Source organism: Pelophylax lessonae, assembly GCF_965119305.1.
Source record: "Pelophylax lessonae genome assembly, chromosome: 5".
NCBI lineage: Eukaryota > Metazoa > Chordata > Amphibia > Anura > Ranidae > Pelophylax > Pelophylax lessonae.
In genome coordinates, this window is record NC_138772.1 from 10175808 (window position 1) to 10319986 (window position 144179).

At 45.5% G+C, this 144179-nt stretch overlaps 1 pseudogene across 1 annotated transcript; it reads right to left on the bottom strand.

The window, feature by feature from the left end:
* Window positions 1-25556: 25556 nt before the first annotated feature.
* Window positions 25557-102423, bottom strand: LOC309556403 (annotated as a pseudogene). The gene is made up of 5 exons: window positions 102402-102423; window positions 97453-97534; window positions 63289-63716; window positions 33137-33265; window positions 25557-25910 (listed from the first exon to the last, which is right to left on the bottom strand). The product of its transcript is annotated as an uncharacterized misc_RNA (transcript).
* Between the last annotated feature and the right edge of the window lie 41756 nt (window positions 102424-144179).

Here is a 144179-nt window from a genome sequence, read left to right on the forward strand (position 1 = left end):
GTTAGCAGAGTCAGACAAGCCGGGTCATACACAGAGAGGTCAGATCAGGTACAAGTGGAGAGACTGGAGAATGGTCAATGAACAGGCTGGGGTCGGTGCAGGCAGAGAACTGGAGTAGTCAGAGGCAAGCCGGGTCAAGATTTCAGGAACAACACAGGTAACAGGAAGCAGGACTGGCACGGAACGCTGTAGACGAGACAGCACTGATCCTAGGAGCAGATCCAGCTTAAATAGCCCTTTTGACGCCTAAACTGTCATGAGGTGCACCGTGCACATTAGCGTGCGCATGCGCACTCTAATTCGCATTCTGGCGCTTCCGTGTTCACCAATTAGCGCGCGCTCACTCGTTGGCATTAGCTAAGTGCACTTCTTCCTTGGGAGATTCGAGGGGCAGGACCTTGTCTGCTGTTGCCAACTTGTCTTCTAGCAGGACCTTCCTGACACGACCCCATGACAATGATCTGTACTCACTGTAGACAGAATCAGACCCTTTCCAGTGTCTCTCTTCCGGTCAGCTCTGCAGGACCTCCGGGTTCAGCTCCTCTCTGACTCTCAGGCCCTCAGGTTGACCATGGCAGCATCTACAGAGAAAGGACAGCCGCCCCCTCCCTCCGGGACCACACTCTCCAGCTGAAAGAGTGCACATGCCAAGCACATGTGCCCTTGGCATTTATACAGTCACCCAGCATGCACCGAGGCACTTTCCTCTGCCAATCACCAGGGCTGTAACCATGCCTGTGCCCTCACTTGTCAGGTTTCCTCCCACTGTCCAATATGCCTCCCTATTGGACCAGTGTGAAACATTTCAGACAAGCCGAGCTGCACTTGAGCACCATGAGCAGACCTCACTAATAGATCCTGCTCTCTGGTAGGCAGAGAGCAATATACGTTGACCTGGCAATCTCTCTGGTAAGCAGAAAGACCCAAAAATATACTAATTTCCAGCACCTACCTAGGAGGGAGCTACAATTGGGTGAGCCCAAAATCTGGTTGTTAAATTCTGGCCATTTTTCTTGCTAAAAGGGACTCCACTACAGCTAATCAAGAACAAATCATGCCTAACTGTCTGCCTTCCTGGCCAGAGCAGCCTGGGTATGACGGCTCTGAACCTGGAAGTAATGAATTGCTTCCCTGTTCAGTCACCTTAGAGGTGATCAGTGAATGGGTGTCGCTGATCTCTCTCTGCCTTGCCTGCAGCACCAGACATGGCTGCTCCAGGCATGCAAAAGAGATGGCTGAGCGCAGGATACATGGCGGATGGATGGGTGGTGGTGGGGGGGTTCATTTAGGTGGGGGTTTTTAGTGGCTGTGGAAGTGATCAGGTGCCTGCTAACAGGGCTGCTTATAGGGGGGGCCACCAGTCCTCCTGTAGCTGGCCCAGACACACAGGGGGGCAGCACGGGGAATCGATGCGGTCGGGCGGAGGGGCAATTACAGAAGGAAGCCCTGTGCGGCTCTCTGCAGCAGCTGAAAGTCAGTTTCTCCCCCTCCTGCCAGCTTTCAGCTGCTGCAGGGAGAGACACAGACACAGGGCATCGTTCCTGTAATTGCTTCTCCGACAGCGATGCCCCTCACTGTTCTGCCTGCTTCTGATCCCCACCCCTCCCTGTGTACCCCTCTTTCACTGTGCTGCACCCCCCCGCCCTCCCCGCAGTGCTGCAGGCTTCCCTGTCCTGTAAAAAAAAAATGTAAAAAAAAAAATAATAATTCTAATTAAATATTGTAATAAATACTTTTTAAAAATTGTAAAATAGAATAATTGAAAACATTTTTTATATTTTTGAAAACAATTTGGAATTTTTTTTTAATGTAAAAAGCAATTTAAAAGGGAATTTTTTTTTTTTTACAGGACAGGGAAGCCTGCAGCACTGTGGGAGGGGGGCACATCGAAGGGGGGGGTACACAGGGAGGGAGGAGGGATAACATTAGTCCTCTGTTATCAGGGCCGCTGATAGGGGGGGACCACCAGACCTCCTGTAGGGGGCCCAGGCACACGGGGGGGGGGGCCCAACAGCATAATCGGTGCGGTTGGGCAGGAGGGCAATTACAGAAGGAAGCCCTGTGTGACTGTCTCCAGCAGCTGAAAGCCAGTTTCTCCCCCTCCTGCCAGCTTTCAGCTGCTGCAGAGAGAGACACAGACACAGGGCATCATTCCTGTAAATGCTCCCCCCCCCCTTCCTGCCCTGTAAAAAAACAAACAAATGTAAAATAAATAAATAATAATAATAATTAAACATTGTAATTAAAAATGTAAAAGGAATTGTAAAATAAAATAATTGTAGACACTTTTAACATTTAAAAACAAAAGATTATAATTTTTTTTTTTAAATGTAAAAAACAATTAAAAAGGGATAATTCACACAGGTTCTCTGTTATGCTTGTGTCCGCTAATAATGATTTTAGTGTATTTTTAGTGATAATATCGTCTTGATATATTCGGGGGGGGGGGGGGGGGGTTAGGGGCCGTGCCAGGTAGGCTGTATGGGGCCCCGCGATTTCTAACAGCAGCCCTGTCTGTTATGTTTGTGTCCACTAGTATTGACTTTAGTGTATTTTTAGAGGAAATATTGTTTTGCTATATTTTCGAGAGGGGGGGGGGCTGCCATCTAGGCTGTACGGGCCCCATGATTTCTAACAGCAGCCCTGCCTGCTAGGTTGCTTCTATCAGGACGTCAAGGCCTGGCAAGTGTACACCCAAGGGTTGATTTACTAAAAATGGAGAACGCAAAATCTGGTGCAGCTGTGCATCAGCCAATCAGCTTCTAACTTCAGCTTGTTCAATCAAGCTTTAACAATAAACCCTGGAAGCTGATTGGTTACAATGCGGAGCTGCAGCAGATTTTGCACTCTCCAGATTTAGTAAATCAACCCCATAGGTGTGTGTAAATGCCCCTGTTGCTGCCGATGTAAGCTTTTCATAGGTGGCAATGAAAGGGTTCAATTACATTCTTGACAGAATAAAAAAAACAAAGAAAAGAAACAAACATAATATTTAACCCATTTTTTTATATAATATGAAAGATGATGTTACGCCGAATAAATAGATACCTAACATGTCACGCTTTAACCACTTGACCTCCGGAAGATTTACCCCCTTAATGACCAGGCCATTTTTTGCATTAAGGCCCTGCATTATTTTAACTGACAATTCCGCAGTCATGTGATGCTGTACACACAAAAAAAGAAAAAATTGATGTCCTTTTTTCTCACAAATAGAACTTATTTTGTGGTATTTGATCACCTCTGCGTTTTTTTGCGATTTTTTGCTCTATATACAAAAAAAGAGTGGCAATTTTGAAAAAAAAAAAACAAAACAATATAATTTACTTCCTGCTATAAAACATCCAATAAAAAAAATTGCAAAAATCCAATTTCTTCATAAATTTAGACCAATATTAAGATTTTATTTTTTTGCCTATCAACAATTTTGAAATAAAAAAAACAATATTTTTTACTTTCTGCTATAAAACATCCAATAAAAAAATGTAAAAAAATCTAATTTCTTCATAAGTTTAGGCCAATATGTATTCTGCTTCATGTTTTTGGTAAAAAAAAAAAAAAATCCCAATAAGCGCATATTGATTGGTTTGCGCAAAAGTTATAGCGTCCTAAAATTATGGGATATTTTTATAGAATTTTTATTTATTTATTTTCTAGAAATGGCGGCGATCAGTGACTTATAGCGGGACTGCGACATTACGGCGGACAAATCTGACACTTTTGACACTTTTTTGGGGACCAGTGACACCAATATATTGATCAGTGCTAAAAATATGCACTGTCACTGTACTGACACTGGCTGGGAAGGGGTTAACACCAGGGGTGATCAAAGGGTTAAGTGTGTGCCTAGGGGGTCTTTCTACCTGTGTCGGGAGGTGCTCTGACTGGGGGAAGACAGAGATCCGTGTTCCTGTTTAGCCGAAACACAAGATCTCCATCTTCCCCTCTCACAGAACGGTGATCTGCCTTGTTTACATAGACCCCCGTTCTGCCTCTCTCTGGAACGTTATCGGGTGGCCGGCAGACATTTGTTCCACCGGATCTGCTGATTGGCATCTCCTGTGTCCAATCAGCGTGCAATTGTGCCTCCGGTGGCACGCATGCCCCCCAGTGTCTATTGCACGAAATGACGTACAGGTACATCGTGTTGCGCAATAGAGTCGACCTGCCGCATTACAAGTGCCATAGGCGGTTGGCAAGTGGTTAAAGAACAGTACAATTTTCAATGCCGATGGCTCCTGCTAACTCAGTGTTGCTTCCCTGAACTTCACACGAGTCTGGAGTCAGTCTATTAGCTTGAAGAAGGAATAAGGGGGAGGGAGGGGGGAGTAGGGAGGAGCAGGAGAGTGCCTCGTTTTATTTCTCTCTTTCTGCAAGGAAAGAGAGAAATATGGTGTATCTCTCTCCTCCATTCACAGAGAGAGAGAAAACAGGGGGGCGGGCTTCACAGTGACTGATCACTGTGGTAGTCAATCAGAGGCTATCACAGCAATCAGGTGACCCGCAAGGCCGCAATCAGGTATTTGGGCTCCAGGGCCGGACTGGCCTACCAGGATACCGGGAAATAGGCTTGAAAGTCCCCCTGCCGTGGGGCTGCTTGAAGGGTAGCGGCACTTGTATGAAAATGGCTGCGGCCGGCCCAACATGTCAACTGCGCATGCGCCGCCGCTGCTCATACATGCTCAGCCATTCTCTGGCAGATGGCGTATGCGAAGTGACGTGATGGCGCCGGGCAGCGTCATTTTTATGTGTAAGGCGCTTTACCAATCGGTAAGTAAGACCGCTCAGCAGCTCCTGCATCTCCTGTACCATACCCACAGCCTCTGCATCTCCTGTACCATGCCCACAGCCTCTGCATCTCCTGTACCATGCCCACAGCCTCTGCATCTCCTGTACCATGCCCACAGCCTCTGCATCTCCTGTACCATGTCCGCAACCTCTGCATCTCCTGTACAGTGCCTGCTGCCTCTGCATCTCTTGTACCATTCCCGGAGCCTCTGCATCTCCTGTACCATGTCCACAGCCTCTGCATCTCCTGTACAATGCCCACAGCCTCTGCATCTCCTGTACCATGCCCGTAGCCTCTGCATCTCCTGTACCATGCCAGCAGCCTCTTCATCTCCTGTACCATGCCCGCTAAGCCTCTGACATCTCCTGTAGCATGTCCGCAGCATCTGACATGCCCTCCTGTACCATGCCCGCAGCCTCTGCATCTCCTGTACAATGCCCGAAGCCTCTGGCATCTCTTGTACCATGCCCGCACAGCCTCTGACATCTCCTATACTATGTCAGCAGCCTCTTGATATGCCCTCCTGTGCTATGCACACGCAGCCTCTGGCATCTCCTGTACCGTGTCTGCACAGCCTATGACATCTCCTGTACCATGTCCGCACAGCACCAGACATCTCCTGTACCATGTCCACACAGCCTCTGCATCTCCTGTACCATGCCCGCAGTCTCTGAATCTCCTGTACCAAGGCAGCAGTCTCTGCATCTCCTGTACCATGCCCGCACAGCCTCTGACATCTCCTGCACCATGTCCACAGCATCTGACATGTCCTCCTGCACCATGCCCGCAGTCTCTGCATCTCCTGTACCATGCCCGCAGCCTCTGGTGGTGGAAGTGTCATGGTCTGGGGCTGCATGAGTGCTGCCGGCACTGGGGAGCTACAGTTCATTGAGGGAACCATGAATGCCAACATGTACTGTGACATACTGAAGCAGAGCATGATCCCCTCCCTTCAGAGACTGGGCCACAGGGCAGTATTCCAACATAACGACCCCAAACACCTCCAAGACGACCACTGCCTTGCTAAAGAAGCTGAGGGTAAAGGTGATGGACTGGCCAAGCATGTCTCCACACCTAAACCCTATTGAGCATCTGTGGGACATCCTCAAATGGAAGGTGGAGGAGCGCAAAGTCTCTAACATCCACCAGCTCTGTGATGTCATCATGGAGGAGGGGAAGAGGAATCCAGTAGCAACCTGTGAAGCTCTGGTGAACTCCATGCCCAAGAGGGTTAAGGCAGTGCTGGAAAATAATGGTGGCCACACAAAATATTGACACTTTGGGCCCAGTTTGGACATTGTCACTTAGGGGTGTACTCACTTTTGTTTCCAGCGGTTTAGACATTAATGGCTGTGTGTTGAGTTATTTTGAGAGGACAGCAAATTTACACTGTTATACAAGCTGTACACTCACTACTTTACATTGTAGCAAAGTGTAATTTCTTCAGTGTTGTCACATGAAAAGTTAGAATAAAATATTGACAAAAATGTGAGGGGTGTACTTACTTTTGTGGGATACTGTATAATACACTTTTCAAATGTGCTTTAAAATACATGGTTTTCCCTTTTCTGAACAAGAAAACAATGGCGCTATGCTGTTGGGTCAGTATAATAATGTTATTGGGCTAGTATGAAATTATTTTCAGGGCTGAATTTTATTCCCAGTCCGGCCCTGCTGGGGTTCCAATCGTTACTACGGGGCCCGGGGCTCTGAGCTGGCACAAAGGGAGATACACAAATATGCGGCCCCATGGAAAAAAGCCTAATTTTTGTGTGAGGTCGGAGTCAAGGGGTTGAAGATAAAAAAAAAAAAAAATTGCATACTCAGTAAGTGATTAAATCAGCTGCTGAAAGCGATTAAACACTAAGGGTGTGATAGGATGATATAAATACAGCAGCAGCACCTCAACATGATTCATTATAACTTTTTATAGGTAGTTTTGGCTGTGACACCAGGGATGGGCCGAACACCCCCCTGTTTAGTACAGGAGAAATGTTCTAACCCGAATGGTGAACCCCATTAAAGTCTATGGGAGCCGAACAGGAAAAATCCAAAGTGCCCATTTTGAAGGCTTATATGCAAGTAATTGGTCATAAAAGTGGTATGGTGGCTTGGATACTGCCCTGGGGGATACTGGGGGACATGTATCAATAAAAAAAAAAAAAAAATATTGTTTTTTTCAGGAGCAGTGATTTTATTTATGATTAAAGTGCACCAATAAAAAATGAAAAATTCCTTTAAATATATTGCCTGGGGGGGGGGGGGGGGGGTTCCCCTAATGTGCCTGTAAAGTGGCACATCTGTAGCATGCATAAAACATGCTACAGCAAAAAAAACTAGTATAATCCTACTTAAAATTACTTGCGGTTACAATTGTTGGCTCCTGGCCATTATAAAAAAAAAAAGAAAACACGCCTAAATTAAAAAAAAAAAAAAAGGTGAGGGCCCCCCCCGCCCCAAAAAATTCATACCAGACCCTTATCCGGGCATGCAGCCTGGCAGGCGCCCCCTCCTGAACAATACAAGGCCACATGCCCTCAACATGGGGGGGTGGGTGCTCTGGGGCGGAGGGGCTCTGCCCCCACATCCCTAAGCACCTTGTCCCCATGTTGATGGGTACAAGGGCCTCATCCCCACAACCCTGGGCCGCGGTTGTCTGGATCTGCAGGCGGGGGGGGGGGGCTTTTTGGAGTTTGGAAGCCCTCTTTACAAGGGGCCTCGCGATCCTGCCCCCTCCCCTGTGTGAATGGGTATCGGGTACATAGTACTCCTACTCATTCACCAAAAAAAGTGTACAAAAGTAATACCCACACTAGACAGTTTTTGACAAGTCCTTTATTAAAAAATTCAGAATTCAGATTCCGATAAGCCCGCCGCCTGCGGACCCTGACAACCACAGCCCAGGGTTCTGGGGGAAGAGACCCTTGTCACCATCAACATGGGGACATGGTGCTTTGGGGTGGGGGGGGGCAGATCAACCACCCCCCCCATGTTGAGGGCATGTTGCCTGGTATGGTTCAGGAGGGAAGGGGAGGGTGTGCTCGCTCGTTTCCCCCTCCCTCCCTTTCCTGACCTGCCAGGCTGTCTCCCTGGATAAGGGTGTAGTATAGATGTGGGGGTGGGGGTCTCCACGCCATTTTTTTCTTTATTTTTTTTTTTTACTGGCACTGTTTTTTTCAATGGGAAACCCATTGACAGCTGATGACTCATCGGTTGTGGACATCGCGGTCAACATCCCAGCCCCGCTCTCTAAAAACCAGCTTACACTGCCCCCTGATTGGGCAAAGATTTTTAATGCTCAGGCTGAACCATTCGTCCATCCCTATGTGATACTTGATTTCTTTTATCCAGTATTAATAGGCCTGAATTGACCAGTGGAAGTATCAGCCAAAACAAATCTAAGAGCTAGAGGAAACTTTTGCAAAAAAATAAAAAATAAAGCTAAATCCATCAACTTTGTACAAATTGCCCAGTAGTACAAAAGTACAGTTCGTAAGCTTCTTCTTTTTTTTGCAGTGCCTGCACTGTAATGTACTGAAAAGTTTAAAAACAATGCCAAAAAAGTGCGCAAAAGCACACATTGAAACCACAACCCCACATTCCCTGCACCCCCCTGGCAGGACAGAGTCAGAGCAGCTGAATAGGCCTCAAACTATGAGGTACAATGCAGGATTTAGACATCTTGCAAGTTGCAGCTGATGTTGAGCTGCTGAAACTTTGTGTGGCATTTTTAAAGTGCCAGAGCACCGGAATAGGTGGCAAACTTTGGCTTAGTTTACGCTGGAGGCGGATTAGTGGTGAAAGGTGATTGTGTTTCTGCTTTTTACCACCTACCTCGAAAATGCCAAACTGGTGAGATTAAATTGCTTTTTAATTTAAAGGGCGGCACCACCTGTCAAACTCCCCGCATTGAAGACAACGGGACTGCCCTGTAACCCTATGCCAAGTCCCACCATGGCAGTTGCAGCGCCATAATTCAATGTATAATCTCCATTGGGTTACAAAAAAAATGGATATTTGATGTCTTAGCCAAATACCTGGCTTTGGAGGGGGAGGGGTTTTCGGCTGCTGCTAATAGAATCAATAAATATCTGATGCCCTTCATGGCACATGGTTTTTTGTCTTATGTGTCTTAAAAAAGAGGCGATTTTACTTTCTTTCAAACAATATAATAGCGCACACATACACAGAAAAAAATTGGTTTTCAAAATTTGCAAGGCTGTTTAAAAACACCTGCTTGTATATTGGTCTTTTAGCGGCACCAACCTGAGAATTGTGCGTTTTAGGGTACTGCCCCCCAATATCATTTTTGTTTCATATATAGTCCTGACCAGACTTATGGGCGGAGCACCCCACTCTCCCACACCAAAACCTCATTAGCATGGTCCACCTGTGAGTAGTTCCAGTAAGTGTCCCTTCATTGCAGTTTCAGCAGAGGAGTCTGCAGCCTGCAAACTTTTCCCATGACAGGAGTGAGGATTGCCCTATGGTTTTGAGAAGTGGGATTATCTTCTCTATGAATAGTGTAGGACCCACTGAAAATGGGGTACTTTGACGTAGTGGTGGGCTTAAGCACAGTATGGCCATATGGTGTGACCAAATCCCCATTTTTACTGTATAAGAGCAGGTGTTTTTAAATAGCCTTGCAAATTTTGAAAAACAATTTTTTTCTGTGTATGTGTGCGCTATTATATTGTTCAATTTGTATATTGGTCTTTTAGCAGCACCAACCTGAGAATTGTGCGTTTTAGGGTGTGCCCCCCAATATCTTTTTTGTTTACTTTCTTTCGGACCTTAGCGGGGCCATAGTGTGGGCAGTGGGAGTAAAAAAGAAAAAATATATATATAGTCCAGTAGGAGAAGCAATAGTGCCCCATCATTGGTGGGAGGACTAGTGCCCCATCATTGGTGTCAGTGGGAGGACTAGTGCCCCATCATTGGTGTCAGTGAGAGGAATAGTGCCCCATCATTGGTATCAGTGGGAGGGATAGTGCCCCATCACTGGTGTAAGTGGGAGGAATAGTGCCCCATCACTGGTGTCAGTCGGAGAAATAGTGCCCCATCATTGGTGTCAGTGGGAGAAATAGTGCCCCATCATTGGTTTCAGTGGGAGGAATAGTGCCCCATCATTGGTATCAGTGGGAGGGATAGTGCCCCATCATTGGTATCAGTGGGAGGGATAGTGCCCCATCACTGGTGTCAGTGGGAGGAATAGTGCCCCATCACTGGTGTCAGTGGGAGGAATAGTGCCCCATCACTGGTGTCAGTGGGAGGAATAGTGCCCCATCACTGGTGTCAGTGGGAGGAATAGTGCCCCATCATTGGTATCAGTGGGAGGAATAGAGTCCCATCATTGATATCAGCGGAAGGAATAGTGCCTGACAGATAGGTGACCTGTCCCTACTCTAGCCACTCACAAAATGTTCACCAAACCTGGTAGCCAGAGTCTTAAATAGATTCTGCCTGACCCAAGATGGCCGCCAAAGTCACATGGGGTGCCAGCATCCAATCAGATAGCGAAACTAGGTTCCTGTCGATCTCCTCAATCTGCATTGCTGTTGCGGATGAGTGCCACCTACAGTAGAGAACGCAGACTGCCCTCGTGTTCTCCAGCAGTGAGGAACTCCTCTTGATGCCCACATGGCAAGCCTGATCAATATACATTTACCTTTTGGATACTCAACATATAGACCCCTCAGCCATGCGGGTTCTTGAAGTTCCACACATACGGAAGAGCTTTGGGTGGTCACAGCTCTATGTCCTGTTTATCCCAGCCTCCTATACTATGTCATGTATTACACAAAGTGGTGGCTACAGACCCACTCCACATCTCAACAACATCTAGGTTTACCTCCACCTGGTGCCAGACAGGTAGAGGTTAGTGCCCTGTTATATCCTGGGGAGTAGGCTGCGCCCAACACATGGATCACCCAGGAGGATAACTGCTCCCCATGGGGCAGGGAGGGTACCGCCAATCCTAAGGCCCCTTTCACACAGGCGGACCGTTCAGACCCGCCTGTCCATTTTATTGGCGGATCTGAACGGTCCCCCATGCATCTCTATGGGGCATCGGATGTCAGACATGTCCGCTGACATCCGATCCGATCCGTCAAATCTGGACGGATGGAAACCCTATTTTCCATCCGTCCAGCGGATCGGATCGGATGGGATTGGATGAGAACGGACCGATGGTCCGTTCCCATTTGATTCCCCCATAGAGACGCATGGGGAACTGACAGCTGTGTCTCCGCACACAGTGCGGAGAACAGCTGTCATCCTCCTGCTCAGCGAGGGATCGGCGGATCAATCCCCCGCTGAGATAAACAGAGTCCGCCTGACGGACCGGACTGTGTGAAAGAGCCCTTACTCTCTGATATTCCAAGACTATGGACCTATGGTGGCTCACAACGCATGGAGGAAGGTTCTCCACCAGCAGGCAGACCTCGTCCCTGCAATGAATAGTTCAGCACTCGGTGCTGGAACATGGGTTGGGTAGGTGGGACCAGGGGCGTCTTTATTATCGATTGGACCCTGGGCAAACATTTTCTTACGCCCTCCCGAATCCACTTATCAACTCCTTTGCGAGCAGTATGGGTTCAATGGGAAGCTGCCTTGGGCCCCATAACAATGACTGGGCCCAGGTCAACTGTCCCTTTTGCCCTGTGTTAAAAACAGCCCTGGGTGGGACCAGTGTTGGGCATGAAACTTAAAAAAGTAATTAGTTATAGTTACTTCTCCCAAAAAGTGACTGAGTTAGTAATTGAGTTACATCAGTAAAAAAGTAACTAATTACCAGGGAAAGTAACTATTGCATTACTTTAAAAAAATAATCAAGTGGTATTTGCTGAGTGGTACAGGCTGGCTGCATGGTACACTGCCGGTGTATAGGGTGAGTAGGTAGGTGTATAGAAGGGTCAGTGGGTGTATAGGGTGGATAAGTAGGTGTATATAGGGGTCAGTGAGTGTATAGGGTGAGTAGGTAGGTGTATAGAAGGGTCAGTGGGTGTATAGGGTGTGTAGGTAGGTGTATATAGGGGTCAGTGGGTGTATAGGGTGGATAGGTAGGTGTATATAGGGGTCAGTGGGTGTATAGGTTGGGTAGGTAGGTGTATATAGGGGTCAGTGGGTGTATAGGGTGGGTAGGTAGGTGTATATAGGGGTCAGTGGGTGTATAGGGTGGATAGTCAGGTGTTTATAGGGGTCAGTTGGTGTATAGGGTGGGTAGGTAGGTGTATATAGGGGTCAGTGGGTGTATAGGGTCGGTGGGTAGGTAGGTGTATATAGGGTTCAGTGGGTTATAGGTTGGGTAGGTAGGTGTATATAGGGGTCTGTGGGTGTATAGGGTGGGTAGGTAGGTGTATATAGGGGTCAGTGGGTGTATAGGGTGGATAGTCAGGTGTTTATAGGGGTCAGTTGGTGTATAGGGTGGGTGGGTAGGTGTATATAGGGGTCAGTGGGTGTATAGGGTGGGTGGGTGAGTGGGTAGGTAGGTGTATATAGGGGTCAGTGGGTGTATAGGGTGGGTAGGTAGGTGTATATAGGGGTCAGTTGGTGTATAGTGTGGATAGTTAGGTATTTATAGGGGTCAGTTGGTGTATAGGGTGGGTAGGTAGGTGTTTATAGGGGTCAGTGGGTGTATAGGGTGGATAGTTAGATGTTTATAGGGGTCAGTTGGTGTATAGGGTGGGTAGGTAGGTGTATATAGGGGTCAGTTGGTGTATAGGGTGGGGAGGTAGGTGTATATAGGGGTCAGTGGGTGTATAGGGTGGGTAGGTAGTTAGGTGTATATAGGGGTCATTGGGTGTATAGGATGGGTAGGTAGGTAGGTGTATATAGGGGTCAGTGGGTGTATAGGGTGGGTAGGTAGGTTTATATAGGGGGTCAGTGGGTGTATAGGGTGGATAGGTAGGTAGGTGTATATAGGGGTCAGTGGGCGTATAGGGTGGATAGTTAGGTGTTTATAGGGGTCAGTTGGTGTATAGGGTGGGTAGGTAGGTTTATATAGGGGGTCAGTGGGTGTATAGGGTGGATAGGTAGGTAGGTGTATATAGGGGTCAGTGGGCGTATAGGGTGGATAGTTAGGTGTTTATAGGGGTCAGTTGGTGTATAGGGTGGGTAGGTAGGTGTATATAGGGGTCAGTGGGTGTATAGGGTGGGTAGATAGGTGTATATAGGGGTCAGTGGGTGTATAGGGTGGGTAGGTAGGTGTATATAGAGGTCAGTGGGTGTATAGGGTGGGTAGGTAGGTAGGTGTATATAGGGGTCAGTGGGTGTATAGGGTGGGTAAATAGGTGTATAAAGGGGTCAGTGGGTGTATAGGGTGGGTAGGTAGGTGTATATAGGGGTCAGTGGGTGTATAGGGTGGGTAGTTAGGTGTTTATAGGGGTCAGTGGGTGTATAGGGCGGATAGTTATGTGTTTATAGGGGTCAGTTGGTGTATAGGGTGGGTAGGTAGGTGTATATAGGGGTCAGTGGGTGTATAGGGTGGGTAGGTGTATATAGGGGTCAGTGGGTGTATAGGGTGGGTGGGTAGGTAGGTGTATATAGGGGTCAGTGGGTGTATAGGTTGGATAGGTAGGTGTATAGGGTGGGTAGGTAGGTGTATATAGGGGTCAGGGGGTGTTTAGGGTGGGTAGGTAGGTGTATATAGGGGTCAGTGGGTGTATAGGGAGGGTAGGTAGGTGTATATAGGGGTCAGTGGGTGTATAGGTTGGATAGGTAGGTGTATATAGGGGTCAGTGGGTGTATAGGGTGGGTAGGTAGTTAGGTGTATATAGGGGTCAGTGGGTGTATAGGGTGGGTAGGTAGGTGTATATAGGGGTCAGTGGGTGTATAGGGTGGGTAGGTAGGTGTATATAGGGGTCATTGGGTGTATAGGATGGGTAGGTAGGTAGGTGTATATAGGGGTCAGTGGGTGTATAGGGTGGGTAGGTAGGTTTATATAGGGGGTCAGTGGGTGTATAGGGTGGATAGGTAGGTAGGTGTATATAGGGGTCAGTGGGCATATAGGGTGGATAGTTAGGTGTTTATAGGGGTCAGTTGGTGTATAGGGTGGGTAGGTAGGTGTATATAGGGGTCAGTGGGTGTATAGGGTGGGTAGATAGGTGTATATAGGGGTCAGTGGGTGTATAGGGTGGGTAGGTAGGTGTATATAGAGGTCAGTGGGTGTATAGGGTGGGTAGGTAGGTTTATATAGGGGGTCAGTGGGTGTATAGGGTGGATAGGTAGGTAGGTGTATATAGGGGTCAGTGGGCATATAGGGTGGATAGTTAGGTGTTTATAGGGGTCAGTTGGTGTATAGGGTGGGTAGGTAGGTGTATATAGGGGTCAGTGGGTGTATAGGGTGGGTAGGTAGGTATATATAGGGATCATTGGGTGTATAGGATGGGTAGGTAGGTAGGTGTATATAGGGGTCAGTGGGTGTATAGGGTGGGTAGGTAGGTTTATATAGGGGGTCAGTGGGTGTATAGGGTGGATAGGTAGGTAGGTGTATATAGGGGTCAGTGGGCATATAGGGTGGATAGTTAGGTGTTTATAGGGGTCAGTTGGTGTATAGGGTGGGTAGGTAGGTGTATATAGGGGTCAGTGGGTGTATAGGGTGGGTAGATAGGTGTATATAGGGGTCAGTGGGTGTATAGGGTGGGTAGGTAGGTGTATATAGAGGTCAGTGGGTGTATAGGGTGGGTAGGTAGGTAGGTGTATATAGGGGTCAGTGGGTGTATAGGGTGGGTAGGTAGGTGTATATAGGGGTCAGTGGGTGTATAGGGTGGGTAGGTAGGTGTTTATAGGGGTCAGTGGGTGTATAGGGCGGATAGTTAGGTGTTTATAGGGGTCAGTTGGTGTATAGGGTGGGTAGGTAGGTGTATATAGGGGTCAGTGGGTGTATAGGGTGGGTAGGTGTATATAGGGGTCAGTGGGTGTATAGGGTGGGTGGGTAGGTAGGTGTATATAGGGGTCAGTGGGTGTATAGGTTGGATAGGTAGGTGTATAGGGTGGGTAGGTAGGTGTATATAGGGGTCAGGGGGTGTTTAGGGTGGGTAGGTAGGTGTATATAGGGGTCAGTGGGTGTATAGGGTGGGTAAATAGGTGTATAAAGGGGTCAGTGGGTGTATAGGGTGGGTAGGTAGGTGTATATAGGGGTCAGTGGGTGTATAGGGTGGGTAGTTAGGTGTTTATAGGGGTCAGTGGGTGTATAGGGCGGATAGTTATGTGTTTATAGGGGTCAGTTGGTGTATAGGGTGGGTAGGTAGGTGTATATAGGGGTCAGTGGGTGTATAGGGTGGGTAGGTGTATATAGGGGTCAGTGGGTGTATAGGGTGGGTGGGTAGGTAGGTGTATATAGGGGTCAGTGGGTGTATAGGTTGGATAGGTAGGTGTATAGGGTGGGTAGGTAGGTGTATATAGGGGCCAGGGGGTGTTTAGGGTGGGTAGGTAGGTGTATATAGGGGTCAGTGGGTGTATAGGGAGGGTAGGTAGGTGTATATAGGGGTCAGTGGGTGTATAGGTTGGATAGGTAGGTGTATATAGGGGTCAGTGGGTGTATAGGGTGGGTAGGTAGTTAGGTGTATATAGGGGTCAGTGGGTGTATAGGGTGGGTAGGTAGGTGTATATAGGGGTCAGTGGGTGTATAGGGTGGGTAGGTAGGTATATATAGGGGTCATTGGGTGTATAGGATGGGTAGGTAGGTAGGTGTATATAGGGGTCAGTGGGTGTATAGGGTGGGTAGGTAGGTTTATATAGGGGGTCAGTGGGTGTATAGGGTGGATAGGTAGGTGTATATAGGGGTCAGTGGGCATATAGGGTGGATAGTTAGGTGTTTATAGGGGTCAGTTGGTGTATAGGGTGGGTAGGTAGGTGTATATAGGGGTCTGTGGGTGTATAGGGTGGGTAGATAGGTGTATATAGGGTCAGTGGGTGTATAGGGTGGGTAGGTAGGTGTATATAGAGGTCAGTGGGTGTATAGGGTGGGTAGGTAGGTAGGTGTATATAGGGGTCAGTGGGTGTATAGGGTGGGTAGGTAGGTGTATATAGGGGTCAGTGGGTGTGTAGGGTGGGTAGGTAGGTGTTTATAGGGGTCAGTGGGTGTATAGGGCGGATAGTTCGGTGTTTATAGGGGTCAGTTGGTGTATAGGGTGGGTAGGTAGGTGTATATAGGGGTCAGTGGGTGTATAGGGTGGGTAGGTGTATATAGGGGTCAGTGGGTGTATAGGGTGGGTGGGTAGGTAGGTGTATATAGGGGTCAGTGGGTGTATAGGTTGGATAGGTAGGTGTATAGGGTGGGTAGGTAGGTGTATATAGGGGTCAGGGGGTGTTTAGGGTGGGTAGGTAGGTGTATATAGGGGTCAGTGGGTGTATAGGGAGGGTAGGTAGGTGTATATAGGGGTCAGTGGGTGTATAGGTTGGATAGGTAGGTGTATATAGGGGTCAGGGGGTGTATAGGGTGGGGAGGTAGGTGTATAGGGTGGGTAGGTAGGTGTATATAGGGGTCAGGGGGTGTTTAGGGTGGGTAGGTAGGTGTATATAGGGGTCAGTGGGTGTATAGGGTGGATAGGTAGGTGTATATAGGGGTCAGGGGGTGTATAGGGTGGATAGGTAGGTGTATATAGGGGTCAGGGGGTGTTTAGGGTGGGTAGGTAGGTGTATATAGGGGTCAGTGGGTGTATAGGGAGGGTAGGTAGGTGTATATAGGGGTCAGTGGGTGTATAGGTTGGATAGGTAGGTGTATATAGGGGTCAGGGGGTGTATAGGGTGGGGAGGGAGGTGTATAGGGTGGGTAGGTAGGTGTATATAGGGGTCAGGGGGTGTTTAGGGTGGGTAGGTAGGTGTATATAGGGGTCAGTGGGTGTATAGGGAGGGTAGGTAGGTGTATATAGGGGTCAGTGGGTGTATAGGTTGGATAGGTAGGTGTATATAGGGGTCAGTGGGTGTATAGGGTGGGTAGGTAGGTGTATATAGGGATCAACGATAATGCAAAAAGTAGTCACTGCCTCCACCTATAACTGGTCTTAATGGTAAGGAGCACTGGAAGGGCGGACGCAGATCAAAAAAAATTGAGCCAGGGAACGCACTGACACCTTTGCCACCATTGTGCGATGTGCTGGGTGTTCAGTGTGACCCTGTGCCTTTAAGGACCCACCCCCTCTCCTCCCCCCCTCTTCTCCATCCACCTCTCCCCTCCTCCCCCCTTTCTTTCCCATACACCCCCTCCTCTCCTCCCCTCCTTCCTTTCCATACACCTCAACCCCCTTCTCCTCCCCCCTTCCTCTCCATACACCCCCTCCTCTCCTCCTACTCTCCATCCCCTTCTCCTCCCCCCCCCCTACTCAGTACCTAACGCACATCCCTTAACCCTGCACTCAGTACCTAGCGCACCCCACAACCCTGCACTATCCAAAAAGCGCACCCCGCAACCCTGCACTCAGTACCTAACGCACCTCTCAACCCTGCATGCAGTACCTAGCGCACCTCTCAACCCTGCATGCAGTACCTAGTGCACCCCTCAACCCTGCAATCAGTACGAAGAGCACCCTGCAACCCTGCATGCAGTATGTAGTGCATCCCTCAACCCTGCACTCTTAATGTAGCGCACCCCGCAACCCTGCACTCCCCTGCATTCTGTGCATTACACACTTCTGACCCCTGCCACCTACACCGTATACATGGGCAGGGGAAAGGGGGTGCAGTCAGGGGCAGAGCCAAGGGGGGGGGGGGGGGGGGCGGCAAAATTAGATTTTGCCTAGGGTGTCAAAAGTCATTGCACCGGCCCTGAGTGGGTGTATAGGGTAGGTAGGTAGATGTATATGGGGTGGGGTGGGGTTGGTGGATGTACAGGTACAGTGCAATTCGGTATCGGTGGGGCTATCACTGCTCTCATGGTTCCCCTCGGCCGGTCCGCTCTCCTCCATGTTACACACACATGCCAGTACCGCAGACAGCGCCGGCATCTAGTGGCAGTAGATGTAATTGCGGTAACCCCACTTAAGTAATGGGGACGGCGTTACCGCGGGGGGAAAGTAATCAATTAGATTACTAGTTACCCGCAAAAGTAACGGCGTTAAGTAACACCATTTACTTTAACGCCGTTATTACCATCACTGGGTGGGACCCCAGAGTTTCATTCAAATACCGAGAAAGTCCCTCGGAAGTTTGGGGGGATGGGAGGTAGCCTTATTATACTCAAAAAAGCATTTGTTCCCGAAGAGTTGGCTCACTTCATTGTCGGCAGGACAGGAATGAAGGGTAACCTCTTGAAGACCGGGCTTTTTTCTGACACTGTTTACTAGTAAAAATCAGTCATTTTTGTTATAAAAATACACTTTAATAAATAAAAAAATAAAAAAATTCAATATATAACCTATTTTTTTCACATTCTGCTATATAACATTCCCAAAAAAAAAAAAATTAAAAATGAAAATTTTTCATAGTTTTAGGCCAATTTGTATTTTGCTACATATTTTGGGGAAAAAAAATCGCAATGAGCGTGTTTTGATTGGTTTGCGCAAAAGTTATCGCGTCTACAAACTAGTGGAAAGATTTCTGTCATTTTTATTTTTTAATATAACTAGTAATGGTGGCGATCTGCGATTGTTAGCAGGACTGCGACATTGCGGGGGACTGATCGGACCCCTAACTGGCATTTTTGACACTTTTGGGGGGACCAGTGACATTACTACAGTAATCACTGCTAAAAAAATATGCACTGTCACTGTACTAATGACACTGGCAGGGAAGGGGTTAACCCAGGGACAATCAAAGGGTTAAATGTGAGCCTAGGGGGTGCTTTCTAACTGTAGGGGGGGTGGGCTTGTGAAATCAACACAGAGACCTGTGATCCTAAATCGAAGGGACACAGGAGCTCTGTATTGATTCCTGAGAGAACAACGGTCAGCTGTGTTTAAAACAGCCGACCGCCATTCTCTCTCCACAGGGAGCGACCGCGGGCGCCCCATTCATCAGCTTCCCTGCCAGCGAGTGGGTGTGCGCCCCCAGGATCGCTCCCGTGAACCACCATACAGGTACAGCGATTCATGGGAACCTGCTGCTGTATAACTGCGGCTGCTGGTCGGCAAGTGGTTAAACACTGAGCGCAAGCATGGGGGGGGGGGGGGGGGGGCTGGGGCCGTGTAAAACCTTTTTTTTTTACTATTATTTATTTTATTTTTCCCATTGAAATTTCCTGAGGCCGTAAATGCCGGGACAGTACAAATATCCCCTAAATTACCCCTTTTTGGAAAGTAGACAGGTATTTAGTAAGAGGCGTGGTGATTTTTTTGAAGTTGTAATTTTTTTGTCACAAGTTTTTTGGAAGTTTAGGAAATTAAATAATTAACTTTTTAAAAATAATTACATTTTTTTAACCACTTCTGGACCGGAAGATTTCCCCCCTTAATGACCAGTCCATATTTTCCGATTTGGCACTGTGTGTATATATATACAGTGGGTACGGAAAGTATTCAGACCCCCTTAAATTTTTCACTCTTTGTTATATTGCAGCCATTTGCTAAAATCATTTAAGTTCATTCTTCTTCCTCATGAATGTACACATAGCACCCCATACTGACAGAAAAACACAGAATTGTTGACATTGTTGCAGATTTATTAAAAAAGAAAAACTGAAATATCACATGGTCCTAAGTATTCAGACCCTTTGCTCAGTATTTAGTAGAAGCCCCCTTTTGATCTAATACAGCCAGGAGTCTTTTTGGGAAAGATGCAACAAGTCTTTCACACCTGGATTTGGGGATCCTCTGCCATTCCTCCTTGCAGATCCTCTCCAGTTCTGTCAGGTTGGATGGTAAACGTTGGTGGACAGCCATTTTTAGGTCTCTCCAGAGATGCTCAATTGGGTTTAAGTCAGGGCTCTGGCTGGGCCATTCAAGAACAGTCACGGAGTTGTTGTGAAGCCACTCCTTCGTTATTTTAGCTGTGTGCTTAGGGTCATTGTCTTGTTGGAAGGTAAACCTTCGGCCCAGTCTGAGGTCCAGAGCACTCTGGAGAAGGTTTTTGTCCAGGATATCCCTGTACTTGGCCGCATTCATCTTTCCCTCGATTGCAACCAGTCGTCCTGTCCCTGCAGCTGAAAAACACCCCCACAGCATGATGCTGCCACCACCATGCTTCACTGTTGGGACTGTATTGGACAGGTGATGAGCAGTTCCTGGTTTTCTCCACACATACCGCTTAGAATTAAGGCCAAAAAGTTCTATTTTGGTCTCATCAGACCAGAGAATCTTATTTCTCACCATCTTGGAGTCCTTCAGGTGTTTTTTTAGCAAACTCCATGCGGGCTTTCATGTGTCTTACACTGAGGAGAGGCTTCCGTCGGGCCACTCTGCCATAAAGCCCCGACTGGTGGAGGGCTGCAGTGATGGTTGACTTTCTACAACTTTCTCCCATCTCCTGACTGCATCTCTGGAGCTCAGCCACAGTGATCTTTGGGTTCTTCTTTACCTCTCTCACCAAGGCTCTTCTCCCCCGATAGCTCAGTTTGGCCGGACGGCCAGCTCTAGGAAGGGTTCTGGTCGTCCCAAACGTCTTCCATTTGAGGATTATGGAGGCCACTGTGCTCTTAGGAACCTTAAGTGCAGCAGAAATCTTTTTGTAACCTTGGCCAGATCTGTGCCTTGCCACAATTCTGTCTCTGAGCTCTTCAGGCAGTTCCTTTGACCTCATGATTCTCATTTGCTCTGACATGCATTGTGATCTGGAAGGTCTTATATAGACAGGTGTGTGGCTTTCCTAATCAAGTCCAATCAGTATAATCAAACACAGCTGGACTCAAATGAAGGTGTAGAACCATCTCAAGGATGATCAGAAGAAATGGAAAGCACCTGAGTTAACCCTCCTCTTATGTTAGAATTCCGTTACTATCCATGATGTTAGGGTCAGTTTTGACCCGTGTTTTAAATCAGCCATAAAATACCCGCTGAATAATTATTTATCATCAAATTTGTTTCTTACCTCTTGGTTACCTTGTTAGGCTTCTTTATCCTTGAAAAGATTGGTTTTAATATTTTTGGTGTGACCCCTAGACCTTTCTTTTGATAGCACACCTCTCATTGTCAAATTTAAAAAATGGTAAAATAAAGTCAGCAACTCTGAAATGAATTTGTCCTATGTTTCTTCACTTTATTTAGAGAAGCAGACAAGCAGGAAAAGAGATAGGCCCCTCCCTAACTACAGCTCACAGGGTTGAGAGGGGGTTGGCTGTCACTGTTACTAAGCAGAGAGAGTGTTTATGATTTCAGTTTTGGAACTTATTAGTGTCCTAAAATCCTATATTATAACTGGGTCAGAATTGACCCTAACACCATGAACGTCTTAATTTTCACCACAGTATTTTATAATTTAGTGAAAAGGATTATTTTTCTATTACATTGTTTAAATAGAGGTTCCTGACAAAGTAAAAAAATCTTGATGCAATAAACAAATTTATGTGATACTTATAGACATTCAAAACCTGAAAACGGGTCAGTTTTGACCCTAACACAAGAGGGTTAAATATATGAGTGTCACAGCAAAGGGTCTGAATACTTAGGACCATGTGAAATTTCAGTTTTTCTTTTTTAATAAATCTGCAACAATGTCAGCAATTCTGTGTTTTTCTGTCAGTATGGGGTGCCATGTGTACATTCATGAGGAAGAAGAATGAACTTAAATGATTTTAGCAAATGGCTGCAATATAACAAAGAGTGAAAAATTTAAGGGGGTCTGAATACTTTCCGTACCCACTGTATATATATATATATATATGTGTGTATGTGTGTGTGTGTGTGTGTATATATATATATATACACACACACACACACACACACACACACACACATATATATATATATATAGTGGGGGGGTGTCTAAATAATTTTCTAGCAAAAAAAAAAAAAAACGTATTTTTACATTTATGAGAGAAATGTCAGAATGAGGAGTGGTAATTCCCCTTTGTTCAGATACATTTCTTAGAAATTTAGAGACAAAAAACCACCATAGAGAAGTGATGGAAGAAAAAGTCCACCAAGTCTTTTTGGGTCTGTTCCGGGTGGCTTCTGTGGTTCAGGTGGAGGGCAGACATGTACAGACATGTACATTAAAAAAAAAAAAAAAAAAAAAGTTTGCAGAGTTATTGCCCCTGAGAAACCTCATACAAATTTGTTCTGTGCGAATGCCAGCACAATAGAATGTTAGTAGACTATTTCCCCTCCAGGTTGGATACTCCTCATTCATAAGCATAGTGTGCATCAGGAAAATACTGCATTATGGCCAATAGATGGGGCTGATGATCATAGTACATAAGTATTTATTTCCTCATCGCCTCCATCTAGTGGACGTAATGTAGTATTTCCCTCATTCATGCTATTCTTATGAATTAAGGACAGCCAATCTGACGAGTAAACAGCCTAGCAACATCGATTCTGCTGGCATTCACACAGAACAAATGCACATGCAGTTTTTGCAAATAAATAGCCATGCAATTTTATTTTATTTTTATTTTTTTTACACATTCATCTTTTTTTGTAGATGCTGAAAGAAGACACCAATTTTCTTGATTTATTCATTTATTAGAATTGAATCTGTTTTGTCATTGCGTACATAATTTAACATCTTATACAGAAAATGTTCCCACCTCAGGCAAAGCGGTATTAAACCCAAAACCCAAAATGTAATATTTTGCAGCTTACCAGTCAGTAGATGTAGTGGCTGCATTTGTTTTCTTTTTTTTTTTTTTAGCCTTTCCCCCCTTAATTTTTACCTGGTGATCTGGCACCCTTACTCTGGATGAAGGAGAACAGAGGGCACCATTGGACAGCAGCATTATCAGTCTGGGGGGGGGGGGGGGGGAAGTGTTAGATGGACTAGCAGATTTAGATACACAAACAATCTAAAGCCAAACTCCAGATCACACTTTATAATCAGTTACAGCAAACTGATTTTTGTTTTTAATCTTTGGGATAAAGGTTTTACATAAATAAATAAAAACTGATCACTGTAAGCACCCTTGTCAGTGGTAAATTGTTTTGTCTCAACTCTCTAACTGTTACATCTGCAGGACAGCTTGTTCTGTTGAAAAACAACAGACGTACTGGCTGGATCAAAAGATGAAACTAGAACAAAGAAAGCCTAAAAAAAAAAAAAAAAAAAACGAATGCAGCCATCACATCTAAAATTTGGTAAGCTGAAATATAATGTAATATAATATAACATATTACATATATTACAAATATAATATAATGTTTGCTTTTGGGATTGATACTACATTAAAGAGAAAGTCTAGACAACTTTTTCTTTTTTTTAATAGGGGAAAAAAAAAGATTTTTTACTTTCCGCTATAAAACATCCAATAAAAAAATTGCAAAAATTAAATTTGTTCATAAATTCAGAACAAAAATAATTCTGCTACATATTTTTGATTTAAAAAAAAAAATCCCAATAAGTGTATATTGATTGGTTGGTGCAAAACTTATAGCGCCTACAAATTATGGGATACTTTTATTTATTTTTTAAATATTTTTTACCTTTTTTTTTTTTATACTAGTAATGGCGTCGGTCAGCGGGACTGCGATATTGCGGTGAACGGATTGGACTCTAACTGGCACTTTTGATACTTTTTTGAGGACTAGTGACACTAATAGTGCAATCAGTGCTAAAAATATGCACTGTCACTGTACTAATGACACTGGCTGGGAAGAGGTTAACACCAGGGGGCGCTCAAAGGGTTAAATGTGTTCCTAGCCAGTGTTTTACTACTGTGGGGGGGAGGTGCTTGTACTAGGGGAAGGCATGGATCAGTGCCCCTGCTTGGCAGAGACACAGGATCCATGCCCTCTGTACTGACAGACCGCCGTTCTGCCTGTGCCTGCGGACATTGACCCGCTGATCGGCTCCTGCTTTGTATAATCAGAGCGGAAACGAGCAGGCGGCGGCGTGTGCACAGTCCCCAGACCTGGAGGATCACATACTAGGTACATTCTCAGGGCAGCCATAAGGGGGGGACAGCCGAAACACATGTAGGGGGCCCGAGCGTTCCGAGGGGCTTGGCTGCCCAGGTACAAACCAACGAGACCGAGTCATTGCTGCTGTTGTGACTAGCAATTGCTAAAGCGGGGCGGCTGCAGAGTAAGCAGATGCAGCTGAAGGGATGTCTCTTTGCTTAAAATATGAGGCTGTCTCTTTGCCGGATTGGGATGTCTCTTTGCTGAATGTATGGGGATGTCTCTTTGCTGGATTGGGATGTGTCTTTGCTGAATATATGAGGCCGTCTCTTTACTGGATTGGGATGTGTCTTTGCTGAATATATGGTGATGTCTCTTTGCTGGATTGGGATGTCTCTTTGCTGAATATATGGGGATGTCTCTTTGGTGGATTGGGATGTTTCTTTGCTGAATATATGAGACTGTCTTTTTCCTGGATTGGGATGTGTCTTTGCTGAATATATGGTGATGTCTCTTTGCCGGATTAGGATGTCTCTTTGCTGAATATATGGGAATGTCTCTTTGCTGGATTGGGATGTGTCTTTGCTGAATATATGAGGCCTTCTCTTTATTGGATGTCTCTTTGCTGAATATATGAGACCGTCTCTTTGCTCGATTGGGATGTCTCTTTGCTGAATATATGAGGCTGTCTCTTTACTGGATTGGGATGTATCTTTGCCGAATATATGGGGATGTCTCTTTGCTGGAATGGGATGTGTATTTGCTGAATTTATGAGGTCATCTCTTTACTGGATTAAGATGTCTCTTTGCTGAATATATGAGGCAGTCTCTTTACTGGATTGGGATGTCTCTTTGCTGAATATATGAGGCAGTCTCTTTACTGGATTGGGATGTGTCTTTGCTGAATATATGAGGCAATCTCTTTACTGGATTGGGATTTCACTTTGCTGAATATATTAGGCCGTCTCTTTACTGGATTAAGATGTGTGGTTGCTGAATATTTGGGGATGTCTCTTTGCCGGATTTGGGTGTCTCTTTGCTGAATATATGGGAATGTCTCTTTGCTGGATTGGGATGTTTCTTTGCTGAATATATGGGGATGTCTCTGTACTGGATGTCCCTTTGCTGAATATATAAGGGTGTCTCTTTACTGAATTGGGATGTGTATTTGCTGAATATATGAGGCCATCTTTTTACTGGATGTCTCTTTGCTGAATATATGAGGCCGTCTCTTTATGGATTGGGATGTCTCTTTGCTGAACATATGAGGCCGTCTTTTTGCTGGATTGGGATGTCTCTTTGCTGAATATATGAGGCCATCTCTTTACTGGATGTCTCTTTGCTGAATATATGAGGCCCTCTCTTTGTGGATTGGAATGTCTCTTTGCTGAATATATGAGGCCGTCTCTTTGTGGATTGGGATGCCTCTTTGCTGAATATATGGGGATGTCTCTTTGCTGAATATATGAGGCTGTCTCTTTGCTGGATTGGGATGTCTCTTTGCTGAATATATGAGGCCGTCCCTTTGCTGGATTGGGATGTCTCTTTGCTGAATATATGGGGATGTCTCTTTGCTGGATTGGATTCATTTTCATGTATTAAGTTGTAAGAGTGTTAAAATAGAAGTGGGTGCACTGAAGGACTCGTTGGGATGGCCAGTGGGCGGGCCCTGCAGAATATTGGTGGTCAGGCCCGGAGGGGCCCAGGCCTAAAGCTGTGTAAAAATTTCTGATGGCTGCCCTGCATGCTCCTGCGCAGCAGAGCCGTATATGGAAGTTATATACGGTCGGCAATCGGTTAAACCAAGTGAGAAACAAAAGTGGTCTTGAGTTAAAAAAAATGGTCTGGAGTTTCACTTGAATAATAGAGTAGAACAGTTCATTGGTGGGAAGAGATTTAGTCCATTAGGTGGCACTCTGGAGAGAGCAGGAAATGTCACCAGACCCATGAAGGGAAGAGAACAATGAACAAACTGAAGACCACGATGAGTCCCCCATGTACTCCGCTCTGTAGGTGGTAGGTGGATGCCCCATGGTGGTTGTCGCAGGGTGGGACAACTCCATACCTATTGTTACACAGGTTGCCTTTGCAGCAATTGACTTCCGCTTCTAACCCCAGGTCTGAAATGTCGCTGTTTTGACAGTTTTCAACACAATCCCTGGTGACCATCAGTGTTGATGAAGTGTAGGGAAAGCCTGAAATACACAAGAGACAAAAAAAAAGAAGCATTACCATATGTAAAGGAAATTTGTACATCCTGTATATTATTGTATTTTTATTTTTTTTGTATGTTTTACACACTGCACTCACTGTGCACACGGCACTAATAATGTTTTCATTATATGTTTGCACTCTTTCGAGTCCTGATTAGAATTAGCCTGCCTATGTTACGCCCCTTGTTACCATAAAAGTACAATTGAAATAATAATAATGTGATACCTACGTAATCATGTGTATAAAAGCCCTCAATTACGTCAAATAAAACAGAACAGTTATTTTGGAAAGATTCTGAGTTTATATTTTTGTGTCTGTTCCCTACTGCAGTAGTTATTATTTGGAATCACTAATCAATAGTTACATAGTTAGTAAGGTTGAAAAAAGACATCAGTCCATCCAGTTCAACCTATGAATGCGTGTGTGTGTTTGCTTTTAACCGTACATTGTATACCCCTGTATGTTGTACATTGTATACCCCTGTATGTTGTACATTGTATACCCCTGTATGTTGTGGTCTCTAAGGTGTCCATCTAATAGTTTTTTGAAACTATCGATGCTCCCTGCTGATACGTCCTTACCGCTCTTACAGTGAAGAACCCCTTACGCACTTTAAGGTTAAACCGCCTTTCCTCTAGTCTTAGTGAGTGGCCACGTGTCTTATTGTATCTCCTTTCTCTGAATAGTTTGTTCCTTATGCTAGGGTCTCCAGTGTAGTATTTGTACATTGATATCATATCCCCTCTCAATCGTCTCTTCTCCAGAGAGAATAAGTTCAGTGCTTGTAGTCTTTCCTCATAGCTGATGTCCTCCATTCCCCTAATTATTTTTGTTGCCCTTCTCTGGACTTTCTCCAGTTCCAGCACATCCTTCCTGAGGACCGGTGCCCAGAACTGGACAGCATACTCCAGATGTGGCCGGACCAGAGTCTTGTAGAGTGGAAGAATAATCTCTTTATTTCTGGAGTGAATCCCCTTTTTTATACATCCCAGTATTCTGTTGGCTTTGCTTGCGGCGGCTTGGCATTGCATGCCACTGCCAAGCTTGTTGTCTACCAGTACCCCCAAGTCCTTTTCCATCCTAGACTCACCCAGAGGTTCCCCCCCTAGTGAGTAGCTTGCTTTCTGGTTACTGGCCCCCAAGTGCATTACTTTACATTTTTCAACATTAAACCTCATCTGCCATGTAGTTGCCCACCCCGTTATTTTGTTCAGGTCTGCTTGCAAGGTTTCCACATCCTGCATAGAAGATATTGGCATGCCTAATTTAGTATCATCTGCAAATACTGAGATTGTACTAGATATCCCCTCCTCTAGATCATTTATGAATAAATTAAACAGGATTGGTCCCAGGACAGAACCCTGGGGGACCCCACTTTCCACACCCGCCCAATCCGAGTACTCCCCATTAATCATCACCCTCTGTACTCTCCCCTGGAGCCAGTTCTCTATCCAGGTACTCACCTTATGGTCCATACCTACCTTCCTTAGTTTGTACAGTAATCGTTTGTGGGGAACGGTGTCAAAGGCCTTTGCAAAGTCCAGATACACCACATCCACAGGCTTACCTTTATCTAGGTGGCTGCTCACTTCATCGTAGAAGGTTAATAGATTGGTTTGGCAAGAACGATTTTTCATGAATCCATGCTGATTACTACTTATAATACAGTTTTCATTACTAAAGTCTTGTATGTGGTCCCTTAACATCCCCTCCAAAATTTTGCAGACTACAGATGTTAGGCTGACCGGCCTATAGTTACCCGGGATATATCTCGGCCCCTTCTTAAATATTGGTACCACGTTGGCTTTTTTCCAATCAGCTGGCACCATACCCGTCTGTAAACTATCCTTAAAGATCAAGAATAATGGTCTGGCAATCACCTGGCTGAGCTCATTAAGAACCCTCGGGTGCAAGCCATCCGGTCCCGGGGATTTATTTATGTTAAGTTTCTCTAGTTTAGCTCTAAGTCTATCTTCTGTTAACCATGGCGGCACTTCCTGAGGTGTATTATCGGCCTTACAAGCTGGGTTCGTGTAGCCCCCCGATTCTTTTGTGAAGACTGAAGAGAAGAAATTATTTAACACTTCCGCCTTTTCTCTGTCCTCAGTGGCCATATTTCCTTTATCATCTTTTATGGGGCCAATGTGTTCTGGCCTCGCTTTCTTACTGTTTATATACTTAAAGAACTTCTTAGGGTTCTTTTTACTCTCCTCCGCTATATGTCTCTCGTGTTCTATTTTAGCCGCCCTGATTTCATCTTTACATTTCTTATTACACTCTTTGTAATGCTTAAATGCTGCCAATGACCCCTCAGTCTTGTATTTTTTGAAGGCCTTTTCTTTAGCACTAATATACATTTTTATGTTGGAGTTTAGCCATCCAGGGTTTATTTTTGCTCTTTTAAATTTATTTCCCTTTGGAATGCACTGGCCAATCCCCCTCTTTAGTATGCTCTTGAAGCACTCCCATTTTTCCTCCGTGTTCTTTGTTTCCAGGGTTCTATCCCAATTGATATTTTCTAGCAGCGAGCACAGCTTTGGGAAATTGGCTCTTTTGAAATTCAGTGTCCTTATATTACCCCTCTGCTTCCTATTACTGTAATTAATACTGAATCTTATTGACCTATGGTCACTGTTTCCTAAGTTGTCCCGTATTTCTATATCCGCGATCAGGTCTGTATCGTTGGTAATCAGTAGGTCAAGTACCGCATTGTTTCTTGTCGGTGCATTCACCATCTGACCCATAAAATTGTCCTGCAAAACATTTAGGAACTGCCTAGCCTTGGCTGAGTGCGCGGTTCCTTCTGCTCAGTCTATATAGTAGGCTAGGAGTTGCCTATCTATAAAATGTCCAGAACAGTTGGCGAGCCAGCCAGGAGGGAAATTACCGGTGACTATGAGCTTGAGACGGTCCAGGAATTTCTGATAATCAGCCGACTGAGGTAAACCTTTTGCTTACATTTGGGTTATCAGATTCCTTGATCGGTAAGGCATTTTCAGGACAAAGGGTATGCATTTTACTTCCCCCTAATCGAACTGTATTGATTGGTGGTTATATGTTATGTCATCACTGTCTACTGTCCATCGGAGGGTTATAGATAAGAAAGAGAAGAATAGTGCTGGTAACAGGTTATATAAAGCTTTACACACTGCACTCACTGTGCACACGGCACTAATACTGTTTTCATTACCTGTTTGCATTCTTTCGAGTCCTGATTAGAATTAGCCTGCCTATGTTACGCCCCTTGTTACCATAAAAGTACAATGGAAATAACAATAATGTGATACCTACGTAATCATGTGTATAAAAGCCCTCAATTGCGTCAAATAAAACAAAACAGTTATTTTGGAAGGATTCTGAGTTTATATTTTGGTGTCTGTTCCCTACTGCAGTAGTTATTATTTGGAACCACTAATCTATGAGGCTAGGAGTTGCCTATCTATAAAATGTCCAGAACAGTTGGCGAGCCAGCCAGGAGGGAAATTACCGGTGACCTTGAGAATCCGAAACTATGAGCTTGAGACGGTCCAGGAATTTCTGATAATCAGTCGGCTGAGGTAAGCCTTTTGCTTACAGTTGGGTTATCAGACTTCCTTGATCGGTAAGGCATTTTCAAGACCAAGGGTACTTCCCCTAATCGAACTGTATTGATTGGTGGTTATGTGTTATGTCCTCACTGTCTACTGTCCATCGGAGGGTTATAGATAAGAAAGAGAAAAATAGTGCTGGTAACAGGTTATATGAAGCACACATCCGCTGTAATAGTAGTTTAGAGGCAAGAGGGTATAGGCACATGTAGAGAAGAGAAAAAGATTGGCCAGTCATTATGGGCATTAAATTAGGTAAAGGAGCGAAGGGTAAGAGACCCTCAAAAATGCCCAGCACAAGAGGAGCACTAGAAAATATCTGAACCGAAGGTGCGGTTCTGCCTATACTGACCCCTAGATAAAAGGTTAAAGTGGACAGGGATCCACAATGGGTAACAGGGTTACCAGAAAGTCCACAGGGACTAAGAATCATGCAGATTAAACAGCTAGGGCAGTGTTTCTCAACTAGGGTCCCGTGGAACCCTATGATTCCTCCAGAGGTTGCTAGGGGTTCCATTGAGCAATGGGAAATTTCTGCCTCTCAGATAAAGTCCCTCTGACACCATTGATCTTTTTAGCTATCTGGAAGAAGGTCATTCTTCCCAGTGTCCACAAGTGTAAGAAGCATTCATCCCACTGACCATCACACTTATGTATCATGGGTTGTAAATATAGTCATTTTTAGCAGGGGTTCCCTGAGACCTGAAAATTATTTGAAGGGTTCCTCTGTGTTGAAAAGGTTGGGAAAGGCTGAGCTAGAGGGACAGTTATTTTGGAAAGATGCAGAGTGTATATTTTTGTGTCTGTTCCCTACTGCGGAATTTATTATTTGAAACCACTAATCAAAATGAGGATAGGAGTTGCCTATCTATAAAATGTCCAGAACACCATAAAAAATGTTAGCTTTGGGTGGACCAATTCCTGGAATAGGGTTAAGGAGCGTCAGAGGAAGCGGTCTTATTCTAATGCAGTGGTATCCAAACTTTCTATGCAAAGGGCTCGTTTATTGTCCTTCAGGATTTCTGGACTGCGGCCAGTGGGAATAGAAAATACCCTGACATCAGAGCCCCATTATTGGTTTTAATGGTATAACCAGGGCTTTTTTTCTCAGGGAATAGGTGAAGGTACTCCCTTCTTCCAAATCACTCCTTATCTCCACCCCCTACCCACCTCCGAGCACCATTCCTTTTGGAGAACAGAGAAGAATGATACCGAGTGATAACAAGAAAAGCAATAAAATAGATCCCCTGTAGCCAACACCAATAGATCCCCCCATTAATAATAAACCCCCAGCAACAATAGATCCGCCACATTAAATACCCCCTATCTCAGCAACAATAGATCCCCACTAGTGACACCAAATCTCCCAGCAGCCAGCAACAATAGACCCCTCCCTCAACAGTAGATTGCTACCGGCAACAATTAACCTTCCTCCAGCAACAATAAATCCTCCACCTGCAACAATACACATCCCTAGTAACACTAGACCCGCCACAACAATAGATCCCCCAGCAGCCAGCATCAGTAGACCCTTCAGTACTCTACAGTACCCCTTGCCATTGCATAATTTTTTTGCTGGAGGTGCCGGAACCGCGTTCCCCCACGTTCCTGCAAAAAAAAGAAAAAGCCCTGGGTATAACTAGTGCCCCATGGTTGATATCAATGAGAAGAATAGTGCCCTGTTGATAGTATCAGTAGAGGGAATAGTGCCCCATAATTGGTGTCAGTTGGTGGAATAGTGCCCCAAGGGCCAGATAAAGGCAAGCAAAGAGCCAAATCCAGCCCCAGGGCTGCAGTTTGGAGACCACTGTTCTAATGCATCAAAAACCATGTATTAAAAGGCCTTCCTGTGCCATTCTCTTCTGGTTTCCGACCCCCTTGTCTTTGGAGGTGGAGCCCTTCCACCCCCCGCCTTTTTTTTTTTTCTTTTCTTTCTTCTCTCTGGGTTTACAACCATAAAGGCATTACTTTCCCTACTGACCTGCACTATGTGACATAATATTATCAAATGTTCATACCCTCTGGACTTGCCCGTGGATAGTGAAGAATTTAGTATAGTTTTGTGATGGCTTGTGCTAGTTGTAATGTTTCGGCACAAAATGATGTACCCTCATTTTCTATTTTTTTTTTTTTTTTTATAGGACTTGTGAATTGCCTTTTGTATCTTTGTTATTCAACTTTTAAAACTTTAATAAAAATCTTTGTAAAAACAAAATCAACATATCCACAGGCGCAGAGACTTCGGAATGCCTGTTTTTGTTCAGTAAGATGAAGGAAGCAGAACACTGGCTCTGCTGGGGCTGGTCACATAAAACAAGGCCCCCCCTTCAGTGGGGACCCAGAATGTGATTCAAATTGTAAAAACACAACAGCAGCGCCAGACCAAATTGTGAGATTTATCATATGGTCACCTAAAACACCCAACATGTTTTGGAGGCTCAAAACACGCCCGTTTGTCAGGCCTTTAATATTGCATGTGGTTAAAAGACTCAGAATCATCAGAGCACAATATTGAACAATGATGTATAAAATATCTCTATGGTTAATGGGAGAACATACCAACCAACCAACCAACCAACCACTGACCGATAAGAAGCTGTCATAGACATAGATAATAGTGGTAGAGACACTGCTACTGTATATGCCATTTGGGCTGGAAGGCCACAGGGCTGGGGATCCCTGGTGATATCATTGGTGATATTTGGTCATGACCAGATATGGTCAGTTGGGATGCGCAAAAGGCTTGGACTGAACCTTGAACTCATCCCTATTGACCATATATGGTCAATTACATACAATTGAACAAATATCTATGGTCAATAACATTACCCAGGATCCCCAGACCTGCGTTCACATCACTGGACACCTTGATTGATGATGGATTTACATTGGGGGGGGGGGGGGCATTCGTAAGTGTGTACCCTTAATCTTGTTTTTCTTGCGGAACTAAACCAATTTTTGGCAATATTACACTATGTGCCTTTCCTTCATATTTTGAACACCTGTACCACTGATACCCCGCGGATGCCTGGAGTATATATCCCACACCGCCGGGACACCACCAGACCCCAGCTCCCCCCAGGATCTCTCCCACCCGGGAACCCCCATAGACGTCCAACCTAGGACCTGTAGAGGAGAATAGGATCCACCACCGAATACGACACATACCCGCTCTATACCTCCGTGTGTTTATTCACATTTTGTCCTCTATTATAAAGAGGCTTCTAGATTCCTTACTAAGTACCCCTACATCCTTTTTTAGGCCCTTATCCCTCAACATTGGTCACGATAGGTCAACATAGATCAACATTTTAGTCAATTAGGAAGAGTTAAAGGTTTGGACCGAACCTTTGAGCTAATCCTTTTTGAACAAATGTGGTCCATGACATGATCCCTACTGAACAAACATGGTCAAGAACATCACCCAGGATCCCCAGCCCCATGTTCACATCACTGGACACCCTGACTTTAGGTCTGTGATTTTGGACGTAAAATGGAATTGAAGGCTCAAACATTCTATCACATTGCCATGTGTATGGCCATCTTTACACCACCCAGCTATCACATACAACCACCTTGAAGCTGGTTTATGTCCCCATTGAATCAGGACACTCACTCACCTGTGTTTGGACTCAATCTGACGGTTCTACAGAAATGAAAGTTCACTGGACAGGTCTTGATCTGGTTGCAAAATTGTATTTCTGTTGGATTATAGCAGAAATAGCACTGGGTTTGGTTTTCGGTGGCAGCTGGTCAGGAAGACAGGATACGGATTAGTAATGTCACAAAGTATTATACACATTCAATCATTCTTACTAAGCAGATAATTAAGGATCATATACTTTAATAAAATTAATCTTATTATTCCAAAATGTTTGTCATTGTGTCTAGTAAATATATTTTGAGAGAACATACAAAAAGCAATAATTATATCCATGTATTATATCCTTGCAGAGAATTGTAGGTATCAAAATAGGCCCAACCTGAAAAACACTAGCCAAAGAGAGACTTCGAACTACAAAAAGATCTGGAAAGTCATCTTATTATTTCAGCCTTACGGCTGTTGTGTCCAGTGAATATACACACTGTGTGGGGTTGATGTACTAAAACTAAAGAGTGCAAAATCTGGTGCCGCTCTGCATACAAACCAATCAGCTTCCAGGTTTTATGTCAAAGCTTAACTGAATAACCTGAAGTTAGAAGCTGACTGGCTACCATGCACAGCTGCACCCGATTTTGCGCTCTCCAGTTTTAGTAAACTAACCCCATAGTCTTCTTGTAGAGAAGCTATGAAGCCAGTAGATACACTATATTACCAAAAGTATTGGAACTTTAATGGCATCCCAGTCTTAGTCTGTAGTATCCAATATTGAGTTGACCCAACTTTTGCAGCTATCACAGCTTCAACTTTTCTGGGAAGGCCGTCCAAAAGTTTTTCTATGTCTATGGGGATGTTTGACCATTCTTCCAGAAGCCCATTTGTGAGGTCAGGCACTGATTTTGGATGAGAAGGCCTGGCTCGCAGTCTTCTCTCTAATTCATCCCAAAGGTGTTCCATTGGGTTGAGGTCAGAATATATCGTAATTTTTGGCGTACAATGTGTGTAGGGTTGGTATTAAATGAATGTAAGTAGGGTAATGCTTCGGAGTGCCAGATAAAGTGGTATGATTGCCGTGGTGCAGATACCGTTGTTTCCTCAAAGGAAAGGTCCATTGCTTGCGATTTTGCTTGATTGATCTGTAAACCCGATATGCGTGAGAATTTGTCTAGCAGCGCAAATAAATTAGGAAGAGTTGTGATTGGCAAGGTAACTATGGCCAAGATATCGTCCACAAACAGGACACACTTGTGCTCTGTGCCCCCACAGATCGCCCCTCTAATGTCAGCCGACGCCCGGATTTTAAGCACCAGTGGTTCCAGTGCTAGTACGAAAAGGAGAGGGGATAAGGGGCAACCTTGGCGGGTTCCCCTACAAATGGGTATAGGGCCCACAGTGTAACCATTCAGCATAAGCATAGCCGTAGGCGTGCTATAGAGTGCGCGCAACAGGGTGAGGAAAGGGGAGCCAAAACCTTACCGTGACAGAACATCAAACAGATATTCCCATGACAGGGAATCAAAAGCCTTGTGGATATCTAACGATAGAAGCATTCCCTTGCGGGGGCCTTCCCCATTCCAATTTGATTGAATTGCTGAGATAATATCCAGAACCCGTCTGGTTTGGTCAGAGGTCTGGCGACCCGGGACAAACCCAGCCTGATCTGGATGGATATATCGGGCCAAGAAAGAGCTGAGTCTGGTAGCCATAATTTTGGCCAGGATTTTAAGGTCTGAATTGATCAGAGAAATCGGGTGATAATTCTCACAAGTAGTAAGGTCTTTCCTCGGTTTCGGAAGTACATGTATGAACGCCGCGTTTTCCGGGGGAGGAAGGGATTCGCCTTGACGAAGTGCGTTAAAAAGGGCACATAGGTGAGGGGACAAAAAGTCCTGAAATTTGCGATAGTAAACCCCCGAAAATCCATCGGGCCCGGGAGCCTTAGAGGGGTGTAAACTCTTGATCGCCTGTTTAACCTCCAGCTCTGTAATCTCATCGTTCATGAGGTCAACATGGGGTTTCGCCAACGCGGTCATGTGCACGTCGCTAAAAAAGGTGTCAGCCAGGCCCTTGTCATACAGAGCAGGAGCCCGATAAAGCTTAGTGTAGAACACTGTAAATTTCGCCATTAGCAGATCAGGATTGCGTGATAGTGCACCATTCCGTAAGCGTAGTCTAGGCAGTGCCGACGTACAGGGGCGGGGAGCCAGTTTCCTAGCCAATAGTGTGGTAGGTTTATCGCCCAACCTATAATATTTATGGCGGGACCACAACAGTGCATATTTTTAGCACTGATTACTGTAGTAATGTCACTGGTCCCCCCAAAAGTGTCAAAAATGTCAGTTAGGGGACCGATCTGTCCGCTGCAATGTCGCAGTCCCGCTAAAAATCACAGATCGCCATTACTAGTCAAAAAAAAAAAAAATGCCATAAATCTTTCCCCTAGTTTGTAGACGTGATATCTTTTGCGCAAACCAATCAATATACACTTATTGCGATTTTTTTTTTTAACCAAAAATATGTAGCAGAATACAAATTGGCCTAAAATGATGAACATTTTTTTTATTTTTGGGGGGATTGTTATATAGCAGAAATTGAAAAATATTGTTTTTTTTTTTTTTTTTCAGAATTGTCTCTCTTTTTTTGTTTAAAGCGCAAAAAATAAAAATTGCAGATGTGATCAAATACCACCAAAAGAAATCTCTATTTGTGGGTACAAAAGGGCATCAATTTTATTTGGGTACAGCGTCGCACGACCGCGCAATTTTCAGGGGGTCCGATCGTTGCCATTACTAGTAAAAAAAAAACAATAAAAATGACATAAATCTTTCCCGTAGTTTGTAGACGCGATAACTTTTGTGCGAACCAATCAAAATACGCTTATTGTGATGTTTTTTTACCAAAAATATGTAGCAGAAAACAAATTGGCCAAAAATGTTAAAAAATTTAGATTTTTGAATTTTTTGTTTTTTGGGAATGTCATATGGTAGAAAGCGAAAAATATATATATTTTTTTTTCAGAATTGTCACTTTTTTTGTTTATAGCCCAAAAAATAAAAAACGCACACAAATACCACCAAAAGAAAGCTCTATTTGTGGGAAAAAAAGGACATCAATTTTATTTAGGGTACAGCGTCTCACGACCGCACAATTGTCCGTTAAAATAACGCAGTGCCGAATCGCAAAAAAAGGGCCTGGTCATTAAAGGGGAAAACCTTCTGGTCCATAGTAGTAGTAGTAGTTAAAGTGTCAGCTGTTGGTAATTTTGAGCAACAAAACTTTTTGCCTTTTTACTGGAGCACACATTTTGAGTCTTGACATATTTGGTATCTATTTACTTGACACAACTTCTATCTTTTATTTTGTGAAAAAACATTGGGGATTTCATTGTATCTGTGTGCACTACAATTCATTTTAGTGTATTTCTTTAATGAAAATATAGATTTGATGAACACTTCATCAAATATCGTGCACAATAAAAAAAAATTCAACCGTCATCATTTTATTCTACAGGGACTTTGCTTTCATAAGATACATCATTCTATGGAGATATTAAGTATCATTCTATGGAGATATTGAGTATCATTCTATGGAGATATTGAGTATCATTCTATGGAGATATTGAGTATCATTCTATGGAGATATTGAGTATCATTCTATGGAGATATTAAGTATCATTCTATGGAGATATTGAGTATCATTCTATGGAGATATTGAGTATCATTCTATGGAGATATTGAGTATCATTCTATGGAGATATTGAGTATCATTCTATGGAGATATTAAGTATCATTCTATGGAGATATTGAGTATCATTCTATGGAGATATTAAGTATCATTCTGTGGAGATATTAAGTATCATTCTGTGGAGATATTAAATATCATTCTATGGAGATATTGAGTATCATTCTATGGAGATATTGAGTATCATTCTATGGAGATATTGAGTATCATTCTATGGAGATATTAAGTATCATTCTATGGAGATATTGAGTATCATTCTATGGAGATATTAAGTATCATTCTATGGAGATATTGAGTATCATTCTATGGAGATATTGAGTATCATTCTATGGAGATATTAAGTATCATTCTATGGAGATATTAAGTATCATTCTATGGAGATATTGAGTATCATTCTATGGAGATATTAGGTATCATTCTATGGAGATATTAAGTATCATTCTGTGGAGATATTAAGTATCATTCTATGGAGATATTAGGTATCATTCTGTGGAGATATTAAGTATCATTCTGTGGAGATATTAGGTATCATTCTATGGAGATATTAGGTATCATTCTGTGGAGATATTAAGTATCATTCTGTGGAGATATTAAGTATCATTCTGTGGAGATATTAAGTATCATTCTATGGAGATATTAGGTATCATTCTGTGGAGATATTAGGTATCATTCTGTGGAGATATTAAGTATCATTCTATGGAGATATTAGGTATCATTCTATGGAGATATTAAGTATCATTCTGTGGAGATATTAGGTATCATTCTGTGGAGATATTAGGTATCATTCTGTGGAGATATTAAGTATCATTCTATGGAGATATTAAGTATCATTCTATGGAGATATTAGGTATCATTCTGTGGAGATATTAGGTATCATTCTGTGGAGATATTAAGTATCATTCTGTGGAGATATTAAGTATCATTCTATGGAGATATTAGGTATCATTCTGTGGAGATATTAGGTATCATTCTATGGAGATATTAAGTATCATTCTGTGGAGATATTAAGTATCATTCTATGGAGATATTAGGTATCATTCTATGGAGATATTAAGTATCATTCTATGGAGATATTAGGTATCATTCTATGGAGATATTAAGTATCATTCTGTGGAGATATTAGGTATCATTCTGTGGAGATATTAGGTATCATTCTGTGGAGATATTAAGTATCATTCTGTGGAGATATTAGGTATCATTCTGTGGAGATATTAAGTATCATTCTGTGGAGATATTAGGTATCATTCTGTGGAGATATTAGGTATCATTCTGTGGAGATATTAGGTATCATTCTGTGGAGATATTAAGTATCATTCTATGGAGATATTAAAGCGGAGTTCCAGCCATTTGACTCACCTGTCCAACGGTCCAGCGATGCGGCCGCCGGAAGCCTCGATCCTCTCCCTCGGCGCCGGCATCACTGCTGTGGGCACCCGGCTGTTACAGTTTGCGGCTTCACAGCCGGGTACCCACTGCGCATGCGCGAGTCGCGCTGCGCGCCGTGATTGGCCAGCAATCTTCTGGGACCTCTGACGTGTCCCAGAAGATTGCAGGGAGGGAGGGGGAGAGGAGAACTTCCGTTCAGGGCGCCGCGGCGCTCAGAGCGGAAGTGGGAGCGGGTACCTGTCAAAACTAGGTACCCGCTCCCCCCCCCAAAAAATGACATGCCAAATGTGGCATGTCGGGGGGTCAGGACTCCCTAAAGCGGAAGTTCCACTTTTGGGTGGAACTCCGCTTTAAGTATCATTCTATGGAGATATTAAGTATCATTCTATGGAGATATTAAGTATAATTCTGTGGAGATATTGAGTATCATTCTGTGGAGATATTGAGTATCATTCTGTGGAGATATTGAGTATCATTCTATGGAGATATTAAGTATAATTCTGTGGAGATATTGAGTATATCTGTAACCAAAAGTACGGATTTAAACATGCCTGAGAAAAAAAATAAATAAATTAGTTACATTTTTTTCAGAGATTAGTCAGGGATTGGTCATAGTCGGAGATCTCAGTGGAGGGGGTTATGTCATTGGCTATGCTGGCTTCTCAAACGGCTCCTAATCCTAGATCATCCGAGACATTTACATTTTTAGTATTTATAACTGTCCTTTGCAAGTGGTCAACTTCCTTTTTTAACCAATTCAGCTCCGGATTTACTCCCTTAATGACCAGGCGATTCGGCACTGCGTTGCTTTAACGGACAATTGCGCGGTCATGCAAAGCTGTACCAAAATACAATGGATGTCCTTTTTTCCCCACAAATAGAGCTTTCTTTTGGTGGTATTTGATCACCTCTGCAGTTTTTAGATTTTGCGCTTTAAACAAAAAAAGAGCGACAATTTTGGAAAAAACACTATCATAATCATATTTTTTTTATCAGTAATAATATAATAATCATATTCAAAAATAATCATATTTTTATCAGTTTAGGCCAATTTGTATTCTGCTACATATTTTTGGTAAAAAAACAAAATCCCAAAAAGCGTGTATTATTTGGTTTGCGTTAAAGTTATAGTATTGGGGGCGTGGCTTGGCAGCGGACTTGAATGGCTGCATGTTAGAGGAGCTCTCTGCATTGGGGGACTAAATACAGCCTTTCGGTGTCTCAATATCGCCCCAAAATGGTGAGATCGGGTCGCAGTGCCTCAGCCAGTAGAGCAACACCCGACCGGACCGTCCAGACCTCGGGTAACATTCCGGCGCTCTTCCGTTCTCAGAGGGAAGGCCTGCGAGCGGCCTCACCATCTCCAGCACCCCGCTCGCCTGGAACGCTCCCTCCCCCTCCCACACCGCTCCAAGCGGCAACGAGCATTGCGACTCCACTACCCAGCCTAGCAGACCTTCAGTCAGTCGCTGCTGACATTAAACATACCCTGGGCTCCGCCATCACTGAACTCTCAGTAGAGCTGCGCTCGGTAACAGCACGTCTCACTGAGACAGAGAAGTCCTCAGCCACCCAGGCTACCGCCATTAAGCAGCTCCAAAGTTCCACAGACGCCCACACAGCACATCTTATCGAGATCAACAGGCATCTGGAAGATCTCGATAATCGTGGTCGGAGACACAATATCCGCCTGAGGGGTCTCCCTGAGTCGGTGGAACCCCCAGCCTTGATGCCCGCTCTGACCGCCATCTTCAACGACCTGCTTGAGCGTCCTGCAGACACTCCTGTGGATTTTGAGAGGGCTCACCGCGCTTTATGGCCAAGAGGAGCTGAATCGGACCCCCCGAGAGATGTGGTGGCCTGCTTGGTTAACTATCAAGTAAAGGAGGCTATACTGAAGAAGGCGAGAGCCTGAGAGCACTTATCCTATGAGGGATCTGAGGTCAAACTTTTCCAGGACTTGTCCTCTATCACCCTACAGAACAGACGGGCTCTTCGTCCCCTGCTAGAAACTCTGCGGGCTAAGGGTATTACCTACAGATGGCGCTTCCCCTTCTGTCTATCCGCAACATTCCGGGGAAGATCCGCAGCACTCAGAATCCCGGAGGATCTCCCTGCCTTCTGCGAAACCATGGAGATTCCGATAATGGACTTACCTGACTGGTACAGCACCTTCTACACCCCGGAACCCTGGATTGCAGTCACATCCTCATCAACCCCGAAATCCCAACGCCATCGTCACAGACGTCGCCAATCCCATCATGGCTCAACGCCCAACCGTGGAAGAGATGATCATCGGAACAGTCCGCTACGCTCCCCAGCCCAGCAGAGGGAACATGCAGATCTCTGAATTCACTCATCTATCAAGCCTGGATGCCTGCCAATGTGAGTTCTTTCCTTCTCCTTGTCCTCACCCAATATGCCCATCTTTTTTTTTTGATATTTTACACGCAGAGACTGTTATCATTTATGTCTTTTATGTTAGTGTCGGTCGACACTCCTATATCTTTCTACTCCTGATACTCCAGCGTTTCACCTACTCTATACCCATATGTCATCCCTTCTCATCCAGCTCATCCTCCCCCGCCTCTTTCTCTTTTGACTACCCCCCCATGCTCACATCAGGGATTCCTCTCCTCCCCTATGTCCCTAGAAGGCTGCCAGTGTGACGCTCATTCCTGGCTTAACTCTGGTTGAAAGTTACCCCCATAAGCCAACTCCCTCTGCATACACTTATCCCTTCATTCTCCCCCCCCCCCTTTCTCCCTCCCTCCCCCCTTCCCTTCCCCTCCTCCTCCTGCATCTTCTCTCTCCTCCCCCACCCCCCGCCTCCTTTCCCAGTCCTCATCTCCCCTATTCTCATCCCCTCCTCTTGCTGACCCCCCTATGCTCTATTCCTCTTCCTGTAATTCCCCCAGCAATCTGATTTTACTTCTTTCCTGACTATTCAAGCTAAATCCTTCATTGAAATGCACTTCACATCCAGGCTTGATAGAATTAAATAGAATTTACTTGCTAACCTGAGGTACTCTGTTGAATGTTTATGCACCGTTATAACTTTTTGCCAACTTACACTATGTACTTCAGTCGTTAAAAAATGTTTACATGAAGTTATACTTATCTTTACTGTTCAGTTTAAATGTACTGCATATTTGCCGCTGTTGTACGCCCATCTTGAACAGGACACCGGTTCCACTGGTCCTAACTCGACATGGGCGCTGAGGCGATTACAATTAAGCCTTATACAGACCAATAGGTCTCTCTGTGGCGGTTATCCCCTTCCTACCCTCTATACTTGTATTTGCAGGAGCCTCAGATGACCCTGGCTTCACAAGACCAAAGATCATTAAAATACAAATTATTCCCATTTTTTTTTTTTTTTCTTTCATTGTTCACTTTTAGAGACACCAACCAACTCCTTCTTCATTTCCCTGCTGTCCCCCAATGCCGTACAGTTCCACGGTTATCTGGTTTTTGTTCTAAGACCCCACCCCACACCACAACGGGTGCCTGCATATCGTACCAGACACCCGTTGACCTCAAGCACCAAGTGCGCATTTCTTCGGCCCTTAGAGTGAGGCTTTGCCGGTACCCTTGGTAAGCTTTCTGGGGGCGTCTCCCACTCTCATTCTCTATTTCTCTCTACTCTTCTAATATCTCTTTTTCCCTCTCTATCTCCACTTCTCTTCCTTCCTTCTTCATTTTCTGACCCATTCCCTTCTCCCCCCACCCCCCCTTTCCCCCCCCCCCCTTCCCCTCAACATGTCTAACCCTAAGTTGTTACAGATACAAAATCGCGTCAAAATCCTTTCATTAAACGCACATGGCCTTAACGTGCCAGAAAAACGCTCTCAAATATTAGCAGAAGCCCACAGATTCCGGGCGCAAATTGTTTTACTCCAGGAAACCCATTTCCGAACTGGTGACCCGATCTACCTTTCTAACAAACGATTTCCTACGGGTTTTCACTCTACGACGGAAGGCACCAAATCGCGAGGGGTCTCTATTCTTTTGGCACGTCAACTAGATTTTAAATTGATCGACACCAAGACAGACCCTAATGGTAGGTTCCTTTTCGTTAAGGGACTCCTTGCCTCCCGCCCAATTACAATTGCAAATGTATATGCCCCCAACACCAAGCAGGTGGCCTTTTTCCGCTCGACCATTCAGGAGTTACAGGATTTCACATCTGGACTCCTAATCCTTGGGGGGGACTTCAACGCCCCTCTGAACCCCCTGCTTGACTCCTCCACAGGTAACTCCGTTCTTCCTTACAAGGCTCTTCGCCAAATCACCACACAGCTTCAATCTCTCCGGCTCCATGACACCTGGAGACTGACCCACCCAGATACCAGAGACTATACCTACTTTTCTTCACCTCATCAGAAATTCTCCAGAATCGATTACCTCTTTCTCTCTCAACCGGACCTTCCTTACCTCTCTTCCTCCTCTATAGAATCTAGTGTCTTATCAGATCACAACCCTATCACCTTGACCCTGTTGTTTCCAGAAGTTGAGACGAGATGCAAGTCTTGGAGACTTAATACCTCACTTCTAAGAGACACGACAGTAATCACAAAGCTCCAAAATACCTTGATGGAATACTTCGATCTAAATGACACCCCTGACACCACAGCACTGACCCAATGGGAGGCGCACAAGTGCGTGATTTGGGGAGAATTTCTTGCATTGTCAGCTTCACTTAAAAAAGCTCGGCAGAAGGAACTCACAGATCTCTACTCCAAACTCGAAACACTTGAAAAATCCTTCAAGCGTTCCCAGGCTCAATCCACTTTATCAGATCTGACAGCGGTGAGAACTGAGTTGCGAGACAAGCTGGGTCTGCAAGCTCACCGTAGACTAGTTCTCTCCCGCAAATTATTCTATGAGCAAGGAAACAAAAGTGGTCGTCTACTGGCACGCTCAGTACGTCCGCAACATACGTCGTCCCCAGTACACCTGATCAAAGATGCCTCTGGCAAGGATCACCACTCTAACCCTGCTATTGCGAAACAGTTTGAATCCTACTATAGGAAATTATATAACCTTGCTGATTCTCTTGCTCATAAACCCTCCTCAGAGGCCAGGAAAGCTCAATTGGATACTTTCTTCCAGAGGCATGGCATGAACCCCCTTTCCGAATCGGACTCAATTTCTTTAGAAGACCCCATAACTGGAGAGGAACTACATCGAGCCCTCAAAGAAATGAAGCCGGGAAAATGCCCGGGTCCCGATGGGCTCACGCTCCAGTACTATCGCTCTTTTGCTGATATTCTTACACCACACTTCCTCCGTGCGTTTGGAAGTCTGGCCACATCACCTTCTCACCCACCTTCCTTGCTGGAAGCACATATTTCAGTAATCCCGAAGTTAGGAAAGGATCCCTCCTTAGTCACAAGCTACAGACCAATCTCCCTCCTAAATGTCGACGCCAAGTTATATGCTAAGATTCTAGCCAACAGAATTTTCCCTTTTCTACCATCTCTTGTCTCCCTAGACCAAGTGGGATTTGTCCCCGGCAGAGAGGCGAGGGACAACACCACAAAAGCTCTCAACATCCATCACTGGCTAACTGCAAACCAAACCCCGGGGTTTTTCCTCTCTCTGGACGCTGAGAAGGCGTTCGACAGAGTGGCCTGGGATTACCTTTTGAAGACCCTGGAATCCATTGGGTTCCGAACTCGGATGCTCTCAAACATCCAGGCCCTTTATACAGACCAATTTGCCAGGGTCAGGGTCAATGGCCACCTGTCGGACGCCTTCCGCTTAACCAACGGCACGAGACAGGGATGCCCACTGTCCCCCATCCTTTTTGTGTTGTCCCTCGAACCCCTCTTAAACATGCTTCGTCAGAACCCCAATATTCATGGTATACAGATGGGTAACTCCACCCATAAAGTAGCTGCGTTTGCGGACGACATGCTCTTGTTTTTATCGCAACCGCACATATCTATACCAAACCTGCTAAAAGACCTGGAATATTTTGGTTCCCTATCCAACCTTAAAATCAACCACTCAAAATCAATGGCCCTCAACATTTCCCTTCCTTCCTTTGAAGTGGAACGATGCCAGTCCAATTTCCCTTTTTTATGGGCTAATTCGTCTCTCCCATACCTGGGCATCCATATCCCACGAGATCTGTCACATCTTTTCTCTTCCAATTACCAACCCCTTTTGTCAGCAATTGGAACAGACTTGAAATCATGGAGGAATATCCAGGTTTCTTGGTTCGGAAGGGCCGCTATTCTTAAAATGTCCATCCTCCCCAAACTGTTGTACCTTTTCCAAACTATCCCCATACACATTCCCTCTGCCTTCTTCTCGTCTCTTCGCGCTATGTGGCGAACATTCATTTGGCAAGATAAACCTCCCAGGATTAAATTTTCTCGTCTTACAGCCCCCAAACACAGAGGAGGACTCAACCTGCCAGATGTGGCAAGTTACTATAAAGCTTGTTTACTCAGCAGAATAGTCGATTGGACCCTCCATTCTAATCAAAAAGAGGTAGTAAAAATGGAAAACCACTGGACAAACACCCCACTTCATCTTCTTCCGTGGCTCCCCTTATCAGATATTCCGCAGTCTCTCAAAACACACCCTCTCATTGGACCCCCACTTCTCACTCATGATGCCTGGCGCAAGAAAATGAAAATAGACCCCCGGTGTGGTCCCCTGACTTCCCTTAGGCACAACCCGGCATTTCCGCCAGGGATGTCTAGTAGCTTCTTGCGCTCCCTTTGGCCACATCAGGAAGTTCTTGCCAAACACTTCTACAAAGAAGGGGTAATCCTCTCATGGGAAAAACTTAATTCCTCATTGCGCTCACCAGGCATTCCGCTATGGACGTTCTTTCAATTACGCCACTTCCTCTCCTCTAGAGGTACCCCGGCAGCATGGTCTAGAACCCGAACACCATTGGAATCCATATGTGAACGCACTCAGCCTCAAAGGCATATAATTTCAGAATTATATGGTCACATACTTGATGCCCCTTCGGCATCCTCTGCCACATTTGCTCTTTCCTGGTCGAAAGACCTGCAACTATCCCTCACCGAAAAAGACTGGGAAGCTATTTGCCGCTCACCCCATCGCTCTTCGATCAACGTTACAGCCCAAGAAAATGGATACAAGATCCTTTCCCGATGGTACAGGACACCAGACAAAATACACAGATTCGCCCCAACAGTCGACGATACTTGCTGGAGATGCATGACTTCTCCGGGTGAAAAGAAACACAGGCGCCACTCTAAGTGCAGTAGCTGGAATTTTATTAAAAGGATGCAACTTAATGTTGGGTACTCACAAGGGTAATAAGTAATCAAGCACAGAGGATGCTCCGGTGGAGAGTCAGGATGGCCAGAGCGATTGCAATGGGCAGGCTGCAGCGATATCGCTGTGCTTCCTCGTCCCGGGGACACTCAGATGCCGGTCCGTCGTCACTTCCGAGAGCGTGGGCGTGATTACGTCATGGCGCCGGCGACGCGTTCTCGGAGCATGCGCTCCTTCTTCAGGCCGATATCGCGCCATTTTGGATAAGGGATTTAAATAGGATGGAAGCCGTGGCCTCCCGGTCCTAGAGTCCGCCCTAATATTAAATATATTAGCAGTTTGGTTTATCTGATAGGTCTGGCAGTGTCTGGTGCATATAAAATCAGCAATTTCACAATACAATAATGGATATTCAAGCAGCAGTTAATATAAACGCAGTGGTTAAAACAATATACAATATAGGAGCAGCTTATAAGCGAAGAATGTACTTATAGTAACCATTGTTTTAGCCGCAGTATAAAATTGTTAAATAATTGTAAATACAAATAAAATTAAATTCACATAAAATTAAATATAAAAAAGAAAAAATATGAAAAAATATATAAAAAATATATAAATATTTTTTTTTTTTCTTTTTTATATTTTCGGTATAGTCGGTATAGTCTTTTGGTGATACTGTTTCTCCCCGTGGTGCGCCAGTTATTTATTATTTATTGTTATGACTTCTCCGGGTACCATGCTACACATTTGGTGGTCATGCTCGGTACTGCAACCCTTCTGGAAGAAGGTCCACGATATCATAAAAAAGGTCACATCCAGTGAGATTCCTTTCACTCCTGAAAAATTCCTCTTGAACTATTCCCCTAGAACGCCCAATTCCTTACAAACTGTACTGGCTCGTCACATGATGAACGCTGCTAAGCTTTGTATACCATGTCATTGGCGTACATCAGCAATCCCCTCACTCTCTGAGTGGTTTCGCAGACTGAATAGAACTGAAGAAATAGAAGAATTGATAGCCATTTCAAGAGACGACATATCTAAGTTCTCTGCGGAATGGCTAGACTGGCTCCAATATAAGGAGACAGATGAGTACAAGTCCAACATGTACGTTCCATAATCTGGTCCTATGGGCCACGGTACTACAGTACTACATTAGAGCCGGGTTCCCTGAAATGACTAGAAACCGGGAAGTCGTGCTCAATTTCACCATAATGCCTGACTCCTCCTGACCCCCCCTTTGACCTTCCCTTCTCCCCCCCCCTTTTTTTTTTTTTTTTTTCTTTTCTCCCTCCTTCTCTTTTTTCTCTACTCTCCTAATTTACCTGTTCTTATCTACCTCTTTGTCAAGCTATCTTTACGCACTCCCAATGATTCTTACCAAGAAACCTGCTCCCTTATTACAGACGCATAAAAGGAGCACATTTTTTTTCTTGGGTTTTTTTTTTTGAATCACTAGGCACTCCCTATCCCCGCGACGAAATCAACCCATTAAATTTGCACATCTCCCAGCAAGCATGAGTATCTGCCCTAAAAGGCAGACAACAATCCCCTACTTGACATACCTTTTTCTCTGCCGAGATACTAGAAACCTCTCTTTTACCATATAATGCTGTAACTCTCCTGCCTAGTAGAGTGCTCTAACCATATGCTTTTTGTGATGCCTTCATGTGTCTGTAAACATGTAACTTCTTAAGTTTTCACACTTATATATAACTTGATATTATGTGGGTTCATTGACTTTCAATTTATTTGACTGTATTCATTTCATGTTATGCCTTGCTTTTAACAAAATAAAAATTTGTTTATGGAAAAAAAAAAAAAAAGTTATAGCATTTACAAACTACGGGATAGATTTATGGACTTTTTATTTTTTTTATTAGTAATGGCGGCGATCAGCGTTTTTTAGCGGGACTGCGACATTCTGGCAGACAGATCAGACCCCCTAACTGACATTTTTTACACTTTTTGGAGACCAGTGACATTAACCAATTTAAGACTGGAAGGATTTGCCCCCTTAATGACAGGCCCTATTTTCGGCACTGTGTTATTTTAACGGACGATTGTGCAGTTGTGCGACCCTGTACCCAAATAAAATTGACGTCCTTTTTTTCCCACAAATAGAGCTTTCTTTTAGTGGTATTTGATCACCTGTGCGATTTTTATTTTTTGCGGTATGAACAAAAAAAAGCAACAATTTCGAAAAAAAAAAACAATATTTTTCACATTCTGCTATATGAAATTCTCAAAAAAAAAAAAAATATATTAAAAATCAAAAATGTTTAACATTTTAGGCCAATTTGTTTTCTGCTACATATTTTTGGTAAAAAAAAATCGCAATGATTGGTTTGCGCAAAAAATTATCGCGTCTACTAACTACAGGAAAGATTTATCATTTTTATTGTTGTTTTTTTTTTTTTACTTGTAATGGCGGCGATCTGCAATTTTTTGCGGGACTGCGACATTGCGGCGGACAGATCGGACCCCTAACTGACATTTTTGACACTTTTGGGGGGGACCAGTGGCATTACTACAGTAATCAGGGCAAAAAATATGCACTGTTACTGTAATAATGACACTGGCAGGGAAGGGGTTAACAGTGTGGGTGATCAAGGGGTTAAATGTGACCCTAGGGGAGTGATTCTAACTGTGGGGGGGGCGTGGCTTCTGAGATAACCATAGAGACATGTGATCTTATATAGAAGGATCACAGGCGCTCTGTGATCATTTCAGAGAGAAGGACAGTCGGCTCTGTTTACAACATCCAACCATCCTTCTCTCTCAGCGGGGAGCGATCGTGGGTTTTCAGGTGGCAATCGGAGCCGCCTGACACATGCATGACGATCAGGGACGGGAGCACGCCGCCAGCGGCACGTGCTCGCCCCCTAGCTTACCCCAGGCAAACAATGTACCCGTACGTTGTTTTGCCTGTAGGAGCCACTCTGCCGACGTACATATACAGTGTGCGGTCGGCAAGTGGTTAATACAGTGATCAGTGCTAAATAATACACACTGGTACTGTATAAATGACACTGGCAGGGAAGGGGTTAACACTAGGGGTGATCAAGGGGTTAAATGTGTTCCCTTTAGTGCTTACTAACTGTGTGGGGGGGATGGGTTGGACAGAGGCAGAGAGAGATCAGTGAAGCTTAGCTGAATCACACGATCTTTCCCTGCCTCTTTGACAGGAGAGCCGCCTGCTTTGTTTACATAAGCAGGCGGCTCTTCTGTCAGTTTCCCTGAAGATTGCGGGAGGCCGGCGCCGATCGAGCCCGCTCCCCCCCGTGGTCGGGCTCCCGCTGTGTCTAATCACAGCGGAAGCGCGGCTCCGGCGGCGCAGAAACCGCGTGCACATAATCACGTAGATCTTCCTCATTATGCGCACCCGAGCCACAGTAAATCTGCTTGGGGCGATCGACAAACGATTAACAACCAATTCTCTCACACAAAACCTTCAAATAATTCCCCACACCAATCACAATGTCCATTTCTAATCCCCTCAACTCAATCTTCTCCTCGCCAATAGGAATTTGCATTACACAAAGTCCATTGCTGTACATCCAGCTTGCCATATCAGTAAATATGTTTCACTATGTAAAGCTGGATACACACTATGCAACTTTTGTTGCTCAAATTTGCTTTAGATTTACCTTCAACCGTGTAGTGCAAGGGGCCGGCCTGATTGCATACAAATTGAAAATGTTTAGGTTTGACCTCATTTTACATGGTTTTGGTAAATCTAAAGGAAAAAAAACCCCAAAGGGAATTGTATAGTGTGTATCCAGCTTCAGGGTTCAGCTGGGATAATTTTATCTCACAGCCCTAGTAGGAAAATGATAGCAGCTGTATATAATTCTATATAATTAGATGTATCGTTATAATTATATGTACACTCATCCCATTTACATCTCCAGTTGAATGTTCACCTTGCAAGGGAACTTTCCCCTGAGCTTCGTGAATGTGGTGAAATTTCACTTTGCAAAGAATTTCCTATTACATGCAAAGAAAAATAAAATTGCACATGATTGGATGATGGAAGTCAGGAGAGATCCACCACATTGAGTAAGGTCCGGGGAAAACGACCTTGCACAGTGAACAGTAGTTAGTAGATCAAAGCTAAACTCTGATTTGAATAACAAATATTGTATACAAGTTTATATTCTTAGCTCAGAATAGTCACATCTACCCTCAAGCCGAAACTAAAGGTCTATCCCTTTTTTACGGCCTCCTACATAACAAGCGGGCACCCTTTAAATCAAAACCTATGGAACTGTGGAAACCTCAATGTCCTGGCACCAATGGCAAACATGCATACGGGCGATACACTCTTACTTCCACTGTGTCAACCAACCTTGTTCGAGATAACCCACAGATGGTACTACACCCCAACCAGGCTAGCCAAACTGTTCCCCAACTCCTCCCCAGATTGCTGGCGCGGTTGTGGAGGACACGGGTCACTGCTACACATTCTATGGAGTTGCCCTATTCGCTCCAGCTACTGGAGACGCATCTTCCAACTATTAGCTACAACAACGGGATCTTTAACCTCTCCCAATCCCACCCTGGAGGTTTTACACATTGGCATTGACACCTACCCAAGCCCCATGAGACCCGTGGTAACCCATGTCCTCCTGGTGGCCCAAAATTTCATCCTCAGAAAGTGGAAATCGGCTGAACCTCCTACTCTTCCAGAACAGGGTTAACATCCACCACCAATTCGAGCAAGCCTTGGCGATCAATAATTCCGCCTGTGCCCGTTTCAATAGCAACTGGTCAATATGGACATCTAAACTCTCTTAATGGCTCTCCCTTTGCTTAGTGCTGGCGTACCTCCCTTTCCTCCCCCCCTCTCCGATGAACCTCAAAGGTCAGGTCTTCCCTTCCCTTCTAAGGTAGATACCCTGTTAAGTACTTAGCTCTCAGCAAGCCGCTATAGTGGACCTCCTGGCCAAATTGAGAGACCGGAAGAGGTCCACACAGAACATATGATGTCTGAGCTAATGTACACTTGCTATGTTCAGGTTCATATAGTTGAAGATGTTTTGTACGTTACATGACCTGTACCTACCTTCACATGTTTGTTGAATTGTACCTTGCTTAACATAAAACCAATAAACATATTGAAAAAGAATAGTCACATCTATTACTCTCAGTCTCCTCCAAAGGAGATGACTTTGTTTATTGTCCATGATCCCACTGTATGCAGTGGTGTATTTAGGTTTTGCGCTGCCCTAGGCCTGACTAAACTTGTGCACCCCCTAATTTACATATGACCTACCACTTCCTGTAAAGGCCACGCCCTTTACTGTTTACAACCCGCCCTGTCATCTGTGAACCACAGACCACAAGTCTATCAGTGCCCATCAGCGTAGCCTCATCACTGACCACTTTATGGGGTTGCCAGACTGATTTGCCTCCTGGACTCTGCCCTCTTGCCCAATTCACCCCATAAGACTGGCACTATATTAAAAGTGTAGCACAAGCCGACGAAGACCCTTTTCGTGCGGGACCCGGGAGGAGGCTGTTTTTCATTCGTGCAGGGTGCAGCTTTTTTGCTGCCCCCCTGAAAAGTGCCGCCCTAGGCCTGGGCCTTGCTGGCCTAGGCCAAGATACAGCACTGACTGTATGCAAGCATGTAGCCAGCCTCTCTTGGTCCCAATGTACAGTATGTAGGAATGTAGCCACCCTCTCTTGGTCCCACTGTATGTAGGAATGTAGCCACCCTCTCTTGGTCCCAATGTATAGTATATATGAATGCAGCCACCCTGCCTTGGTCCCACTGTATGTAGGAATGTAGCCACCCTCTCTTGGTCCCAATGTACAGTATATATGAATGCAGCCACCCTGCCTTGGTCCCACTGTATGTAGGAATGTAGTCACCCTCGCTTAGTCCCAGTGTATATAGGAATGTAGCCACCCTTCCTTGGTCCCAGTGTATGTAGGAATATAGCCACCCTCTCTTTGTCCCAATGTATGCAGAAATGTACCCACTCTCTCTTAGTCCCACTGTATAGTATATATGAATGCAGCCATCCTGCCTTGGTCCCACTGTATGTAGGAATGTAGTCATAGTTACATAGTTACATAGTTACATAGTTAGTAAGGTTGAAAAAAGACATCAGTCCATCCAGTTCAACCTATGATGCGTGTGTGTGTTTGCTTTTAACCGTACATTGTATACCCCTTTATGTTGTGGTCTTTAAGGTGTCCATCTACTAGTTTTTTGAAACTATCGTCACCCTCGCTTAGTCCCAGTGTATATAGGAATGTAGCCACCCTGCCTTGGTCCCACTGTATGTAGGAATGTAGCCACCCTCTCTTGGTTCCAATGTATAGTATATATGAATGCAGCCACCCTGCCTTGGTCCCACTGTATGTAGGAATGTAGTCACCCTTGCTTAGTCCCAGTGTATATAGGAATGTAGCCACCCGGCCTTGGTCCCAGTGTATGTAGGAACATAGCCACCCTCTCTTTGTCCTAATGTATGCAGAAATGTAGCCACTCTCTCTTAGTCCCACTGTATGTAGGAATGTAGCCACCCTCTCTTGGTTCCACTGTATGTAGGAACATAGCCACGGTCCCTTGGTCCCAGTGTATATAGGGATGTAGCCACTCTGCCTTGTTCCCACTGTATGTAGGAACATAGCTACCCTGGCTTGGCCCCACTGTATGTAGGAATATATTCACCCTGCCTTGGCCCCACTGTATGTAGGAATATATATATATATATATATATATATATATATATATATATATGTATATATATATAAGTGCCCCCCCTGGAATCTCAACTTCCCCTTTAAAGTGGTTGTTAAGCCACTTCATACTATCCTGTCTGGTCTGTTTAATAATCCTGCGTGCCTCTGTGTCTGTGTTTAAAAAAATAAGCCGTTCTGTACCAGTTTTCAGAGCGCCGATCACCGCTCACGTGAACAGCCAGCTCTGACCTCACCCTGTCTGACAGCTGCCTGCAGTGGGCGGGGCCAAGGATTCCCCATTGATGTCAGTCCGGAGGGCAAGAGGAGAGGCGGCAGGTCACGTGAGCGGCGATCAGCGCTCTGAAAACTGGTAAAAAGCGGCTTATTTTTCCCCTTTAAAAATAAATATTCGCAAGACATGGCTTGCACGGAGGCTGACATTAGCAGCCGCGCGGACCACTGTCCTCAGTCCCAGGCCCCAGGGCTATCATTCCAGGAGAGATGGAGCCGGGGGCAAGGAAATCGAGGAGATTTGTGGCCCCCATGGCACGTGACGTCACAGTACGTGCTGACGTCACGTGCATGCAGGCGCCGCCTGCACGATCTCAGAGAACTAACACGAACAGAGAGGGTCAGCTTTGCTTTTGCATCAGGTCTCTAAAACCTTTGCATGCCTGCGCTTTATGTGATAATGACTAAGCCCCTCCCTTTTATGACATTGTGGAAAAGGGGCGGAGCATGGCTGACCTTAAAATAATGCCCCTCCTGGAAAAAGTTCTGCAGACGCCCATGCCCCCAGCTCAGCCTGCCCCTGGCTTCCAGCTACACTGCTTGCAGGCTCTACCAGCCCTCCTGGCTGCTCTGAAGATCTCCAGGGGCAAGGGGTAAAAAGAGTTAAGCAAATCGCTGTCATTTTAGAAATCTTGCCTCATGTTGCAGTCTCTCCCCTTGAAAATCCCTTGGTGTACTGACGTACTCACACTGTCCTCCTTGCTTCACAGGCAGGATTCCTAGTCAAAGGGCTCTACTGAATGGATGTTCCTGAGCCGGCCAAGGGCAGCCTGCAGATAAAGATCCCCCCTAGACTTCCTAGGCTACTGACAGCCTCCTCAGCACTCCATCTTCCACCCGACTCTCCTGCTAGCATGACTCATCCATATTTAAGGGCTGGCCTAGCCACTCTGCCCGGAAAGTACGCCTGGGGATTATCAAGGTTTCCCTAAGTAAGCAGATCAACCCTTCTGGCCTTCGCCCACTAACTTCTAGAACGGGGGTCAGCAACCAGTAGAACTCGGACAGGTGACTGGTAGATCGCGGTCTGGGCTTGCTGACCTGTCATCCTAGAGCACAGGTGTCAAACACAAGGCCCACAGGCTGATTGCGGCCCCCAGGCCATTTCATGTGGCCCTCACACTACTCCTGCAGCTGCGGCACCCCCCTTGTCTCAGTAGTCGGCAACAGAGAGGCAGAACTCCTTTGCCACATCCTGCGCTCCTCAGCAGCAGAAAGAGTCATCTTCCCCCCCCCCCCCCCTCCCCATCCTTCTCAGCAGTCCGCACCAGAGAAGAGGGCAGAACTCCTCCTACAGATCCTGCACCTCTTGGTGCAGCCACAACACCACCTTGCCTTTGCCTCCCCTAGTCTCAGCATTCAGCAGACTCTGGAAGCTGACTCCAGCCCTCCTCTGGTTCTCCTTCAGACCCTGCACTTCTTTCCAGATCCACCCGCATCTTCTTCCTGGCAGCACCACAAGGTAAGGGGGTGCATTGCGATGTAAGAAAAGGTGGGTGACTCTTGACTTCTGATGGATGGGGGGGGGCTCTTGACATCTCATGTAAGGATGTAAGGGGACGTGGGGTGCTCTGGACATCTAATCCTACAGATATAACCGGCCCTTTGAGGACAACCATAATGCTGATGCGGCCCGCAATGAAATTGAGTTTGACACCCCTGTCCTAGAGCATCAATCAGAGTGCAATACAGAGGGACTACTTGTGAAGTTGGAGGTGTAGTAGGGAGTAAGAGCCACATAAGCCGATGCCTCCTCTGTAGTGCTGGTTCCTGTCCCATGCGGCGTGACACCAACTGCACTCCACCTCTTATCCCAGCTAGTGGTCTCCAGTGGTACCAGCAGCAGGAAAGAAGAGATCACGTCAGTGTGAAGCAATACAGCGGGCATAATAGTATAGGGCTGCTTTCACACTGATGTGCTGCGGCTTACCCACACCGTGGGTGCAGTGTAGTGTACCTGCAGCTGTCCTGCGAGGTTTGCTGCCCTTAGCCATAGACTTCTATTATATCCTGTGGGTTTGGTTCACTTTCTGAATGCAGGAGTTTTGGTGCGCTTTCAGAAAGTGCGCCACACCTGCAGGATATAATAAAAGTCATTGGCGCAAAGCAAAACTAACCAAGGAAAATCACAGATGCACTGCACTACACCCATGATGCAGGTAAACTGCAGCACATAAGTGTGAAAGCAGCCTGATAGGGGGCTAAGAACAGTAAGGGTTTATTTACATTTGCAGTTTGGGGGGTGGTAAAACCCCAAAGTTAAGACAATGTCCAAGTGTGTACACATGTCACAGCCACAGCAGGAGTAATACGCCCTCTCATGGTTGGTGGGTGTAGCACCTGCCAAGCATGACCCATTCAAGTGAATGAGGCCACTCTGCAAGTGCCCTGCAAACCTTGTGCAGTACAACAAACAAGGGGTTAAAGCAGGCAGCGTTGTGTCACCTTCTCACCACCTGTTTTAACCCCTTGGACCCCGCAGAAGCATGCAGTTGCGGGGCACTTGCAGAGTGGCCCCATTTACTTACCTGGGTCGCGATTGGCAGATGCTAGCACCCACCAAAAGCAACAGGGGACTTAATTCCTGCTGCGACATGGACATGACTTTTGGCTGTGGCCTCAGCAGCTAAAGGAGGGGTAGGGATTATGGGTGGTAAAACTGCGACTCAGCTGCAGGCTTTTACTCCCCCAACTTAACGCGTGAGCGAGCACTAAGGGTGCCGCTGCCGAATGCAACCAAGGGCTCCTTCATAAGTGCAGCGGGCACTGCTGCCTCCCTGAAAAGTGATCCAAGTTTGTGTTGACAGGTGGTGAGGAGGCAATAAGTTGTCTCCTTACCACCTGATTTAAACCAATGATTGCCAAGTAATTCACACGATTGGGACATGTTAGTATGGCAATTAGAGGTTAAACCACTTCCCGCAAATGGACGTACCTGTACGTCGGCTCGGAGAAGTGGTTGTTTTAGCGGGATGATCTGCAGCTGCAGGCATCAACCCCGCAAGAGCCGGCGGTCGGCTTTCAAGAGATAACAACTGATGTGGCTCAGCAGCCACTCGGCTGTTATCCCAGTGAGCGCCTTCCGCGGCTCTGCTGGGGTCTCCCGCCCCACCAGGAGGCCCGAGCAACCAGCTTGCATGTCTGCTGGCTGGTTGGAGTCCCAAACGAAGCCGGATTCAGCTTTGATCGGGTCTCCGATGTAGTAACGCAGAAGCGACGTCACTTCCGGTTTACTCGGCTCCTAACGGCGCCGATTTTTAAAAAAACTGTCAGTATTCAAAATTACTTTTAGACAAAGTCATCATAATGGGGGTGTGACCGTCACTGGGAGTGAGGGACAGATACTTGGGGGACGCTGAGAGAATGGTTTGGATGGCTTCAGATGGGAGAGTGATATTTGTCAACGGTGTCTCTCAAGAAATGTGGAGATTTGATCACACTTTGCACTGTGAGACCTATGGCCTGTTGCCATGAAGTCTGTGACACCTAGATGTGTATTCCATAGGTTTCAATATTGTAGACGGACAGACTGTCATTGGCAGTCTTGTCCTATTGTCTATCTATTGAGCTGGGTGTGGATTGTGTTAAGTCTGCCTGTCCCATTGTTTAATGTTAATGACCTCACATTGTTCTGTCCAGATGGCCAGATAATTAGTTCAGGTTAATTCTGTTTCTGTATACAATTTCATCTGCATATGATAATGTAATCAGGCAACCCCTGACCTGTATGTAGTAATTTGATCAGGAGGGGGATGTGCTCATGTGTGTATAAATTGAGTGTGAAACTGTTCAATAAAGGAGAAGGTTCCAAAACTTGTACAAGTTAAGTTGTTGGCAAGCTTTATATGAGGGCAGCTGGGAAAATCTGGTATATATGTTCATGACTGCAAGGAAGCCGTATACTGACGGAAGACCACAAGTACAGTGTGGGTTGGCGGTTCTGTTACACAGGAGTCTTCAGTTATCCTGATATTGACTGGGCAGAGGGGACAGCTCACTCTTTAAAGGCCTGTCATTTCATGAATGTCTTACAGGACAACTTCATGTCTCAATTGGTGGAAGAATGCAATGCTAGATTTATTAATTATGAACAATTCAATTCTGCTCTCAGATTTGGAAAAAAGTGGGAAAACTTGGGATCTAGCGATCACAGGATGATCACATTTAACGTAAATCATAGGAAAAGGAGGCACAAGGGGAGCACAAGAACTCCAAATTGCAAACTTTTCTGAACTGTGCTCAATACTACAAGTCATCAGTTGGGACCAAATCCTAGAAACTTTGAACATGGAAGAAAAATGGGAGTGCTTTAGGAACATAACCACTTGCCTACTGGGCACTTTCACTCCCTTCCTGCCCAGGCCAATTTTCAGCTTTTAGCACTGTCTCATTTTGAATGACAATTGCGTGGTCATGCAACGCTGTACCCATGTAAGAAATGTCATGTAATGTAAGAAATTGTTATCATTTTTTTACCCACAAATAGAGCTTTCTTTTGGTGATATTTGATTACCACTGGGTTTTTTATTTTTTTGATAAACAAATAAAAACATTTTTGAAAAAAAAAAGTTTTTCTTTGTTTATGTTTTTCTAAAATGTTGTAAATAAGTAAGTTTTCTCCTGCACTGGCGAGCACTGATGAGGCGGCACTGATGCGGTGGCACTGATGGGGACTGATGATGAGGCACTAATATGCAACACTGATGGGCACTAATAGGTGGCATTGAAATGGACTATTGATGGGCACTGATAATCGGCACTGATGGGCACTCATAGGTGGCATTAATGGGAGCAGATAGGCACGTATAGGTGGCACTGATGGGCAATGATGGACACTGATAGATGGCACTAATAGGCAGCACTAATGAGGAGGCACTAACAGGCATTACTAATGGGAACTGATTGGCATCCCTAATAGGCACTGATTGGCATCTTCTATGAGCACTGATTGGCATCCCTGGTGGACACAGGTTGGCATCCCTAGTGGCGTGGGTGGACATCCCTAGTGGGCTCTAGTGGGCATCCCTGGTGGGCTCTTTTGGGCATCTCTGATGGGTCTGCACTGATAATCAATGCACTGATTATGAGCGAAGACCCCCTTGTCAGAAGAGCCACCTATTGGCTCTCCTCTACTTGCGCCTTGTCAGCGGGAACGGAGGAAAGCAGATAAACGGTACTTCCTGTGATTGAACACAGCTGATCACATGGTAAAGAGCCTACATCATAGGCGCTTTACTGGGATCGGAGATGCGGTGTGTCAGAGTGAAACACGCACCACCGATCGGCGCTCTGCACACCCCTGTGGGCTCGTGTGAGCAGCTTATCCTGCTGGACATCATATGAAGCCCAGTCAGGATAACTTAACCACTTTGTGGCCCTCATTCTGCTAAGTGGTTAAACAAAGGTATCACACAGTGCATTCTCATGGGCAATAAATATAGAAGAGCAAAGGTCAAACCTGGGTGGCTAAACCATAATGTAAAAAGTCTTATTAAAGAGAAAAAAATGGCCTTCATAAAATATAATGCGGCGGGGGCATTGTCAGCATTCCAACACCACAAAGAATGCAATAAGAAGAATAAGAACATAATCAGGGTGGCTAAAAAAGACTATGAGAGACATAAGAGTAAAAAAAATCCCAAGAAATATTTTAGATATAGTAATGGCAGGAATACACGATAATAAAATAGTACGAAAAATTTTGTTCTGTGAATTCTGTGAAGTTCTGTGTCGATTTTCTACTCCTTGATGCTCAGCAAGTAATACCCGATATTGATATTATGAACGAAAAAGACCAATTGAAAAAACTAAAAAATTCTGTCGTATCATTTGCGAACTAATGATTTTCCATTCGGTGTTGGTAAGGTCGTCAGTAAAAAATCTATTGAACATTATCACGCATGAGCGGACATAGTCAACAACCCAGTGTTCTGCCGAAAACTCCAACTTGCCGAGATCTCCAATGACATTATTTCCGGTGAGTGTTTTCACACAACACCGGCAGCCTTTACAGTCCGGTAGATGCTATAGTTACTGCAGATTGTTAGTCCGCCCGCTAGTTGTCCCCGCCTTGGAGGCGGCCATGTTTCTGGTTACTAGCGGGTGGACTAACAATCTGCAGTAATTATAGCATCTACCAGACTGTAAAGGCTGCCAGTGTTGTGTGAAAACATCAAGTGGTTGAAATCTCCAATTATTCCTGGTGTACAGTCACTAGAAAAAAAGTCGTTGGAGACGAAGCTTAACACAAATTACCAGGACCAGATGGCTTACACCCCAGAGTCCTCAAAGAAGTCAGGTTATACCTAGACCATTATTCCTAATCTTTGCGGACAGTATACCTACAGGAACTGTACCAGCTAATTGGAGAAAAGTCAATGTGGTACCAATATTCAAAAAAGAGCTGAAATTTATCCCGGGGAACTACAGGCCAGTAAGCCTAACATCAATAGTAGGTAGGTACAGTGCATCTGGAAAGTATTTACAGCACTTCCATTTTTTTCCACACCATGTATGTGGAAATTTGTTATTTGTGGACAATATTTGTTATGTTACAGCCTTATTTCAAAATGGATTAAATTCAAATCAAAATTCTACAAACAATACCCCATAATGACAGCGTGAATGAAGGTTGTTTGAAATCTCTGCAAATATATTAAAAAAATGAAAAAATCCCATGTACATAAGTATCACAGCCTTTGCCATGACCCTCTAAAATTAAGCTCAGGTGCATCCTGTTTCCACCGATCATCCTTGAGATGTTTCTACAACTTGATTGGAGTCCACTTGTGGTAAATTCAGTTGATTGGACATGATTTGAAAAGGCACACACCTGTCTATATAAGGTCCCACAGTTAACAGTGCATGTCAGAGCACAAACCAAGCCATAAAGTCCAAGGTATTGTCTGTAGACCTCCAAGACAGGATTGTATAGAGGTACAGATCTGGGGAAGGGTACAGAAAAATTTCCAAATGAGCACAGTGGCCTCCATCATCTGTAAATAGAAGAAGTTTACAACCACCAGGACTCTTCCTAGGGCGGGCCGCCCGGCCAAACTGAGTGATCTGGTCAAGAAGGGCCTTAGTCATGGAGGTGACCAAGAACACGATGGTCACTCTGACAGAGCTCCAGCATTTCTCTGTGGAGAGAGGAGAGTCTTCCAGAAGAAAAAACATCTCTGCAGCACTCCACCAATCAGGCCTGTATGGTAGAGTGGCCAGACGGAAGCCACTCCTCAGTAAAAGGCACATGACAGCCCGCCTGGAGTTTGCCAAAAGGCACCTGAAGGATTCTCAGACCGTGAGAAACAAAATTCTCTAATCTGATGAAACAAAGATTGAACTCTTTGGCCTGAATGGCAAGCGTCATGTCTGGTGGAAACCAGGCACGGCTCATCACCTGACCAATACTATCCCTACAGTGAAGCATGGTGGTGGCAGCATCATGCTGTGGGGATGTTTTTCAACGGCAGGAACTGGGAGACTAGTCAGGATTGAGTGAAAATGAATGCAGCAATGTACAGAGACATCCCTGATGAAAACCTGCTCCTGAGAGCTCTGAACCTCAGACTGGGGCGAAGGTTCATCTTCCAACAGGAAAACGACCCTAAGCACACAGCCAAGATAACAAGAGTGGCTATGGGACAACTCTGTGAATGTCCTTGAGTGGCCCAGCCAGAGCCCAGACTTGAACCCGATTGAACATCTCTGGAGAGATTTGAAAATGGCTCCCCATCCAACCTGATGGAGCTTGAGAGGTCCTGCAAAGAAGAATGGGAGAAACTGCCCAAAAATAGGTGTGACAAGCTCGTAGCATCATACGCAAAAAGACTTGAGGCTGTAATTGGTGCCAAAGATGCTTAAACAAAGTATTAAAGGAGTTGTAAAGGCAGAAGTTGCATTTTATGCATCAAGATAAAACGTCTTCTGTGTGCAGCATCCACCCGCAGCCCGCCTGACACTTGCCTGAGGTCCCTCTCTGTCCAGCGATTTCCACGATGTCCACGAGTGTCTCAGCCAACTGAGATTTTTCTTCCTGATTGGCTGAGACACAGCAGCCGTGCCATTGGTTCCCGCTGCTGTCAACCAATGTCAGATTGCCAATCGTGGGGGGGAAAAGGGGCTCCATGTCTGAATGGACACAGGGAGCTGTGACTCAGCTTGGGTGCCCTCATAGCAAGCTGCTTGCTGTGGGGGCACTGAACTGGAGGGAGGGGCCAGGAACACAGAAGAGGGACCCGAGAAGAGGAGGATCCAGGCTGTTTTGTGCAAAACCAACTGCAGCAGAGCAGGTAAGTATTACATGTTTGTTATTTTTATAGGAAAAGAAAAATGAGACTTTACAATAACTTAGCAAAGGCTGTGATACTTATGTACAGGGGATTTTTTTTTTATTTTTAATAAATTTGTAAAGATTTCAAACCATCCTCTTTTACGTTGTCATTATAAGGTGTTGCTTGTAGAATTTTGAGGAAAATAGTGAATTTAATCCATTTTGGAATAAGGCTGTAACATAAAATGTGGAAAAAGTGAAACACTGTGAATAATTTCGGAATGCACTGTACATGGCAAATGAGGTTTAATGTGGAGAGCTGTAAAGTAATGCACTTGGGGCTAACATCATAAACGCACACTACTCACTAGGGGGAGAACATCTGGGGGAAACCAGGATGGAGAAAGATCTGGGGGTCCTAGTAGAAGACAGGCTGAGCAATAGCATGCAATGTCAGGTTGCAGCTACCAAAGCCGGCAGAATATTAGCAAGCATAAAAAAGAGGATATACTCCAGAGATAAAACTATAATCCTTCCACTTTATAAAACTCTGGTCCGACCGCATCTGGAGTATTCTGTCCAGTTCTGGTCACCAGTCCTCAGGAGGGATGTGCTGGAACTGGAGAGGGTCCAAAGAAGGGCAACACAATTGATAAGGGGACTGGGGGACCTCAATTAGGAGGAGTGACTACAAGCACTAAATTTATTCTCCCCGAAGAAGAGATGCTTAAGAGGGGACATAATAGCGATTTACAAATACCTCAATGGTGATCCCAATGTAGCAAGAAAACTATTCAGTCTCAGGGAGTGTAAGAGGACACAGGGACACACAATGAGATTGGAGGAGAAGCTGATTTAACCTTGAGTTGAGAGGGGGGGGGGGGGGGGTTTCACTGTCAGGGCGATAAGGATGTGAAACATATCAGGAACTTCATATGTACAGTCTGGAGGTAAGAAGGGAAAGGATGGACATGACTGAAACCTTCTAAATCCATGTAGGGGGGAATAAGGTTCAGGAGGGCAGGATTTTCAGTATGAAGCCACGATGAAGAACACAGGGACGTGACGTCAAATTAGACCAGCCTTTTTAAACCAGGGTGCCTTGAGGTTCCTTTAGGGGTGCCTTGGCAAAACGCCAAAAAATTGTATACAAGCTGGCGTGTGGCTAAAGCTGCCCTTTGTTACACAAAACCACAGGTTTTCATTGTGCACCATTAAAACCTTCTAGCCGCCAGCATCCTAATGACCAATGGCATCACCAGTTGATAAGGAGGATGTCAGTTGCCTCCATAGGATCCTTGTTTGACCCTCCCCTGCCCCTCTTCATCAGCATTTGAGGGAATCTTAGCTGAGTGATTGGGAAAACTGAGGGAGAAGAGAAACATTGGAATACTAGTCAGTACCAGTTTGCAAAAGTGTATTTGCTTTGGAAGAATAAATCACCTCTAGTGTTGGGTGTCCTACTTGTGTGGATGTTGCTGCATTATGCAAAACTATTAGAATAGTTTTTACATTTTAGAATGGGGTGCCTTGAGATTGTCCATAACTTTTAAGGGTGCCTTGACTGAAAAAAGGTTGAGAAATACTGAACTAGACCAAGGAAAGTTCAAAACTAACCTTAGAAAGTATTATTATACAGAAAGAGTAGTTGAAGTGGATTCAAACATTCCTGGGACAATCAATAGATCTGTTTTAAAAAAGTAAAAAAAAAAAAAAAGTAAAAAAAAAAAAAAAAAAAAAAAAAAAAAAATATATATATATATATATATATATATATATATATATATATATATATATAGATGTATATATACGTGTATGTATATATATATATATATATATATATATATATATATATATATATATATATATATATATATACATATATATTTTATATTTTTATTTTTTTTATATATGTATATATACGTGTATGTATATACATATATATATACACATATATACATATATACATATACATATATATAGATATATATATATATATATATATATATACATATATACATATATATACATATATACATATATATACATATATATACATATATATATATATATATATTTTTTTTTTAATTGAAATATATATATATATATATATATATATATATATATATATATATATAAATTAAGCAGATTTTTTTTTGTTATCACTCTTCTGTCATTTTTTTTGTAATCACTCTTCTATGTATCTATTAAAAAAAAAAGAAAAAAATAATCCACCTAAAACAACGACATTTCAGCCCAAAACTATTTGATTTAGATGTAATAAAACAAAACAAAAAATGAAATACAAGAAATATTTCCCGATAAAAACATTTCACTACCAGCTCTGAAATCCATCCAATAATGTCATTGCCGATGTCCCTCAATGATCGGTGTTGATTAATTCTGTTTATAGTGTCCAGATTCTGTGCTTATTATGATAAAAGTTTCCAATCTCTGAACGAATTTAACTAAAAATATCAAAAATCCAACACCAAAATGTGAAAACTGCTTACCTGCAACCAAGGAAAAAGCTGAAGCAAGCAGACAGGAGATCAGCAGCACCTTCATCTTGCTGAGTCTCTGGAGAGAAATAAAAAAATGATGGCTCTGTACAAAGTTTTATAGGTCCCGCCCACATTCCCTCATTAACATAAATGTCAAAAGTCCCAAAAGAAGGACAAATTCTGGCCAAGTTTGATGTCAGGTGTGATTGTTGTATAATGTCCTAGGAGTGCCTGAGCTGTGATTGCCCAACTTCACCTGACACCTCTGTCACTGCTTCCCATACACTTCTATGGCTGGAGCGCCCATGTCAGATATCATTGCATCACGCCAGTCATGTATTATTATATATTTTATATAGTCACTCATTTTTATAGATGGATGTTTGGGAGCGTCAGCAGAAATCTGGGCCAGGACATGTACAATGATTGAACTGCATCTGGTTCATCCTACAAGTCTTCCCTCGTGTTCTACAAATCCTTCTACACCAGAGTCAGTCTGAATTTATGCACCATAATAGCTTAAAGCTCTTCCACCTTTTATATCCTCCATTATACTTTAGTAGATTGTAAGCCCTTCTACCTTCTGTATCCTTTCTTATACCCTAATAGATTGTAAGCTCTTCTACCTTCTGTATCCTTTCTTATACCCTAATAGATTGTAAGTTCTTCTACCTTCTGTATCCTTCCTTATATCCTAATAGGTTTTAAAGGGCAGATTTGTGGAGCACACGACTATTAGTTGTCCTGTGGACAGATTCTCCCACCTGAGCTGTGGATCTCTGCAACTCCTCCAGAGTTACCATGTGCCATACTCTTTCCATTTTTTGATGATGGATTGAACAGCGCTCTGTGAGATGTTAAAAGCTTGGGATATTTTTTTAGAACCTAACCCTGCTTTAACCTTCTCCACAACTTTATCCCTGACCTGTCTTGTGTGGCCTTTATGATGCTGCAAACTGTACTTCTTATGGCTTTCTTTCACCAATGGCTTTCTTCTTGTCACTCTTCCATAAAGGGCAGATTTGTGGAGCGCACGACTAGTAGTTGTCCTGTGGACAGATTCTCCCACCTGAGCTGTGGATCTCTGCAGCTCCTCCAGAGTTCCCATGGGCCTCTTGGCTGCTTCTCTGATGAATGCTCTCCTTGCCCGGCCGGTCAGTTTAGGTGGACGGCCATGTCTTGGTAGGTTTGTAGCTGTGCCATACTCTTTCCATTTTCTGATGATGGATTGAAAAGTGCTGTTTGTACACTAAGGTTCTCTAACAAACCTCTGAGGGCTTCACAGAACAGCTGTATTTATACAGAGATTCAATTACACACAGGTGAAATCTATTTACTAATTAGGTGACTTCTGAAGGCAATTGGTTCCACTAGATTTTAGTTAGGGGTATCAGAGTTTTTATTTGTAAAAAATGTTGAAAACCATTTATCATTTTCCTTCCACTTCGCAATTATGTGCCACTTTGTGTCGGTTCTATCACATAAAATCCCAATAAAATACATTTATGTTTTTGGCTGTAACATGACAAAATGGGAAAAAATTCAAGGGATATGAATATTTTTAAGGCACTGTATGCCATAATAGATTGTAAGCTCTTCCACCTTCTTTATCCTCCCTTATACCCTAATAGATTGTAAGCTCTTCCTCCTTCTGTATCCTCCCTCATACTCTAATAAATTGTAGGCTCCTCCCTTGCACTTGAATAGATCGTAAGCTCTTCTACTTGGTGTATCATAATAGAGTTTAAGCTTTCTGAATGTCTGTATCCTCCCTCGTATCCTATAAGGTTGCAAAGCTCGCCCCCCCCCCCCCCCCCTCCCCAACTCCATGTCTACTAGGTCCATTATGTCTGCTTTGTACTACAGTACATTGTTCACTGTATATGACCGTTCGTATGTGACACACACACACACACACACATATATATATATGTATATATATATATACAGTTCACAAAACCTTAACAAAAACTTTATAGAAAAACTCTTCTACCTTCTGTATCCTCCTTTTACCCTAATAGACAGTAAGCTCCTCTACCTTCTGTATCCTCCTTATACCCTAATAGATTGTAAGCTCTTCTACCTTCTGTATCCTCACTTATACCCTAATAGATTGTAAGTAATCACTCTTCATTCTTATGTATCTTGTAGTTATATTTATCATCATTTTACCCAAATTGCATTCATCTTAAAGTGAAACGGACCTCAAAAGTGCATTATTTATATTATTGCATTGTCATATATAATTAAATATTTTAACTCACCATAATGCAGAATCAGTGGGAAGCCTGAGCTTGTCACTTGCCACCGTCGCCTGCTGCCAGATGCAGCGTGTCACTTGCCACCTTCGTTTTCCACCAGATGCAGCGTGTCACTTGCCACCTTCTATTTACTGCTCCAGGGTGGCCGTTCTGTGCATAATCACGTGTATATATACATCTATATATATATATATATATATATACAGTATCTTACAAAAGTGAGTACACCGGAGACTTTGTAACACTAACAAGTCACATGACACCAGGGAGGGAAAATGGCTAATTGGGCCCAATTTGGACATTTTAACTTTTAAGGGGTGTACTCACTTTTGTTACCAGCAGTTTAGACATTAATGGCTGTGTGTTGAGTTATTTTGAGGGGACAGCAAATTTACACTGTTATACAAGCTGTACACTCACTACTTTACATTGTAGCAAAATGTCATTTCTTCAGTGTTGTCACATGAAAAGATAGAATAAAATATTTACAAAAATGTAAGGGGTGTACTCACTTTTGTGAGATAATATATATATATATATATATATATATATATTCAGATGACTAAAATATGAATATGACTAAAAACTAAAATGGCATTTTAGTCAAAAGAATATATATTCTGTTCAAATTGTTCAGTGTATATTCTATTCAAATTGTTGTAATAGTGACTTATCCCTTGCTGAGACCTATTCCTGGCCTGTAGAAGCAGATACAATCACTGCGGACAATCGTCATCAGATAGCTGAACTCACCAGACACAGTTTCTTTCCATCCACGTAGGTTTTATTGCAAGCAGTAGGTATAGCAGACAACAAAATGTAGCAGATGACTGAAGGATGGGAACTGCAGGTCAAAACATGGTAATGTGTTCCTGAATGCGAGCAGATTGTATGAAGGCCTAGACAAACGTGGCCATCTCTATTCCCACAAGCATAAAGAAGCAGGAACAGGAAATACATCATCAATGGGAGAGGACAGGAAGGAACACAGAAGGGAAAGGAATGTGCATGAAACAAAATAAACACAAGATGGCAGTATAATGACCAAATATATAGACATTACCACAACTATGCATTATAATATATCTTGAATATTGGTGTAACAGCACACTATAACTAAAATTAAATCAAAATTTTCTGCCAAAATTAACACTGGTCACAAGTGTTATTGAAGGGATATTGTTCATAAATATTATTGTCCCAAGTGAAAGAGCCCCTTCATACTTTCAACACAAACCACACATAACAGGATAACAGGGGTGACACGAAATGCTGAGTCCAGTGTGGTTGTAAAGCGAGTCTGATTAGTGCAGACCTGAGGGGTCTGGGGTTTTTGGTTACCCTGTGCCCCTAATAGACACAGGGTGACTTACACATAAGAGAGGCCTGGGGAAGCTTGACAAGGAGTTTCCCAACCTCTGTAAGTTAATCTGGGTTCCACGAGCCCCCCACCCAAAGTGACTCTTGTCACAGGAACTTTGGTGTGGCCAGGGGCTGATTGGCAACTTTCTGCCCAGGGGGCAAGTACAAATCAGAGGCCCATGGTGCCTCTTCCCACTCTCCCTCTTCCTAGCCTTCTCCAGACCCCCATTCAAGGCTGAAGCTCTGCTCCAGGTACTTTCTACTCACTGGTCGAATCCAGGTTCTTGACCCAGCCACCAGGGTGGAGGAGGGACAGTTCAGTCGGGGCTGGCCAGGGGAGGAGAGTCTCCAGTGGGGCATGGAACCGGCCTCAGCACAGACACAGTTTTACAGTTTAGACAGCATAGGAGGGAGAGAGGCCTGCGCTCTGTCCTTGTCTTCATCCCACACTCAGTAGGTCAGCAGGGGGGGACATTTTACTTCTCTTCACCAGGAATCCTTTAGGCATGTCTGTGGCAGAAGCAGTTCAGTCTTTTTACAGGGCATCAGAGTGTCCCGGGGGACAAATGCCCCCCTGCCCCTGGCCCAGTCCTCCCCTGGGTGTGGCACTGGAACTCGGAGTTAGACTATCTACTCTGTGCTTTAGTCCATGCCTAATAGGTTTTAATCTGACATGTAACAGGATCTCTATGCCTATGATACTGACATGGCCACCAGAAGCCTAACCTGGCTCAAGCCTATGCTGGTTATTGAGCCCAGAGCTAAAACTAGCTAAAGAAACCCAGACCAGAAGGGACAGGGTTAACTAGAAAAAAAGGAGCTGCATAAACACTATATTGCAAAAGGCAGATCCATCTACCAATATACTGGAAGGTGATCACTACATCTACAGTAGCACAGACCTAACTCTCTGGCACTGTGCGTATGAAATAATAACAAAGACATGGCAGAAATATTCCATCTATCACAAGTATTTAGATATACAGTACACTCAGCAACCTGTAGTTAAAACTATTTGATCACAAGAATACTTGCAGTCCTTTCTGGCTTGGTGTTAGCAGCATAGTGTCAGGTAACCACCAACAGTTTGGCTAATCAGCGCATTCGCGCATTGGCGCGAATACGCATGCGCGGCCAACTCCGGGGAAACTCAACCAAGAATGTGCGTGCGCCAATGCGCACGCGTGCACGAAGGACGTAACGGCGCTTGGCGCCAAACAGCCTATTCAAGCTCAGCAATTACAGTCACTAGCTGCTGGATGATCTTCAGCTTCCCGTGTTCCTTGTGCCTTGTTTTGCCTGCTAATCTTGGATCTCCTGTTGCCGACCCGGACTGCTTGACCTCGACTCCTCTTGATACCTCTGGCTCTTGACCTTTTGGCTTGTCCCTGGACTCTCCTCTGCTTTCTCCAGTGTCTGACCTGGCTTGGCTCTTGACTCCCCATTACCAGTCTCCTGTGGGCTACCCAGCTTACCTCTGTTCCTGCAGCACACCTGCCTGGCTTGCCAAGTGTTCCAGATCCGCCTAGGACTTATAACTCATTGGCTGCAGCCGCCATCTGGCCATCCCAGCCGGCAACCCATGCTACTTCGGGCACAGCACTCCCTGTCTCACCTCCAGGGGTGATCTGCACCTAGCCGCAAGGGGAGCCCTCTCTACACTCCGGCTTTGGATCAGGTACATGACACATAGACAGGACACATGTGGCTGACACCTTCTCTTTCTCTCCCCACTACCTCCTTCAGGGTCTCACAGCCCAGCCAGCGAGGGCAGGAAATTATGTACATAATTATACATAAAACTGTAATGCTGAAAGCTTACAGTAGAGGGCAGTAGCGCCCTAGAGCAGTACAAATAATGCAGCTACGTGCCCACTTTTGTAACGCTGCTGCTGAAGGATACTCATCAGTGGACATTGTTGTCTACCCATTTTTTTCACACCACATAGAGAAATTGGTTAGGAGTTTAAAATACCCCTGAAGCCAGTTCACCAAGAAAGGGTAGACTACTATCTTTGTCTCTATCATGATGGCACATAAGCTCCCCTTTTCAGTCAACACCCTGTCCTGGGCTCCAGGGGTGTGGAAGTGTACCTGTGAGCATCAAGCATCAGTTCTTTGGGAGTAATACTCCTATTTTCAGGGGGAAAAAACTAATTGAAAAGGATTAAGAGAGGTGCATGGAAGTCAGCCAGCCCCCAGTCTGATGTACTCACCCTCCAGTCTGCCAACAACCAAGTAGACCTGTCTCATGATATAAATAAAGAACAGGGGTTTAGTTGACACGCATTTGCAAATGCATGTGTAAGCTGCAGAGCCACGACTCGGCACCCTGTTTTATCTGCAGTCCTAACACTTTTAAATTTGAGTGTCTCCACTCTGGGAGCACATGGCTGCTAATGGGTGGATAGGAGGCAGGTGAGAGGGAGCAGCCCAAACTTCCCCCAACCCACCTCCATCCATGACTGGTCTAGTATCTCAAAACTCTAATAGCAATGTTCTTAAGATGGTACAAACTGAAAACGACCAGCTGAGAAGCATACACCTCCAACCCCTTGGTGGATGCAGTGTAAAACACAGATTGGGATTTTATATGAGGCGATTTGCCTGTATAGCACAGTGCCTCCATCCCTAATTTCATAAAATATTTGGGACTTTACATGAGACAAGCAGGTCATGTTATGGTCTCCATCCCCATATATGAAAAAACTGGGGTCAAATTAGACTCCATCCACCAAAAACGCACGAAAATAGCACGGTGGGACTTTAAATGAAGCACCAGCCTGTAGGCACTGTGCTATACAGGCAAATTGCCTCATATAAAGTCCCAATCTGTGTTTTACACTGCATCCACCAAGGGGGTGGAGGTGTATGCTTCTCAGCTGGTCGTTTTCAGTTTGTACCATCTTAAGAACATTGCTATTAGAGTTTTGAGGTACTAGACCAGTCATGGATGGAGGTGGGTTGGGGGAAGTTTGGGCTGCTCCCTCTCACCTGCCTCCTATCCATCCATTAGCAGCCATGTGCTCCCAGAGTGGAGACACTCAAATTTAAAAGTGTTAGGACTGCGGATAAAACAGGGTGCTGTGTCGTGGCTCTGCAGCTTACACATGCATTTGCAAATGTGTGTCAACTAAACCCCTGTTCTTTATTTATCTCATGAGACAGGTCTACTTGGTTGGTGGCAGACTGGAGGGTGAGTACATCAGACTGGGGGCTGGCTGACTTCCATGCACCTCTCTTAATCCTTTTCAATTCGTTATTTTCTATACAGGGATGGAGACTCTGGGCATACCTGCTGGTGTCTCACTTAAAGTCCCACATAGCCCACATTGCCTATTTTCGGGGGAACCCCTCCTAAAGCACTCCCAATGCTAAAGGGTTTGTGGTCTGGTATTAACTATACTACCAATCGATTGGGAAAAACCTGACAGGGTGGTTGTACAGAAGTCGATTAGATGATCAGCTTTTGTACAACCGGCTTGCCCCTACATGGATCGAAAATTCAGCTAAACTGGCCAAATTTTGATCCATGTAGGCTTAGGCGTCCTCCACCACCTGTAGATATCTCCCATGCCTTCTAAGCTATTGTGCTCCACATTTAAGAACCATTGGTTATATTGAGCCGGAAAGGACTGGTAGTAGATCTGAAGTTCTTGCTATACAACTAATTTGTGCTTCACGCAGGTTGGTTGGATCAGTTATCTGGTTAATCAGTCCAAAGATTACCAGTGGGCAGATTGCTGAAACCCCCAAACTGGGAAGTCTTCCCTTCAACGGACATCATCACCCCAACATGGAAGCACTCTGTGCTCTTATTAGGATAATATCTAATATCTAAAAATACCTTTTCTTTATTAGGCCGATGATAGAATGATTAGGGATGATAGGGATTCTGTTCTCATAACCGACAGCAAAATTTCAAATAGGAACCCAATTAGAGATTGTTGGTTGACTGGAAGTCACCCTCAAGTCTGCTGGTAGAGGGGGGCCATCAGTCCTCTTGTAGGGAGCCTGAGCAAACAGGGGGGTCCACACAGGGAGGGGGATTAGTGATGAACGACATTTACAAAAATCTTCCTCCAGCACCTGAAAGCTGATCTCTCCCCCTCTCCCTGCTGCCAGCTTTTATCTGCTGAGAAAGAGACAAGTGTCCCTCACTAATCCATCTCCCTGTGTACCCCCCCCCCCCTCCCAGCCCGGGCTCTAATGTTAGCTCTGCTCCTAAGTTTCTCTGTGTAACTTTGTTTCTCTCCCTGCAGTTCGTCCTATACTCCTTGTCCCAGCCTGTACATTTTTTTAATCTCTCTCCCCCATTGCTCTGTCTTCCTGACACAGTCACAGCTGATCAGCTGCATTCCCATGGGGTTTACTGATACACCGGTTACATAGCCACCTGTTATCTTGTCCCAGTGCAGTTTAGTGTGCTTTATATAGCTGGGCTTCCCCCTGCTCTCCCCCAGACTGCTTCCTGATCTATGCAACTTTGCATCTTCTCCCCCGCACTATCAGTTCCCTCTGCATTCATGTATCAACTCCTTCTATTTACTCATTTACTAACTAAGCTGGCAGGAGTAAACTCCATTTTTTATCTTATATCTACAGCTAGGACCTGCAGCTGTGTTCATACAGATCCCCGTACACCTGCACCCCCATACCTGTCAGATTAGGATCTGCGGCTGTGTTCATACAGATCACCGTACACCTGCGTCCCCACGCCTGTCAGATTAGGATTTGCAGGTGTGTTCATACAGATCCACGTACACCTGCACCCCCATGCCTGTCAGATTAGGATCTGCGGCTGTGTTCATACAGATCCCCGTACACCTGCACCCCCACGCCTGTCAGATTAGGATCTGCGGCTGTGTTCATACAGATCCCCGTACACCTGCACCCCCATACCTGTCAGATTAGGATCTTCGGCTGTGTTCATACAGATCCCCGTACACCTGCACCCCCACGCCTGTCAGATTAGGATCTGCGGCTGTGTTCATACAGATCCCCGTACACCTGCACCCCCATACCTGTCAGATTAGGATCTGCGGCTGTGTTCATACAGATCCCCGTACACCTGCACCCCCACGCCTGTCAGATTAGGATCTGCGGCTGTGTTCATACAGATCCCCGTACACCTGCACCCCCACGCCTGTCAGATTAGGATCTTCGGCTGTGTTCATACAGATCCCCGTACACCTGCATCCCCACGCCTGTCAGATTAGGACCTGCGGCTGTGTTCATACAGATCCCTGTACACCTGCACCCCCACGCCTGTCAGATTAGGATCTGCGGCTGTGTTCATACAGATCACCGTACACCTGCATCCCCACGCCTGTCAGATTAGGATCTTCGGCTGTGTTCATACAGATCCCCGTACACCTGCATCCCCACGCCTGTCAGATTAGGACCTGCGGCTGTGTTCATACAGATCCACATACACCTGCACCCCCACGCCTGTCAGATAAGGATCTGCGGCTGTGTTCATACAGATCCCCGTACACCTGCATCCCCACGCCTGTCAGATTAGGACCTGCGGCTGTGTTCATACAGATCCCCGTACACCTGCACCCCCATACCTGTCAGATTAGGATCTTTGGCTGTGTTCATAAAGATCCCTGTACACCTGCACCCCCACGCCTGTCAGATTAGGATCTGCGGCTGTGTTCATACAGATCACCGTACACCTGCATCCCCACGCCTGTCAGATTAGGACCTGCGGCTGTGTTCATACAGATCCAGGCGGAGCAAGCTGTATAAATGAACCACTGCTCCACACTGTACAGACCACAGCACCCATGTGCATGACCCCCAACCCCTCCCCCACACACACAAATTTATTTATCAACTCAGTTTCATCTTTTAGATTTAGCAGGAATTTTGTGAGTTATGTTGTATTTGTGTCTGCTAGTAATTATTTTATTGTATTTTTATCAAAATAAAGCTTTAATGTTTTCTTGGGGGGGGGGGGGGCTGTCAGGTAGTCTGTATAGGGCCCCCCGATTTCTATCAGCAGCCCTGGTCACCCTGAAAGAATAAGCTAATTTGGACTTCCTCTATCGGGGGTCTTGCTGAGCAGCCTGCACTTAGTAGCGCTCTTTACCATTTCACTAATGCACCAAGTGTATCTTCTGTCTCACCTCACCTGAACAACTTAACCACTTGCCACCCGCCCACCGTCAAACGACGGGGTAGCGGTGCGGCTCTCGTTCGGGGACAACGTAATATGACGGCGCCCCAGAACGGCCTCTTGCGCGCCCGTGGGGGTGCGCACTGCGGCGATTGTGGCTGCGCCCTCGATCTTGGTAAAGAACCAATGACGTGGCTCTTTACCCATGTGATCGACTGTGTCCAATCACAGCCGGTCTCATGTAAATGAGCAAGTGCCGTTTATCGGCTCTCCTCGCCTCACACTGTCAAAATGTGTGGCAAGAGAGTCGATCAGCGGCTCCTTCTCAAAGGGGAGTCTAGGACAGGTTATCAGGGCACTGATAACCTGATAACCTAAACCTTCACTGATCATCAGTACCCTGATTACAGAAAAGTAAAAAAACAGTGCCCATAAGTCACTCCAACCAATGCCCATCAGTGCCCACAATCAGTGCCCATAGTGCTGCCAGTCAGTGCCCATCAGTGCCTGCTCATCTGTGCTGCCCATCAGTGTTCCTGTGAGGACTTCGGCAAAGCTTCAGGGGCAAAAGTCAACTGCGGGAAGTCAGAGATCATGCTCTTCGGAAAGTGGTTCCTGCCTTCTTCTGCATCAATCCCTTTCAGCATCAAGGCGGACTTCATCAAAATTCTTGGAGTTTGGTTTGGAGCTGAGGGCGCAGCCCTGAAGTCTTGGGAGGAGAGACTGTCCAAGATGAGACAAAAGTTTGGACTATGGAGCCTCAGAGAACTCACCATCGAAGGGAAAACACTGGTACTCCGCAGCGAGATCCTCCCTGTGTTGCAGTACCTCGCCCAGGCCTGGCCCCCCCGGGTCAACACCTGCAAGGCCATCACCAGGGCGGTGTTCCACTTCATCTGGGGCTCCAAGATGGACAGAGTGAAGCGTGCAGTCATGTTCAAGGAACCCCTCAAGGGCGGTAAGGGCGTGCCCGACATCGCAACGTTACTGGGGGTGTTCTTTGCCTGCAACTGCATCCGCAGAACTTTGATTGACAGAACTTCGGACTCTGGAGGCAACTCCATGTCCCGTTTTTTCCTCCTGCCTCTCTGGAGGTCCCTTGGATGGGACAAATGGGACAGCTCCATCCCCTACAACTGGGACACTCCTTGGTACTACTTAGACACTTTCAAGTTCATCAAGGAGCTGGGGCTGCATGGAGTTAAGCCCGACTTGTGGAAGCCAAAAACTATCTACAGGTTGATCAGAGCATCGGACATTGCTGAGACTGTTCCAGGCCTCCCTTCAGCCACTTGCAAAGTGGTCTGGAGGAATGTTTCTTCAAAGAGACTCACCAACAGGCATAAAGATCTGGCGTGGATGGCTGTCCAGGGGGGTTTGCCACTCAGGACATTTATGCATGCCAGAAACTTGTGCAGATACAGGCACTGCCCCTTTTGTATCATCCACGAGGAAACGTCTTTTCACGTTTTCTGGGAGTGCTCATTTGCACAGAGCCTGCTGAGGGCCTTGGAACCTGAACTTAGAGACTTTGTTTCACAGACTGCCATCACACATTTTGCTGTGCTGAATGGACTCTTTCATGGTACTTTTACACAGGAGGACATTGACAACGCCTGGCGGGTGTTGTGTTGCTTTAAGGACGCTTTATGGTGCGCCAGAAAGCGCCTTATCCACCAGCGGGAGAGGATGTCCATTGAGGACTGTCGCAGACTGGTTCACAGTCTGCTCAGAGACTATAACCTGATGGATCTCATGGAGGAAGAGGAGGTCTGAAGATTTCCCCTTCCCCCACTCTCCCTTGCGTGTCTTTGTCCATTCAATAAAGCTTCGGGCCTGTGATTTCATTCCCCTCCCCTTACCCCTCTCTCCCACCCCCCATCACACCTGTTGCTTATTGGAAATGTTATAGTATTGAAACAGTTATGAGTAATGCAACGTATAGACAATGTTTTTAGTTTCATGCTTCAGGGGTATTGCGGCATCATGCATGATGTGATGGCACGGGGTATCCTTACTCCGCACACCACATCAGGCATCATACCACAGAATGAATGTATTTGATTGAATGTATTTATTAGTATGACCGGAAATGTATTGTAATGTAGTGTATTTATGCGCTGCGTCGCAGTACAGGGGAGAATGTACCCCGACAAAAGTATTGTTTTTTGTATATCTTTTATGCAAATAAAGATTACATTTTCAACCAAAAAATCAGTGTTCATCAGTGAAGCCCGGCAGTGGCCATCAGTGCCGCCTGTCAGTGCCTGTCAGTGCCGCCTCTCAGTGCTAATCAGTGCCACCTCTCAGTGCCCATCAGTGCCGCCTATCAGTGCTCATCAGTGCCACCTATTAGTGCCCATCAGTGCGGCATATTAGTACCTCCTCATCAGTGGCCATCAGTGTTGCCTATCAGTGCCCATCAGTGCGGCATATTAGTACCTCCTCGTCAGTGCCCATAAGTGCCACCTCATCAGTGCCCATCAGTGCATCCTATCAGTGCCCATCAGTGCCGCCTCATCAGCGCACATCAGTGAAGGAGAAAAATTACTTTTTTCAAAATGTAATGACAGAAAATAAGAAAAACTTTTTTTCTTTCAAAATTGTCTGTCTTTTTTCTTTTTAAGTAAGGAATAAAAACCCCAGTGGTGATTAAATACCACCAAAAGAAATCTCTATTTGTGTTAAAAAAATGATAAACATTGAATTTGGGTACAGTGTAGCATGACGGCGCAATTGTCATTCAAAGTGTGACAGCGCTGAAAGCTTGAAACTGGCCTGGGCATGAAGGGGGTGAAAGCACCCGGTATTGAAGTGGTTAAGATAACACAAGAGAGCAATGTGAGTCCAGACTGACCCTCTGATATACCACCATTGGGCACACAGGCCACCAAGAAAACTTCTTTCATCATACTCTTGTGAAGTTCAGTAAAAAAAAAGTGCAGGTAATCAAATACATGCCAAGGTGGTGGGGGTGGGGAGCACCCGTCCTTCTCTGGCGCAATGCTGGTAGGAATGTTGTTGTGAAGGTGACCCTGAATGACCTGTATAGGTGTACTGGCGCTATGCCATGTGTTAGGGTACATTTACATCTCTGTATTTTACTGCATTGCAGGTGCCTTAAAAAACCTTGATGTATATTTGTTGAGGTCCCAAAATGCACCTTTAACCCCTTCTGGACCGGAAGGATTTTCCCCCTTAATGACCAGGCCTTTTTTTTGTGATTCGGCACTGCGTTACTTTAACGGACAATTGTGCGGACGTGCGGCGCTGTACCCAAATAAAATTGATGTCCTTTTTTTCCCACAAATAGAGATTTCTTTTGGTGGTATTTGATTCCCTCTGCGAAGAGCAACAATTCTGAAAAAAAAAAAAAAAACAATATATTTCACATTCTGCTATATAACATTCCCAAAAAAAAAAAGTAAAAATCCAAATTTTTTAACATTTTTGCCCAATTTGTTTTCTGCTACATATTTTTGGTAAAAAAAAAAACGCAATAAGTGTATTTTGATTGGTTTGCGCAAAAGTTTTCGCATCTACAAACTACTGGAAAGATTTATGTCATTTTTATTGTTTTTTTTACTAGTAATGGTGGCAATCTGCGATTTTTAGTGGGACTGCGACATTGCGGCGGACAGAACGGACTCCTAACTGACATTTTTGACACTTTTGGGGGGGACCAGTGACATTACTCCTGTAATCAGTGCTATAAATATGCAATGTTACTGTACTAATGACACTGACAGGGAAGGGGCTATCATTGTGGGTGATCAAGGGGTTAAATGTGAGCCTAGGGGAGTGATTCTAACTGTGGGGGGGGGGGGGCGTGGCTTGTGAAATGAACATAGAGACCCCTAACTGACAAATCGGACCCCTAACTGACATTTTTGACACTTTTGGGGGGGGACCAGTGACATTACTACAGTAATCAGTGCTAGAAATATGCATCGTCACTGTAATAATGACACTGGCAGGGAAGGGGTTAACACTGTGTGTGATCAAGGGGTTAAATGTGAGCCTAGGGGAGTGATTCTAACTGTGGGGGGGCGGGACTTGTAAAATTACCATAGAGACCTGTGATCCTATATAGAAGGATCGCAGGAACTCTGTGATCATTCCAGGGAGAAGAACGGTCGGCTGTGTTTACAACATCCGACCGTCCTTCTCTCTCAGCGGGGAGGCAGCAATTGGAGCCGCAAGCTCTGTGCATCAGAGTCCCCGTTGCTGAGCAGGGACGGGAACCCGCCGGCGGCGGCGGCGCGTGCTTGCCCCCTAGCTGCAGGTGTGCGACCGACCTATACCTACGGCGGTTTGCACAGGAGGGCCAGCCTGCTGCAGTATAACTATGGCGGGCGGTCCTTAAGTGGTTAATGGGTTTTAAAAGTGAATGCATATAAAACGCATGTGAAATATATACTGCACCTCTCATGCAGAGGTGTGAATGTAGACTTCCAATACAAGTATAATTAAGCCTTCCTGCAATAAACTTCATTAACTATAGGCTTTGTTGCCAGCAGTCGGAGTGCTTTGACTCAATAAGCCTCTCCCTTATGACGGCAGCTCCTAGCAGATCCTCCAATCACCCTGCTCTGCTCCGAAATCCTCATCAGGGTACACTTCTCCAATTAGCCCTGAAAAACAGAAAGCTTTTTACCCCCCCCCCCCCCCCCGAAACATGTTGTATTTCTCGTATGCAGTTTATTATTAATAATATTATACTCGATTTTTATAGCGCCAAATTGCAATTAAATACATCTACATTGGATAATTGCTTTTTTCATATCTTGGAAGTTTCCATCTTTGTTATACCTGCCCTCTGTTTAAAAGATCTCCTCCTTTCGTCCATTCACATTTTTAACCACTTAAGCCCCGGAAGATTTTACCCCCTTCCTGACCAGGGCTTATTTTGCGATTCGGCACTGCGTGACTTTAACGGACATCGTGCGACGCTTTATCTAAACGAATTTGGCGTCCTTTTTTTCCCACAAACAGAGCTTTCTTTTGGTGGTATTTGATCACCTGTGCGATTTTTTGATCATGCGCTATAAACCAAAAAAAGAGCGACAATTTTGCAAAAATAACAATATTTTTCACACTTTTTTATATGAAATTCCCCCAAAAAAATGTAAAAATCAAAATTTTTTAACATTTTAGGCCAATTTGTTTTCTGCTACATATGTTTGGTAAAAAAAAATCGCAAAAAGTGTATTTTGATTGGTTTGCGCAAAAGTTATCACGTTTACTAACTAAGGGAAAGATTTTTGTCATTTTTGTTGTTTTATTTTAACGCGTAATGGCGGCGATCTGCGATTTTTTTTTGCGGGACTGCGACATTGCGGTGGACAGATCGGACCCCTAACTGACATTTTTGACACTTTTGGGGTTACCAGTGACATTACTGCAGTAATCAGTGCTATATATATGCACTGTTACTGTAAAATGACACTGGCAGTGAAGGGGTTAACTTTTTTTTGAGAGGGAGGGGTTATGTGTGTCCCTAGGGGCGTGATTCTAACTTTGATTGGCTGTGGCTTGAGGTGTAGGAACAGTGATCAACGGTCCTACATAGCAGAACCGTATGATCAGTGTTCCTACACAGGGGAGAAAGACAGGTGGCTGTGTTTACATTAGCCGCCTGCCTTTCTCCTGCTCTAACTGACGATCGCGAGTGACCGGCGGACATCGGGTCTGCCGGGCACACGCGCGGGAGCGCGCCTCCGACAACGCGCGCTCGCTCCCTAGACCCTCACAGGCTAGCGGCGTAGCCCTACGTCGCTTTGCCTGTGAGGGGCAGACCGCCGCAGTAAATAGTCGTGCAGCGGTCGGCAAGCGGTTAAAGCATAACTCCACTTTTGTTGAGAAAAAAAAAAACATTCCCCTCTGGGTGATCTCTGTACATTGCAGGGATTGTAACAAACTTTGTTGCAGATTTCTACCTTTTGTTATTCTGAAGAAATCATTGTTTGTTCCTGCTGAGTGGGTCAAATGGGAGTGGTTTCATAATTATCTATCAGCTGTGCAGCTGCAGGGCTCTATGAGGAAATCTGCTGGGCCTGCATCCCTTTAGACGTGTTCCTATTGGGAGTATCTCACCAAAAATGACATTTTTGTTGCAGGGGATGCCAGAAATCTGACTTGTATCTTAGTGCAGACTTCTGGGAAAATTGGTGAGCCAATCACACAAGCAGGAAATTATGTTTCTGGGGGTGTGGTCAGTATACATTCTGTGTACAGAACAGCTCCAGGCGGCCATATTGAATTGCATTTTCAGAAAATGACAACAGCTGCAGATTGGAAAGGAAAGGAAATTTTTAACAACATTCAATTACAATACGATTTGTGTCACAATTGTATACGCTATATTATTTTTTTTTTGTTTACGGATTTTTTTCCCCCCACGAAAATGGAGTTACCCTTTAAGAATCATATATCACTCTCAGAGCTCTCACTAGTCTGGATAACACTCATGCATCCGTTCACCACACTGCAGAGCTACTGTATGCAGGTACAGGTCTTTCATTGAATGTAGATGGCAGTCAATGGACACATGTAGGTAGATGCGGCTGGAGTATATCCTCCATTTAAAAAAACAAAGAAAAATTCCCAGCTCATTTACCAACAATCCAAACTATTCTGTCTAACAGTTCACATTAAAAACAAGGGGTTTAGTTTGCACACATTTACAAATATATGCATAAGGTGCAGCAGCCACGTCACGGCACCCCAGTATACTGCAGTCCGAACTCAACAGTCTCCCAAATTGGAGGGCATATATAATAATGAATAGATTCAGGGCAGGTATGCCTGGAGGGCAGGGCAGGGCAGGGCCGGGACAAGGGGTGGGCAGGGCCAGGACAAGGGGTGGGCAGGGCCAGGACAAGGGGTGGGCAGGAGGGACGGCTGCCCTGGGTGCAATGGTTTATTGCAGGGATAGGGGCACCCTTACCCTAACCCTAAGGGAAAGGGGGGGGGGGGCACAGTTTGGTATCTTTGCCCTGGGCGCTGGACCTTGTCCCGCCACTGCTGGAGGGAGCTCACCCTTCCTTAAAGGTACAGAGATGCACTGGACACGCAGCACCATGGCAGAGAAGGCATCCAGTGCAAGTGACAGGGCAGGTGACAGTGCATAGCCTGGAGAGCCAAGGTTGCCTACCCCTGAGTTAGTGAACTGGTGAGGGGACGCACTGGATACCTTCACTACCATGGTGCTCTTGCTTGGTGTCTGGTGCATCCCTGTACCTTTAAGGAGATGTGGGCTCCCTCCAGGAATACGTGTCCTTATACTATCCATTATTATATACACATATATGTATGACATGACAATTTATTTATATTGTTTTTATTAGTATAAAACTCTCAAGGTCTTCTGGATCCACTGCATGAATGTTCTGTCACCTCCACCATGGCTCCTTCTCTTCCAGCTGTGCGCTGCAGGCTATGCTCTGTCACCTGCCCTGTCCACGCCTCCACTGTGGCTCCTTTTCCTCCCAGCTGTGCGCTGCAGGCTATGCTCTGTCATCTTCCATGTCCACACCTCCATTGTGGCTCCTTCTCCTCCCAGCTGTGCGCTGCAGCCTATGCAATGTCATCTGCCATGTCCACGCCTCCACTGTGGCTCCTTCTCCTCCCAGCGGTGCGCTGCAGCCTATGCAATGTCATCTGCCCTGTCCGCGCCTCCACTGTGGCTCCTTCTCCTCCCAGCTGTGCACTGAAGACTATGCTTTGTCACCTGCCCTGTCCACGCCTCCACTGTGGCTCCTTCTCCTCCCAGCTGTGCGCTGCAGGCTATGCTCTGTCACCTGCCCTGTCCACGCCTCCACTGTGGCTCCTTCTCCTCTCAGCTGTGCGCTGCAGGCTATGCACTGTCACCTGCCCTGTCCGCACCTCCACTGTGGCTCCTTCTTCTACCAGCTGTGCGCTGCAGGCTATGCTCTGTCACCTGCCCTGTCCACGCCTCCACTGTGGCTCCTTCTCCTCTCAGCTGTGCGCTGCAGGCTATGCTCTGTCACCTGCCCTGTCCATGCCTCCACTGTGGCTCCTTTTTCTCTCAGCTGTGCGCTGCAGGCTATGCTCTGTCACCTGCCCTGTCCGCACCTCCACTGTGACTCCTTCTCTTCCCAGCTGTGCACTGCAGCCTATGCATTGTCATCTGCCCCGTCCACGCCTCCACTGTGGCTCCTTCACCCTCTTGGCTGTGTGTTGCAGGCTATGTATTGTCATTTGGCTTGTCTATTTCCCTGTCCTCTGTGGCGGCTGGTGAAGTTTTAAGATGGTGGGGCACAAGAACCCGCCCTTCCATTTTGACCCATCCCATTTCTCAGAAGCCCCACCCCTTATAGACTCCATCCATTTTGTCCCCTGTATTTTGCTTGCGTGAACAAATTCTCCCAATATATCACACATTAAGGGGTCCATCAGTACTAGTATATCCCATAATAGGGAGCAGGGGCCCTAATATGGTATATACTGTGAGAGACAACCTATTATGGGATACACTGACTGAGAGTGGCACAAACCCCACATTACAGACCCCCTAGCACAAACCCCTCAAGCACAAACCCCACACAAACCCATCAAGCACAAACCCCACAGTACAGGCCCCCTAGCACAAACCCCACAGTACAGACCCCCTAGCACAAACCCCACAGTACAGACCCCCTAGCACAAACCCCACAGTACAGACCCCCTAGCACAAACCTCACAGTACAGGCCCCCTAGCACAAACCCCACAGTACAGACCTCCTAGCACAAACCCAACAGTACAGGCCCCCTAGCACAAACCCCACAGTACAGACCTCCTAGCACAAACCCCACAGTACAGACCCCCTAGCACAAACCCCACAGTACAGACCCCCTAGCACTAATCCCACAGTACAGACCCCCTAGCACAAACCCCACAGTACAGACCCCCTAGCACAAACCCCCTAGCATTAATCCCACAGTACAGGCCCCCTAGCACTAGCCCCACAGTACAGGCCCCCTAGCACTAATCCCACAGTGCAGACCCCCTAGCACAAACCCCACAGTATAGGCCCCCTATCACAAACCCAACAGTACAGGCCACCTAGCACAAACCCCACAGAACAGACCCCCTAGCACTAATCACACAGTACAGGCCCCCTAGCACTAATCCCACAGTACAGGCCCCCTAGCACAAACCCCACAGTACATGCCCCCTTTCAATGTAGTGACCAGTATACATGCCCCCTTTCAATGCAGTGACCAGCGTACGTGTCCCCAATGCAGTGACCAGCGTACATGTCCCCAATGCAGTGACCAGTGTACATGTCCCCAATGCAGTGACCAGCATACATATCCCCAATGCAGTGACCAGCATACATGTCCCCAATGCAGTGACCAGTGTACATGTCCCCAATGCAGTGACCAGCATACATGTCCCCAATGCAGAGATCAGCGTGCGTGCCTCCAATGCAGTGACCAGCATACATGTCCCCAATGCAGTGACCAGCATACATGCCCCCAATGCAGAGATCTGTGTGCGTGCTTCCAATGCAGTGACCAGTGTACATGTCCCCAATGCAGAGATCAGCGTGCGTGCTTCCAATGCAGTGACCAGCGTACATGTCCCCAATGCAGTGACCAGCATACATGTCCCCAATGCAGTGACCAACATACATGCCCCCAATGCAGAGATCAGCGTGCGTGCTTCCAATGCAGTGACCAGCATACATGTCCCCAATGCAGTGACCAGTGTACATGTCCCCAATGCAGAGATCAGCGTGCGTGCTTCCAATGCAGTGACCAGCATACATGTCCCCAATGCAGTGACCAGTGTACATGTCCCCAATGCAGAGATCAGCGTGCGTGCTTCCAATGCAGTGACCAGCATACATGTCCCCAATGCAGAGATCAGCGTGCGTGCCTCCAATGCAGTGACCAGTGTACATGTCCCCAATGCAGAGATCAGCGTGCGTGCCCCCTTCAAAGTGCCCTCTTCATCGGCTGTCTGGGAGTGACCAGTTGAGGTGCGGCCTGTGGGTGCGGGAGTACTCTCTGTGCGGTGAGGCGCCTGCGGCCTGCCTGGGCCTGGCCGCGATAATGCGGGGAGAGGCTGAGCAGCGGACTGGTCTGGTGGACTGACTCAAGTCGGCTGTCTGGGAGTGACTCACCACCGTGACCATTGTCTTGTCCAGAACGAAGGCGATCCGATGCGGGCGGCTCTCTACTCGCGCGTCCGTCCTCCGAGTCCTGTCTTCTCCTCCTGGCTGCGAGTGCGACACTCCAAGTCCTCGGAACGGAAGCCGGAAGTGGTGATCGTGACGCCGGGGCGGTGCATCGCCCCCACACGTCACGTCACCAGGTCCATGTCCTACTGTGATTAGTCCAGGCTGGAGTCTGGACCAATCACAGCCCGGACATCTGAAAAGTGGGGAGTGTCGGGGCGCATTGCTCTGCGCCCCAAAGACCCCCCTGAAGAGCGCCAATCAGCGTCTCTGCTCGCCGAGGGTGGGGTCAAAAACCCCACCCCCCCCCCCCATACCCAGCACTAAGTCCGGCGCCTCTAGTGGGCGAAAAATAGACACTTTTTTTTTTTAATCTTCTTCTTTTTTCTTTTTTTGGGGGGGGGGGGTGGCGCCCCTGCGCCACCGATCGTCAGCGTTAGCTCTCCACCATACTGCCAGGTGACCTACGATCCGAGGAGGAATGTTCTGCAGGAACGCTGCGGCTGCATGTCATTGTTTGTTCCGCTGACATACAAAGTTTTTACATGTGAGTGCATCCCTTTTTATTTATTAACCACTTGCCGACCGCCGCAAGTAAATATACTGCGGCGGTCAGCCCCTCACAGGCAAAGTGACGTATATATACGTCACTAGCCTGGGAGGGTCTGGGGAGCGAGCGCGCGCCGGCGGCGGCGCGCTCCCGCTCCCGCGCGGTCACGGGCCCCCCCGCGCGTGTGACCGGCGGACCCGATGTCGGCCGGTCACTCTGCGATTGCCGGGGGAGAGGGAGAAAGGCAGGCAGCTTGTGTAAACTGTAAAAATAAGTGGAAGTTCCCCTTACGGGTGAAGTTCCGCTTTAACTACCATTGCTGTAGAAGAAATTGCCAAGTGGCTTTGCATATTGCCAGTTTTAGTCTAGCTACTGTGCTACTCCAGATCATCTCAGCAGCAAGACTCACATGGATGAATCTGCATCCGCTTCACAATGTCAGGTTGTTCAGCCCATTTTTGGTGCTATGAGGTGTACCTATATTGACACAGAGAGAGGACACTGCTAGGTGCCTCCATATTAGTCCTGGGGCCAGTTTGCTAAAATATAGCATAGAGCAGTGGCGGCTGGTGCTTAATTTACTTGGGGGGGGGGGCCAAGCCAGCCAACCACATAACCCCCATATCGCTCGCTCGATCGCCTGCCAGGCCCCCCACCAGCCCTTGCACTTACCCCATGCAGGTGGGGTCTTCCCCCCTGCGTCTCCTCCGGAGGCCTGGCAGTCGATTCTTCTCCCGGCCAATCAGGAGTTAGGACTCGCGGCCAATCGGGTCTAAGGACTCCTGGCCAATCGGGACTAAGGACCCACTTTCTGATTGGCCATGAGGAGAAACAGGGAGACATTGGTGAATATTAACTTGCTAATGTCACACAACTGGGTGGGCTTTGGGCGCATTTCTCTGCCCCCGAGCCCACCCTTTTTTAAGCCAATTAGAGCCTCCGGCTCTAATTATGTGCTTCTAACAAAAAAAAAAAAAAGATCCATTGGAATCCATGCGTCTGGCGCCCTGCATGTAGATTAGGGGCCAGGCGCATGGATTAGGGGGGAGGCGCTCCTGCGCTGCGCCCTGTATGGACGGGCCACCACTGGCATAGAGAGGTGTACCACAAAGGGAAGGTTTAATGATTTTGCAAATATTTATTTACTTTGTTTAATATGGTAAAGTCTAACAAAAAAAAAAAAAACATAATGACATTTAGTCAGATAAATTTGAAACATTGCATATTTCGTTTTCTCCTATTGAGCTACCAGATGAAGTTCAAGTCTCATTTTTCACCTTTTCCAGACTGCACAGACCCGTCTCCCATCAGACAGCCCAGAAAGCACTTTCAATCAGATAAAAGGAGATGAAAACCAGCTATGCTGTGTTGTCTCTTTAGTTAACCCATGGTGCTCTGTTAATCCTTTAAAAACAACACTGTTAAAAATAATTGATGAGCAGAAAATAAATGTAGCACTACCCCCTAAGGAACCACTGGTATTTTACCCAGGTCTTCCCCACAAGGTAGATTCACACAATCTGGTGCACAGACACTTCCGCTCGTTGTCTTCAATGATCAGTCTAGGGCACAGGTGTCAAACACAAGGCCCTCGGGCCGAATGCGGCCCCCCAGGCCATTTCATGTGGCCCTCGCACCTCTCCTGCAGCTGCAGGACCCCCCTTGTCTCTGTAGTCGGCGGCAGAGAGAACAGGACTCATTTTCCAGATCCTACACTCCTCTGTGCAGCTGCAGAAAGCCTCGTCTTTCCCCACCCCCCTACCCCTTCTCAGCAGTCTGCAGCAGAGTGGAGGGCAGAACTCCGCCTACAGATCCTGCACCTCTCTTTGCAGCCACAACCCCACCTTGCCTCTGCCTCCCCTGATATCAGCATTCAGCAGACTCTGGAAGCTGACTCCAGTCCTCCTCTGGCTCTCCTTCAGACCCTGCACTTCTTCCCAGATCCATCCGCATCTTCTTCCTGGCAGCAGCACAAGGTAAGGGAGTGCATTGTGATGTAAGGAAGGGTGGGTTACTTTTGACTTATGATGGTGGGGGGGCTCTTGACGTCTCATGTAAGGGGGCGTGGGTTGCTTTGGACATCTAATCTTACAGATATAACCGGCCCTTTGAGAGAAACCATAATGCTGATGTGGCCCGTGATGAAATTGAGTTTGACACCCCTGGTTTAGGGGTTTTGTTTTTGTTGTTTTGTTTTTGGAGAGCTAGGGAAGGGGATTTAGCGGGATACTCCAAGAAATAGAACTATTCACAGTTGGGGACATCTAACTGATCTCTCTGGTAAGCACTTTCAAAGTCCTTGCTGGTAGCAGGTAGCAGACTCCTGAGCAAAATCCCTCATTAGTAGTAGTAGTAGTAGCAGGGCAAAGCTCCTCAGGTACAAGCCAGTTACAGCAGACTGTTTGGCAATCCAAAAATAGTAGAACTGAGCTAAGTCTTATGCAGTAGCGACAGCTGGACAAGCTCTTCAGAACACTAGCCAGAGTTCCCTTTGTTCAGACCCTCAGCTAACTATATAGCACACCAGAAGGGGTTAAAAGCACAAGTCTATAGATCCTTTAGGTTGCCTGTGCTCACAAAATGTCCAGGGACAGCTGGTAGCCTCTTTCCAACTTTTAAGCGACACTCTATACCAGTGATACCAGACATGATCTTGAATAGACAGCCCTTTCAGCCACCTCCCTGTACAACCAGGGTCACTCTCACTAACTTCAGGCCCTCAAAACTCCCATCTGATGTAGCATGGCAGCACTCTCTTTCTCAATTCAGGCCCTCAGGTTGCCCACTTGAGGTCACATGGTAGCACACTCTATCTCAATTCAGGCCCACAGGTCGCCCACCTGAAGCCACATGGCAGCAAGTGCCAGGGGAGGCAGCAGCCTCTTCCCTAGCTAAACAATCCACTCCTGGGAAAGACTTAAAATTCAACATACTCTGTGAATAAATACACTTCAGGCCTGACCCACCTGGAATTTGCTGGAGCGGCATTATTATACTTGCTGTGTTCTGCATATCGTCTGCCTATACATCCAGAGCCTTCCTAGGTTGCTTTGATACAGGGGAGCCCAGAGGCAGAACCCCAGCAGCTGATCACACTGAGCAAGCTACACTAGCCGTTCACAGCTCTCTGTTAGGCAGACAGCCATTCAATTTACTTAGCTGTCCCTTTGTTAACCAGAGAAACCAAAAACGATTCTACACTAATCCTAGCACCTACCTAGGAGGGTGCTACATTAGCTTTCCTTTAAGTACAGGTATCCTTTAACTGACCCTTTTCCTCTCCTAGCACCCCCAAAAGGCTTTTACCCATACACACACCTGTCTTTACTCCTCACATCCACAGCTTTTAGGTCTGCTAGATAGGCGACTTCTCTCTTTCTGGAAATGCATGGAAATATCTATTTTTTTGTGATTAGAAGTGATAAGAAGAATAGCTCACCAGTGTGCAGTGGTGTGCATTGGCTATGATTAAGGCTTATTGCTGAAAAGTGTAAGCCACTGTACTTTGTACACTCCCCTCAATGTAATAAAGTAAATTTTTTGGAAAGAGGAGTTGCCGGCTCTTCACCTTATACCTCCATGTTCCATTAGTGTTGGGAAGACACTCTGAACAGGAGCACCCTCAGTCCACCTCCGTAGGGAATCTGTCTGGGTGTTGCAGTTTCTTCTCATGATGTACATTTGTGATGGAGACGGCTCTTATCCTTCAGACCAAGGTCTACCAGTGAGGATCAATGGCATAGATCCTTCACCTGTAGATCCTCCTGTGTGGATCTGAGTGTTCTGCCTATAATTTTTAGAGATATTTCTGACATTATTTGCAGTACAAAAAAATGAACAGATGAGACAATATCCTTCTCTCAGCAATTAGCGTTGAAGGAGAAGATAGCAAGATGTTATCATCCACTGTATTTAGTTAAAACAGTAATATATTTCCCCAAAAAACGTTGGTCTTTGTGGCCTTTTTAGCCAGTGAAGGGTTAATGCATGGGTGTTAGAGTTGGAATCCAAGGAGAGATATCTTTCTTTGTTGAGGTCATGAACAGAGTTGGCAAGTCTTGCAAAAATGACACTGAGACCAGGAGGGATGACCTTAAGGGATGCTGCATAAGAAATTAAAAGCATGCTGTCCTACCATTATGTAAACAGGCCAGTGCACTGTTCCAGTGTTAGCAGTAAGTCACCGTGGGCCACCATGACTTTTTGAGGCCCTTATCCCTCAACATTGGTCATGGCCATGTTTGGTCAACTGGAATGAGCTTAAGGTTTCAACCAAACCATGAGCTCATCCCTAATGACCATTTCTGGTCAATGACATCACCCAGGATACCCAGCCCTGTGTTTACATCATTGGATTCATTGATTGACAATGGATTTACATCAGGGGACTTTAGCAAGTGAGTCTATGTTTTTTTATTTTTTTCCGGGAATGAGTAAAAAGAGATACTCAGATAACCCTATACCCATTCCCCCTTGAAGCAGGAGGATATTTGAGGTTCCCTTATTTTAAACAGGGCTTCCAATTTACTGTATAAATTTCAACCAAACCAAACTGTTCCAGTGTTAACAATAAGTCATGGTGGGCAACCTGCTAGCTTCAATTTCCAATGTGAAAGTGTAGGACCCCCTTCAATCAATCATGTTACATAATTGCAGATAATAATTTCATCTGCAGGCATAACCTGAAACCATCAGGTTGGGGAATGGCTGCAAATGTTTTCCACATGCAACCAATCACAGCAGATCTCTTAGAATATGCTTTGCAGGAATCAGTTCAAATTAGTGGTAAATGAGTGAATAGCCACATAGTAAGGCCAGCGACCTAACCTTTCTCTACTACAGCTAAGCAGTAGATCATGGTCAATGGCCTTCCCTACAAAAGCTGATCCCTCCATTCCTCCTATGTTCATAGCAAAGCAGACAGAAACAAGGAACGGCTTGTAGAGTCTCTGCCCAGCACTGTAAGGATTTACTGTACTTCACCTATTAGACTGTGCCTGTCCTATAACCTCTTCCCTTGTTATGCTTCATTTGGTAACACTAGGGATGAGGTTAAATTTGGAACTCTTAGGGTGGGCTAAAAATTCTTGTGCGGAGAGAAAGTTCCTCCTTAATTATTTATGTGTTTAAATTTTGGCATTGGTACACATGTAGCAGGTTAGTCCAAGCTACCTCAGCCAGGATGGCTGGAGTTAACATGTTTTACAGGTTTTTCTTGGCGGGCTTTCTTGGGGTCAACCCTCTGGCCGGCAGGTGGGACAGCCTCTTGCAGGAGGAGTTGTTGTCGGCACTCTCTCCCATGGTCTGTCTCCCATGGCAATGGGAGCAGATCCGCACCACAGAGGCCCTCAGCCTGTGCACAGGTATGGGAAAGGAAGAGTCAAAGAAGTGCACGCGTCGAGACCGTGCTAGGTGCATGGCAGGAGCCCATTACCTTACTGGGAGTGAAGAAGCGGATACAGGGGGAGAGGGCATTGGCTCTGCGTGTCCCCTTCTAAATGCAAGAGTGACCGCAGTGGTGCATATTAACATCAAGAGAGTTAATTAGAGCGCTGACATTTGCTCAGACAAAGGTACCTTATGTGTAAGGCAATGACCCTGTTCAAGGTGCCTAGCATAGCCCAGAGGCACCCAATGCAGGGTAGGCCTTGACTGCGACCCATTTTAGGCACCCAATAAGGAGGGGAACATGGAGTCAGTGTCACCCGCCTACCCACACATGTCCCCATTGCAGTGCCTGCCTTCCCATGCCTTTTGTTTGACAATAGCTTGCTTTTTCACCCTAACAATAGCCAGAATTGTAAAAACAAGATTTGTCCTCCAAAGACTTCAGTGGGGTTTGCTGCAAAGTTCAGGAACTTTGAGTAAGATTCACAAAACTGTTCAGGAACTAAACACCGATAAATTTGCTTATTGCTTGTTTATAATCAGTATATATGTCTACTGTGTAACATTTAGAACTTGGATCAGCCCCCAAATAATCCTATTTTAAGACCCTAAATCAACTCTTCATTGGATTTAAGATCAGCCCTCTTTAAAGCATTTTTCAGACTCCCGATCAGTCTACAAGCTCAGTACTGAAGCCAATATACACGCAGCGAATGGTGGCTCCCATATTCCTGGATAGATAGATAGAGGCTGCACACTCTAGTTACAGACAGTCTTTTATCATTAGGACTGGGGGTTCCTTTTATGTGAGAGGGAATTGGGCCATACACTTAAGGTCTATGTATCTACATGAGATGATGGAGTTGTTATCCAATTGCTTGTGTGCTTATGTACCCTTGTGAATGCATTATTTATTTGCTATTTTTGCTATGTTAATGTTGAAAGTTTGTATTTTTCTATAGATCAATTCCTCCTGAATAGTACTCCTGAGGAAGCAAATTAATCGCGAAACATGTAGAGTACGTTTTGAGGTTGATCAGTGGCCCCCCTGTGTGAGGAGGTACCCCAGTATTTCATCTATGTTCAAGGAATTCATATTGTACAATTGTTTATGTTCAGTTAATTTTGAAAGGCTTAGGTGCCATCATTGAACTATGATAACAATTGCTGTGTTGTCTATTTTCCTCCCTATATGGGCGGTTGTTGTTGTTTTTAATATTTATATAAAGCAATAAAATGTGTATATTCTTTATTATAACGGTGTTGTAAATCCTTGCGGTACCATGAAAGTCCTCAGTGCCTCCATTTTCTCCTATGATATATGAATCTTTAGGATGCAGGTACAATACTACCAGGGGCGGCCCGTCCATTTGGGGTGCAGGGGCGCCGCCCCCCTATCCATGCGTCCGGCCCCCTAATCTACATGCAGGGTACCGGATGCATGGATTCCAATGGGGTTTTTTTTTTTTTTTTTATAGCATGTGATTAGAGCCAGAGGCTCTAATAGACTTAAAAAAAGATGGGCTCAAGGCGCAGTGCCCACCCAGTTGTGTGACAGTAGCGAATTAATATTCACTATTGTCACATGGATTCTCCTCCTGGCCAATCAGGAAGCGGGTCCTGAGACCCGTTTCCCGATTGGCAGAAAGGAGAAGCCATGCCATTGGCCGAGGAGGGAGGAGACGCAGGAGACCGAGTGAGCACCGGTGCTGCACACAATACCATTGTTTATAGACAGAGCAGAATCTTTAGCAGCAGGGCTAGAAACCATTGGGCCCCATACAGACAAGCTGATGCCCCCCCCACCCAAAAAAGTTATCAATGAACACAGTGAGTGATCAGTGCTGATTTACCAGACTCTTCCCCCACAGTCCATCCTGATGGAGCCTATTGTGTGCTTGCAGCTGCCGATGGGAAGGGGAGGAGGGAAGCCAGTGCACGGCAGGGGTGGGGGCACACAGGGGGGCCTGGGCAGCAGGGAAAAACGTATGGTGTGCAGGGAGGGTGATGGTTGGGGCAATTATTGGAACTGATCCCCTGTAGCTGAAAGCCAGCGAGAGGGAGGGGAGAAAAAGCCAGCTTTTAACTGCTGCAGAGAGCCATACAGGGGATCTGTTCCAGTAATTTCCCACCTTCACCCCCCCCCCCCCCCCATTAAGCCCTTCACCCTTCCTGTCAACATCCGATTCACCCAGCAGCCTGGGCCCCATACAGGAGGACTGGTGGTACCCCCTTATCCACTGCGACAGAATTAAGCCGAAAGGTCAGATTCTGTCACAAGGTACTGGAATGAGTAGTCCTACACCCAGTGCCGGGACATGAAGTAGGTCCGCTGGACCCCAGGATTTGACTTCAAGTGGAACTACACTGCATCTGAGCACCACAAACCAAAACACTATTGAATTAATTTTTAAAATTCGAAAACAAACTCCCCCCATCCATGTCTCCATGCTTTATAGAAACCAATTTGAAAAATGACCCCCCCTAGCATCTCTGGCTGTGGCCATCTTGAGTAAGGGCAAATGATTCATGTGGCATTTACTTCTGGAATTCATCCACCCTTAGCTCAGGCATGCAGGCAGGAGGGTATGCTTATGTGAGAAAAGCCCCCTCCTCCCCTCCCCAAGACTCCTGGGATGTATGACATCATTTGCCTAGGCATGGAAACCAAGAAGTGTGGCAGCACCAGGAAAGCTTCTAAAATGGTTGATAATTAGCCTTCTAAAACAAAATGGTAGATTCTGTAGTACTTAAGAGACTGTAACGACACCCCGGGTATGAAAGGGGTTACATTAATTTAGGACAATCCATTCCCGAACACAAAGGCAGCTACCGGACACTCCACTCTGCCGAACAAGAAACCCATACGAATAATCCCCCCCCAAATACGGGACAAGGCTCTGTATTGAGGGTCAAGCAGGAATCAGACTCTTTATTGAATAGCATACAGGCTCTTTATATACACCTGAGAGCACTGCAGTCATCACACAATGGTTACAAAACTAGCCCCCAATAGACATTACTCTGAGTGTCAATACATCCCTTAGCAGACAACAGGTGAGTTCATTAGCACACTTAGCAATAGGTGAATGGAAAGCCACCTCAGACAAGATTATCACAATTTACTTATCCAGACAAAAGCAACATCGTTAAGCAATAGACAGTCGGTCCCTTACATTAAACTTCCTGGAATGACCATATTAGGAGTTGTACTTCCTGGTCATGGACCTCACAATGTACAGGGAATAAAATCTTCATATTTCTAGAGAGACATCATTCCTGAATATCACTGTCCCATTTAGAGTAATCCAAACCATATTCTCAGTGCCCACCAGTTTCTTGGTCAACCTGCTCCTAAAGTGACTCCCGTTACATATGGCTCCCTCCTTGTGGGACACTCCGGCAGACCCGGCTTGATCCTTCTCAGGTCAAACAGTCAAGCTGCGCATTTAAGCCCCCAGCCCTCCCCCATTATAGTTTCCTCTCTATTCTCCTAGAACTAACGAGAATATAGATAAGGAGAATACAGATAAGTATGAAACCAGGAATGTTAATTGCCATAGACAAATGTACAGACAACATCTGTAAGGAGGAAGATATGTATTGCTGCCAAGCTAGTTAGGGAAATATGTATCTGTGACGTAACTGTTGTTTTATATATGTGATGTACACGCTTACTTGGGCACTTAGCAAACGGCCATGAGCTGGGCTAAGCCATTTTCACTAGCGAATAAAAAGGTTTGATTCCTGAAAAAGCCTGAGTCCAAATTCAATTCCATTCCTGAGTTTCAATTAACTATTTGCTGCAACAGAAACAACTGAAGAAGTGTAAAATGTAAAATGTAAGTTTAAAACAAGTAAAAATGATATCCTCTACCAGTGATGGGGAACCTTGGCACCACAGATGTTTTAGAGCTACATCTCCCATGATGCTCAACTATACTGCAGAGTGCATGAGCATCATGGGAAATGTAGTTCCAAAACATCTTGGGGGGCCAAGGTTCACAATCACTGTCCTATACAATCCAACCACTACAATTTACATATTTTCCTTCCGCATACTCCCCATCCCCCTGCTCCAATGGAATAACATCCTGCCAAAAAAAATACCCACAATTTCCAGGAATGGGGTGACACGTGTCACTCCCTCTGCACACATCTGCATAAAAACAGTGCATGTTTATGAGAAGCCATTTGCAGTTGTACTGGATATAGGAAGGCGTATTCCTCATATAGATAAAAAATAGTATACGGGAGTTCCATTAACCTCCCTGGCTGTATGATTGTTTCCGATTTTAGGTGCTGAAAGCGAGACCATTATTTTGCAGGTAATTCTTAGCCCCCGTTCACACTGGGGCGACCTGTCAGGCGACCTGGTCGCCTGACAGGTCGCCGTAGGTCGCCTTCCATAGAGAAGCTATGGACCCGTTCTAATAGGAGCGACACAAGTCGCTCCGACTTAGAAAAAGGGTCCGGAGCTTCTTTGGGGCGACCCAGAGCGACCTGCATAGACTTCAATGTTATGAAGTCCGTGCCGGCCGCTCCGAGGTCGCGGTGCGAGCAGCGCGCCGCGACCTAAGAGGTCGCCCCGGGAAGTAGTGTCGCCCCAGTGTGAACGGGGCCTTAAGGACGAGCAGCCAAAACCAACTATTTACATATGATTTTTTTTTTTACTGTGCGTTCTTCTTTATAACATCTCGGGTATCATAAAGTTTGAAACACAAAATCATAAATTATGATATAATAAATAACTATAAATAAGTTAAAGTGTATATATATATATATATATATATATATATATACACACACACACATACAGTATATATATATATTATATAAATATACATGTATGTGTGTATATATATATATATATATATATATATATATATATATAAAGTACAGTAAAACTGCAGGAAAGGGCACTGGGGGGCAAACTAATGTCAATTTATTTTATTTTGTAATGTAGTCCATTTGGATTACAATATATCAGTGTGTTTGTGTGTTTTACTTTTCAAATTTGCCGCCGGTTCCACCCCCCTGCGAGCGTCACGTCGCAGGATACGGAAGCCAGGGCTCACAGCATCGGGCGGAAGATCCGGCCGCCGCATGCTGCAGAGATACATCGCGGGATCCCGGGGACAAGGTGAGTATCCTCTACCAGGATCCAGTGATGCTCCCTGGTGGTACCCCGAGTGTAGCTCGGGGTTACCGCTAATGCCACTAAAATTCCACCCCGAGCCGCACTCGGGAATACCGCTACGGAGGTTAAACACCCGTCTTGCTAATGTCAAGGTTGTTCAAGCAAATTAATTCCACCTTGTTCAACTACTCTTCTTGGAAACATAAAAAAGCAACATAGGAGAGTGATATCCAAAAAAAAACAACAAGTCCTTCCAGTCTGCCCCTATTTTGATTCCATTCAGGTTGGCTTCTGTGGTTCAGGCGGGGGGCAAACAATGGCAATCTGGCTTTGGGGTGACTCTATTTATTTTAGCAAAAAAAAAAAAAAAAATAACACATAGAGGTTGTAACGGAACTGCGACCCACACTGTGTTTTTGGGCTTCCGTCAATATATATATAGTCTTGAATAAAGATATCAGATATTACAGCCGCCCTACATACAAAAACTAGCTGAATGTATCTGAAAACATCAACCACTTTATTGACAGTCTCACACAATATATATACACATGAGGACATCCCCCTCCAGATCAAATTACACCACCAGGTCATGTGCCTGATTACATTATCATATGCAGATGAAATTGTATACAGAAATAGAATTAACCTGAACTAATTATCTAGCCACCTGGACAGAAACAATATGTGAGTTCATTAACAATTAACAATGGGACAGACAGGCTTAACAGAAAACACATCACACCTTAATACACAGACAATAGGAAGAGACCACCAGTGACAGAGTCTCCATCTCTGACATTGAAGAACATGGAACAGAGGCCAATGTGATTAGCTCTTTCAATGAACATGTTCAGAATCAAACAGGCCTGGAATAGTCTTCACACATCTCCTGAGACACATGGCTGTCAAATATTACTGTCCCATTTGAAGCAATTCAAACCATATTCTCAGTGTCCATTAAGTAGTTGTCCATCATTTTGTTGGTCACCCTGTGCCCCTAATAGACATAGGGTGACTTACACATAAGAGGGGCCTAGGGGGCTGAGAGAGGAATTTCCCAACCTCTTGAAGGTAAGCTGGGTTCCACGGGCCCCCCAACCAAAGTGACTCCCGTCACAGAGGTGTATTTATACAAAAATTTGCAAAGCTTTTCCTCCTGTGAAACCTTATGTATATTTTGTCTGTGCGAATGCCAACCAAATCAAATGTTACTGGGCTATTTTCCCTCCAGGTCAGATATTCCTCATTCACAAGAATAGTGGGAATCAGGAAAATACTGCCACTAGATGGAGCTGATGGTTATAGTAAATAATTAACTATTTCCTCCTCATCACCACCATCTAGTGGCCATAATGCAGTATTTTCCTCATTCAGACTATTCTTATGAATTAGGGGCATCTGACATGAAGGGAAAATAGCCCAGTAATATGCGATTTTCTGGCATTCACACAGAACAAATTTACATACAAATTTTTTTTTTTTTTTTTAAAGATACCTCTTCTTTTTAACTATACTGCTGGAGATATAGCACCCTCCTAGTGTACAGTAGGCTGCTGGGTAATTTTAGTTAGCTCCACTGCAGGGGCTGACTGGCAACTTTTGGCCCAGGGGGCAAGTACAAACCAGAGGCCCATGGTGCAGTGACTCTGCCCCCCCTCCCACTCTCCCTCTTCCCAGCCTCCTCCTGACCCCCATTCCAGGCTGAAGCTCCAACCCAGGTACTCCCTACTCACCGGCTGAACTAGGGGCTGGCCGGGGGGGGGGGGAGAGTCTCCAGTGGGGCATGGAACCGGCCTCTGCTCAGACACAGTTTACAACATCCATGCTGGGGGAGAAGCCTTGTCCTCATCCCGCACTTAGTAGGTCAGCGGTGTGGACATTTTTACTTCTCTTCACCAGGAATCCTTTAAGCATGTCTGTGGCAGAAGTGGTGCAGCCTTTTTACAGGGCAACAGAGCGGCCTGGGAGGCAACTGCCCCCCTGCCCCCTGGCCCAGTCCTCCCCTGCTCCACTGTAATCAGAGGAGCAAGAGGTTGATTATTTAGGGCTGCCCAGGGTTTCACAGGCTGTTGCTCCTCCATGTCTTCCAGGGGATTCTAGAACCACAGTTGGAGGGGGAGCAGGGTATGGCCTGAATATTTTTTGGGACTCTAGCCAATTACTGGGGAGGTGTGCCCAGAAGGTGGTAAGAGAGCCCATAAATAGCCTGAGCAGCAGCAGCAGCAGAGTTCCTTGGTCTAGTCCTGCTGGAGGAGACCCCTGTAGTGTGGCTTTGCCCCTGGGGCAGATTTCTAGAAGAATCGATTGGGAAAAAACCAAGGTCCCAAGCGAGGCTTAGCTGGGGGACCTATTTGCAAGCTTGAGTCCAAGGATCCAGTTGGGTCTGGAGAAGCTCGCTGGAGAGAGCCAGGGGGAAGTTGGTGGGAAAATGTCCAGCTGTTTTATGGTGGTGTGAGTCTAGGAATAGCCCGGTGGATATCGGTAGGGAGCAACCAAAGAGAGAAAGCAACCCCATTGCTGGGGAGTTAGTGACTATGTGTAGCTTTTAGACTCTGAAAGGAGTCACCATCAATTTACTCAGTTCTACAGTTTTCTGGGGTATCCCATGCTCCCTCTCCCTATCCCAGTTCATCGTCTCAATAAAAACACAAAAAGAAACCCCTAGACTGTTCTTTGGAGCCAGTGGAAGAATGCAGAAAATGCTGTGTGCCTGGCTGTGTGTGCTCTAAGAGAGGGAAAAAGGACCAAAATTCACCAGCGGCCCTTTAGGAGGAGGGAGGGGGGCGTCCTGTATAGATGTTGAAAGAAGACATTTGTTTTCTTGACTTGTTATAATTTAGAATTTATTCTGTGTTGTCATTACACACATAATTTAACTTTTTACATTTTTTTCTTAGTGGGGAAAAAAAGAGAACCTCTGGCAGGATTTTGCAAAACCAGGAGATATAGTCCATTGGCTCTCCAGAGAGAGCGGGAAATGTCACCAGACCCGTGAAGGGAAGAGAACAAAGAATAAACTGAAGACCATAATGAATCCTCCATATGCTCCGCTCTGCAGGTGGTAGGTCAATGTCCCATGGTGGCTGGTGGCTTTTGAGACAACTCCATATCTATTGTTACACAGATCGCCTTCGCAGCAATAGACTTCAGACTCTGACCCCAAGTCTTCATTGTCGCTGTTTGTACAGTCTTTAACACAGTCCCTGGTGACTATCAGTGTAGATGTTTCAAAGGGGAAGCCTGAAATTCACAAAAGAGTAAGAAAAGATTAGCATAAAAAAAATGCTAGTTTGGTCGGACCGAGTCCTGAAATAGGGGTAAGGAAGCGGTCCTTCTCAAACTCATCAAAAGCCATATATCCAAGAGGAGCTGGGACTTCAAAAGGTACTCGTCCAGTAAGACGAAGAACCCAAAATGTTCTGCTGAGGCTGCTCACATAAAACAAGACTCCCCTTAAGTGGAAATCCAGAATGGGACTCAAAGACCAAATTGTGAGATTCATCAAATCAACCCCCAAAAAACAGCCAATAAGACTTGGAAGCTCAACCCCACTGCACCTCCTACTTCGTCAGGGCTTCAATATTGCCCAAAGAGGCAGAATTACCAGGGCACATTAATTGTTCAGTGGAGTATAAAATATCTCCAGAGTTATGGGCCATACACACTATAAGATTTTCCGAAGACTTTTTCCTTTAGACTTACCAAAACCATATAATATGAGGTCAAACCCAAACACTTCCAATTTGTATGCGATCTGGCCGGCCCCTGCACTACATAGAAAAGGTAAATCTGAAGGAAAAAGTCTTCAGAAAATCTTATAGTGTGTATGGCCCTTTAGTACTGAAAGATAGGAAGCTGCCATAGGTGGTGGTGGCAGAGATATCAGTACTATACTATATTGTCAAAAGTATTGGGACGCCTGCCTTTACACACACATAAACTTTATGTCATCCCAGTCTTAGTCCATAGGGTTCAATATTGAGTTGGCCCACCCTTTGCAGATATAACAGCTTCAACTCTTCTGGGAAGGCCGTCCACAAGGTTTAGGAGTGTGTCTATGGGAATGTTTGACCATTCTTCCAGAAGTGCATTTGTGAGGTCAGGCACTGATGTTGAACGATAAGGCCTGGCCCGCAGTCTCCACTCTAATTTATCTCAAATGTGTTCTATCGGGTTGAGGTCAGAACTGGGCGAGCCACAGAAGGCGGCGGGAGAGGGGGGAGGCATCCCCTCCCGCTCTTTGTAATGACAGCCGAGTGGCTTCTCAGCCGCATCGGTTGTCATTACAAGACAGCCCGCCACTACCGGGGTGATGCCTCAGGGGCAGATTGCGATATATCGGGGAAAGTGCATATCGGCCCCTGATATATCGGTATTGCCGATAATCGGTCGATCCGTAGCGTATATACATAAAGTGCATCAAGAAAAAGCAATTCAAATCTGTAAAGAAAAGCGCACGCAACCCCGGGCAATAACGCTTTAATAAAGGACAATAAAACAGTACATTGGAATTGCACTCACACTATTCCTTTAAGACAATCGCTTTACAGCATTCCAACAGGAGCTACTCGCTCCTCCCGTCCCTCCAGATGGTGACTCTGCGGTCTCCTCATCCGCGGCTGCCACCGCTGTATCCCCGCTCTCCTTCACTTCCTGTGTTGCCTGGTCACCGGATGCCGGTTCTAGTGCGCCTGCACCCTGATTCAAGACACGGGTGCACTGTCTCTGCTGTTCCTACGGACAGTGCACCCGTGTCTTGAATCCCCCACCTCGCAGCTCCGTACAACTTGTGGCTCCGGCTTTGGCTGAGGCTCTCCTGAGGCGCCGTAGATCACGTTGGTATAGTGTGCAGGCGCACTAGAACCGGCATCCGGTGACCAGGCAACACAGGAAGTGAAGGAGAGCGGGGAAACAGCGGTGGCAGCCGCGGATGAGGAGACCGCAGAGTCACCATCTGGAGGGACGGGAGGAGCGAGTAGCTCCTGTTGGAATGCTGTAAAGCGATTGTCTTAAAGGAATAGTGTGAGTGCAATTCCAATGTACTGTTTTATTGTCCTTTATTAAAGCGTTATTGCCCGAGGTTGCGTGCGCTTTTCTTTACAGATTTGAATTGTTTTGATCCGCCCCCCCCCCCAGTGGAGTGAGAGAGGAGCAGCAGCAACCAGGACATTTCAGCCCAAAAAAACATACAAACAAAGGAGGTGAACACATGGACAGCGCCATAAGCTGGTGAAGTACTCCTCTTTGTACTTGTTGCATATCAGCATATGCAGTGCTGTATTTTGGCCTAGGCCAACAAGGCCCAGGCCTAGGGCGGCACTTTGCAGGGGGGGCAGCAAAAAAGCCACCCCCCCCCCACCTGAGACTCTATTGGCCACTGGTTGCTAGAGCCACCTTTCTCACCCCCTCTCTCTTTCTCACTCACCCCCTCTCACCCACCCCCCTCTCTCTCTCTCCTTCCCTCTCTTTCCCCCCTCTCTCTCCCTCACCTCTCTCTCATCCCCACTCTATCTCTCTCATTCCTCTCTCTCTCTCATCCCCCCTCTTTGTCTCGCTCTCTCATCCCCCCCTCTCTCCCCCCTCTCTCTCTCATCCCCCCCCACTCGCTCTCACATCCCCCCTCACTCTGTCTCACACCTCCCCCTCTCTCTCTCCTTGATCCCCCCTCTCTCTCACCCCCTCTCTCTTTCACCCCCCCCTCCCTCACCCCCGCTCTCTCTCCCTCCCTCACCCCCTCTCTCTCTCTCCCTCCCTCCCTCACCCCCTCTCTCTCTCCACCACACACCCCCTCTCTCTCTCCCCACCCCCTGTCACCCCCCTGTTGTGAGATCTCAGGGGTTCATGCTGGGACTTGTAGTCCTTCAATTATGGAGGGAGTCACATCTGTTAAAAAAGGAGTGGGGTAAATTTACATAGGAGGGGTGCGCAATTTTAGTCTTGCCTAGGGCAGCACAAAACCAAAATACACCCCTGAGCATATGCAGGATCTGTCCTTTTTGATTATCAAGAAAAAGCATCAGATCAACATGAACCAAATGCTAAATATATATAAAGTGCATCACATGCTTAAAAAAAGTAAAGTGAATAATTAATCCCACGTGTATAAATAAAATTCACAAACAATACAAATCAAATCACAGAAAAAAATTGTATATATAATCAATCCGTATACAATGTGAACAAACTTGTGAAAAAAATGTGAAGAAAAAAATCTTTTCAGAATTTTTTTCACATTGTATACGGACTATTGATTATATATTCCATTTTTTTTCTGTGATTTGATTTTATTTGTTTATGAATTTTATTTGTACACGTGGGATTAATTATTCACTTTACTTTTTTTAAGCATGTGATGCACTTTATATATATTTAGCATTTGGTTCATGTTGATCTGATGCTTTTTCTTGATGCATTTTATGTATATACGCTACTTCAGATTTTTTATGCTGTAGCCCCGATCTGTTTATGTTTTACTTAATTACCGTTGTATGTGGTGACACTACAGGGATTGGCTGTTATTGTCCTTTTATCTTTTTCATTTAGGGAATTGTGCAATTTTGTTTATATCTGAAAGTATTGGTATTGCGCTTTTACCTTTATTTAGGGAACTGTGCAACTTTATTGCTATTATTGGTAGTGCATTGGATTTATTGTATAAAAGTAATAAGAGGTAATCATGTACCCCTATACCCATTTTCCCTGGGAGGTGGTAGATATTTGAGGGCCCCATATTATAACGGGGCTTCCAGATTCCTTCATCTTTTTGAGGCCCTTATCCTTCAACACTGGTCATGATCATATTTGGTCAATTGGGATGAGCTAAAGGTTTCGACTGAACCTTAAGTTCATCCCTATTGACCATATACTGTATGGTCAATGACATCACCCAGGATCCTCAGCCCCGTGTTCACATCGCTGGATGCCTTGACTGATGATTGAATTACATCAGGGGACTTTAGTAAGCGTGTTTTTTTTTTTTTTTTTTAACATTTTATTATTTTGGGAATGAGTATTAAGAGGTACTACTGGCACTTTTCCACTGCAAGTACCGGCTCGGCTCTACTCGGCCCTGCTTGGCCCGGTTTGCTTTTCCACTGCTGGTACCGCATGGTACGGTGTTGGAACGGTTCGGTACGGTATGGTTTGCTTTTCCACTAAAGTAGTACTAAAGTTAAGTGGGTGGGATAACAACGGGGTGGGTGGGATTCTCTGACCAATCAGTGGCTAGTAGTGACTGCATGCAAAGGATTGTGGGATATGGTACCGGTTATGGTACCTGTTGGAACCACAATCGAGGTGGTACTGTTTTTGAGAACCGTACTGTTCGGTTCCATGCAGTGGAAAAGCGCCGCCGTACCGTACCGAACCGTTCCTACACCATACCATAGGGTACCAGCACAAAAGCGAGCCGAACCGTTTGGTTCCATGCAGTGGAAAAGCGCCAATATATTCCTGTACCTATTTCCCCTAGGAGCAGGTGGATATTTGTGGTTCCAACATTATACATGGGCTTCCAGATTACTTACAAAGTACCTCACATCCTTTTTGGGGCCCTTATTCCTCAACATTGGTCACAACCATATTTATTCAGTTGGGATGAGCTAGAGAAGCCTTTCTCAAACTTTTCAACACAGAGGAACCCTTGAAATAAATTTCTGGTCTCTGGGAACCCCTGCTAAAAATGAAAAATCTACAACTCATGAAACAATAGTGTGACAGTCAGTGGGAAGAATGCTCCTTACTCTTGTCATCATTGGGAAGAATTACCCCCTTACAAATAGCTAAAAGGAACAATGGTGTCATTGGGAACTTATCTGAGAGGCAAAAATTGCCCTTCGCTCAAGGAACCCCTAGCAACCTCAGGAAGAACCTTAGGGTTCCACGGAAACCCTGGTTGAGAAATCCTGAGCTAGAGGTTTCAACTAAACCTTGAGCTCATTCCTAATGAACATATATGGTCAATGACTTCACCCGGGATATCCAGCCCCACGTTCACAGTCAGTGGGAAGAATGCTTCTTACTTACTCTTGTCATCATTGGGAAGAATCCCCCCCCCCCCCACACCTACAGATAGCTAAAAGGAACTATGGTTTCATTGGAAACTTACCTGAGAGGCAGAAATTGCCCATTGCTCAAGGAACCCCTAGTAACCTCAGGAGGAACCCTAGAGTTCCACGGAACCCTGGTTGAAAAACCCTGAGCTAGAGGTTTCAAACAAACCTTGAGCTCATCCCAAATGACCATATATGGTCAATGACTTCACCCAGGATATCCAGCCCCATGTTCACATCACTGGACACCTTGACCGATGACGGATTTACATTGGTGAACAATAGCACGTGCGTCCATGTGTTTGTTTACATCGTAGGGCCCTTTCACACTGGGCGGATCTGTTTGACGGAATCCGCTTGCCCGACGGAGATCGATCTGCTGATCCCCGCTAAGCAGACAGATGACAGGTCTGTCTCCACTTACTGTGGAGAAATTGACCTGTCAGAGTCCCGTTCTTTATAGGGAGATCAGATATAAACAGACTGCTTGTCCCTTTTCACCCGATCTTATCTTATCTGATCCGATCTTCCAGACGAATGGAAAATAGGGTCACCATCCGTCTGGATTTGGTGGATCGGATAGCGGCAGGTGTCAGCGGACATGTCACCTCTGACATCCACTGCTCTATAGGGGTGAATGGAGGGTCCAATCAGGCATCCTGAAAAACTGACAGGCGGACCTGATAGGAAAGCTCGTGTGAAAGAGCCCTTACTTTTTTTTCCCTTAAATTTCCACCACTTTTGTCTCCAGCAAAAAAGATCAAATATAATTCCTGGAAACGAAGCGATCTACCACTGAAAATAGAAAACAAGTTACAGCAATTTCAATGACAGCTGATGGATTTTCCCATGGGTTTAGTTGAGACAACTTTGATCCAATCTCTTTAGGGGATCCATCAAAACCGCCATTTTATGTCTTTGTGATTTTAAGAAAAATTTGAATGGTATGTTTGATTGTTCTATCACATTGCTATTTGTATAGCGAGGATCACACCAGCCAATTAGCACATAGAGCCACCCCACTGTTGATGCCCCCATTGAATCAGGACACTCACCCGCGTTTGAACTCAATTCGACAGTTTTACAGAAAGAGTAGTTCATTGGACAGGTCTTGATCTCGTTGCAGTATTGTACTTCTGTCGCAATGTAGCAGAAATAGCATTGGGTTCGGTTTTGCGAGGCTGGTTGGGAAGACATGATACAGGTTAGTAATGTGGCAAAGCATACTATACAATCATTCCTACCACACAGATAACTATGGATCCTAAACTTCAATAGAATGAATGAAAGGGGAAACCATACTTACCAATCCACCAAATTGTCCCAACATGGCCCCTCAACAGAGAGAGAACAGAGGGGACTGGAAATCAAACACCTGAGAAGAAGTCAAGCTCAGCATATTTGGAATGTGTCTGGTCTATAAACCAGAGGCTCTGGATGTATAGTTGGAGAAGTGGTTCTATATTTAGGACATATCCGGTCTATAAACCAGAGGCTCTGAATAGACAGTTGGATAAATGGCTCCATATTTAGGATGTATCTAGTCTATAAACCAGAGGCACTGGATGGACAGTTGGATAAATGGCTCTATATTTAGTATGTATCTGGTCTATAAACCAGAGGCTCTGGATGGACAGATGGATAAACGGTTCTATATTGTGGATGTATCTGGTCTATAAACCAGAGGCTCTTGGTGGACAGTTGGATAAATGATTATATATATAGGATATATCTGGTCTATAAACCAGAGGCTCTGGGTGGACAGTTGGAGAAGTGGTTCTATATTTAGGACATATCCGGTCTATAAACCAGAGGCTCTGGGTGGACAGTTGGATAAATGGCTCTATATTTAGGATGTATCTGGTCTATAAACCAGAGGCTCTGGATGGACAGTTGGATAAATGGATCTATATTTAGGATGTATCTGGTCTAAAAACCAGAGGCTCTGGGTGGACAGTTGGATAAATGGTTCTATATTTAGGAGGTATCCGGTCTATAAACTAGAGGCTCTTGGTGGACAGTTGGATAAATGATTATATATATAAAGGATGTATCTGGTCTATAAACCAGAGGCTCTGGATGGACAGTTGGATAAATGGCTCTATATTTAGGATGTATCCGGTCTATAAACCAGAGGCTCCGGATGGACAGTTGGAGAAGTGGTTCTATATTTAGGACGTATCCGGTCTATAAACCAGAGGCTCTGGATGGACAGTTGGATAAATGGCTCCATATTTAGGATGTATCTTAAAAACAAGAGGCACTGGATTGACAGTTGGATAAATGGCTCTATATTTAGGATGTATCTGGTCTATAAACCAGAGGCTCTGGATGGACAGTTGGATAAATGGTTCTATATTTAGTATGTATCTGGTCTATAAACCAGAGGCACTGGATGGACAGTTGGATAAATGGTTCTATATTTAGAATGTATCTGGTCTATAAACCAGAGGCACTGGATGGACAGTTGAATAAATGGATCTATATTTAGGATGCATCTGGTCTATAAACCAGAGGCACTGGATGGACAGTTGGATAAATGGTTCTTTATTTAGGATGTATTCAGTCTATAAACCAGAGGCTCTGGATGGACAGTTGTATAAATGTTACTATATTTAGGATGTATCTGGTTTATAAACCAGAGGCTCTGGATGGACAGCTAGCGCGCAGAAGTGAATGCATGCGCAAGTCGCGCCCACATATGTAAACAGTGTTCATACCACCCATCTGAGGTATTGCCGCAATCGTTAGAGTGAGAGCAATAATTGAAGCACAAGGCCTCCTCTGTAACTCTAAACTGGTAACCTGTAGAACTTTTTAAATTGTCGCCTATGGAAATTTTTAAGTACCAATGTTTGTCGCCATTCCACGAGCGTGCGAGATTTTGAAGCATGATATGTTGGGTATCTATTTACTCGGCGTAACTTTTCCTTTACATTATTGGTCTAACTTTTATGTTTTCTATTTTTTTTTAATTTAAAAAAGTCTATTTTTTTTCAAAAAAAAAAAATCAGTTTGAAAGAACGGTGCGCAAATACCGCGTGACAATAAAATATTACAACGACCTCCATTTTATTCTCCAGAATCTTTGCTAAAAAAATATATATATATAGATATATATATATATATAATATTTGGGGGTTCTAAGTAATTTTCTAGAAAAAAATACACTGATTTTAACTTGTAAACAACAAAAGTCAGAAAAAGGCCTGGTGGTTAAAAAAGAAAAGGAATGCAATCTAAGAATCTGTAAGCTACAATATAATAAATGTTTGCTTTTGGGTTTCATACCGCTTTGAGGATCTCTGATAAGCTCTGAACTGAGAGCTGCACCTTCACCATAGAGAAGTCCTGGCTTTTATTTCTATGTGTATCAAATCGCTTCCAAATCATTAATCAGCGAGATCAAGATAAGACAAAATGTTACTGAAAATGCCATTCCTCGATACTCTTCTATCCTATAATTATCTTCCATTTATAGTCCTGTTGTACGGGTTTATGAACCTTCTATAGCATATACACTATATTACTAAAAGTATTGGGACGCCTGCCTTTACACACACATGAACTTTAATGGCATTCCAGTCTTAGTCCGTAGGGATGAATTAGAGCGCAGACTGTGAGCCAGGCCTTCTCCTCCACATCAGTGCCTGACCTCACAAATGAGCTTCTGGAAGAATGGTCAAACATTCCCATAGACACACTCCTAAACCTTGTGGACAGCCTTCCCAGAAGAGTTGAAGCTGTTATAGCTGCAAAGGGTGGGCCAACTCAATATTGAACCCTACGGACTAAGACTGGGATGCCATTAAAGTTCATGTGTGTGTAAAGGCAGGCGTCCCAATACTTTTGGTAATATAGTGTAGATTGAATACAAACGCTTAAAGACCCCCGGGGGTGGAGGAGGGGGGGATATACTTGGAAACTCAATCTCTATCTTATTGACCACCATTGACTTTTCTTTGTTTCCATTTTCCTTAATTGCCTTCACTTCTTCGATATCCTCATGTCACCAAAGCTCTTCACTTTTAGGCTCAGTACACACCGGAGGGGTGTGAAGTGCTTTTCTGGAAGCTTTTTTGACATTCAGCATGAGGGTTCCCATTGTATCCTAGGGTGCCTTTTCACACCCTGAGCGTCGTACTCGGAACTTGTCCCTAAATAAAAATGCTCCAAAGAGGAAGAAGCTCAAGTGTGATACCAACCTCAATGGATTTTTCTGATGGCGCACTTTACTCACCGAACACGTTACCATGACTGTGTTCTCCCTTATACTGAAATAGATTGTAAGCTCTTTCACCTTCTGTATCTTCCCTTATACCCTAATAGATTGTAAGCTCTTCCACCTTCTGTATCCTCCCTTATATCCTAACAGATTGTAAGCTCTTCTACCTTCTGTATCCTCTCTTATATTCTAATAGATCGCAAGCTCTTCTACATTACGTATCCTCCCATATATCCTAATAGATTGTAAGCTCTTCTACCTTCTGTATCCTCCTTATACTCTAATAGATTGTAAGTTCTTATACCTTCTATCTACTCCCTTATATCCTAATAGATGGTAAGCTCTTCTATCTTCTGTATCCTCTCCTATACCCTAATAGATTGTAAGCTCCTTTTCCTTCCGTATCCTTCCTTATATTCTAATAGATTGTAAGCGATTCTACCTTCTATCTCCTCCCTTATATCCTAATAGATTGTAAGCTCTTCTATCTTCTGTATCCTCCCTTATTCCCTAATAGATTGTAAGCTCTTCTACCGTCCGTATCCTATCTTATACCCTAATAGATTGTAAACTCTTCTACCTTCCGTATCCTCCCTTATATTTAAATAGATCATATGCTCGTCTACCTTCTGTATCCTCTCTTATACCCTAATAGATTGTAAGCTCTTCTACCTTCTGTATCCTCCCTTATACTCTAATAGATAGAAAGCTCTTCTATCTTCCATATCCTCCCTTATATTTAAATAGATTGTAAGCTCTTCTACCTTCTGTATCCTCCCTTATATCCTAATAGATTGTAAGCTCTTCTACCTTCTGTATTCTCCCTTATTCCCTAATAGATTATAAGCTCTTCCACCTTCTATATCCTCTCTTATACCCTAATAGATTGTAAGCTCTTCTACCTTCCGTATCCTCCCTTAAGTGTAACTCCTCACTGTGAATTAAAAAAAAAAAGTAAAACAAAAAAATAAGACCAAAAAATAAGACAAATCTATGTAAAGCAATGGCACTTCTGCTGTTACACAGTAAAAAAAAAAAAAAAAATCCGATAAAAAAGTAAAACAACAAAAGCATAAAATCTTCCATTTGATACGAGAAATATTTTCCGATTTAAAAATTGTCCGATTTCACAAGCAGTCCTGAGATCCATCCATCAATGTCACCGCCGATGTCCCCCGATGATCTGTGCTGTCTTGTTTTGGATGTTATAATGTCTAAATTCTGCTCTTACTACGACACAAAGATCCATTTCTGAAAAAAAAATCAACTAAAAATACCAGAAATCCGATTGGGATAATTGTAGACTGCTTACCTGCAACCAAGAAAAAAGCTGAAGCAAGCAGACAGGAGATCAGCACCTTCATCTTGCTGAGTCGCTGGAGAGAAATAGAGCAAGCGAGGCCCCTGTACAACGCTTTATAGGTCCCGCCCACATTCCTCATTAACATAAAACTCCGTTCAGAGGAAAAAAATGTGATTAAAATTCTGGCCAAGTTGGAGGTGTTTGATGTCAGGTGTGATTGTTGTATAACGTCCTAGGAGTGCCTGAGCTGTGATTACCCAACTTCACCTGACACCTCTGTCACTGCTTCCCATACACTTCTATGGCTGGAGCGCCCATGTCTGATGTCATTGCGTCACGCCAGTCAAGTATTATTATAGATGGACGATTAGGAGAATCCACAGATCATCAAATGGAAGATTTTATTATTTTGTTGTTTTCCTTTTTTTTAGATTTTTTTTTTACTGTATAACAGCAGAAGTGCCAGATTTGTCTTATTTTTTGTTTTACTTTTTTTTATACCCTAAAAGATTGTAAGCTCTTCTACCTTCTGTATCCTCCCTTATACCCTAATAGATTGTAAGCTCTTCTACCTTCTGTATCCTCCCTTATACCCTAAAAGATTGTAAGCTCTTCTACCTTCTGTATCCTCCCTTATACCCTAATAGATTGTAAGCTCTTCTACCTCATGTATCCTCCCTTATACCCTAATAGATTGTAAGCTCTTCTACCTCATGTATCCTCCCTTATACCCTAATAGATTGTAAGCTCTTCTACCTCATGTATCCTCCCTTATACCCTAATAGATTGTAAGCTCTTCTACCTCATGTATCCTCCCTTATACCCTAATAGATTGTAAGCTCTTATACCTCCTGTATATTCCCTTATACGCTAATAGATTGTAAGCTCTTCTACCTTCTGTATCCTCCCTTATACTCTAATAGATTGTAAGCTCTTCTACCTTCTGTATCCTCCCTTATACCCTAATAGATTGTAAGCTCTTATACCTCCTGTATCCTCTCCTATACCCTAATAGATTGTAAGCTCTTATACCTCCTGTATATTCCCTTATACCCTAATAGATTGTAAGCTCTTCTACCTCCTGTATCCTCTCTTATACCTGTTTGCTCAATCTCGTCAGGAGGCAATTGCAAGATGATTTATGACCCTTTAGTCCTAACTCCCCCTGTGTAGTGAATTCCCCCTCGCCGGCCAGGAGATGCATCGACACACAGCAACTTAAGCTTAAGGTAGATACATCTAATTTATTTCAAGTTGGCTCACATATTTAAAGGAAATTTGAGCGGCAAAAACCAGTTTAAACCAATTACAATTCATGGGTCAACTTAACAATAGAACATATCTCCACAAAAACAATACATGAAAAGGCCCTTGTGTTCCCCATACATCTCTGCCAATGTGGGGTGTCTCGTGTCTGAAATTGTGTTTGTGGAAAAGCCGCTCCGTCTCTGTTCAGCTGTCTGATGTGTTAATGTAAGCAATTGTCAATTGTGTTCAGGTGTTGTCTGTAATCTCTATGCGAAGCCTAACTTGTTAAGTGTCCAAATTAATGAATGAAAGGTGTTTAATATGTAAACACCTATCAATGTCTGTCGTCTATATGCAAAAATACAACTGCCAAGTGTCAAAGGATGTATGAATGAGGTGTGTTATTCTGACTCATTAATATCAGTGCAAGAGCCTACTGGCTGAAATATACCATGAACTTTAATATTTTAATCAAAGCACATTTATACACTCTTTCAATACCCTAATAGATTGTAAGCTCTTATACCTCCTGTATATTCCCTTATACCCTAATAGATTGTAAGCTCATCTACCTTCTGTACTGTATTCTCCTTTATACCCTAATAGATTGTAAGCTCTTCTACTTTCTGTATCCTCACTCATACCCTAATAGATTGTAAGCTCTTCAACCTTCTGTATCCTCCCTTATATCCTATTAGATTGTAAGCTCTTCCACCATCTATATCCTCCCTTATACCCTAATAGATTGTAAACTCTTCTACCTTCTGTATCCTCTCTTATACCCTAATAGATTGTAAGCTCTTCTACCTCCTGTATATTCCCTTATACCCTAATAGATTGTAAGCTACATAGTTACATAGTAGGTGAGGTTGAATAAAGACAATAGTCCATCTAGTTCAACCTGTGTAGGTGTGTGTGGCTGTAATCATCTCACATACCCCTGAATGTTCTGATCCTTGAGATGTAAGTCTAAGAGTCTTTTGAAAGCCACCATACTACCCGCAGAAACCACCTCTTGTGGTAGAGAATTCCACAATCTTGTTGCCCTAACAGTAAAGAACCCCCCGCGTTGCCTGAGGTTAAAACGCTTCTCCTCTAATCGCATTGTATGCCCTCGAGTCCTCATGCAATCCCTTCGAATGAACAGCTTTTTTTCTAAGCTGGGATCCCCATTAAGATATTTATAAATTGCTATCATGTCCCCCCTCAGACGTCTCTTCTCCAGGGAGAATAAATCGAGCGATTGTAGACGCTCTTCATAGTCAAGGTCCTCCAATCCCCTAATTAGTTTAGTTGCCCTTCTCTGGACTCTCTCCAGCTCCAACACATCCCTCCTGAGGACTGGCGACCAGAACTGGACGGAATACTCCAGATGCGGTCGGACCAGAGTTTTATAAAGTGGAAGGATTATAGTCTTATCTCTGGAATGCATCCCTTTCTTTATGCATGCTAATGTTCTGCTGGCTTTGGCAGCTGCCGCTTGACATTGCATACTGTTGCCTAATCTATCATCAACTAAGACTCCCAGATCTTTCTCCATTTTTGATTCCCCCAAGGGCTCCCCTCCTAACGTGTATTGTGTTTTTATGTTTTTAGTCCCCAAGTGCAAAACCTTACACTTCTCCACGTTAAACCTCATTTGCCATGTCGTTGCCCACTCCGTTATTTTGTCCAGGTCATTCTGTAGGATATCTGCTTCATGTTGTGAAGTTATTGCCCTGCCCAATTTTGTGTCATCTGCAAAAACTGATATCGAACTACTGATCCCGACCTCAATGTTGTTTATGAATAAATTGAACAAGGTTGGTCCCAAGACTGAGCCTTGGGGGACCCCGCTTACCACCTCAGACCAGTCTGAGTATGCGCTGTTTATTACTACCCTTTGGACACGCCTTTTTAGCCAGTTCCGTATCCAAGAGCAAACCCTGCTATCGATACCTGCAGACCTTATTTTATAAATTAAGCGCTTGTGGGGAACTGTATCAAACGCCTTAGCGAAATCCAAGTACACCACATGCACTGGTCTCCCCCTATCTAGCTCACAGCTCACCTCCTCGTAGAATGTTAGGAGATTGGTTTGACAAGAACGCCCATTTGTAAACCCGTGCTGATTACTGCTGATGATGTTGTTGTCCTTAGCAAACTCTACGATATAGTCCCTTATCATCCCCTCCAGAAGTTTACATACTACTGATGTCAAACTGACAGGCCTATAATTTCCCGGGATATGCCTCTGGCCCTTTTTGAATATTGGAATCACGTTAGCTTTCTTTCAATCCCCTGGTACATCTCCTGTCCTAATACTGTCAGCAAAGATCAGGAACAGTGGTCTCGATATAACTTTACTGAGTTCCTTGAGTACTCTCGGATGTACGCCATCCGGTCCTGGTGATTTGTTTGTGTTAAGTTTATCCAGCCTTTCCCTGATTTCCCCCTCTGTTAGCCATAGTGGCAAGTCCTGTGTATTACTACTAACCATACAGTCATGGTCAGTGTACCCCTCCTTTTCCTGTGTAAAGACTGACGAGAAAAAAGCATTCAGCACGGTTGCTTTTTCAGTGTCCTCTGTAACCATCCTCCCATCATTGTTAATTATGTGTGCAATATGCTCTGCCTTAGTTTTTTTGCTGTTGATATATTTAAAGAATTTCTTTGGGTTTTTTTTACTATCCTCTGCTATTTGTCTCTCAAAGTTGATTTTAGCCATCTTGATTTCTTGTTTACTTTTCTTATTTGCCTCCTTGTATTGCTCGAAAGCCGATACTGTGCCCTCTGATTTATACTTCTTGAAGGCCAATTTTTTCCCCCTAATAAGTTTTTTGACGCTACAGTTTAGCCAGCCAGGTTTGGCTTTGTCTCTTCTAAATTTATTTCCCATACGAATGCACTGCAAGATGCCTTTGCCTAATATGTTCCTAAAGCATTCCCATTTTTCCTCTGTGGTCAGTGATCCCAAGGTTTGGTCCCAGTTTACCCTTTCCATCAATGAGTACAATTTTGGAAAGTTTGCCCTTCTGAAGTTTAGGGTTCTTATGTTCCCCACTTGCCTTGTTATATTGTTATTTACACTAAATGTGATCATCCTGTGATCGCTAGAGCCCAGGTTGTCCTGGACTCCTACCTCCGAGATTAGGTCTGGGTCATTAGTGAGCAATAGATCCAGGACTGCGTTTTCTCTGGTAGGGGAATCCACCAACTGAGACATGTAATTATCCAGTAAGGTTTCCGTGAATAGACGGGCCTTCTGTGAGTGTGCAGTCCCCTCTTCCCAGTCAATGTCGGGATAATTGAAGTCCCCCAATATGATGACTGATCCCAATTTTGCCACTTTACCCATTAGTGCTAAAAATTCCAGCTCTACCTCCTCCCCTTGGTTAGGTGGCCTATAGCAAACCCCCACAATTACTTTCCCCTTTTCTCCTTCCCTATGGAGTTCAACCCACACAGATTCTAAATCCATGCTCATCCCATCCGTAATGTCACTCCTTTCTATCACCTTTATATTGTTCTTGACATAGAGACATACCCCTCCCCCTCTTTTTCCTACCCTGTCCTTCCGGTACACCGAATACCCTTGGATATTGGCCAGCCAGTCATGTGAGGGGTCGAACCAAGTCTCCGTTATTCCCACAAGGTCTATGTCCTCCTCATGTACTAACATTTCCAACTCATCCATTTTATTAGCTAGGCTCCTGGCATTAGCATATACCCCTCTTAGTTTTACGGAAGTTAAGCGCAATTGGCGGTTATGTTTATTCCTGTTTGGTCTGAGATTTTCCCGCACAGACCTACCAATTGACATTGTGGACCTACTGTATTCTCCTTTATACCATAATAGATTGTAAGCTCTTCTACTTTCTGTATCCTTCCTTATACCCTAAAAGATTGTAGGCTTGTAAGCTCTTCCATATTCTATATCCTCCCTTATACCCTAATAGATTATAAGCTCTTCTACTTTCTGTATCATCCCTTATACCCTATCAGTGACAGCTGGTGCTCCATGGGCAGGGGGGGGGGGCTTCAGGCGGACCACACCAGTTCACCAGCTCGCACAACAAACAACCCCCCCCCCCCATCGCCGGCTCACCTGGTACACACTTGCCTGACCCCATTAGAAGTCTCCCATCAGCTTCATCTCTGGCGGCTTCCCCTTGCAGCGACGGCGGCGGCTTCCCTGGCGTCTCCTCCCTCCTCCTCCTCATATGCCAATAGCATGGCCTCTTCTTTTGCCCAATCGGGAAACGGTCTCATGACCCACTTCCAGTTTGGCCAGGAGGAGGATCTGTGTGACAATAGCGAATTTTCATTTGCTATTGTCACACAACTGGGTGGGTGGCTCACTGGGTGGCCCACCCCTTTTTTTTAGCCTGTGAGAGCCTCTGGCTCTAATCACATGGTTAAAAAAAAAAAAAAAAATCCCAATTGAACTCCATGCGTCCAGCGCCCCGCATGTAGATTAGGGGGCCGGATGCATGGATAGGGGGCCCCTGCGCCCCATATACACCAGCCGCTACTGGTCTATATCCTCCCTTATACCCTAATGGATTGTAAGCTCGTCCAACTTCTATATCCTCCCTTATACCCTAATAGATTGTAAGCTCTTCTACCTTCTGTATTCTCCTTTATACTCTAAAAGATTGTAAGCTTTTCTACTTTCTGTATCCTTCCTTATACCTTATTAGATGTAAGCTCTTCCAGCTTCTGTATCCTCCCTTACACCTTATTAGATTGTAAGCTCTTCCAGCTTCAGTATCCTCCCTTATACCCTAATAGATTGTAAGCTCTTCCACCTTCTTTATCCTCCCTTATACCCTAATAGATTGTAAGCTCTTCTACCTTCTGTATCCTCCCTTATACCCTAATAGAGTGTAAGCTCTTCTACCTTCTGTATCCTCCCTTAGATGCTATTAGCTGTATATCTGCAGTGTGAGATCATCTAAGGCACTGCAGCCTCTGGCTTTTAGTCTCACTAGATTTGGAGTGAGATTTGGTGATATCACTATTGTGCTGCTCACTGTTCTCCCTCCTGAAGCCTCTGACATAAAGAAGGAAAGACCTGCCTCTGCCAAGATGGCCTTCTCCACACAGGGACACAGAGCAGAACAAGATGGGGTAATGGGGAAAAGATCAGCTTCAGGGTTCAGATGAGGGGAGGACTGGGCCAGGGGGCAGAGGGGCAATTGCCCCCTGGGCTGCTCTAATGCCCCGTAAAAAGGCTGCACCACTTCTTCCACAGACATGCCTAAAGGATTCCAGGTGAAGAAAAGTAAAAGTGGTTCCATGCCCCACTGGAGACTCTCCTCCTATAGCTAGCCCCGAATAAGCTGTCCCAGCTCCCCCAAACCGCCCCCTGCTGGCCAGGTCAGGAACCTGGATCCGGCCGGTGAGTATGGAGTATGTGGAGTGGAGCTTCAGCCTTCAATGGGGGTCAGGAGGAGGCCGGGAAGAGGAGGAGTGGGAGGGGGGGCCGAGTCACTGCACCATGGGCCTCTGGTTTGTACTTGCCTCCTGGGCTGAAAGTTGCCAGTCAGCCCCTGGTTCAGATGCGATCAGTATCTCAGGTCTGTAAGCCTACCATTATCAGGCAATCCACTCTCCTATTAGGATTTAATTTACATTATGGAGGATCCAACATTTAAAGTAGAAATGGAACCAGGCAGATTAGAAATTTGTAGGTGGACAAGTAAAGAACAGAAACTGTATCTCTTTTTTGGAGTTCTTAAGCTGAGCAAGTAGGTAACAGACCCACATTCCACCTATAACTGATAAATGGCTTTGGGTAGTTTGCCCGTCTACTGGGTATGAATGGTAGGATAGTGCTGAAACCAGGAAGCGAAGAAGCATGGACGATGGACCTGTGCTCCTTCCCTTGTAATGCTGCCACTGGAGGAGAGCAATCATGGGACATTATTGGTTTTATATATATATATATATATATATATATATATATATATATATATATATATATATATTGTGAGGGATTGATTAGCTCGGTGGCGGGTGTGGATGACCCCTTGGGGGGGGTTTGTTACACAAGGAGATAGTCGAGAAGTGGTTGCAAACAACAGTTTGGTTTATTCATGCAATTTTCTTCACCAGACTGCAAGCGTCAAAAACATCCAAAATAAAATAAAACACAAAATAAATCCTTGCCACTGTGGGCGGCTACCTTCTCACACACAGGAACCTACCTAAGGAGTCTGTCCCCAACCTACTGTTGGGCAGACTTGGCTGATCATACAGCAGACACTCAATAGTCCATTTATTTTCTCTTCACATAACAAATGTCCATTGAACATGTCCCTTTTCCTCTTCACATTGAACATGTCCCTTTGCTTTTCCCTTCACATAGAACACATTCCTTTGTTTGCCTCTTCACATAGCAACCATTCCTTTGCTTGTCTCTTCACATAGCAAACAGTTCATTTATTTCTTCCACATAGAAACAATCCCAGACCTCACCTTGAGTAGTTTTCACACTTTTTACCCTCCTCAGCGCACATCGCACCAGGAGGTCTTCTCCCATGCTCACACAGCGTCGGGAGGCACACATCTGACTGTCCTCCTCTCCCCAGCTTCACACAGCGTCAGGAGGCAGCAATCCTTCTCCCAGGCTTCACACAGCGTCGGGAGGCACACATCTGACTGTCCTCCTCTCCCCAGCTCACACAACGTCAGGAGGCAGCAATCCTTAGACTTCCTTTGGACAAATTATAGAGGCCTTAACTTCCTCATTCTGAACAGCTGAAGGCCTTTCAACTTCTTTACACCTTCCTGCTGCCTTTGCAGCCGACACCCTATAGTAATTGGTGAATTTTCTAAACCAGGTGGAAAATGTATCTCCTGTCTGTGACTACATCCACAGATTTACCTGACTTCCTGTCACATACCCCCCCCCCCTCTTGTTTCAACATTTCTTCAAAGTGACCCCTGTTCCTTTTTCCAGAGACATCATCAACTTTCCTTCCACCATCATATGGGTCAAAGGCAGTAGCTTCATTAATTAGCGTAGACAGTTGAACCCAGCGATCTGGGTGGTATCCATTACAGACCTCCTCTCTGCATCAGTGAAGAAGCATGGAACTGCAACACAGTCTATTACAGGTTTCTTCAATGCACTTTCTGCTATTGCATTACTTTTCCCTTGTAGCTCCTTTAGTATTTCCTTGATTTGGTTGAATTGCATATCTGCTGAACTATTTGACCGCTCAAGGTCACCTAGTTCCTTTTCTTTATCTGAACTCCACATGGAATGTATCTCAAGATCACAATCAAACTTCTACCACCTGTCTTTCACCAGTTCCATTTTGGAACTATTCCCTGAAAGGCACTTATTCATTTGCTTCACGTTTTCACCAACAGCCTTAGTTTTCTCCACTAGGTGGTGTTTAAGCAACATGTCATCAAATTTCTGATGCTCACTCAGGACAGACCCCAAAACACTGATCCTTTTATAAACTGCATCAGGCACACTATCCCCGCTTTGGGACAGATCCTCTTCATGTTCTTCCAACTGAATCTTCATCTCTTCTACTTGGTGTTCTAAGGCTCGCTTAGACTTTTCTAGCTCCTGAACGCTTTTCCCAACCTCATCCTTGGAGCTGACCAAATCTTCCATCTCTGTACACAGCTGTTTGTTAACTCTTTCTAGTTCAACCTTACATTCTAGAGCTTCCTCCAAGGAGCGAGCCAAGAACAGGGCTTTGCTCTCTTTATCACGCGCCTCCGCTTCGGCACGGTCGCGTTCTTCTGCATATTTTGCCGACACAGTCTTCTCCTCACCAAGCATCTGATCCAACTACTTTTTCACATCTTCAACATTTTCTAATGAACCAACGCTTTCTTCCATGCGTTTTTTCATATCCGCTATCTGAGCTTGCAATGTTGCGACTTGCTCTGATAGGTTTTTCTTTGCTTCCTCCTCCTCTTTTAATTGTTCCAGGACACCATTTTTCTCATCTTCCATTTGTTTGAGCTTTGTGCTAAAACTCAGCCTTTGACACCTCTCTTCCTGTAAGAGTTCCTGAGTGTCTTGCAGCTGCGATTCCAAGATAGAGAAATCTTTGGCAATTTCTCTAGATTTGCTGTCTGCTTGAGAAAGCTGATTTGTGACATTGTCCAACTCAACCTGCAGTCGGTTTGCCTTCTCTGACAGCTTAGCACACAATCGGTCACCTTCTGACACCTTGACTTGCGATTCCTGCAGCTGTGCCTCTACTTTTTTTCTCTTGTGTTCGGAATCTCCTTTTCCCTGCATAAGAGCCTTCACCTCATTGGCTAGCTTCTGGGAATGAGAATGTAATTCTGCCACACAGGTTTCTTTCTCCTTTAGCTGCTGCTGGACACGTTGGGCTTCATCTTTCCAACTTTCACAGTCCGTACGCAATTCATCTACCACATTGCTCAAAGTGGTGAGCTCACACACAGTACTCAGTAATTTAGCCTCTCTCTCACTTTTCTCCTTGTAGCTGAGAGACAAGGTATTTTTCAGAGAGACATTCTGTTCCTGCGCCTCCTGCAGGTCTATTTTTGTAGCTTCCAAAGACTGAAGACTTTTTTTCAGCTGATTGCGCAACTCCAACATATCACACATACTTTGCTTCTGCAAAGTCTGAATTTCAATGTCCTTTTCCATACGGGTGGTATCTTTCTCCATTATAGTCTCTCTACGTTTTTGTAACTCGGAAAAAAGAAGAGCAGTGGATTCTTCCCACTGTAATACCTGAGCCTGCAAGTTTCTATGCTCCTTTCTAAGCAACTCCAGGGCGTGTTCCTTTTCTTCCATTTTCCATTGCAAGGCATCCAGCTCAGCCCTGCACACATACTCGGTTTCCTCCAAACCGATGGCCTCCATTTGCTGCTGGCGTCTCTGTTTCCAGCCTGCCATGCTCTCTTGGTGAGCCTGTTGTTGAGCTGCAAAGCTCCGCTGAAAATCCGCATTTGCCCCAGTGTTGCTAGGGACAACAACCTCTCTTTTTAGCAGACTCCGTTCAGGCATGGATGGGGCTCGTTCTGGCGGTAACATCCCCTCCATCCATAGAATTCGGTCTCTCATTTCAGCTATCTTTGCATCTTTCAGGCGTTTTGACCGCCCCATCTTCAATAACTCCACAATAAATTTTTCACAGTCCAGCAAAAATTTTGAGACCACTATCTCTTTAAAACTAGTAGTTTTTTTCTCTCTTGCAGGATCTCCTTTCCTGCACACACAGTTTGTGCAATCTCATGCACCAGACAAAGTTCATCGAAAATTTTGAGACCAATGTATCTTTAAAACAGATGAACTTCTTTGCAGGGATCTCTGCTTCTGCCCAATGCATACCTCCACCATATGTGAGGGATTGATTAGCTTGGTGGCGGGTGTGGATGACCCCTTGGGGGGGTTCGTTACACAAGGAGATAGCCGAGAAGTGGTTGCAAACAACAGTTTGGTTTATTCATGCAATTTTCTTCAGACTGCAAGCGTCAAAAACATCCAAAATAAAATAAAACACAAAATAAATCCTTGCCACTGTGGGCGGCTACCTTCTCACACACAGGAACCTACCTACGGAAGTCTGTCCCCAACCTACTGTTGGGCAGACTTGGCTGATCATACAGCAGACACTCAATAGTCCATTTATTTTCTCTTCACATAACAAATGTCCATTGAACATGTCCCTTTTTCTCTTCACATAGAACACATTCCTTTGTTTGTCTCTTCACATAGCAACCATTCCTTTGCTTGTCTCTTCACATAGCAAACAGTTCATTTATTTCTTCCACATAGAAACAATCCCAGACCTCACCTTGAGTAGTCTTCACACTTTTAACCCTCCTCAGCGCACATCGCACCAGGAGGTCTTCTCCCATGCTCACACAGCGTCGGGAGGCACACATCTGACTGTCCTCCTCTCCCCAGCTTCACACAGCGTCAGGAGGCAGCAATCCTTCTCCCAGGCTTCACACAGCATCGGGAGGCACACATCTGACTGTCTTCCTCTCCCCAGCTCACACAGCGTCAGGAGGCAGCAATCCTTAGACTTCCTTTGGACAAATTATAGAGGCCTTAACTTCCTCATTCTGAACAGCTGAAGGCCTTTCAACTTCTTTACACCTTCCTGCTGCCTTTGCAGCCGACACCCTATAGTAATTGGTGAATTTTCTAAACCAGGTGGAAATGTATCTCCTGTCTGTGACTGCATCCACAGATTTACCTGACTTCCTGTCACAATACATATGTAGCACCCACCTACGTAGGTGCTAGGTAAAAGCATTGTTTGCTCTACCTGCTTATCAGGGGAGCCTGATTGTTAGTTTTGCCTGTTGCATGTGTCCATGTGTGATTTATCTGGTCTGAGGGAGTGTCCCCACTGTATCCAATAGGGGAGCCTGTTGGACAGTGGAGGAAACCCAGCCAGTAATACTCAGGCTTATATGACTATCCCAGTGGGTTGGCACAACAGTGGTGCATCCTGGAATACGTTATAAAAGCCACGGGCACATATGACAGGGTGTCTTTGGGTGGGAAGCCAGGTCCCAGGAGGAGGGTGACAGCTGTTAGCAAGGAAGGTGGTCACAGGCAGCCGGCCTAGTGGATCAAGTGTGTGATGCTGAGCCAGGAGGTCCAGGATACTGTGAAAAATAAAGTCTGGTGCGCTAAATGGTGAGGTGTGATCCTCTTGTGTATAGTGGTAAGCAGTATCAAACCTAATCCAAAGGCAAATTAACAAAGTGCCAAAAACGACATACAGTGCCTTGCGAAAGTATTCGGCCCCCTTGAACTTTTCAACCTTTTGCCACATTTCAGGCTTCAAACAACAAGTGGGACACAATCATGAAGTGGAATGAAATTTATTGGATATTTCACATTTTTTTAACAAATAAAAAACTGAAAAATTGGGCATGCAAAATTATTCAGCCCCCTTAAGTTAATACTTTGTAGCGCCACCCTTTTCCTGCGATTACAGCTGTAAGTCGCTTGGGGTATGTCTCTATCAGTTTTGCACATCGAGAGACTGAACTTTTTGCCCATTCCTCCTTGCAAAACAGCTCAAGCTCAGTTAGGTTGGATGGAGAGCGTTTGTGAACAGCAGTTTTCAGTTCTTTCCACAGATTCTCGATTGGATTCAGGTCTGGACTTTGACTTGGCCATTCTAACACCTGGATATGTTTATTTGTGAACCATTCCATTGTAGATTTTGCTTTATGTTTTGGACCATTGTCTTGTTGGAAGACAAATCTCCGTCCCAGTCTCAGGTCTTTTGCAGACTCCATCAGGTTTTCTTGCAGAATGGTCCTGTATTTGGCTCCATCCATCTTCCCATCAATTTTAAGCATCTTCCCTGTCTCTGCTGAAGAAAAGCAGGCCCAAACCATGATGCTGCCACCACCATGTTTGACAGTGGGTATGGTGTGTTCAGGGTGATGAGCTGTGTTGCTTTTACGCCAAACATAACGTTTTGCATTGTTGCCAAAAAGTTTGATTTTGGTTTCATCTGAGCAGAGCACCTTCTTCCACATGTTTGGTGTGTCTCCCAGGTGGCTTGTGGCAAACTTTAAACAACACTTTTTATGGATATCTTTAAGAAATGGCTTTCTTCTTGCCACTCTTCCATAAAGGCCAGATTTGTGCAGTATACAACTGATTGTTGTCCTATGGACAGAGTCTCCCACCTCAGCTGTAGATCTCTGCAGTTCATCCAGAGTGATCATGGGCCTCTTGGCTGCATCTCTGATCAGTCTTCTCCTTGTATGAGCTGAAAGTTTAGAGGGACGGCCAGGTCTTCGTAGATTTGCAGTGGTCTGATACTCCTTCCATTTCAATATTATCGCTTGCACAGTGCTCCTTGGAATGTTTAAAGCTTGGGAAATCTTTTTGTATCCAAATCCGGCTTTAAACTTCTCCACAACAGTATCTCGGACCTGCCTGGTGTGTTTCTTGTTCTTCATGATGCTCTCTGCGCTTTAAACAGACCTCTGAGACTATCACAGTGCAGGTGCATTTATACGGAGACTTGATTACACACAGGTGGATTCTATTTATCATCATTAGTCATTTAGGTCAACATTGGATCATTCAGAGATCCTCACTGAACTTCTGGAGAGAGTTTTCTGCACTGAAAGTAAAGGGGCTGAATATTTTTGCACGCCCAATTTTTCAGTTTTTTATTTGTTAACAAAGTTTGAAATATCCAATAAATTTCGTTCCACTTCATGATTGTGTCCCACTTGTTGTTGATTCTTCAAAAAAATTACAGTTTTATATCTTTATGTTTGAAGCCTGAAATGTGGCAAAAGGTTGAAAAGTTCAATGGGGGGGGCCGAATACTTTCGAAGGCGCTGTATATACCGCATACATTAAAAATAGTGTATAGGTATGACTTACAGAAGTTTCCCACATATCAGGAAATATCCAAGGCAACTCAAAGAAGTACAAAAAAGTTTCAAGTGCTGATATCTACAGTCCAAAATGTGTGCAGTGACAAAAGCCAGTGACAGTCCAAATAATAGGTGCAGATAAAATAAGAGTGATGCTTCAGACGCCCACCATGTGTTAAATATAAACGCCTGATGTCCCACCACCTGTTCCGGTTTGCTTCTTACCAGCAGATAAATAGTTAGGGCGTAAAGGCAGCCACCTCAAGAACAGACTCCTAGTGTCAGAAAGAGAGGTATATATATCTTCCCCCACCTCCTAAGAGGGATAGGTGGGCCTCTTACCAGATAACGGAGGATCTTAGGCCTGTATATACTCCCATCTAAGGACTCTCTCCTTCCTCCACTCCGGGTCGCTTCTGGGGTGAATAAGCTGGAGATCTCCTGTGGTCTTACGCTACTGTTCTGGTCCCCATATATCTGATAAGAGAAGGACCCCCCTGGACTAACTGCCTAGAGCACTTCCGACACCCGCTGACCAGGATACTGAAAGTGGAGTTGGAGGCAGAGCAACCCAGGGATAAACAGTGTCTGTGAGTACCAGGAAGCTTGCCAGGTGTCTGCCCAGTAAGGGGACCACTCCAGTGGAGAGTCAGTGGACAAGGGGCTAGCATGCATGGGAAGTGAAAAGGGGGGTGCCAAGTTAGGACCCTGAAGAGAAATTAATTCAGGAACATATCTTCTACATTATTTCAGTGGCAAGGTGAAGCAGCGGCCTTGCCGTACACACTATAATCAGTTGTCCTCAGAAATTGTGCATAGTTCAAGTTGGAGTATCCCACTCCTCCCTTCTCCCATCCAAGTTCTAAAATAAAACACAAAAACCAAATTCCCTGGACTGTTCATTGTCTGAGCCAAGCGATAAAGTGATACCTTTTACAGACTGTTGCTATGGGTAACCCAGGGGAATCCAATCTCAGCACCTCCCTAGGGGGCAGTGCTACATTCGGGAGCTTGTCCGGGATGTCGCCCTGGGCTACCGGATTGGTTGCTAATAGCAACGGCCGAAGAAAATTTGTGAAAATTTCATTTTTTTCTCAAGAACTGTGTTCTAATGCTCAAGAGAAGTGTGAGGCCTGCTCTACAGGATATAGGGAAAGTGAGATGAAGAGTCAAATGCACAATAATGGTTGCCTGTGGCAACAAAAGAATTCCTGTCAGAATCGCAAATTGTCTGATCAAGTGATGTGTTGGATAGCGGGAGAAATGCATCTTGCTGTGAAAATGGACTGTGCCTGCTTAACAGTAAACGGTGCAAGTGTGGACGGAGAAAATGGCGGCCCAGGGCACGTGGATCGGTGTGCCGGGAGCCATGTGTGTGCCAGAGCTATGCAGGAAAATGTTGACCATGCATCCAATGACAGCGAGACATTCTTCCAAAATAGTGGCAAAGTGGATGCTGTACTGAAATCTGTTGACCATGCATTTAATGACAGTGGGACATTTTTCAAGTGCAGTATGGTGAATCTTGCTTGTACATGTGCTAAGAAGAGAAATGTTGGCAGTGCATATGACAGCGGGACAATTCTACGGACTAGCAAAAAGGGTCAGCTGGCTCAGAGTGATGGAGGCGCAGTTGGAGCCCTGATAGTGAGAGGCACGGATGCGTGCAAGCAGAGAGGCACGATCCGCTTTACAGTAACTTCCATGCAGGCTGAGCTGAGATGCAGCGGCATTCGAAGGCTTACTGTACCGCATGGGAAAGCACACGCTGGAAAGTTCTGCCTAGCAGGAGGAGCCATCGCCAATCCAGAGTCGTGGGCGGGGACGCCGCTCATGCACAGCCAATCCGGAGAAGGTGGGAAAGTCCATAAATTACTTCCGCCTCCGGGTGGGGCTGAGAGGGAGACAGGTGTGGAGGAGAAAGATGGCGAGTGCCGGAGAGAGCCGGGGCGCAGTAGAGGCTGTCCCACGTGTTGGCGGAGAACCTGCAGAGCAGACTGGAGAGCCGAAGACATCCACCCTGTGGGATACAGGGGTGCGGATGGTGCCCAACGGGAGACTGGCATTGTGCACCAGAGGAGGCGTGGAGCATTTGGGCCTGTTATGTCCTCAGTGTCTGAATGTGACCATGCGCATGCAGGTGTGGGGCCAGTGCGGGCATTGCGGCAATCTACTGCTGTGGCAGAAGATAGTGGAGGTCGACCCAGAAAGTTGAATGTGTCTTGCGAGACCGGGGTCACTCACGCCCTGTCGGCCACAGAGTCAGGGCCTCACATGGGCCGAGGAAGAGGAGTGCTGAGGCTATTAATGCTTCTGGAGTCCATGCAAACTGCCAGTGGTCCAGGGTGCAAGTGGAAGGAGGCTCGAGTGTCTGAGCCGGGGTGCATGCAGGTAGTGCAGGCTGGGGAGCAGCCACCTGGTGCATCAAAAGCTGCAGCGGCAGAGATCAAGTCTTCTCTACAGGCAAAAGGGAGAACATGGCCAGTGCCGGGCTGCATGTGGTAGTGTGAGCAGCGAGGAAGAGGACGGGGCTATAGATGTGGAGTCTCCCAGCTTCCAACAACGGTTCGGGTCCTTGGAGGAGGGATTGGATGTTTGGAAGTCAGAGGAGGAGACTGAATGGGACTGGAGGTCCGAAGATAGGAGTAGTCCAGCCAGTCTTGATACACCTGATGAGGAGACTAGGGATTCCGTGGTTCGAGGAGAATGCAACAGGAATCTGGGGTTCTGTGAGGCCTATGCTAATCGGGTCCCAGACCTAACCCCACCTAAGAACTATGCCCGGACTCGGGATCAAAAAGAGGCTTACGCCTCCTTCATCAAAACAGAGGAGACCCCATATTCTCCAGCTGGGAGAGGTGATCAGAAGACCCTCCCCAGATTTTCCAGGATGCAGAGGTGGATACAGAGGAGGGTGGCCTTAGAGTATGGGTATGACTATCCCTATGCTCCACGGGAGGTCATGCTAGAGATAGAGGCCAAAAGAGAGTCCTGGTGTGATGAAGCTATATGGGACTTCCTCTTTATCCCCAAGCCACATCGTAACCAGGACTTGTGGAAAACGTTCTTATCAGTAAAAATGCAGTGGAAGCATGGGCGGGCCATCTACTTGGACCGGGTGAAGGTCCGCCGCCCAGATGGATCCTGCCAGGCCTGGTTGATTCGAATTCAGGAAGAGGATGGGAGGACTGTGTTGATTCCCCATCCAGACTTCTACTGTTGAAGGCAATATATACGATTCAATTAAGGCTGGCTAGCCTAAGCTTACTGTCTGGAGAAGAAAAAAATTACACTACAGTTAAGGAACATTCAAGTCTAGTTATTGTTGGGTCTTATGCCCTATGTCCATTACCCCTCCCCCTTCTATCCTTGCAGAGAGGAAAATTTGAGATACCACTGGCTAGTGGACTTATAACAGAGGGCCGACCCTCTCAGGAGAACTCAAGAGACTACCAGCTGCTATTCTGGCGATCCTTTGGGCCATCGGGCTGGGATCTGGGATTACAAATTATTTGAAGTGGACTGTCCTTAGGCCAATGGGGCAAACAGTGGAACTTTTCCAGGACCGCCAGGAGGAAGTGGGCGGTGTCTTGGGAGTTTTTGGTGGGGGGTGCCCTGGTGCCAGGGGCCCCTGAAGAGGTTGCTACAAGCCCCTACAGGGTAAAGGGCTGTTAAGGCTCCAAAAATCAAGTTCCTGTAGGGAAGAAAGACTTGGTGTTGGAGACTTTGATAAAGAGGAGATTGCAGACATCCGCTTTGCGCAATGGATGTGTTAGATAGTTAGTGACAGGATCCAGAGAAACCTGCCCAGGAGGAACGGCGTGTCAAGGCTACAAGTCAACGCTCAATAAATTCTTTAGCTAGGGATACTGAATGAGAAGGCCGCCCCTGCAGGGAGGGTCTTCTTATCAAATATAAGCAAGACCTGCACTTGCCCAATGCAGAAGTGTCTAACTTTTTCTTTCTTCTCAGGATGTGCAAGACTGTTGTAGATAGTTAGCTAGAATGCTGTGTTGACCGCCGGAGCAAGGTTTGCTTGGTGGGGGCCAACTTGAACTATGCACAATTTCTGAGGACAACAGTGCTACATATATATATATATATATATATATATATATATATATATATATATATATATGTATATATATATATATATATACAGTATATGACACACACACAGGTAAATCTATATTGTTTTCTGCCTACCAGAGAGCAGGATCTGTTAGTGAGGTCTGCTCAATGTGCTCAGGTGCAACTCGTTATCTCTGCAGAGTGTTTCTCACTGGTCCAATTGGGAGGCATATTGGACACTGGGAGGAAACCTGACAAATGGGTGCACAGGCGTTTGATTCAGCCCTGGTGATTGGCAGAAGAAAGTGCCTCGGTGCATGCTGGAATACTGTATAAAAGCCAGGAGCACATGTGCTTGGGGTCTTTCAGCTGGATAGCAGAGTCCCGGAGGGTGGGGCGGCTGCCTCCTCCTCTGTAGAGGGAGTCGTGAGGCCTCAGGTTGTCGACCAGAGGGCCTAGACAGTAGCAGTGAGGAGCTGAACCCAGAGGTCCAGGGAAGCTGCCTGAGAGGGGAGACACTGGAGAATCTGATTCTGCAGTACAGTGAGTACAGATCTGTGTCAAGGGGTCTGACCTGAGAGGGGCCATCCCGGCAGCTAGAAGAGTCATTGGACGGGTGTCAGTAAAGGGGATGCTAGTGAGTGTCCCAAAGATAATGTAGATTCACCAACTCTATTGCTGGAGAGAAAAGTGCAAGGAGACTTAACCCTTTCCATACATGTGGCAGTATGGATTAGGCAGTGCAGCTGCTTCCACAAGCAACCTGATGAGGCCAAGTGAGAGTTGTCCATATTCATTGTTAATAGTTCCAGTTGGAGTATCCCACTATTCCCTTCTCTCATCCAATATGAGATAGTTCTCTCTTAAATGCCACATCCAATTAATTATATACAAAAAATTGGCAGAACCCCAGCTCTGCTTTTCTTAGGCAGACTTTACTGGCACAGTTTGGAGACCAAAATAGTATAAAATTGTAATCTTTATTATCCAAGTTTAAAAAAAAAAAACAACACATATGTCGTCGTACAAAAAAATATAAATATAAAACCAGTAGAGCAGGACATGGAAAAAACTGGAACAGAGGACACTTGCTCCTGGTGGTGGGACAGGGGTAGTCCTATATCCCCTGCCTGATTACCATGAGGTGACCCAGTTCCAGCGACAGAAAATTGATACAGCCAAGTGTCCTCGGTTCCAGTTTTTTCCATGTCCTGCTCTACTGGTCTGTAAAAGTAGCACCCATATACTTGTTAGCACTCAGATAACCCCCTGATTGCCCTTTCCGATCACCCCTGTCACCCATTGGCGTCATAAGTACAGTGTTAGTGTAAAGTATTATTACTGATCATTGTATTAGTGTCACTAGGGATGCCAGTGTCAGTTAGTTAGATTGTCCGCCACACTATCAAAGTCACTACAGTATAGTGTCTATACTGAAGATGGCCGAAAAGTTAGAGGGGCTTTTAAACTAGGTGATGGGGGAGGGTCAAAATGTAGAGCTAGCCAGCGGGGAGCAAGGTTCAGCGGGCATTATTGGGGGGCATTAGCGATAGGGTAACCAAAGATCCAAAACCCATGGTAGGTAAGTTGACAAATCGAAAGTGTAGCCTCATAACACCTAACGAGGATATAGTCAGCAACAGGATAAAATTACGAGGTTTGTATGCCAATGCTAGAAGTCTGACCAACAAGATTGGAGAACTGGAGCTGCTAATGTATGAGGAGGATTTTGATTTTGTGGAAATTTCGGAGACTTGGTTTGACAGCTCTCGTGATTGGCTGGCAACTATTCAGGGGTATTCCCTATATCGCAGAGATGGGGGAGGGGTATGCCTGTATATCAAGAACAATGTGCAAGTGAATATGAGGGACGATATCACGAATGGAGCTAGGGAGGAGGTAGAATCCCTATGGGTAATTCTTTAAAGGGAAGGTACTATGGGGTAAGTAATATTAGGCGTATGCTATAGGCCCCCCAACCAAAGGGAGGAGATGGGAGGCAGTCCTCCCATCACAGCTTGGAATGGCAGCAAAGATGTGAAATGTCATTATAATGGGATTTTAATTATCCAGATATAGACTGGGCAGAAGGAACCACGCATTCGTCTAAGGCTCGCTATTTCCTAATTGTTTTGCAGGACAATTTCATGGGTCAGATGGTGAACCCACTGACAAGAAACAATGCGTCACTAGACCTACTGATTACTAACAATACAGACCTGATCACGGATGTAGAAATACGGGGCAACTTAGGAAACAGTGACCATAGGTCAATTAGTTTCAGTATAAATCATAGAATGGGAAACACAAGGGTAATACAAAGACACTGAATTTCAAAAGAGCCAATTTCCCAAAACTCTGCTTTTTGCTAGACAGTAGTAAATGGGATAGAATCCTAGGAACAAAGAAACACTGAGGGAAAATGGGAGTGCTTTAAGAACATACTAAATAAAGGTATTGGCCAGTGCATTCCAATGGGGAATACGTTTAAAAGAGCTAAAATAAGCCCTGGGTGGCTAAACTCCAACATATAAATGCATATAAAAACTAAAGAAAAGGCCTTCAAAAAATACAAGGCTGAGGGGTCATTGGCAGCATTCCAACATTACAAAGAATGCAATAAGAAATGTAAGAGCGCAATCAAGGCAGCCAAGATAGAACCTGAAAGGCACATAGCAGAAGAGAGTAAAAAAAAAAAAAAAAAACCCAAGAAATTATTTAAGTATATAAATAGTAAGAAAGTGAGGCCAGAACACATTGGCCCCATAAAGGACGATGAAGGGAATCTGGCTATAAAGGAAGGAGAGAAGGCAAAGGTTCTAAATAAATTCTTCTCCTCAGTCTTCACAAAAGAAATTGGGGGGATACAGTAACCTAGACTGTAATGGCAAAGTTAATAATGCAAGAAGCACTCTCATGGTTAACAGAAGACAGACTCAGAACTAGATTTAATCTTAACCACTTCTGGACCGGAAGGATTTGCCCCCCTTAATGACCAGGCCATTTTTTGAGATTCGGCACTTTGTTACTTTAATGGACAATTGCGCGGTCGTGCGATGCTGTACCCAAAAAAAATGTATGTCCTTTTTTCCCCACAAATAGAGCTTTATTTTGGTGGTATTTGATCACCTCTGTGATTTTTATTTTTTGCGCTTTAAACAAAAAAGAGCGACAATTCAGAAAAAAAAAACAATATTTTTCACTTTCTGCTATAAAACATTCCCCAAAAAAAATGTAAAAATATATTTTTTTAAACATTTTAGGCCAATTTGATTTCTGCTACATATTTTTGGTAAAAACAAAATCGCAATAAGCGTATTTTGATTGGTTTGTGCAAAAGTTATCACGTCTACAAACTAGGGGAAAGATTTTTGTCATTTTTATTGTTTTTTTTTTTTTTACTGTTAATGGCGGCGATCTGCGATTTTTAGCAGGACTGCGACATTGCGGCGGACAGATCGGATCGGACCCCTAACTGACATTTTTGACACTTTTGGGGGGAGCAGTGACATTACTACAGTAATCAGTGCTAAAAATACGCACTGTTACAGTAATAATTACACTGGCAGGGAAGGGGTTAATACTGTGGGTGATCAAGGGGTTAAACGTGAGCCCAGGGGAGTGATTCTACCTGGGGGGGCATGGCTTGTGAAATGATCACAGAGACATGTGATCCTATATAGAAGGATCACATGGGCGCTGTGATCATTCCAGAGAGAAGAACGGTCAGTTGTGTTTACAACAGCTGACCGTTCTTCTCTCTCAGCGACGAGAGATCGCGGGTGTCAGGTGGCAATTGGAGCCGCCTGCCCTGTGCATCCGAGTACCCGCTGCCAAGTGGGGCGGGAGCGTGCCGCCGGCTGTGCGCGCTCACCCCCTAGCTGCAGGCGCGTGACCGACCTATACCTACGTCGGTTTGTGCAGGAGGGGCTGCCTGCCGCAGTATAACTGCGGCGGGCGGTCCTTAAGTGGTTAACATAAATAAGTCACCGGGATCCGATGGCTTACAGCCGAGGGTCCTTAACCACTTCTGGACAAGAAGGATTTACCCCCTAATGACCAGGCAATTTTTTGCGATTCAGCACTGCGATACTTTAACAGAAAATTGCGCAGTCGTGCGACGTTTTACCAAAATAAAATCAAAATTATTTTTCACATTCTGCTATATAACATTCCCAAAAATAAAAATTAAATCAAAATTTGTCATCATTTTAGGCCAATTTGTATTCTGCAACATATTTATGGTCAAAAATATCGCAATAAGCGTATTTTGATTGGTTTGCGCAAAAGTTATCGCATCTACAAACTAGGGAAAAGATTTATGTCATTTTTATTTATTTTAATTTTTTTTTACTAGTAATAACAGCGGGACTGCGTCATTGCGCTGGACAGATCGGACCCCTAACTGTAATTTTTTACACTTTTGGGGGGGTACCAGTGACATTACTACAGTAATCAGTGCTAAAAATATGCACTGTCACTGTACTAATGACACTGGCAGGGAAGGGGTTAACACCAGGGGCTATCAAAGGGTTAAATGTATGTCTAGGGGGTGTTTTCTAACTGTGGGGGGGGGGTGGGCTGCGTGGAATCAACACAGAGACCTGTGATTCTAAAGCTGGATACACACTATACAACTTTTGTGGTTAGATTTCCTTTAGATTTACCTAAAACTATGTAGTGCAAGGGCCGGCCAGATTGCATACAAAGTGAAAGTGTTTAGCTTTGACCTCATATTATATGGTTTTGGTAAATCTAAAGGAAAAAAATCTAAAGACAATTGTATAGTGTGTATGGCCCTTAAATAGGAGGAACACAGGAGCTCTGTGTTGATTCCAGAGAGAACAACGGTCTGCTGTGCTTACAACAGCAGACCGCAGCTCTTTCTTCACGGGGAGCGATTGTGGGCGCCTGGCGGCAATCAAGACCTCTGCATTGAGGAGCCATCTCCCAGCAGAAGCACCCCAACAAACTTTTCCTCTCACCCGGCGGCAATCGCAGCCGGCCGTCCTATGAATCAACTTCCCCGCTGGCGAATAGGGGCGGCGCGCAACTCTGGCGGCACGTGTGTGCCCCTGGCGGAGAGTGCACCTCCGGCGGCGCGTGCTGCACACCCCTGGCGGTGCATGCACACCTCTAGGATCACTCCTGCGGATTGCTGTACAGGTACAGGGATTCGAGAAGCCGAGCCTGCCACAGTAAATGGCCTGGTCTTGAATGGGGTAAAATCTTTTGGAGGTCAACGGTATCTTTGTTGAGGTTCCAGAACGCTCCTTCCATAAGGTTGAAAGAAAGTGCACATAAAAGGCATGTGAAATATACTGCACTTCTCATGCAGAGGTGTGAATGCAGACTTCCAATACAAGTATAATTAAGTCATCATGCTATAAATGTCATTAACTATAGGTTTTGTTGCCAGCAGCTGAAGCGTTCTGACTCCATGAACCTCTCCCTTATGGCGGCAATGTACTGCTGTAAGTTTGCTTCACCTTGCAGATCCTCCCATCATTCTGCTCTGAAATACTTATCATGGTACATTTCTGCAAGTAGCCCTGAAGAGGGGGATGTTTTTTTTTACCCCCCCTGAAACGTATTGTATTTCTTGTAATCAATTGCAATTACATGGATTTGCATTAGATATTTGTTCGTTTTTTTCATATCTTGGCACTCTTCATCCTTGTCATACCTGCCCTCTGTTGGAAAGCAGTGGCAGCTGGTGCTCAATATTTGGGGGGTGGCAAACCAATGCCAGCCCCCCAGCGGTAGTTGGACGGGACAGAGGCGATCAGAGGCCTCCTTACCTTGGCAGATCGTAGGGCTAAGGGGAGGACTGGGCCAGGGGGGCAATTGCCCCCTGGGGGCGCTCTGATGCCCCACGTAAAAAGCCTGCATCACTTCTGCCACAGACATGTCTAAAAGATTCCTGGTGAAGAGAAGTGAAAAGTCCCTGCCGCTGATCTGCTGAGTGCGGATTGAAGACAAGGACAGAGCGCAGGCCTCCCTCCCCAGCATGGATGGTGTAAACCAGGCATGTCCAACCTGCGGCCTGCCAGCCGCGGAACTCCAGACAAGGGTCGGATCGGGGGGGGGGGGGTCAACTGCTACTCCCAAGACATTTTTGGTGACTCTCCCTCCTGCTCTGGGATGGTGGGTCGGTAAGCCCAGATTGTGGGTTCCTGACCCACCATCCCCGAGCATCACACCTCTGTAAATAACGGAGCCACGCTGGAGGAAGAAGAGCCAATGCTTCCTGTATAACGTTGGCTCCTGTCACAAGCGGAGTGATACCAAATGTACTTCGCCTGTGACAGAAACCAGTTTTATGCTCCACTGGAGACTCTCCTCCCCCGGCCAGCCACCCTGTCCCAGCTGCCCCAAACTGCCCCTGCTGGCCAGATCGGGAACTTGGATTTGACCAGTGAGTAGAGAGTACCTGGAGTGGAGCTTCAGCCTGGAATGGGGGTCAGGAGGAGGCTGGGAAGAGGAAAAGTGGGAGGGGACCAAGTTGCTGCACCATGGGCCTCTGGTTTGCACTTGCCCCCTAGGCAGAAGGTTGCCAGTCAGTCCCTTAGTAGGTCTGCTGCTCCTCGCTTCGGGGCTGTTGCTTCTCCTCCCAGCCGAACAGGAAGTGGGTCCTGAGATCCGGTTGGCCTGGCCGGGAGTCCGAAGACCCCCTGGCCAATCGGGTCTCAGGACTCGCTTCCTGACTAGCCAGGAGGAGAATTGGAAAAGAAAGTAAAAATTCTGGCACCGTCCCCTAAGAGTAGAAAAATATGTAAATATCTCCAGGTCTGGCAAAGAAAGGGAAATGGTGAGAGAGGGAGAGGGAGGGGGAAGGGAAAATGCCAGTAGATCATGGAAATGGGGATTTAAATGTGCCCTAAATACCAAGAACCCAAAAATAAAAAATATACAAATGTTATTCAGTAATAGAAAGGATAAAATGACAGTTAAGAATAACATGTCAGAATCATTGTACGTTGGGCACCACATCATATGGCAGATGGATCGACGCGTTTCGCTCAAAAGAATGAGCTTCCTCAGGATCCAAAATACACGCCTTTACACAGTAAAACTTTGTAATACAATAATATATGATAAATATCAAGACAACACGTCCACTTCAGACAGTATACATATTTAACACTAAAACACATTACATTACATATTAACATCAGGAGGAGAGCATGAGAGGAACAGACGACTCAGAAAAAAGTCACCTGTTCCTCTCATGCTCTCCATAGACTGCTAGGAACCTTTTGTGGGGTTAATTTGTATATTAAAATTAAGGGGAGAAAAAGCAGGTCTCCAAAAAGCTATACAGAGTCACACAGGACAAGAGGTGGACAGAAGGGATGGCAGCCCGGGGCGCAGCATGTGTTAAAGGGATGAGGGTGTCGCAAGGTCCTTCTACTCTAAGGCTGACAGGAGTAGCGTCAGCGGCATAACTACTAGGGATGCACCGATCCTACTTTTTTGGTCCCGATTCCGATCTTTTGCTTTGTGAAATCGCCGATCCCGAGTCCGATCCGGAAGTACTGTTTTGTGAGCTTATAACAAAATAATACTTCCGGATCGGTATCGGCAGATACCTTATAACTTTGTGCATTCAAAATCTAAAATGTCATGGGTTTAGTCTTTTGGACCCCGTTCACATAGGAGCGACGCTACATGCTGGGGCGACCTGTGAAGTCATATCATTGAAGTCTATGCAGGTCGCCTCCAGGTCACCCCAAAGTAGTACAGGACCCTTTTTCTAAGTCGGAGCGACTTGTGACGCTCCTATTAGAACGGGTCCTGTGCTAATCTATGGCAGGCGACCAAGTCGCCTGACAAGTCGCGCTAGTGTGAACCGGGTCTAAGAGGTTAAACTTCCCTCCTCCGGCAGACGGAACGAAAAGATACATTGTAATCATTGTGTTTACTTAACTGGGAAAGTTGAAAGGCATTTGCAGGAGGCTCTTTTTTTTTTTCTTTGACATCTGTTTTCTGCTCCCTCACAAGCTATAAAGAGCAAAACCGGATCGGCCCGTGGATCTGTTAATTTTACCGATCCCCCGATCCAGCTATTTTGCCCGTATCGGGGCCGATATCCGATCCGAATATCGGATCGGTGCATCCCTAATAACTACGTCTGTCAGCCCAGTGCTGGAAGCTGCAAGGAGAGGAGGAGAGAGCAGGTGCGGACTATGCTCCCTCTCCTCCTCCTCCTCCTCCTCATAAGCTTGCACATAATAAAGTGGGGGGGAGGGGGAGGGGGAGGGGGAGGGGGGAGGAGCGCAATTCAGCATTTTTGTCCTAGGACTGAGAGCCGTGTTGGTGATTTATAAAGGGTGAGTGATGTCAGATAATATAATCAGAAAAAGCTTTCTTTTTCCAGGTAAATTACATTTGCCATCAACGCGTTTCATGGTAAACCTATAGCAAACTTCGCTCAAATCTTCAAGCAACTCAATAATGTGAATGAGGCCTAAAACACAAGACACCCTAAGACCATTCCAAAGTGCGCTCAGATCACCCACTGCCATTGCTAACAATGTATAATCAGACTGAATATACATAAAGAGCAGTTACTTTCTCACTACACAGCTCCTGTATACACAAAGTCATAATTAAATGAAAGGCATCACACTAATAAATAAAGGGCAAACAAAATGTAAATGTGATGGATGCTTCATATGAGTACATTCCAAGAACTGCCCGAGGTGTACCGCCAACACAGGTAACACACCTTCCTGTGAAGACATCAAGCCTCAAATATTCATTTAATTATAAAGGGAATGTATAATGACTTTGACGGATTTTATTAATTTATATATTACAGCCTGGACTGGATAAATAAGATAAAAAAAAAAAAAAAATTTTAGCCAGGTAAAAATATAAAATTATATTTATTTTTGCATTCTCATTTTGACCTGGAATCTGAGGGCCTTTGCAAAGTCACTTTGCCCTGCATGGAAGGGTGACATGCACAGAGGGATTATGGAAAGAATGTCACGGTCGGGGGACATGTAAAGGGGGACATGGGAAAAGTGAAATGGGAGGGGGACATGCAAAGGGGGAAATGGGCAGGGTGAAAAAGGCAGGGGGACATGGGCAGGGTGAAAAAGGCAGGGGGACATGGAAAGGGTGACATGGCCTGGGAGACATGGAAAGAGCGATAAGGGCAGGGGGACATGGAAATGGTGACATGGGAAGGGGGACATGTAAAGGGTGACATGGGCAGGGGGACATGGGAAGGGTGACATGGGCAGGGGGACATGGGCAGGGGGATATGGAAAGGGTGACATGGGCAGGGGGACATGGGAAGGGTGACATGGGCAGGGAGACATGGGAAGGGTGACATGGGCAGGGAGGCATGGGCAGGGTGACATGGGCAGGGGGACATGGGAAGGGTGACATGGGCAGGGGGACATGGGAAGGTTGAAATGGGCAGGGGGACATGGAAAGGGTGGCATGGGAAGGGTGACATGGGCAGGGGGACATGGAAAGGGAAACATGGGCAGGGGGACATAGGCAGGGGGACATGGGCAGGGGGACATGGAAAGGGTGGCATGGGAAGGGTGACATGGGCAGGGGGATATGGAAGGTTGACATGGGCAGGGGGACATGGAAAGGGTGGCATGGGAAGGGTGACATGGGCAGGGTACATGGAAAGGGTGACATGGGCAGGGGGACATGGAAAGGGTAACATGGGCAGGGGGACATGGGCAGGGGGACATGGAAAGGGTGATATGGGCAGGGGGACATAGAAAGGGTAACATGGGCAGGGGGACATGGGCAGGGGGACATGGAAAGGGGTGACATGGGTAGGGGTACATGGAAAGGATGACATGGGCAGGGGGACATGGAAAGGTTGACAAGGGCAGGGGGACATGAAAAGGGTGACATGAGCAGGGGGACACGGGCAGGGGGACATTGAAAGGGTGATATGGGAAGGGGGACATGGAAAGGGTGACATGGGCTGGGAGACATGGAAAGAGCGATAAGGGCAGGGAGACATGGAAAGGGTGACATGGGCAGGGGGACATGGAAAGGGTGACATGGGCAGGGGGACATGGGAAGGATGACATGGGCAGGGGGACATGGAAAGGGTGACATGGGCAGGGGGACATGGGAAGGGTGACATGGGCAGGGAAACATGTAAAGGGTGACAAGGGCAGGGGGACATGGAAATTGTGACATGGGAAGGGGGACATGTAAAGGGTGACATGGACAGGGGGACATGGGAAGGGTGACATGGGCAGGGAGACATGGGAAGGGTGACATGGGCAGGGGGACATGGGAAGGGTGACATGGGCAGGGGGACATGGGAAGGTTGAAATGGGCAGGGGGACATGGAAAGGGTGGCATGGGCAGGGAGACATGGGCAGGGGGACATGGAAAGGGAAACATGGGCAGGGGGACATAGGCAGGGGGACATGGGAAGGGTGACATGGGCAGGGGGACATGGAAAGGGTGGCATGGGAAGGGTGACATGGGCAGGGGGATATGGGAAGGTTGACATGGGCAGGGGGACATGGAAAGGGTGACATGGGCAGGGGGACATGGAAAGGGTAACATGGGCAGGGGGACATGGGCAGGGGGACATGGAAAGGGGTGACATGGGCAGGGGTACATGGAAAGGATGACATGGGCAGGGGGACATGGAAAGGTTAACAAGGGCAGGGGGACATGGAAAGGGTGACATGAGCAGGGGGACACGGGCAGGGGGACATTGAAAGGGTGATATGGGAAGGGGGACACGTGAAGGGGGACATGGAAAGGGTGACATGGGCTGGGAGACATGGAAAGGGTGACATGGGCAGGGAGACATGGAAAGGGTGACATGGGCAGGGGGACATGGAAAGGGTGACATGGGCAGGGGACATGGGAAGGATGACATGGGCAGGGGGACATGGAAAGGGTGACATGGACAGGGGGACATGGGAAGGGTGACATGGGCAGGGAAACATGGGAAGGGTGACATGGGCAGGGGGACACGGGCAGGGGGACATGGAAACTGTGACATGGGCAGGGGTACATGGAAAGGGTGACATGGGCAGGGGGACATGGAAAGGTTGACAAGGGCAGGGGGACATGGAAAGGGGGACATGGGCAGGAGGACATAGAAAGGTTGACATGAGCAGGAGCACATGGAAAGGGTGACAGGGAAAGGGTTACATGGATAAGTTGAAATGGAAAGGCTGATATGAGAAGGGTGACATGGGTGGGGGGAAATGGAAAGGTTGACATGGGCAGGGGGACATGGAAAGGGTAAAATTGATAGGGGGACATGGAAAGGGTGAAATGTGAAGGGTGACATGTGAAGCGTGACATGGGTAAGGGGACAGTGTCTCTTTATCATCCGCTCTCCAGATCCAATCTAGACCTCTAAACTCCCCCTCCACTCTCCTTTGCAATATAAATCACATTTTTCTCCACTATTTTTCTCTTATCACCTGAGTGAGTATGACATATCCCTGGTCCCTCAGTCTCTTAGGATATCCCCATCACATGTCTCAGAAGGAAATGGGGGACACAGCTGGGATGAGCTGATGGGTGTCATTGCAGGTTGGCTGTCTGGCCAAGATGACAGGACCCAGCATAACAGGTACCGAGGGGTTTAAAAAACCAAGGGGGCAGTGAAGTCCTATTTTAAAAATTGTTCTGGTACCTAAGGGATGTACAGGTGTAGGAGCTCCCATAGTTCTTTCCTGGCAGGTTGCCTCCTACATAAAGATGCCCTAGGCTATAAGAAGATTGCCAAGACCCTGAAACTGAGCTGCAGCACGGTGGCCAAGACCATACAGCGGTTTAACAGGACAGGTTCCACTCAGAACAGGCCTCGCCATGGTCGACCAAAGAGGTTGAGTGCGCGTGCTCAGCGTCATATCCAGAGGTTGTCTTTGGGAAATAGACGTATGAGTGCTGCCAGCATTGCTGCAGAGGTTGAAGGGGTGGGGGAGGGGTCAGCCTGTCAGTTCTCAGACCATACGCCGCACACTGCATCAAATTGGTCTGCATGGCTGTCGTCCCAGAAGGAAGCCTCTTCTAAAGATGATGCACAAGAAAGCCCACAAACAGTTTGCTGAAGACAAGCAGACTAAGGACATGGATTACTGGAACCATCTCCTGTGCTCAGATGAGACCAAGATAAACGTATTTGGTTCAGATGGTGTCAGGCGTGTGTGGCGGCAACCAGGTGAGGAGTACAAAGACAAGTGTGTCTTGCCTACAGTCAAGCATGGTGGTGGGAGTGTCCTGGTCTGGGGTGGCATGAGTGCTGCCAGCACTGGGGAGCTACAGTTCATTGAGGGAACCATGAATGCCAACATGTACTGTGACATACTGAAGCAGAGCATGATCCCCTCCCTTCAGAGACTGGGCCACAGAGCAGTATTCCAACATGATACCGACCCCAAACACACCTCCAAGACAACCACTGCCTTGCTAAAGAAGCTGAGGGTAAAGGTGATGGACTGGCCAAGCATGTCTCCAGACCTAAACCCTATTGGGCATCTGTGGGGCATCCTCAAACGGAAGGTGGAGGAGCGCAAGGTCTCTAACATCCACCAGCTCTGTGATGTCATCATGGAGGAGTGGAAGAGGACTCCAGTGACAACCTGTGAAGCTCTGGTGAACTCCATGCCCAAGAGGGTTAAGGCAGTGCTGGAAAAGAATGGTGGCCACACAAAATATTGACACTTTGGGCCCAATTTGGACATTGTCACTTAGGGGTGTACTGACTTTTGTTGCCAGCGGTTTAGACATTAATGGCTGTGTGTTGAGTTATTTTGAGGGGACAGCAAATTTACACTGTTATACAAGCTGTACACTCACTACTTTACATTGTAGCAAAGTGTCATTTCTTCAGTGTTGTCACATGAAAAGATAGAATCAAATATTTACAAAAAATGTGAGGGGTGTACTCACTTTTGTGAGACACTGTAAGTCCTGCAGGCCTCTTATGCAACGCTGACAACTGGAACACGCTGTTTGGGTTCACCTGGCACACCCTGCTAATCCCATTTTATCTTCTGATTTGGCTCTGACAAACTCATATTACCGGCACCGAGCTCTGGCTTGGGTCCAAGAGTGAAACATTCCTCCCCATATGATTGTTTCATTACTTACACTTCAGGGGCTGATGGCTATCACTTGATGAAAAGATCTAAATTCTCAGCTCACGGTGAAAGATTTTAAAATTTATTCAGAAAAGAAGAGTTACAAAGTAAAAGTGAAAAAAAAGAATGACTTTAGAAGTTAGGAAGACAATCCAAACAGTACTTCAGCTGTTTCTAAATGGAGAAACAAACTATGGAATATATACTGAAATTTTCATTTTTTATTTTTTTTTTAATACTAGTAATGGCAGCGATCAGTGACTTATAGCGGGACTGCGATATTGCCACGGACATTCAGACACTTTTGACACTTTGTGGGAACCAATGACACTAATACAGTGATCAGTGCTAAAAATATGTACTGTCACTGTACTAATGACACTGGCAGAGAAGGGGTTAACTATCTAGGAAGGTTAAAGGGTTAACTGTGTGCCTAACCAGTGTTTGTGTACATTATGTGTGCTGCTTTTACTAAGTTAAGTGATGGATTTTATTCCCTGCTTTGCAGGGAATCAAAATCCATCATTTCCTCACTGACAGAACAGAGCTCTGACCGTCTCTACTCAATGGTCAGTGTGTGCCGGCAGACATCCATTGGCTGGCCCCTGCTGACCGGTTTGTGCTGTGTCTAATCACAGCACAACGGGGTTGCCAGCAGCGCGCACACGTACCCCCCCTACCTGGAAGTGCCGGATCACGTACTAAATACGTGATCTGGCACAGAAGAGTCACTCTGCCGCAGTACATCTAAGTGTTACGGTCCGCAATTGGTTAACCGCTTGCCGACCGCCGCACGACTATTTACTGCGGTAGTCAGCGGTAGTCAGCCCCCTACAGGCAAACTGACGCAGGGCTACGTCGTTCGCCTACGAGTCTCTAGGGGGCGAGAGCGCGCCGCCGGAGGCGCGCTCCCGCCCCCGCTCGTTCACTAACATCCCCGCGCGAGTGACCGGCGGCTCCAATGTCCGCCGGTCACTCGCAATCTCCCGCAGGAGAGGGAGAAAGGCAGGCGGCTGATGTAAACAAAGCCGTCTGTCATTCTCCCTGATGTAGCTGCAGAGATTATACGATCCTGCTATGTAGGATCGTATGTCTCTGTGGTTACATCACAAGCCACGCCCCTTGACAGTTAGAATCACGACCCTGGGGATACATTTAACCCACTGATCACCAATAAAGTTAACCCCTTCTCTGCCAGTGTAATTTTTACAGTAACAGTGCATATTTTAGCACTGATTACTGTAGAAATGTCACTGGTACCCCCAAAAGTGTCAAAAATGTCAGTCATGGGTCCGATCTGTCCGCCGCAATGTCACAGCCCCGCAAAAAAAAAAATCACAGATCGCCGCCATTACTAGTAAGTAGTAGTAGCAGTAGTTAATAAACAAGCAAAAAATTGGGGGGAGCATACCCATGTATTTCTAAAGCTGGTGCAGCTGTGAACCAAAAGTCATGTATATTAAAAAAGAATAGCGCACACATGCAAAAGAAATTTCTACCAAATTTGAAGACAATCCATAAATAAAAATGGGTATTTGGTCCCACCATATGGCCATATAGTGCTCAAGCCCACCACTGCGTCAAAGTACCCCATTGTCAGTGGGTCCTACACTATCCATGAAAAAGAGATGAATCCAGCCTTTCTAACCCTTGGAGACAACACTCCTTGCTGGGAAAGTAGTAGTAGTTAGTGGACGCAATAACTTTTGCACAAACCAATCAAAATATGCTTATTGCGATTTTTTTCACCAAACATATGTAGCAGAAAACAAATTGGCCTAAAATGTTAAAAAATTTTGATTTTTACATTTTTTTGGGGGAATTTCATATAAAAAAATGTGAAAAATATTGTTATTTTTTCAAAATTGTCGCTTTTTTTTTGTTTATAGCGCAAAAAGGAAAAATCGTACAGGTGATCAAATACCACTAAAAGAAAGCTCTGTTTGTGAGGAAAAAAGGACATCAATTTCATTTGGGTACAGCGTCGAACGACCACGCTATTGTCAGTTAAAGTCACGCAGTGCCGAATCACAAAATAGGCCCTGGTCTTTGAGCAGCCAAATCCTCCGGGGCTTAAGTGGTTAAAGAAAATATGATTTTGTAATTACCATTGAATCTTGTTCTTGGAGTTCATTGGAGGAGGCAGGTCCTGCCCCTCTCTACTATTATCCTTTTGTTCTGCTTATTCAGCAAACTGGGGCATGTTTATATAGGGGATTTATTTATTTGTAGCACCCTCCTAGGTCAGGTGCTAGAAGCGAGGCAAATGTCGTTTTTGGGTCTGCTGTTTGAAGTGAAGACCTAATTGTGTTTTGCCTTCTGCAGCTGCAGGCTTGTTTGCCTCCCCCTGTCTTTCCAGAAGTTTCTGGAAACATAGTGAAAAGGAAAGGGCAGAGTCTGTGCTGGCCCTGGACACAGCTTCAGCCAATCCCTGGTTTAGAAGAATGGTCAGCAGGGGGCTGAGAGGTGTATATTGGGGCTGGAGCAGAGAGTAGCAGGGTCTTTGTTCCTGCTGAAGGTGACCCAGCCTGGAAATGCTGTTAAACCTTCCAAGGCTTAGGAGAAGCCTTAAAAGAGAAGTATGGACCCACCCCCCCATCATAGGTAAATGCAGCATCTGCCCCCCCCCCAACTCTAACACTGAGAACCGAGCGATCAAACACCACCAATCGCTCAGTTCTCAGGGCTCCCTGAGCAGAGAGCTGGTGGCTGTCAGTCACCACTGTCTGCCTCCCGCTCTCCCTGGAGTGCTGGGCTGTGGAGGGGGCGGGAGTGGCTGGCTCAGGCTCTCAGCGGCTCACTGAGAGGCTGAGCTGGGTGGCAGTCCAGGCATGTGGGCAGATCCTGACTCCATTTTCACGATATTGCCTGAACCTGGACCAGCTCTGTGACACCAGCCGACAGCAGAGTTCAGACCGCTGTCTGTTGAAAATTGGTTACAGGGGTGCAAAACAAACCGCACTTCTGTGATCTACAGCCCCGTACTTCTCCTTTAGGGAGTCCTGGATTATTCTTACTCAGTGAGGAACCATAGGATCAGCCCTAAAGTTGCAGGAACATTCAAGGCAACACCCAGAGAGCTGAGAATTCATGTCAGATCCAAGCTGAACCTGAGAGGAGGTCTTCAGACTGCCTGGGTCACAGTAAAGAGGTCATAGAGAAATCTCAGGAGAGAGAATGTTGCCTATACACCCCCTTCTTGATAGAGGGATCGTTCTAGCTTTGCTGCCAGGGTTGTGCCTTAGCGATGAGAAGGCCCCTGTGCCTAAAATATGTGCTTAAACCTTTATGTGGAGAGAAACTCTGCCTATTTTTGCTGAAAGTGTTACTAAACCCACAACAGTAAATTTAGTCTGTAAATGCAGTAAATCATGCTTGGTATACTCACTGTGGAACTTAAGGGGTTAATCCTCTGCATTGTGTAAAAAGGCTGTTTGATCCTGTCTTCTCTGATCCTCCCCCCTCTTACACTGTCCCCAATTCATCGCCTGATTCACCAGAGCATAGGGGACCAGCTACACATTGTCAGTTTTGGTGTGTATTGCTAGAAAGTTGTTTTTTTTCTTGGGAGAGTGCAAGTGATCAACACAGGGCCAATCAGCACTGTCCAGAGGGTCAGGGGTCCTGCAACCTCATACGACAATCAGGGGAGAATGAAAACTCCACCTACAAGCTTTAACCAGACACTGATAGAAATCAGAAGACTGCTATATACTGCTGATGAGAAAAGGTATTTAGCAGTTTATATTTGCTAAATAATTGCATTTCCATGTTTTATGTGCTGTGGGAGAACAGATATAGTGACGGCATGCTCCTAGGGAGACCAGATATACTGAATGTAGGCTCCTGGGGAGATCAGATTTAATGAATGCATGCTCCAGGGGAGACCAGATATACTGACTGCAGGCTCCTGGGGAGACCAGATATAGTGACTGCAGGCTCCTGGGGAGACCAGATATAGTGACTGCAGGCTCCTGGGGAGATCAGATATACTGACTGCAGGCTCCAAAAAAGATAAGTGCCTTACAGCACCCCCTTTTCCTGTGCTCGGAACCTGGTCCTCAGGCTGCCTCAATCCCGGAACTCGTGCTGATATTAGGCATCCATGATGGCTAGGCTTTGCTGCCCCTTACGACCAGGGCGGTCGACCAAACACTGAAAATACAAAGCAAAGAAAAGGGCGCACCAGCCTAGCGCATTATCCTCAGCGAGTTTATTTAGATAAAAATTAAAATCAGCTACTCACAAACAATCGTGAAATTCAGGCACATCAATTCCATAAATCTGCCTCCTGCCAGAGGATCAACGTCTTTACTGGAAGCAGAGGGCTGACGCGTTTCGAGGCCGTACCTCTACCTCGGAGCCCTCAGTGCTCTGAGGAAGAGGCACGGCCTCGAAACGCGGCAGCCCTCTGCTTCCAGTAAAGACGTTGATCCTCTGGCAGGAGGCAGATTTATGGAATTGATGTGCCTGAATTTCACGATTGTTTGTGAGTAGCTGATTTTAATTTTCATCTAAATAAACTCGCTGAGGATAATGCGCTAGGCTGGTGCGCCCTTTTCTTTGCTTTGTATTTTCATACTGACTGCAGGCTCCTGGGGAGATCAGATATAGTGAATGCAGAGTCCTGGGGAGACCAGATATGGGGAATGTAAGCTCCTGGGGAGACGAGATATTGGGAATACAGAGTCCTGGGGAGAACAGATATAGTGACTGCAGGTTCCTGGGGAGATCAGATATAGTGGATGTAGGCTCCTGGGGGCTAGGATTTAGTGAATGCAGAGTCCTGGGGGGACCACTTTTAGCGGATGCAGGCTCCTGGGGAGATCAGATATAGTGAATGCAGGCTCCTGGGGAGACCCGATATAGTGGATGCAGGCTCCTGGGGCTAAGATTTTGTGAATGCAGAGTCCTGGGAGGGACCAGATATAGCGAATGCAGGCTCCTGGGGAGATCAGATATAGTGAATGCAGAGTCCTGGGGAGATCATATATAGTGAATGCAGAGTCCTAAGGAGACCATATATAGTGAATGCAAGCTCCTGGGGAGACCAGATATAGTGACTGCAGGCTCCTGGGGAGACCAGATATAGTGACTGCAGGCTCCGGGGGAGATCAGATATAGTGTATGCAGAGTCCTGGGGAGACCAGATATAGTGAATGCAAGCTCCTGGGGAGACCAGATATAGTGAATGCAGGCTCCTGGGGAAACCAGATAAAGTGAAGCAGAGTCTTGGGCAGACCAGATATAGTGAAAGCAGAGTCCTGGGGAGATAGGATATAGTGAATGCAGAGTCCTAAGGAGACCAGATATAGTGAATGCAAGCTCCTGGGGAGACCAGATATAGTGAATGCGGGCTCCTGGGGAGACCAGATATAGTGGATGCAGGCTCCTGGGGCTAAGATTTAGTGAATGCAGAGTCCTGGGGGGAACACATATAACGAATGCAGGTTCCTGGGGAGATCAGATATAGGGAATGCAGTGTCCTGGGGAGATCAGATATAGTGAATGCAGAGTCCTG